The sequence below is a fragment of the Lathamus discolor genome, chromosome 3 (assembly GCF_037157495.1).
Source record: "Lathamus discolor isolate bLatDis1 chromosome 3, bLatDis1.hap1, whole genome shotgun sequence".
In the NCBI taxonomy this organism is placed as follows: domain Eukaryota; kingdom Metazoa; phylum Chordata; class Aves; order Psittaciformes; family Psittacidae; genus Lathamus; species Lathamus discolor.
This window is the reverse complement of record NC_088886.1, coordinates 114188449-114332627: the sequence shown is the minus strand read 5'-3', so window position 1 is coordinate 114332627 and position 144179 is coordinate 114188449. Positions and strand designations below refer to the sequence as shown.

The 144179-nt window shown below is 38.9% G+C and overlaps 1 long non-coding RNA gene across 2 annotated transcripts; it reads right to left on the bottom strand.

Moving 5' to 3' along the window:
- Positions 1-33407: 33407 nt before the first annotated feature.
- LOC136011198 (uncharacterized) lies at positions 33408-137980 on the bottom strand. 2 transcript variants are annotated; one of them, XR_010611279.1, is made up of 4 exons: positions 137837-137980; positions 121046-121154; positions 37649-37730; positions 33408-34585 (listed from the first exon to the last, which is right to left on the bottom strand). It is a non-coding gene; the product is annotated as an uncharacterized LOC136011198 (long non-coding RNA). The 2 variants fall into 2 exon arrangements; XR_010611280.1 differs by lacking the exons at positions 33408-34585; positions 37649-37730 and adding an exon at positions 120758-120967.
- Positions 137981-144179: the final 6199 nt, after the last annotated feature.

Sequence of the window (144179 nt, the reverse complement as noted above, 5' to 3'; positions counted from 1 at the left end):
CGAACCTTCCTACATGAATCCAGTGGAAAGACCCCAGATTACTCTGTTGGATATAGATCAGAGCTTTTACACCCTTACTGCAGTAGCACAGTTACATGCATATCCGCATATTTACACATTAATCAATAAGAAAGCTAACACTCCACCCCCCCAATTAAAAATTTTGAAGCCGTGTAATATGAAGCCATGTACAAACATGCAGTCTGTCCTGAGACAGGGTCAACACACATAGCACTGCCTTTTCTCTTGACCTTGCAAAATCTTGCCATACCCATTACAAACTCTAGCCAATTTATTTTTGTAGAAATGGAATTTACAGATTACAAAAATGGTTTGCCCGAGTCATCACCATTCCTTTGAACTCTGAGGCCATTTGAATTTGATCCTGACCAAGCTGACCATAAACCATTCTGTTTGGATAATAGAGGAAATGGAAAAGTTTGTCTTGAGTAACCTTATAATAAACTGTAGCTCAGTAGTTATGAATTACAACTAAAACAGAAAAAAAAAAGTATGTATATGTGAGTGTGTACTTCATATGTATGTGCATACGCTCACACAAATACACGCGCAACTTCAGGCCAACAGAAACAAATGAGTGAAAAGCACTGGTAATGCTAAATTATTCTATTTTCAGCTTAAGTTAACAAACTTCATCTACTTGTTCATTATATTTCTATTGTATTAACAAAATATTGCTCACTTAGATGAGCATGATAAATAAAAAGCTATAAATTGTCTATTTATAATTCAATGTTCAAAGCTATGTGGATTAGTCACAACCAATAAAGTTCAAAAATGTATTTTATTTTGATTGTAAGGTTTTGCAATGTATATTTCAAAAGACCATTGAACAGTGGAATGCTACCTACAAATTTACTCCAAAGTCTTGGAACCCATCTGAGCAAAACAAAAAAGCTTTTTGGTTTTTTTTTGTACCATATTGAGCAAAAATAGCGAAGATACGGGAATCTCAAAGCAGTAGGAAAGAAAATGGTACATCTGCTGCTGTTACACAGATTTCCCCATGAGTACCCCACTTTTTTGAGGTCTGGAGGGTGTCATAGGCTATGAGAAGAAAGGAGATCCAGACAACATATTTCCTTTAGAAGCAAGCACAGCACAGCATAAAAACATTGTAACGGCTAAATTCAAAAGAACAGAATTAATTTACACCTTAACAGTGTCTTTCATCCGAAACAAAGTACATAAGAGTCAGGTTCATTAAAGTACCCAAGAATCAGTTTTGCCAACATGGACTTAGATGCCTAAGCCTAAACTTTGTTCCTCAAATGCTTAGCTGACTTCTCGACATTGTGCTGCTCCATGATTAAGTTTAGGCAGGGCTTACCCCCTGGTCCTGGTGCTGCACTGCACAGTCCAGAGCTGGCCCAGGCTTGCTGGAGCTGATTACCTATGGCCTGGCTGGAGAACTGGGAAGTGCCCCTTCTCCTCCCTAGTCTGGCAATCAGCTTCACCTCTAGCATATACTGCAAAGATTAGGTGCCACACAAAATGCATCAGAAGCATTACATCCTTACAAAATACATCAGAAGCCCAGTGGTGCTTCTTCCCAGCATCTGCAATGGGCCATGGGTCCTGACTACTTGCTGGATAGAGGTGCCTGTATTTCCACAACTAGAAGGGGGAACTTAAGTTGTTTAATGAGTAAATGGCTTTAGCTACATTGTGAACAGCAATTCAAAAACGCAAAAAGTAGCGATGCCTGTGTTCAACCTTTGAAAAATTATGTATACTCTGGCTTAAGGGTTCAGGGCTGTGCACACTGAGCCACTGAAGGATCAGTAGAAGTGTGGTAGGACTTCCTCACTCAGTATTTCCCACCAGTTATCTGGAGACGGATCCTTTTTTAGCAGACTGATGATCTTAGCCTTCTGGAAACTGCGACTTTTTCTATGCACTTACTGTACCAGGAACTCAAATGCTGGGCAGAGATCATCCTTAAATTCAGCAGTAGTTCTGCCAACCACGGATGAGAGGACACATTTCAACCCAGCTACAGAGTTGTCCCATGCTGTTAGAGGACTCCCTAGGAGAGGAGCTAAAAGAGACCTGGTTGAGCCAAGCAAGCAAAGTTAAACCCTTCCAATCCTGAAGACTAGCTATGAAAATTTGTATGGCATCATTTACCAAATATAGATTTGAAGCCTTTGCAGTTTTCCAACTTGCTGCACATTAGAGGAAATTGAAACAAAGGAAAAACAACCACCAAAACTGTAAAGCTTCCACGTATCACGAAGACAAGACTCACATTCAAAACCAGTCATCTATTAACAGAGACAACTATTAACTAAAGACATGGTCAGAGGCTCCTAGGCAGATCCATCCCAGTGCTGCTTCCCAGGTTTACCATAACCACAAAGTTCCTGGAACTTGGGTACAGCACAGTGGCTGTGTAACATGTTGTAAAATATATTGCTTTAGACCGTGCTTTTACGTGATGATGGGAATAGAAGAACTGAGTCACCACAACCTAGTGAGAAGAGCTGGAACATGGAAACAGCTACGTGTTTTTTTTTTTTTTTTTGTGAAGAAATATGCTGATTTTTCTTTGCTGTCATTCACGGGCCAGCAGCATTCAAGCTTTGCATACACATGTGACGAGTTTATGAATGAAAATATATGTGAATTCAAAAGATTGCACAAAATTAACAGATGATCAATGTCTGAAAATTTGTGCTGGGTGTGCATTATTCATTAATTGCCTTTTCATCTGATTATTCACAAAGCACTATTAATTATTCCCCTCTTTAAAAAAGCTTCAATGATCTAATCAAGAAGAGAGGGGGAAATATCGTATGTCTTGGGAGACCAATAGCATACACCAAGAATCAAGGATGAATAGGAAATAGCCAAAATGAAAAATATGTGAACACCTACAGCTAATGTTTGTAAAGTATCTAAAAATAACTAGGGCATTCAGAGAAATCAGGATTGGTTCCCAAATATTAAAAAAAAAGCATTTACCAGAAAATTGTGCATAATGAGCAATTTAACTAGCTATTCAACAGTGATCCAAGCAATTCTCTGATTCAGAAAATTGCAATTTGAGCAAAGAGAAATGTGAAGACTGACAAAAGACTATTTTGACAGGGAATATCTGGAAAGAAGCAGAATTCAGTATAAACTTATCTAATTCTAAGAATATTAGAAAGCTCAGCTATCCTGAGTCCTAGGTATCTGAGAATATGACGAGGGGGAGAGATCTGTTTCTGATAGAGTGAAAAGGTGGTTTCTGAAGCATACAGAAGCTGATTCTAATCCCCACTTTAATTAAAGAGGAGCAAGTTCTTCACACTGCATCTGCTAGACTTCCCTGGCAAGACCGACTGCTCATCGTTCTGACTTCCATCAGCGTAAGGATTTTCCCAGTGCCAAAAGGAGACCAAGGGGGAGGGTGTGATGCAGGGAAGGATTTTTTTAATTCCACACTGGAGCTTTTTATAAACTTCAAAAACTGTACCTTTTCCTTTAGTTCCTCAGAAACAGTTTTATTCCAAGTATCTGCACATGACCATAATTCATATCATTCAATAAAATCTCATTTCCAGAACTGTAAAACAGGGCTGGCTTTTATTCTTTAAGTTAACAGAAATAAGCTTAACATGTCTAATGATACGTGATCTAATGAAAAACAACACTGCTGCAATACAGCATTTGCATTTTCATGCAGACAATACTTATCAGGTAGATAATAACATTTTATGTTGAGAAATAACAACAAGACTTCTCTGAAGTAAAGAGCCTATAATCTTCTATAATTTGGTACAGAAGAAAATACATTATACCAAGGAAATTCTTCTTGGCAAACTAGGCTATAATTAAAGGTAGTCACTGGTACTTGTGATTATTTCCTAACCTTAAGCTTTAACTGTTCTCCAAGTTCAGTTTTTTGGTAACCTAGTAGTTTATGGTTAGAACATATCTTGATAGCAATCCAAGGTCTTCCTGAAACACACAAGTGACTTGCATTCTGTAGCAGTTAACTGACTACAGATACTAGCTTTTCTGTTAAACCTCCACAAAAATAAAATATATTATGAAAATCTAGAGACAGGACTAAGATGACCATCATGCATACACAAAAATAATAGCACAGAAGTTTCTCCATACAAAATAATTTCCACCCAAATAGTAGTCTAATTAATATTAAAAGACTGCTGAAGGACTTATTCTATATGCTTTCCTAGCATCTATAATTTCTTCTTAATTGGCCAGAAATGCATTTTTTCATTGACACACACTGTAACTCTTCCCTGCAAAATTATCATGACAATATACCAGCAGAGGCACAGAAATCCTTACTGTTCGTAACCACAGTGATAATGTTTCACAAAATAATGGAACTATTTTACTTGCCTGTCCTTCCCTTTGCTCAAGAAAACACCAAACACTTGCTCACAGCAGCTAGATCAATAGGATTTTGTAGCACTGATAAAATCATCTTTCTACAGGACATCGCTGATATTAAGACATTAGTTTCCCAACAGATTTCACATTGAATTCTGATACCTCCTTAGTTAACAAACAGTTATTGCATATGTTCAGCGTCTCCTCGTGCCAAGGAGATTGTGTGTTACACACACGATGTTTCTGTTCAGTTTTGCTGTCAGATGGATTACTACATGACAAAAGATTGTAACTGAGGGAAATCTCCTGTCCAAAACACCCAGAAGTTTGTGGAAGGTCTAGAGAAGCTAAGCTATACTGAGCAGTTCAAATACAAGGTAAAAAACCCCAACACAATACTTATACAAAAAAATAAATGCACCTATTTACAACTGCTTTATATCCAATTAATCTAATGCAGATTTTGTCAATTTTTTATTTGCATACAAACTCTTTTTTTTTTTTTTCCTCCTTTTTTAATTTCTGCCAGTCGTCTCCCAGCTAGGGTAAGTGGCACAGCATTAAGGTCAAAAGTCAGGCCAGGTGAAACTGAGAGTCAGACTGTGCATTGCATCCACCTAATTCATATTCAATTTCTCAGAGCACATTAAAGAAGAGCAGGGCTCTTAAGATACCTCCCAGCAGATGTTCTTCCCCAGAGAGGGGCAACTGCCTTAAATCTCTCTCTAGTTAGAGGAATTAGACATGTCAGAGCTACTTTACCCACTGTGCCAAGGACAACAGAAAAATCTGAGAAGATATAAAGGTTTTATCTAATAATATGGTCATCTTTGTGTTCTCCTACCCAGATGATGGAGGGAAATACCCTTTTTCTGGAGGGTAGCAGATGTGACTTTTTTTATAGGAGTGAATTGAGCTTGAGTTCACAGAAGCAGCCTATAATATATGTCACCATGTTCAACAGAAAACAAATTAAATTAAATTAAAACAAATAACCAACCCCTCAGTGGAGGAACAGAATGAAACATTTTCTTCAAAAGCTTTGCCCAGGAAAGATGTCCAGCCTCAGTAATAAGGACTTGCCTTTGGAAAGCATTCATGATGGTGGAAATTTGATGCTTCTCCCCAGCTGACTTTCTCCACATGACAAGCCTTCACCATATGGCTCAAGGAGGTGAGGCTGGCTACTAAACCTTTGTCTGGTTCAAGACCTAAGTCAGAGGCACCAGAAGAGATGCTGACTTCACACCTTACTTGAAGGTCCACATCCCCCAGCAGTATGGATTGTACCTGTGACAGTAGCCATGAATATTGCCATTGCCAAAGCACCTGGCTCCCAAAAGACCCCTCTCCGTGGCTCCCGTACGAAGCTGTAAGGGACAGTATAAAGACCACAGCCTACAAAAATAACTGCAGTCACACCACCATGTTACATGTGAATACCACCACAACTTGTCTTGGAAGAAATTTAACGGTCTTACGAATTGTTTAACTATAGCAGGGACAAGGCATATGCCCTCCCTGCACCAGATTTCCGCCTCTCTGCAAAGGCTGACTTAATGAGACACTGAAGTGTTATTCCTTTTCTGTTTGCAAAACAACTAGTATACTATAGCTATGAGTGGAAATAAACACAAACAGGAAGGCACGCTTTCAGTACACTTTTTTCTGCTATTATAAAATATCACTCGAATGCAGCTGAGTAACTTGTGTTTCACTCACTTGATGATTATACATGAGAGTACAACATGCTTTGTGCAAGTGAAGGAATATGAAATGCAAATGTATGTTTGAGGACGACTTGCTTGACCGTTGCTTGGTGCACTGTTTTTACCCTCCAGTCTCAAAGGAGCTGAACCCCTAAAAATATTATATTTTTGTGCCTACCTGTAAAATCCATATGCAGCTAAAGCAGTAGCATATACTGAAAATTAAGGGCAACACAAACAAGCACACCAGAGCAAGCCAAATCAGCCGATGAGTCTGAGATACTACCTAAGGGGGCAGGATGGGACACGCTGACAGCAGGGTGTCCATGCTGCCTGTCAGGCCGCAGTTAAATCTCCCAGTTTCATTTTGCTTTGTCTGACTCCTGAGCTCTGGGGTACTGCAATTTTGCCTTTGCCAGCTGAGGAGCACATCAGCCTTGAATCCAGAGCAGCTTTTGGCTCATCCCCAGCTGGTGTCTGCTGCAATTATTCAACACTCTATGACTGGCAAATGGAAACCATTTTGCACCCGCTCTGCTTCCACTGCATTGCATTAAATGCAGTTTCTGCTCCCTAATGAAGAAATATCAACTCGCTAAACGGTGCCTACATCTGAACACTTTGTTACGAATCAAAACACTTCCGGCACTAGTTAACAAAAAAGCCCTCACTTCTCTTGGAGTACTTTTAGACTAGATATAAGGTACAACTATAAAGCATCAATACAAAATATCTCTGCAACAAAAGAAACTTCCCGTGCGGCACCCCTTTTTGCAGGCAAACTCTGCACTGACTTCCTCACCTTACAGAGGACTGTGTTGTAGGCACTGGCCCCTAATTTCTTGCTGCATGTAATTGCTTCTCAGATGTACAAAACAAACCTCTCCAGAACACTGTCACTGTACGGTTCTGTATCTAATGCATCTCTAACTCTTTCATTTCTGTAGAATAATGAATCTATAGTAGATGCTGAATTTTCCTTTTGGTTTAAAAACCTAGCCTGCCTGTTGCTGCCATGCTGTAAAGAGCTAATATGCTCTATGCCTACAGTTTCTTACTGTTAGCCATATAAATAACAATAATTTACACAAAACTCACACACTTTTTCAGTATTTCTGCAAGCAATCCAGAGGCGACAGGAACAAATTGATGGAGACAGAAATGGGAGAATCCCACCCTGTCAGAAGATGAATGAGCTGAGCTTGCATGATGTGAACCATGGCTGACAGAAGCGAGGGGGAATCAAAGAGTGAGCAACTTTTGACAACACACGCTTCACAGCCCTGACCACTGAGGATCTACATGATTATCTCCAGACAAAATAACTGTGAGTAAAAGGCTTACATACACTTAAATTAAACACAGCAGGGTTTTAGTAATCTCTGTTTGTATTTTACTTTCTGTTAAGAAGGAAATTGCTTGGACTGGGAACATTTCATTTAATGGCATTTTTAGTTACCTTTTGTACTTCTAATGCCATAGCCTAAATTCACCCCAAATTACCCAGGAAGGCAAAAGAAACTTTTGTCCTTTATTTTTAATTGCTGTAGCTTCCTTACCAATTTTACTAAATTAAATGTGTTTTAAAACATCGCTGTATTTGAAACCTAATTATCCCAATCTCTGGATGAAGAATAGCTAACAATACAAACCCCATTTATGTAATTTATTTTGCAAAGGAAAATAAATGGAATGCAGTTGCAGTAATGATATGCATGCTTGCAATTCCACCTTGTTTTTTTCTCTTCCCCACAATTTAGGGAAGCTGAATCTTTTTTTAAACAAATATTTTAAAAAGATTTCTGCTGTGGCATTTGTTATATCTCTATACTGCTCTTAGAATAAGGGAAACTCTGCATAATGTACTGTTGTTCTCTCTAAGTAGCATGAAAGGCTTTTGTTTTGCATGGTGGGTTATTTATTTTGTTTTGGGTTTTGGGGGGTTTGGGTGAGTTTGTTCTTTTTTCTTTTGTTATAGCTGGTCATGAATAAGGATTATGGCCTGTCACCCACAATAAGTTCTGAATGAAGATCATGGCTGGTAACTGTAATGTAAAATAAAAAGAGAGATACAAGACTGAGAAACACTGGTTGTGGAATCACTATTCAGCAAGCCCCAGCAGAGCGAAGTTTAATCTTTTTAGACCACCTAGACCTGAGAACTTAAATTTCACTTTTCTTGGATAAGCTACCATTTATTCACTGCATTTATCAATTACTTGCTGACTTCCTGGTACTTCCAACTATATTAAGTTCTATCCCAGGAAAGAAAATTGTTCCCAACTGATGATCCCACTGGTTAAATGCAAAAAAACAAGCAATCCTTCTCCCAGAAAACAAAACATGGACCAAAATGTTATTAGAAGAGTGCACTAGAGGAAGTAAAGAAAATTACTGGCTGTTTCCATAGCCAAGTTTCTTATCAATCAATAGAATTTTCTTGAAAATTTTTATTAGGCTTACAAAAAAATTATCAGAAATTAGCGTGAAAAATAAAAGGATGTTTTTAAGAGGCTTATTTAAAAAAAAATATCCAATAAGTACCATGAATTTAGTTCCCAAAATCATAGAATGCTTTGGGTTGGATACTTGAACTCATTTCCTAGCAAGGTGCCTTCAAGTTCAGTAGCCAGCTCACTGTGAGAAAACACTGGGACATATGTGTTCAAACAATCCAAAATACTTGTTTAAGATTACTTCTACATATATGTCTTGGAAATTTGCTTTGCTGTTTTCTGTGGGGTCATGTTATTTGCTCTCTGCTAGTCTTGAGATGAGCTCTGACTAGTTTATTTATCCAAATATTTGCAAGACCTTTTAAGTTGGGCCCCTATATTTATTTGTTCAAAAATTCATATGAGAAGGAACTTTTATTTGGTATTCTTCATTCACTTTCTATCCTTGTTATTCCCCATCTTAAAAACAGGCAAATATTCAGAAAGAGAATGGAAACAATACCCATGTGATTTTGATGACTAATTATGTACTATAAACAATGACTGGTAGAAATGATCAGTGCATGAATAAGTCCAACACTTGTTTGCATAAACTATCCAGTAAATATTAAAAAAGTAAACCAAAACCAAATACATTCCCAGAAATCAGAATACCTGTGAGAGCAAATCACAGGCAAGAAAAAAAATAACATAAAATCTGCCACAAATAATTTAACCACCTGCATCTTAAAACTTCAAACACAAAAATTAAAATCAACCATTTCTTTATATCCCTTCCAACTCAACTGGCTATAAGTGACACTTCTAGATAAGGATACTTCTTTGGGATTCTTTTAAAGACTATTAAGATATTTCTTAAATGAGGTATTTCACACAGCTATTTATACTTGCTCTTGGGAAGCCTAAAACTTAATTTTTTTTCTTCCCCTTTTCTCTTTTCCAAATGTGTTTCCTTCCTTGTGGACACGTGCTACTTTATTAACCTTGGTTCTTCCTAATTGCTTGGATTCCTGCATCGATTTTACCCTAAAAGATCATGAAAGTGCTTTTTTTTAATTTTTTTTTCCAGGGGAAAGAAATAGCATTAAAATATTTAACATATATGGCCAGTGGATAAAAGGAAAATAAACACTTCCAACTTTCTTGGTGTCCCTTCATATTCTTAAAAAGAGCAGAAATAACAACATCTACTTTATGTCACATAAGTAATAATGGTAACCGAAGTGTAACTTTAAAAATAGTTTGCCCATTAGCTAGCAAGCATTTATTTATACAGCGCTGAGAAGAGCTGAAGCTGAAAATATCCTTTCAGGTTTACAGACATTTAAGCACATTATTGGGAGCTGTGGCACACCAACATGCAGGTATCATCCAATTTCATTACTACCTGATTAATTAACCTGTTTCAAGTGTGAAAGTTGGCACCTTGTCATTAGAATTCATGGAAATAACTAATGAGAAACTATGAAATAATTTGTTTCTCCATTAAAAAAAAAATGAAAGAAAAAGTTTCATCTCATTATTCTTCTTTCCTGTTATCACCTATGGAAATCCAAGAAGATTTTGTAAAACTTACTGTCTAAAAAAAAAATATACTATATAACATCTCAGGAAAAACTTTGCAGATCTTTAATAAAATGCGGTGTTATACATCACCAATAGGCAAGCCAAGAAGTTTTAAGGGAAATCATATTCAGTAGAAAGCAGGAATGTGAATATAAGTCCTTTCATTTAATAGGATTGCTATTCTTTTTTAACATATCTAGAGGTCCAAGAGACAAAAAGACACACTTAAGTTACTGACTGAGAATAAATTACATGACAAATATGGACCTTGTTTTCTATAGCAAGTTTCCTGCAAATAGGTAATATAAGTGTGCTCATTTAGGATTAACTGTTTCTGGAAAAATGAACTTTGACTTTAGAAAATGGTTGTTATGAACATGGGTTTTGTTAAGTTTTTCTGTATTTGTCACTATGGAAAATGTTCATGTCAATTTACAAATAAAAGAACAGGTTGAAGATTATGTTCAGGATTATGGATTCTAAGCAGAAAGCCAGACATCTGGGGCATTTGAATGTGACATTATCTATAGATATCCAAGATGTTCACATCAGGACAGGTGAGGGTGCTCCCCAGAATAGTAGATGGGCATTAGTTGAGATAAACTGGGAGAACAGTTGTGAAGATTAAACTTGTTGCATTAGGAGGTAATAGGGAAAAAGTAAAAAAATCTCAGGTGGTTTTCTTTTTTTTTCTTAAAGGGAGACATGGGAAGGAATGAGTATTCCAAAGAGGGGAAGGTGGTGGTTATAGTCATCAAAGGGGAAAATTTAAACTGTAACTGCAAACATTAGCTGTAGTTTTAGGAAAAATATGTCCCAACCCTAGATTCATTGAGAAATAACAGCAAATGGTCTTGGGCATTGCCTGACTTTGTGGAGCAGAAAAAAGAGAGGAATAAAAGATAATCCTCCCATTATGGGTTTACATGTCTTGTAGGTGTCATTTTTGAGAAGAAACTTGGGAATGGTCTGACTACGGTGCAGCCCTGAGACAAGTTCATTTCTTGCTTGCTCTGCTTCCTCCATCCCTGGAGATTCAGACACTGTCCCCTTGAAAGCTTCAGTTTGGCATGAAGATAAGCTGTAAGATACCCTAAAAACCTTTGCACCCTACCAGAAGGACCTCTGCCTGGCTCCTCATTGTAGCTTCAGAGTAGAAACTGAAAGCAAAGAGAAGAGGCAAAGCAGTTTCCTGATATTTGCTCCAAAAATAAGCCAATGATCTCCCATGATTTGAAACAAAAAAAAAAAAAAAAAAAAAGAGAAGAGGAAATGAGATAAATGAAAATTTACCAACATCCTCAGATTTTTGTTACTGCTTTGGTGGTAGCCAGTGGTGCCAGGTGACACAATTTCCCCCCCCCCCAAATAAGCATCCTTGTTTGTGTTCATTTCAATTGCTGTAATGATTTTTGGCAGGGGTACCACAAATCCCTTCTGTCCTATAGACTTTTAGTCAAAAGTTAAAGTCTAGTTTGACGCTGGGCTGCTTAAACATCTCCATACAGTCTGCATATAGGAAGGAAATAAAGGAGATGTAGGCTTAAAAATGTATGCCAGAGCTGTTTGGAAATAACTTGTCCCAACAGCTTTTTTGTTAATGTACATAACAGGTCTTCACTACTGCAATAGGCTTGTTTTTCCTTTAAAGTCTCTTACTGAAAATCTACACATATGAAAAATAAAATATGCCCCCTTTTCTCGTCTTCCCTATTGGGAATAAAACTTCCCAAATCCACGGAGCACTAGCACCTGGGAAGTGATGCTCTGGGCAAGCATCTGCAATCCCGTAGTGTATCTTCAGTCACCTGCGTGCAGACATAGGGGCCAGACTCTCTGGTTTTATACCAATTCAAAGAGGAACTGTTTTGTTTCAGGAAAACAGAAACTGAATGCAAGGTGTTGGATTTGCAAGGGAAAGCAAGAAGCATTTCTTTAACTCAGTCTTTCTTTATTAAGAGCACCTGCCACTACTGACAGGAACAGCTTCTCACTTTCCTTGCATTATAGATAGCACCTAACCTTATGCCATTTTCAGCAAGGTATCAGGAAAGAAATAAAAAGTACTGCCAAAGGTTCTTGTTTCTCCAGTACAGCTCTCAACAATCCAAAGAGAGAGTGACACCAAAAGGTAGAGAAAGTATCATATATTGCCACCATTTCACCTCTCCCTTTACACACATTAATGCACACTCATACACGTACACACACGTACATGCATAATTGATGAAGTTAAGACTTTTTTTTTTTTCGAAAACCAGCTTTAGATGATCTTATTTATTTATTAGTACTACTGTTCAATTTATATTTTGGCTTGTTATTTATTATGCAAAATAACATGCTCATATTTTATTCAGCAGAGCGTTTGATTAGTGCAAAGCTTTATTTGTTGGCCTGCATAACAGCATTTTGTCTAGTCTGCAGGCAATATAAGATATTCCAGATCGTTCATAATTCTGACTCCTAAAAAGAAAACTGTTAAAAGGCTGAAACTCTTTCTCAGCGTGTAGATGACAGAAGGGCCTTCGGTTATACCAAGTTACACGTTAAGTTTGTCTTTGATGGAATGACTTGCTACTTTGAAAACTAAATAAACTTTTTTTCCCCCTTTTTTCTTTTTTAACAATAGATTCTGAATTGCTGCAGGTGTTACAGGATCCTGTGAGAAAAAGTCTTTACTTGAGTGTCCAGTTTCTGAGTTCTCCTGATCAGCAACTTCTGTATTCAGTCTGTTTTTAAGAGTGATCTGCAGCATTTTTATAGGATCTTATAAATCTAACTCTATTGAATTTTATTAGTTTTCAGGTATTTGATATGTATTATTAAGATTAATATAAATATTTTAGGATTTGTCTACATTAAAGGCAGTACATAAAATAAATGTTTCTGGTGTGTTCCAACAACCTAAGACACCAAAGAAGACCAGACGACTTCAAAAGATATCTTTAGCTATCTGTATAAAGATAACTCAAAACTTTCTCATATTATATACATTCCCAAAAAAAGGTTTTTGAGTACTGAGTATAGAATAGCTAGATAACCATTAAAAGTGGGAAAACAGTCCAGGAAGGCGAGTCCAGAAGCCACAAGTTTATAAACTTAATGGATTTATTTTAAATAACAGAATATGAGCTAGATTTATAAGGAAATTATTGGCACAACCACGTATATGGAGGAAACACTTTTTCAATAGTTTAAGGGGAAAGGTCCAGCCTAATCTTCCCTGACAAAAGACCCCGAATGAGGAAAACCTCAGTTCTTGTCTTCCACTCTAGTGCAGCCAAGATCCTCTTTAGGGCAATACTGTGTCTGCCCCCATGGGGTGGGGAGAGCCGCACTCCTGGAAAGGGGGAAATTTCCTGTTTACCCCCAAATGCTTTGGCTGGGAATGAGCACAGGGTAAAGGGAACCCACAGACAACCCAAGAGAAATACACATCTCCATAAACATACTTTGTAAAGGAAAGGGAAAAACAGGCGAAATAACCAACCAACCACCAAACATGAATAAAAAATCTTCTTCTCAGGGCAAAGGAAAGCTGTCTCAGCAGCATCACTTTTAAAATGGATAAAAGCACTTCTCAGAGCTGAGGATAAATCAGTGGCACCAGCTTTAACAAAGAGAGAAACCTTACTTAGGGCTAAGAGACAGCAGGAGTGGTAGGAGTACCAGCTGGAACAGAGATGCACATCAAAGAAATTAAAGCCCTATGGCTGAAGAAATTACATGGATACTATAAACTAATAATTTTAAATATTAAAAAACCCTTTTCAGGCTAAAGAAAAGATACACGTTGTAAGCAGCCAGCCCAAGGTTAGCAAGCACTGAGTGAACACAGCCCCTCAGAACTGGAGACCTTTACCTTGATGCCTCCTAGGTAACAAAGTGAATTGTTTAATTCCTACTGGTTAAAGACACAGCTTGCTATGGTTTTGGTTTTGTTTTCTGTTTTTTCTCCCTGTGCTTTTTAGTTTGTGTTAAAATACATTTGTTAATCATACAGCAAAGTTGCACAAAATGTTCTGTTTCAGAACAAGGAGTTATACACAGCCTGTGTTTCACTCTAATGCAACAGCTTGCTTTTCAGCATGACTCTGGCTTTTCCCTTGCCCCTGACATTAGGCTTTATAGAGTTAAATTTAAGGTCTAATTTTCTTTACTAGAAGAATGTATCTCATTTCCTATCAGTGCATGCAGTATACTTTTTGTCAACATGGTAATTCAAGGAGAAAGTCAGGCTCTCTTTGTTACCAGATTTACAATGGCTTCTTGAAAAGACAGCTTGTGTATACCTCCTGCCTCACTAGAATACTTGCTTGCTTGGTTCCTAACAATGGCTCATTAAATTCAGTCAAACTAGTATGAAACTTACCTTCAAGCAGTTTCACTTGCTGAACCCCATTCTCAAAGGATTTTCTAATCTGCAATTTCTATTTTAGACTTTGAGCAGGAAATTGGAGAGAAAAGAGCACATAGCACTTTCTGCAAAAACACCAAAACCAAACAACACTTGATGATACCGTTTCAGAACAGAATAGATTTGTGTCACTCCTGTTTTGAAGGCAATCATGCTTACAACATTTATTCTTAAAGAAGGAGCATTCACCGATGTTTTTTGCTGTAATTAATCTCATCTCAGAAGAGAAACTACAGATTCTAGCAAACTGGCTCCCCCTCCCCCCCCCCCAACTCCCCCGAAATCTGCTACTTTGCCAATGTGCACAAGAGGGTTCAAACCAGACACAGCGTATTACTGGCCACTGTAAAGTTAAATTGTTCATGTACTCTTCACTCCCTGGTAAAGCTGAGATTTCGCTGGACAAACAGCAGCACGAGGACAGAATTTTCTCCTGTCTTGTACAAGTGAGAATAATTCAGATTTGTAAGCTTTCACAGTAATCTCTTGATATACCTTTTTGTCATTACACCTTTGTCTCACTCCCTTTGTTATATAATATCTTACACTCAACACTGAAGCTGTAGCCAAAACACAGACAGATATTTTATATGAGCAGCTAAGGAAGGAAAAGGTCACAAATGAAATCCCCCAAAAAGGGTTTGGTGTTTTATATCATTAGACATGGAAAATCATACAAGTGCAATTTTTTAATTTTTTGCTTTTTTTTTTCTTAGAGGTTGGTATGTTTCAGTAACCTTTTACTGCCTGACACAGTACATGACTAAGTACCTGTAGATTATAAGCTAGTCCAACTAAGGCATCTTAATTAAACCACAACAATACTGCTGCAAACAGGACACTGTCTTTTCCATTAGCTTCTGTTTATGCCTGCCCCTAGACTATGAGTGCAAAGCTGAGCATGTAAATGTCACCGCACAGCTAAATACTTCCACATAACCCTACTGCTTGTCCTTGTCTTGCCACTAAGAAGGGTTCACCACCGCTTTCCAGATAGCAGTCGTGTGAGCAGCCCATCACTGTGCTAATACAGGGTTTATGTCCCATGGGTAGCTCAAGACCACACGTGTAGTATAGCAAAAGTGCCATCTGGAAGTAATTCCCTGTTATTACTTCTTATCAGGACTGCTGAGGGTTTTTTATTTATCAAGTATAAATGAATCATAGGGCAAACTGATGTACGCTCATTAAACTATGAAAACTTATTAGGCTATCCTTTTACTGCACAAAATAGAAGTCTAATAGAGGTAGGCTAGATCATGCTAACCTACAGCATGAATGTGACATGCAAAAGAAGAAATAGACTGAAATCTGTCTGAGTTATGCCAGGAAATTACATATTCTTCTTAAAGTAAAATAAACACTTGACAAAGCTGTTAATCATCCCTAGTGGAAAGGATTTACAGATTCAATATTAAGATGATGAGCTTCCCACTGGTCTTAGGAGCACTATAGTCAAATGAATCAATTTTCCTCTGAAATCATTTAGATAAAAATTACGCTCAGATTGAAGAATATGAATGGTTTGAATACTAAAACGTCACTTTAAAAATGGGTCGTCCCTCCAGTGAGCTCCTATTATTTCTCAGTTAATATTCAGTATATTTTTAAGGAAGAATTCAAAGTCAATATCTTATATACAAATACACATATCTGTATCTGTACCATATATGTTTATGTACTTTTTCCTCTACAGGAACAGTGCTGCCTAAACATATATAATCTGCAGAGCCTGAATTAAAAGGAATACATTTAAGATTGATTTTTAAATATCACTCATATCCAGCCATCTCACATCAAACCACAGTAAAGATCTGGTTCAGAAAAATAAATTTGCACATTAAATAGTAGAAGAATAAATACATATTTATCTTGATTAAGACTATTTCATAAAAGCTCTTGACAATTAAGGTTGGGTTTTTTTCAGTAACTCGAAACAATCTTTTATTGAGAACATATTTGAAAATTTACCTGCAGTTAAATAGTATCTGGGGACTCCAGTAAAAAAAAAAAAAAAAAACAACCAAAAAAAAAACCCAAACAATTTTTAGAAGGTACCTATTCAAAGAAAGACGGGGGGAGAGAGAAAAAGAAAGAACAAGCCAAGGAGATTATAGAATTTAATGATTAAGAATGTGTGCAGTGCAGTATAAGTACATTTGTTTCCTTGGAAACAAACTAGTACTGTTGCACTGAAGAAATTTGTAAGCATTAAAAAATTCTGTAATCAGGCCCCAGGAGAACATATTAAATTTTTTAAAAGGGATAAATATTTGACATTCCCGGCCATTTTCTGACTGTACTTGTTGATGAGGCCTGCTGTCAATGGGTGGTGTTCCTAACGTTAGAGAAATGGATATGATGCATGAACCTGCACAGCCAAGAACACACTTTTAAATGGCTAATCCATGCAGCAGGATCAACAACTCTGGCATTGCACAGAAAGATTTAGATCTTTAAAGTAGCAAGTAGATAGCGAATGCAGCTAAATGCAAATAAAAGTAGGCTACCAAGCCTGTAATAAAGATTCAAAGGAGGAACTATTAAAAGAAGGGTCTGAGGCCTCTGCCTAAGTCACCCTTGCTTGCAGAAAGCAGCATGGTGGCTCCCAAGAAGTCTCCTAAGAATAATGCTCCTGTTTTTTCAAGGTACGAATTACAGCTTATTGGAGTTCTTGAGCTCAACTGATTCAAATAAAACAACAAGCTCTAACCTCTTGAACTTTCCCATTTCACAACCAAACTCAACACAGTCCATTCCAAATGCCCAGGAACATCTAGGGGCTTTTTTACTTCAGTTTTGTTGGCAAGAAAAAGAAACAGAAGTGCAAAGAAATCATAAGAAATCAGAGGCTTCCATTTTCAAGTGGGAGGAAAAACATCCAGATCCTCACAAGAAATGTTTGGGAGCTGTCTGTTTGCAAACGTAAATTATAGCAATACATTAGAAGAACACGTCTATTCTGGTTGGGTGGCTACAAAGTAAGTATTTTTTTTCTGCTCACTTACTCTGTTACGATCTAGAGTCAGGTCGTAGAGCTACAGTTCTAATGTCATTCGCCCTGGAAAACCATGCGGCTTTTTTGTTACATGCTTTAAAAAAAAATACTCCATCTTGTAATAAAGGTACACAGGGAAAGGGAGAACTGCTTGATCATTATAAAGTAAACTTGCTTCAGATCACCAAAGAAAGAGGATAAAATATGTAGATCAGGTCTAAAAATATTAATGCAGTAAGCTCATTTGAGCTTATCCCCATTGCACATGAGACTGTAAGATGTGGTGCATGAGACTTTATAGTTATGAGCAAATAATAATTGCCAAAATGATCCCCCAGTTTCTCTTGAATGGAAAAACTCAAGACTTGGGAAGTTACATGGAACAAAAACAGAGTAAAAAGGATTCTACGTACAGGTTTTTCATGCAAATGTAAACCTTGAAATTTGTTTCCAGGAGCAATCTTAGATATGTAAGAGGAAGCTCATGCTTTCAGAGAGAATTAGAGGAATATAAAAAGAAAGTCCCTGTTATCCTTCCCTCCACAAAAAGCTACTGAGCTACTTCTTTGTCACTAAAATTCAGTGGATTAAGCCTTGTCCTGGGTTTACCAGTAGCCATTTTGCTCCTTCTTAGTAACTGGTGCAAGCAATGTGTTTTGACTTCCAGCCTGGGCAGAGAGCTGGTAACACCGATTGGTTTTAATTGCTGTTAAGTAATGTTTATTCTGGCCAAGGACTTTCTGAGTCTCATGTTCTGCCAGAGAGGAGGGGAGGCCGGGAGGAAGCAGAGACAGGACACCTGACCCAAACTAGCCAAAGAGGTATTCCATACCACAGCACGTCATGCCCAGGATGTAACGGGGAGTTACCCAGAAGGGCTGGGGGACTGCAGGGTTGGACAAGGGATCGGTCGGTGCTCTGCTGGGGGGAGTGGGGTGAGTTATTGGTCGGCTGGTGTTGAGGTGTTGTATTCTTTCCTCTTGTTATTTCCTTTATCATTATTATTATTGGTGGTAGCAGCAGTGATTTGTGTTATACCTTAGTTACTAAACTGTTCTTATCTCAACCCGTGGGAGTTGCATTCTTTTCAATTCTCCTCTCTGTCCCTCTGGGAGCAGGGGGAGGGAAAGAAGGGTGAGGAGTGAGTGAACGAGCTTTGTGGTTTGGGTTTAAACTACAACAGTTCTTTTTGGCACCCAACGTGGGGCTCGAAGGGTTGAGGTAACGACAGATCTGACCAGATTAATAGTCACTCGTCACAATGCTGATTTTAAACCACGACAAGCCCCCATCTTTTACAAAATTAGAAAAGAGTTTCTTTTTGCCACCTTGGATATTGAACCCATGGCAGCCAATCTGCTGGAGTTTGAAACTGGTTTATGAAATACAGAGCTGAGCTCCCAAACCCAAAGGGTCAGATGCTGCAGGGAGGCATTGTCAACTCTGGAGAGGTGAAGGCTACCTTTGCAGCTGAGTGCTATTAAACAGGATTGCTTCACAGCCGACCTGCTCAGTGGCATTTGCAAACTTCCAGAATGCAGGCTATGGGGGATACTGGATCCTCTTTGACTCCAGTGATATTTTCATTATTTCAACATATTGCATTAATTTCTTTTGACTCAGTGGTTCTCTGCTGCACTTCAGAATTTCACAGTGTTAACGAAGAGCCAGAGCAAAATGCAGAATGCTTCAGTACAAAGTGCTTCTATCAAGTCAATTTAAAATTGCTAGACAATTGCTAGACTGTTACATATCTAAAAGGGAAGATATGAGAAGTATTTAATAGATAGAAAATATCTAGTTTCATTGGAAACCAGATTTGTGCTCCGCTTTCCTTCCCAAATACATGCTTTAAGTCAGTAAATGCTATAAGACCAACACAAACTTCAGCTACACATACCTGGGTATGGCATGGCTCACTTTGGCAGAAAAAGAATACTTAAGTTTGTGGAGTCATACTTAAGATCTGGAGTCATCTGGCCCAATCCCTGCTCAAAAAAAGTCCAACTAGAGAGGGTTACTCACAGCCTTCTGCAACCGGATGATGAACAACTTCAATGATAACCTCTTCTAACATCCCCACTGGGCCACTCTTCCCGTACTTGATTAGCCACAAAGGAAGGAGTTTCAAGTGTGATAAAAACGATGGTCTTTTTAAAAAAAAATGTTTGCTTTCAGATCCTCAAGCTGATACTTTGAAAGGATAGAAAGTTAAGTTCAAACGGACACACTAGCCTTTCCTGTAGCTAATAACAGAAAATAAAGCCCTTATTCACAGCTGTCTCATCTCTTAACAAAACCCTGCTCTCAGCATAGATACAAATCAGCTCAGAGAGTCACCATTTTGCCATTTACAAGGACTTTGAGAGGAAAAAAACCCATCCAAAAAATAAATTGTGTTTCCCAAATTACACACCTGGCCATCAGATTTGGCTCAGGACTAACTCTTCCACTCTTGGAGAATCTTAATCAGGCCTTCCTCTACTTCTGTTTGCTTAAATAAAACATGGAAGAAAGGTAAATTCCCAGTCCTCTTGCAAGGGAGATAATAAACCCCTGCCTTCTTGTCAAGGACAGGTTCATAATTTCCCTTCCAGTAATAAAAAATTCTCAGAAAAAAAGCAGACCCTAAGCGCAGCTTCTCTTTTGGGCAACAAATTAGGGACTTACATAGCCTTTCCATACACAAAGCTTGCCCTGATATCAGTATGTGCTGCTTTTAGATAAAAGCACATTGAAAGTTTTGAGCTTTTTATGATAATTTTGGTTTACCACTTTTAAGCAGCTTGGCATTTTACTCTCTCCAGCTACCCATCCTGTCTGCATGTTTCTTTTCCCCGAATTCCTCATTCTTCAGGGTAAATTTGAGACTGGAACCTCTGACTTCTGTGTACTGTGATTATCTATGGGAAAAGTAAAATCGAGCCAGCTCTAGGGAGAGCTTTTTCTTTGGATCTCTGCAGGGACCCAAGGGTATTGCTCCTTTGATACTATTTTTTTAAGAATCTGAAGTCTGTATGTATGCAGTGGAAAGTTTATTGTGATATGACCATGTGGTAATAATATATCAAAGTCCAGCATTAAGATATTTCTAAAACATGAAAAATGGGCTGTTCATAATGCTAAAGAAGGACAAGCAAATTTGCTGACAATGTGGGTAATTTCCTGAATTCAGAGTTCATCTTGTAGTAAACCCATGTCCTGTAGACAACAGAAACAAGCAAAGCATAAATCACTCACTCACATACACTATCTCCTCTGTCTTGATAATCGCATGGTTTTTGGATCACAACAAAGGAGACTATGCCTTAGAAGAATAATAAGGGCCTGCTCCAGTATCCATCGAAAACAATGGAAAGGCTTCCATTGACATGAACTTCAAGGGATGAATATTGCATCTGGCTGTAACACCACAAAGGTCTTAAAACAAGACCTGCAGTGAGCTTTTTACCAAAGAAACATATTGAAGCTTATGATCTCCTGCTAGTTATGAGAGTCTGTATTTTTAACTCTATATAATGAATGCACACATGCAAGAAAATCATGTAACACCAGGACAAAAAATTGATTTATCCATTTTTCACACACTGTAAATGTGTTGTGGAAAATTTCTCCCAATTTAATAGATTATCTTACATGTACATTCTAATACTCTCATTTTTTTTAATGTGCATATCAGTTTAATTGTTGGAGCATAAGTGAACCAAATAACTTTGAGAACACATATATTAAAGTAACTTTGAACATATATATGTCAGTAACTTTGCATTCTAAATGCATTAATATTTTAGAAATCATTGTGGGAGCATTAGGTTTCGAATGGCATTAAAACTTCTTGTACTTTTTGGGCTTTTGCAATTCTGCATTTCTGAAGTGGCAATTTTGCCTCCTCCTTTTTCATATGAATTTAAAAATACATCACTTAAATGCAGTCTCATTTTCTAGTTTGATACATATCTTGTTCTGTAATATTTTACAACTAAAAACTGTTTTGAGCAAGAAAACTGGGGGTTGGGAGGCTAGCAGCATGCCCACCTACTAAATCACAACCTTGGGCTGCACTACCAAAAAAGAATGGATTTTTTAACACAGGAAAAGTAAGGCTGGATAGCAAATAAATTAGATACAGACATGAGATAATAGAAAGCACAGTAATCAGAAGACATGTTTTATTATTACAGGTGAAGATAATGTTGAAAAAAGTGTGGGAGAATGCCTTGGGCCTGTTTTAAGACCAACATAAAAATGCGATACCTGTATGTTTGGTTTAGTATCTCTTTTTGTAAAGTTTTTTTCCCTAATATTTGTTTACTCTTCACATGTAAAAATACACCTATTGAAGTCTTTAAATGTGTCAAATACTTATCAATTGACATAACCATGTCTGAATGCGAGGCCATTCTTTTCCTTACACCAACATATCTGATAGCTCATATAAAAACTTCCACTTCTGTAATCTGTAGTGGTGTCAATAAGAGATTTTTTACTGACCTACAGCAAGTTTCTAGATTTTTCTCCTCTGATATGAAATAGATGAAAAATTCAGGTACAAATTTTTGTCCACTCTAAGGTCCTTCTTCGAGGTTAATATAATCATAATGATTATTTTCCTTGAAGACTAACAACTTGCCCCATTGAAAAGTCTTGCAGGCATTTTTTTTTTAGGTTCCATTGCTCAAATTGCAAGAGTAATGTATATTCATGATCCCCTACCATTAGCTTTCATTTTAGAAGGAAACAACTCTGCACCAAAAGATCCGTAAATGTTCTGCAGAAGTTTGCTTAATGAATGGAATTACCATTAACCTGCTGCTAAACAACATAAATAATGAGCTAAAGTACATGAAATACAATTAAGAATAATTATACAAGCTATGTAGCTTTGGGGTTTTCATTTGTGTATTTTTAAATTCAAACTGGGAATCACAATAATACCCCATAGTGTAAGGTCCACCATTTTAATCAACAGAGGTCTTGTTCAAGGAAGACTTAAGCACTGACTACATTTTGACCTATGTTCAGCAAGAAAGACTGCACATTTTATAGGCACAAAGATACAGATAAATAAGTCATTATAACTGTGAATACAGATGTTTTTAAAAAGCTGAAAGAGATGGCGAAATTAAATGTGAATGTTAACGGCCTCGCCCAATTTCCAATTCCAGTCATTTGTGTTAAAATCACTGCAAATCTACTAGATTTTCTAGACCAGCACTGTACACTCTTGATTGAAGTAGCTTTCAGTAGCTTGTAATCTAGTAAGCAAAGACTATAAAACCTTGAAAAAATTGGTATCCAATACAAATTCTAAAAAATTATCTTTTTAATAAGTATATGCTCTTAAAATAGTTTCTATGAGAACACCTTCCAGCAAATCCCTTTTTTAAACAATATTCCTTTTTAAATAATATTCCTTAATATTTTTTTTAAATGAACACAAAAAAATACGAGTTCTGTTAAGAGCATTTTTATTTGATTATTCAAAGGAATATCTGTGTTACCTTTAGTTTTGTTTTGGCAAAACTGAAAATTCTAGTCAGAACTAGTTCAGGTAATCATAAGAGGGTTTTGTTAATTTCAAGTATGAATTATGCTATACGGTTGAAATTAGAATCTAATCAATGTCCAGTACCTCATGACACAGAGTTACAGATAAAATACAAAATTCCCTTTTCCAACTTATATACTGATACAACATTGGTAGCTTCCTTGTTTTTGTCAAACTCTGCTAACCTTCAATATAAGAAAAAAAGAACAAAATGAAAGCCGATTCTGTTAAAGAATGATTACCAAGAAACTTCCTCATACTTGCCACAGACATGAGAGTTTCTGTAGAGAGTAATTATTAATATTCTGAAATCTTCTGTCAGGCAGTTTATCACCTCCCTTCTCATGACCAGTTATGAGGTATCCTTTGGTCTCTTGGCCAAAGTCAAGACACAGCTAGACAAATGTTGGAAAAAATGGTTTATGAACCTCACAAACACGTATTATTGACTTTAATTGCACCACAAATTTACTCTTGTATTCACAACTCTGACAACACTTTTCAAAGACATCTACATACACAGGAAATTGGTTTAGAATTAATGCATTTCCCAGTTAGAACCTTAGAATAACTTAGGTTATTCTACATAGGCTTATCCAACAGCCCAAGAACAGAAACTGAAACCTTCTTTGTCCAGTCAAAATTAGCATCCCAGGACATCTAAATTTGGGTACTGGAAAAGTAACTTTCAACAGAAGTTGAATCTCATATAAACTTAGCTCAGGAACAGTTCAGGAAGAAGGATGGCTTCTTCAGCCTCACTGATAACACAACACTGAATGACAAAATAAATGCGTCAGCTGAAAAACTAGACTGCAACACTAGGAAGAGAACCGGGTCAGCAGCTGTATCCAGACTTCAGAGGAAGTAAAACAAACAAGAAGGAATTGATAATATTGTCTGAGCTCTTTCAAAGAAGAAATTGAAATGAGATGTAGATAGCAATCAGTGCAGAGATGTTTTTGTCAGCAAGGAAATGCAGACCACCATGTCCTTTCTTTCTTTACATCTCGCTTCATATCCCCCAGCAACATTTTGAAACTTCTCCATGTGAAAATATTTAATACCTGTGTGGGAGCTATACCCTGCTGCAAGGCAGTAAGACGTATTCAGCGTAAACATTAGCAGGTCATTCTCTTGGGCAGCAATAACTCTCTGATACTAACTCCAAAGCTGCACCAATGTTTTCATCATAAAATGTACTCCAGTATTTAGAGGGAAAACCCAACATACATTATTCATGAGAAAACTCCATCAAAATATATTGCTCAAGCAGACAATGAGAGTATGCCTGATTAAGATGTACAGGAGACAGGTAACGTGTCTGCAAACAGTTTTTCTATCGATGAATCACCCTTTACAGAAACATCTATGTTCACGAATAAAACCAAGAGAAAAGACAGGTAGGTAGCTGGCAAAATGGAAGGGGTTAAATTTCTCCAGATAAATCAGGAAATACCGTGTATAAAGCTAAACTTGAAGGAACATATTTGTTTTAAACCTTGAGACATAATACTTTCATTGACTAGGGGGAAAAAAGCTAGAGAAACAGGGCCATTGATATGCTGATCACTGTAACAATATGGAGAACAGAGACAATTTAAAACTTTACTCCTACATCTGATTTAGGGTATTGTTCAACAGTAGTTGTTAGAATTTATACAAATAACTATTCTTTGGGTATATGTGTATAATATTTTATTAATCTTTCTACTATTACCATTATTATTAATACAAGCACTGTTTTTCCAAAGCTACATTGTGTTCTCACAGACATCCGTGCTTTGAAGAATTTCCTTTCAAAATTAAAAAATATTTATACAATAAATCATCAGATGATTTAAAATTAAATCATTCTGGTTGTATTTATGTTCATGAATCAAATGTGACTTTTCTCGCTTTACATAGGTCTATGCTGTTCTCAACCTCAACCTTTGCAAGTGACATTTTCATTTAAAATGTTATCATTTCATAATTATTACCTTTCAGAACTCCTAGGGAGAAAACAAAAGCTTCCTCTTTGAATTTGCATTGTTGTGTTTCTTTGAAGAACAAATTAAATTTCAATCCCAGCCAAAACAAACTTTTAAAGTACAAAATAAATTAGAAATTATGTAGAAAAAAAATACCAAGCTGTGAAAGCTTAACATGTCCTCTCGTGAGCCCAGGTATATTCCACATAATTTATTATTGTGTTTTCTTTGTTTAACCAGTGGAACAAGCTCAGCCTAATGAAATGTGGGAAACATCTCACTGAAGTTGATCTGAACTGCTATAAACTGATGCCAGCACTCTTGCGATATTAATAAATGAGAGGGGCTCATTTATACCTCCAGGGCGATTATTTACTATCTTTCAGGTTACCATTACCTTTTAATTGCCGTCTGAGCTGTCCAAAGAGAAGATATCTTATTATTTCTAAGCCTCCATGCTAAGTATAGAGCCACACTCTACAAAATACCATATTCACACAGTTGCTACTAATGGTGATTCTCATTATCAACAGTTTCTTTTATTTTCACTCCAGTGGCCACATTATTCTTTTTTTAGGCAAATGTCATGGCTCAGATTCATAGAAAAGACTTGCTTTTTCAGGGAAATTTCTGCTTTAATTAAGGAAATAAATAAACTTTACATTATCAAAGTGGGAGAGAAAAACAAAAACAAAAATGGAACAACAAAACAGCCTGGAAGTAGGAGGAGGGGGAAGAAATCAGGGGACCTGGAGAGTGTTCAACTCCCAGCAAGGGACAGAAATGTAAGTGGTTCCTGGCAGCCCTGTCCGGATGAAGAGACGGGGTGGCAACACTTGAAGCCTGGCAGAGAGCGCAGTGTTGATGGGAAGGAGGGAGAGAGGCACTCACCTAATAAAACAGTGGCACCTGGGCAATACATCAGCCTGCCTGCCCTCTTTCCCAGGGCTTGGGATCACAGGTCCTCCACCATGCAGGAGTATTTTATGAGAGATTCACTAACGCACTGGAGAAGCAGCAAGAAGTTTGCAGTGGAGGCAGCAGGGCCACACACACAGAATCCCTGTGACCCAAATGGGTCCAGCACTTGCTTCAATTAGACCATCATGCTTTAACATGAGCTGAGCTGCCAAGGCTTGCTGAAAGTCACCCACTCTAAGTTAAAAGTCACTGTGCAGTCAAAAATTATGAGCAAAATAGAAAAAAATATTTTGTTTGGAGGCAAAAAATAATTTATTGAAAATAAACGTTACAAATCTATTTTACTTCTCCCTGGAGCCTTGCAAAGGGAACCAATATTAATCTGATATATTTCGTGTATGACCACAGCTATACATTAATCTCTGTGATTTAAGTTGCAGTTGTGCTTAAATGCCTTCAGCCAGCACGAAGTCCCTCACGAGAGGCGCAAACGCAGAGCAGAGAGCAGGGTGTGTACAGGAAACCCACACTTCTCAGCATTGCCACCATGGTAGAAAACTGGAACAGCAAGGGGACACCGAGTCACCAAACATTTCTCAACTTGGAAAGGACCGGGACTTAACTCTTTCATTATTGAGGTCTTCAATCCACCCTGCCCATCTCCAGATGCTTGTTTTAAGTAGACAACTTTGTTCAAGCCATGCCTTTGCTAAGTCACGGCTGTGACATCCCAAAGCAACCCTGGTATTGAATCCACCTTGCAGTTTCCATGCTTTTTCAACTCCCAAATGAAGCATCCCTCAAGTTTTGCCTAATGCAGGTTATCAGCTACAAGCCCAATATTACTGTGCTATAAATGACATTGGAAAATGTCCCAAACCATGTTAGCCAGGGACATAAACAACTCAATACTTAATCTTTTCCAGTGATATCAATGTTTCAAGACTGAAAAGAATAAGATATTATCCCAGTCATTTGATCATCTTATTTTGAGTATACACTGGATTACTTAGGGGCTTTTTTAATCCAATTAGAATTGCCTCTTTCAGTCTAGGTAAAAACCAATGGGGAGATCCTTATCTGTGAAGAACATATTCCACCCAAAGTAAAAGGAGAATCTGGTTCTTTAATATTCCTCACATCAAATTTTAACCCACTACTCCTCTATTTTTCTGCAATTCTTTTTCTCAAAGAAACTTTTTTTCCACAGAGTAAGATGCAAATCTACTGCCATCGACTTTCTGTTATTCAGAAGCACTAAGAAGTAAACCACCTGGTATTTTTCTTCAGCGCTTTTATATGCATATGCAAATCCAACAGCTTAAGTATCTGCCAAACTATTTATCAAGTTTGTCAGGGAAACAGCCTCCTGAAACAATCTTCTTTTAAAATAATATTCTACTGCTAAATTCTTCCTTTGAACGCTATTTTTGTCTCGTAAGGAATATTCACCCTCGCAGTCTGACTGCTTGTTAAGAAAAAAACAACAAGAAAAACAGTAAAATCTCACTGTTGGCCTATGTTCTAGTGCCAGTGTTCAAACATCAGGATCCCAACAGTATCCCAGTGCCTGAAAAACATGTCCTTTTCTTTGAAATCTGCCTGGGCTACAGATGAGAAATTGCCAGTAGAAATTACAACATTTGCCATGACTGAGATGGGGTGGGTTTTTGCATTTGGACTGAATGAAACCATGGAAAATGTTGTTAGTAACAACTCCAATGTTATAAAAAAAATCACCAAGTGACAGATTTCAAGATTAAAAGGAAATATTAAAAATCCCCTTCAATATTTAAAGCTTACTTAACTAGTAGCACTTCACTTGACACTGACTTGTGTCATTTTCTTTCATTCCTCTTTTGATCCATGCAAAGCAGTTACATGATTGCAAATATCTTATCATGTCACCTTCTCATATGGATATGAGATGAAAGAATATTATCTCAAGTTGAGTAATAAGTCCTGTACCGAAACTACGGGTGGAATCTGTACAATCTGATGCTAAAAGGGAGCAGGGAGGAGGTGGCAGCAGCAATGGGAATTTTTTCCTGATATTGTTTGCCGAGGATGGTTAAGAAGAAGGGACTTGTTTTAACAGGTTATTTAAGGATACTAATTAACCATCGAGATTTTATACCAGGTTAGCTGAGCTTTTTGTCAATGTACAGGGATCATTCAAATCACTTTTATTTCCATGACTATGAAGTGGCAAACCATCGATACTGTTTTGCCTCTGATTTTAAACATGCAAAGGGCTTCAAAAGGCCTATTAACATGAAATAAAATTAGGCTTCATCTGTTTCACTTTAAAGGGACTCTTCCTCCCCCCCCCCCCCTTTTTTTTTTCTCCCTTTTCTTTCTTATTTAGGGAATTCAGTTCCTTTCCCATACTTGGTATGTAGTACATCTTTTTTTTCTCAGAGTTAATTCTCCAAGTCTGGTCTGTCAGCCAGTATAAACAACACTTGATGAATGAGACTCAAGGTGTTTAGTCACCTGAAGCAGCTGTTTGAAGTAACTCTACACACAGCCTGAGGCCCATGTTTTCACAGCTGTGGGAACTCTTCAAAAGCTTTTCCTCTTGGCCTACTACTTTGCTGTGGCTTTAGACTCTTAGTGCAAAATCTGGACAATTTCAAAAGGGCACAATGAAACTAGAGACAGTAATTTTTGATGATTTTGGGCCAAAAAATGGCCTAGAATAAATAAATGAAGTACATTTGAAAGTGCTTTACCTAGGTGGGCTATATATCTAAGAATCACTTGCTCTTCATGTGCCCATGCACTCACTCAAAAGGGGAGATGTGGGGTTGAAGTACTGCTCTCTGTTTACATGGCAGTATTTTCACGTTCTTCCCTGATGCAGATACAGTAAAACTAAATGCTTATGGGCCTGGAAATACACGTACCTGAAATAAACTCAGCAAGTTTGTAGAAGCTGAAAACCTCTCCAAACTCATAAATAGACCTGCAATGATTAGCGATCTGCGCTCCCCGCTGGGAAGCTTTGGAGAATTGGCCTCGCAGAGGTCGTATGATTGCTTCTCCTGGCTCAAAGTCTGTGCCTTCATGATATGCCTCACTGTATCCATGTAGGTAGCCAAAGTAGTGATGAGCCCGAAAGAAGAAAAAATAAAATAATTGAGCGAGGCGCTGAGCTGGCAGGGAAATTACAGTTTTACAAATGCAGGATCCAATCATGCAGCTGGGCTGAAATATTATATGCAGAATGAGGTCATGGATCAGAAAATGGATTTTATTTGGGGGTGGGAGTGGACTGAAAGCCTAAAGCATGATGAATTTGCTGGAAAATCCTAGGCGATAAATAGCCAGGTTCTCCCTCCCCTGCGATGTCCAGTACTGCTATCCTCAGAGGCGCAGCTGCCAGGAGATGAGGCTCCTCATGGAGTCAGACAGATATTGCTCAACGCCATGAGTAACGATGGTGCTGTCAGACCAGCCCAAGAAGGTGAGCATCCCACGGGAAAGGGCAAAAGAAAATAAATTCAGCAAAGCATTGACATGAGCACCAGAAAGGGATGTGAGTAGACAGATTTAATCCATGAGGCTATGTCAGGTGGACGCTTAATTCACTGAATAATGCTTTCCATTTCCAAGTTCATCCAAAAAAGGAAATACAGATACATCAAAAACCTCAACTTTCAAATGTGTCCAACAAAAGGCATCAGCAAACTTGCCAGAAAGAGTATAAGCATAGGACAAACTAGACCTGAGACAGTAGAACAAACATGCCCAGCCTTAGCTGTTTTAACACCACATGCCTCCCACACATTACTCCATAAATCATTCTTCCCTCTCATTTTCTCCAGTTTACAAAAAATCTCATGTTAACAGAAAATGTTTAGTTTAAATTGATCCTCAGCCATCCTTGGCATGTATTATACACGCTCACTCTTTTATATTTTATAGCTTATGCCATTCTGTATTTATCATTTAGTTAATGCTTTATATTTTTGGCTTGCTATTACCCCTTATCAGATGATAAAGTGTTCTCTCAGGAGGGAGAGAATTTTTATGAATTATGAAAGTATAGAAAATAAATTACTTGTTAGCACTATGGTCAGGCTATACATAGAATCTGTTCTTTGAAAGTTTAGTGCCACATGAGAGAGATGTGTGTACAAGTACTGGCACTCCCAGGTAGGAAATTCCCCTGAGCACAGGGTGACTGTCTGGTGACAAGGACAACAGTGCTTCCTGGTGACAGGCTCTGCATGAACCCTGTGCTGTCCTGTGGTCTGCACTTCCCTCCATGGCTAGTACTCTCTGGTTCATGAAAATGACAGAAGGTGGTGAAATTTCCAGATGCTTTGAGAACAGCAGGGCATAAATGTTTCCAGAGTGGATAAATGGGATTTGGGCATAAATAAGTCCTCTTAAATGTCTTGTATGCCACTGCCCACACCTGGATGCCTGCAGGTCTCTGAGTACCTGTGTTCTGCGATGATACTGGAGGTTAGCTATGCCAAACTACATCTCTAGCATTGTCTTCACCCTTCTAACATGCTTCCATCCAACCCTCGCTCCCAACCTACTTCTGAGAGACTACAAGCAGCCAACACCACCTAAGGCTGCCCTCCCTTCTCCAAAGTCCTCTTAGCCCACATGAAAGCACATCTTGTACTACCAGAGACACATCTGGGCTGGTCTCTTCTCTGAAAAAACATGACATAAATACTGACACTGGTCACAGTATACGTCAACAGAGTCAAACTTTGCTAATGAACTACTGCAAAATTTCAAAACAAATAGATAAAACTGCTGCTGAACAGCATATTGCAACCGTTTCCTCCAAGTACACATGACAACTGTACAGATATAGGCTTCCCGTTTCTTACCGCAGGAAAAACAAAAAGAAAGGTTATTAGGCAATTAAAGACATTTGCTTAACTCAAAGTAGAAAACTAATATATATTGCCAAGGCCTGGAGCTACAGAAGACAGCCTACAAGCAGCCAGAGTAGTGTTCTCTTCAAGCAGGTACTCCAAGACAGAAAAGTAAATTTAACTTTTCAGGTAAATTCTGTTCAAGGGAATGGGGCTTCCAAACACCATCCATGCAAGGCCACTGACTTATTCAACCCCTCTCAGCTGGATGCTAGGATCAGACCTGCCTTTTTGTCTGCTCTTCGCAAAGCAATTTCTCAACCTTTCATAACAATCAACCGACCAACCAACCAACCAACCCACTCCCAAAACAGATAGAGGGTTTTGTCACTGCCACAGCGCTTTCAAGGACTCGTTCCTGGGCAAGCACCACAGCCAAGGAGAATGCCAGCTGCATGACATGACATAGTCTTCACGTGCCCATCATCTCTGACCCCTTTGGCATAGGTCAGCTGGCCCAAACAGTGAGCCATATTTTGGGTTGGAGTAGGTTTAAAGGGATGTAGGATTATAAGGTTTATTTTTAAGTGGAAGCTAAGGATTTCATAAAGCTGACTAGCAAAATCCTAAGTCCCGTATGAACAGTAAGGTAAACATTACCTGGCATACAGGGTAGCATTTTACGAGGTTTTTCTCACCGTAAATGGCAGCATTTTACAACCTGATTTAGGTAAAACAATTCAAAAGACCACCTATGCAATCTGATGATTATGGGATTGATTAGCTGTGACAGAGCTGTGCCCTTCCAACCTCCTCATCTGGATCATTTGGGGTGATTTTATAGAGTTCAAAAAGTGAAAAGAATGAAATCTGTGAGGACTGACTTTGAAGTAGTAATATGCTTCTGTTATGCAATAATACACCCCCATTAACCAATACTCAGGACTGTTGGGTGTACAGGCAATCACAATTACATTTAGAAATGAAATTTTATCTTTAAAGAAGTGAAATACATTAAACTACAGGTGATGAGAAATTATAGGAAGAATCGTCATTAAGCGATCTTTACTCCGCATATGCATGTAAACAGTTTTAGAGTGATATCCTGTCAAAGGTGATAGGTTCCTTACAAGCAACAGCTTCTGAGAGAAAGGTTGCTTATCCTGTAAATACAAAAATGTGAGACACAGCTGGGAAGTCTGCCTGCAGGCAAGTCTTCAGGTGAGTAAAATGAGCAGCCAAAGTTTGATAAAGAGATCCAGGAAGCCCTACCCGTGCTTTCTCTGTAATGGCCCAGTAAGAGAAATAGAGGGGGAAGAGAGAGATGGGAAAAAAAAAAAAAAAAAAGGAGGGGGAGGAAAAGGAAAAAGAATGCAATTTACTGCCCGACATAAAAATATGGTGTAATATTTCAGGCTGAACATATACGTGTGTATATATATATATATAACACAGTGGTTAAGAGACACTTACAACGTAAGGTTTTTCTCTGTCTCTAAAACATTTTCCCAGGTTAAGTACAATTCCCATGACCATCATAATCATTCATCTGACTCTCAAACTGGATAGTGGTACAGTGCGTTGCATTTGGCTGTGAATACCAGTGCACCCAATGATTTCCTTTTCCATGACATTTCTGAGAAACAAATACTGGATCTGATTCACATCTAGCCACAAATATGAATCAAAACCCAATACAAAATTGGATACATGCTGGAAATTTGATAACTTGTGAATGTGAATTTACTCCTGTAGTTGCTGAGCTGCTATTGGAAATCTGGAGCATGCTTGGAATTACAAGTTTTGCTTTCCAAAAACGTGCAACGTTTGTTCCTTGTAATCATATTTCTGACGAAGTCAAAGACAGAAATCCCACTGAAAGAGCTGGGAGGAAGGACTTCGTTTTAGACACACATTTTATGGAGCCTTTCCTACTTGCTGTCCTTTCAGTGTAAAATATTTGTCAATCTAATTCCTTTCTTGTTCTGTACATTAATGAAGACTTGAAAAAAGCAGTTACAATTTTTATAAATTTGAATAAAGTGGCCTCTGTTTTCTAACACTTGCCAAAGCAAATGGTTCAAGCTGAAACAGTGACTCACACTGGCCAGTTACAAGTCTTACTTAAACAATAAATTAGTGTCAAAGTTTCCAGTAATTAATTTCTATACCAATTTACATATTTCATTCCTTTCATTTTTGCTTTCATGCTTTGAAACTGTAATGCAGCTAACATCTATTTAAAGCAACCTCCCCTATTCAGTGATTGATGTTAGATACAACAATTACAATGCCAGTACTGGGGATAATTCTTTGCAGATGTTGTCAAATTACAGGTTAAATGAGGAAAAAAGTTCCTTTCTTCCGGCCACCCACTCTAGTTTTCCTGAAATAGGTGCATAGTACTGTATATCCTGTGCTGTAGGTGCAGTAATTCCCTGTTCAGTCACTCATCTGGTTTAAATGACTTCCATTTGCCATTTCAAAGGATGACAGAACACTGTGTTCAGATTGTTTTGCAGGTACCAAAAATGCAGCAACTCTGCTTTGTGTTTTAGCTGGCAAAGAGAAGTGAGCTCAATCTGGCAACACTATGCTGGTTTTCACTTTAATATAAATAACATTTGCCATTGTGAATTAAAAAAAAAAAAAAAGAAAAAAAAGAGAAAAAGAAAAAAGTGAGGTTAAATTATTTTAACCCTTTGCAAACCTTTCCACTCTTTGAGATAAACCAGGATCCTTGTCTTCATTTTATAATCATAACAGTATGTATTTTGTGTTGACAGAAGAAAGATTGAGCATGAGTCCTGCATGGCTGTGTAGTTTGGGAAGAGGTGATGAAACTTCTCCATTACCCAGCCCTTATAGCAGGAGCCAGGCACAGTGACATTCCCTGAATGTAGAAGGGAGGTAATGCACCATAAACAGAATATGGAAAAAATCAAGAACAAATTGAAAAAATGGCTTTGCCTGCCCTTGCATGCAGTCAGTATTGTGCTATGCTTAGGAGGAGAGCAGACTGTACTGCTCTTGAGCTCAGCAAGAAAACCTGCTGTACTGCTCTGTAGTGGCACACAGCATGGCACCCTGTGGGGTGTGGGAGATCAAGGTGAGCAGAGCAGCTTGGTACCAATCTCAGGCATGTTTGTTCCCCGGTGTATCAGGTTTGTGTGGCAAGGTTTAGGTGGCAACAGGGGCTACAGTGGTGGCTTCTGTGAGAAGCTGCCAGAAGCCTCTCCCATGCCCAATGGAGCCAGTGCCAGCTGGCTCAAAATGGACCTGCTGCTGGGCAAGGCTGAGCCCATTAGCAATGGTGGTAGTGCTTCTAGGATAACACAGTTAAGAAAACATGCACAATGGCAGTGAGAGCAAGAGTGAGAATATGTGAGAGAAACAGCTCTACAGACCCCAAAGTCAGTGGAGAAGGAAGGGAGAAGGTGCCCCAGGCACCAGAGCAGAGATTCACGTACAGTCCATGGTGAGGCAGACTGTGTCCCTGCAGCCCATGGAGGTCAATAGTGGAGCAGATCTCCACGTGCAGCCCAGAGAGGACACCATGCCACAACAGGGGGATGCCCAAAGGAGGTTATGATCCCATGGAAAACCTACACCGCAGCAGTCTGTTCCTGAAAGACTGGACCCCATGGAAGGGATGCATGCTGAAGCCATTCATAAAGAACTGCAGCCCTTTGTGAAGGACTCATGTTGAAGTTCATGGAGGACTGTCACCCCCTGGAGGAACCCCGCACTGGAGCACAGGAAGTTTGAGAAGTCTTTCCCTGAAAAGGAAGGAGTGACAGAGACAACATGTTATGAACTGCCTGCAGCCCTCATTTCCTATCTCCCTGCCTTGCTGGGGAGAGGAGGCAGAGAAATTCGGAGTGAAGTTAAGCATGGGAAAAAGGGGGAGGGGGAAGGAGAGGAGGGGAAAGGAAAGAGGCTTTTAAAATCTGGTTTTATTTCTCATTATCCTGCTCTGCTTTGATTGATAATAAATTAAATTAACTTTCCCCAAGTCGAGTCTATTTTACCCGTGATGGTAACTGGTGAGTGATGTGAGGGTGGTGAGGCCCTGGCACAGGTTGCCCAGAGAAGCTGTGGCTGCCCCATCCCTGGCAGTGTTCAAGGCCAGGTTGGATGCGGCTTTGAGCAACCTGGGCTAGTGGAAGGTGTCCCTGCCCATGGCAGGGAGCTTGGAACTGGATAAGCTTTAAGGTCCCTTCCAACATAACCCATTCTACAATTCTGTGATCTCCCTGTCTTCATCTCAACCCATGAGCCTCTTGTATTTTCTCTCCCCTGTGAAGCTGAGAAGGGGAGTGACAGAGAGGCTCCAGTGGGCAGCTGGCCTCCAGGTAGGGTTAACCCACCACACCTGAGAAATGCCTCAGTTCCCTTACCAGAAAGTAATCAGGTGAATGGAATGGGTGAAAATGGTACAGGTGCATTAGGCACAAAAAGCGCCAGGCACAGAGACCCCATGCAAAACAGGCGAAACCGGCTGGATGGCAGAGATATACCCAACTGTTTCCGAGCAGACTTTCGAGCTGCTTCTGCATTCCTGGTGCCCATTTCTCACAGGCATGGCATGCTCAAGCCCTAAGGGATTTCCATTTTAATTCTTTTTCTACATATGTTAGGCTATGACTGCTGCTTCTCACAGCGTATGGGAATGAATTCTGGCCAAAAGAAGGAAAACAAGAAAAATTTACAAATACAACTTGAAGCAGAGGACAGAAGACCCAGGTTCTCATACTTTACTTTTAGCCAAGGCAGTGACTTGCTATCAAGCCTCACCCTCAATGTATCTTCCACATTTGATTAACAACAGCACATAGAACAAACACAGTGAAAACAATTTCCAGGTATGACAGGAAGATAGCCCTAGAAGTACCTGTAGTAAGTAGATACTGCTCTAGCCAAAAAGATCAGAGACCATTGGAAACACACTGCCAGCTATCCGGATGATGGCGAACAATCAGTCCACATTGCCAATTTGTAATGCTATCTGTTTTGTAATAAACTCCTCAGAGGCATCTGCACAGCTGTGTGCAAGGTAACTGTTGCATACTATTCCCTAAATAATTATATTCTCTAAATAGCCACTAAATATTCCCTCTTTCTTTTTTAAATCTCTACCCCAAGACTCTTTCTCGTCCTGGCCATGCCAACATACTGAAGTAGCATGCCCCCCCCAACAAAGTGGTCCATTTATTTTTAACCTACCAAGTTTAATAATTTTCAGAAGTGAGCTGCAGGGTGGTTTGTGAGTAGTGAAGGCACGAGCATGTGATTTGTATGCTGAGCTTCAGTGACTTGGCTTTTGAAAGGAAAGCACAGCTTGCTGATGAAGTTTGTGGTTTTCCTGTTTGTTGTCTGGAAAGACAGCGTGTGGAGGTGGGGTGCAAATGGGCAGAGAGGGGCAAAAGGTAAAAAAAAAAAAAACAAGAAAGAAAAGGCATAAAGATTTATTTCTAAGTAATGAAAGTTCTCAAGCCTTATTTGCTTTACAGGTTGAAGAGAATGCAGTGTCCTAAAGGTAACAGGATCAGAGATCCTGATCTTTGAATCATGATCTTAAGGTCTACACAGACCATGTGCAATGGCTACGTATCCTGCAAATGTGGCTGCAGCTACTAGACACTGAAGGGTTTTAATCTGAGCCAAAACAGAGCCAAAGGGCCTTTGCATGTAAGAATTTGTAAAACTCTCCAGCAACACTGCTGCCCAGCCAAACAGGCAGCTTCTGTAAAAAGATAAACAGCTTCCTGCCAGCCTCCTTCACTCCGTTTTGTTTTATTATACACTTTTGCCACATTAAGTGATTTTTAAAACCAAAGTGCTTGCTTTCCTGGTAAAGGAGTGTGGACAGGACTGCGAAACATGAAGGACGTCTAATCTATGACTTTCAAGAGAGTAGGATGTGTAAAGCTTGGTTAAGAATTTGGTCACGGATTGTATGCTCTCCCCTGTGCAAAGACTATCCAAACCTGATCATTACTTAGTGCATTCTTATTGGAAAAAAAAAAAGATAATAATTAACATGTTACTGATTTTATTCATTGTATAAATTAAATCACATCTGTTTCAAAAATGTTACTGTGAGCACAATGCTAACAAGAAATTGCACAAATACTAGTGGCATAAATATTTCATGGATAACTTGAAATTTTGCTCATATCCACTGACAACTTCAAAACTAATTTTCTGCCACTCCTTTGCAAAGTAAACTCAACATTCCATAAAATGGAAGCCTGAAATGGCCACAAACGTAACATCTAGAGCTAGAAAATAAAGATTCCTTGGCTGATAAAGGAAATAAACCACTTTAATATATGTTGACATTATATGCCAAGCCTACAAACATGTGGATTCCCACACAGAAGCCCAGCTCTGGAGATAAGCACAATCTCTATCGGCACATTCAATAATATATTTGTAGCTGTTTGCATAAAGGATCCATTTCATAATATTTTTGTTAGCAACCATCCGATATTGATTTCCAATGGCAATAATTTCAAAGACGGGACCATGTAAAAAAGTATCTTGCCTCCACAGTGTTAGATTTAAGAAGCCAACACTGTCATAGTAACAGTACATCTGTGCACCAAATCTTTGTTTAGATAAAGTCATTTGCTTATTCGAATTTATGGCAGAATTTATATTGCTATCTACAAATAGATATCAATAGTTAAAGAGATTTTATAGCATTTTGACATGCAATATGCTATGCAGGTTTTAAAGGCTCTGGAAAATGGATGAACTATGCAAGCTGAACAACTTTCCACTTGTAAAAATGCTTCTCAAAGTACAGAGGACTCAGATTTAAAACTTAGTCTTACTTGTTTAAGCACATGCTCAAATGTGGATGGGTTTTTCATATTTTAATCTTGACAGAACAATGCAGTCTCCTCAGAGCCAATGCTAAATGGAAAAATGATAGACATCTTATTAGAGAATACAATTTAAGTAATATGTATTTTTAATGCTTCACTTAAGCAATACTATTTTACGTTTTCAAATACATAAAAAACTCTTTCCATTGTTGATTTATATTACAGCCTGCACTGCACAGATTCTTATAAAAACAAGATTTTGAGTTGATTTAAGTTTCTAACATGTTCTAAGAGTTCTATTATATATGCCCCAAACGTGGTGTGATGGATCCTATTTTTATGCTATGCTTCCTTTTTCACAAGTGTAATTTCCATTTGCCAGATAGCAACTCAGATAAAAGCACTAAAATAAAAATAAACTTATATACAAAACTCTTTGAAAAGGATAATTTATCTTTTGGAATAGTCAGAAACCTGAAGAATAATCTTCGATTTATACAAATAATAGAAAATTTCCTAAATAACTTTTGCTCCTGGGAAGCTTCCAAGCAAGTAATTCGCAAAATATGACTTTCTCCATTGGAAAGGTTATAAAAATTTGTTTGTTGGAGGTAGGGAAGGAAATGTAATTAAAGGCTAAATTCAGGCTCACATTTCATTTTAACTAAAAGAGTATGTGTGATTTGGATATAAGTCACCTAAGTACTTCCTTTTTTTTTTTTTATTTTTTAAGGCAGTGCACATTGTCAGCAAATCAGAGTATCCAATAGCAGAAGTACATCTGGCTGAGACGAATATGCCAGGTAACCTTAAATAGAAACTCTAAAGCAGTTAACTGTGTTGCAATACTGGGCTTTGCTGGTAATACTTATCAAAAGTTCCCCTTTGTAGCATTTCTATAAAAAATAAAAAGGGAAGAGGTAAAATGAATGCATAAAACTTGTTGGGGTTTTCTGTATTTATAAAAAAATCCCTTTGCAGTTGGAAATGCTTACAAAGGCATATATAAAATACAGCAACTCCAGTTATTTTTAACTGCATATGGTCTACATAAAATGAAGCTATAGATCATGGAAGCTATAATGAAGGCAAGTTAAAAACCATAGCAATTCAAATACTTTATACTTTGAATTCATAATGTCTTCAGGTAATACTTCAACATTCAAAGAACAAACAAAACAAATTTCTTTGTTATTGGTCATAAAAAAAATATTAATTTGTTCCCTTGGTAATTATTTTAATTATATGAGTGGAATCCTCATCTCAGATACACTGCATGCATGATTTTACATTTGTTCCAACTTTTATTTGCACAGAACTTGACTTGACAAGACATATTGTGGGTATTTACACTGTGTGCTACATTTTACATCAAAATCAAGTTCTGGATCCTCAGTGTCTCAGAAGTCACTTTTAAACTGAGACAAAGCATTCAGGTCTGGGGCTGAGCACTCAGCTTAAAAAAGCCTTTTTTCCTCAAAGGCAAATACTATATGCAAATAAATCAAACCCCAAATTTTGGTGGCCAGCTACTCTGAATATATCAAGAGACAGTTTCACATGAAGTGACCTGAAACCTTGGTTCTAATCTTCAATATGTCTTGGAAATGCCCTTTTTTAGCTTCATTCTGTCTTCATTATTTCAGCAACGTTATGCATAAAGCAAGCTACTACAGAATATGAATAAAAATGGCAGACTCTGACCTGAAGTGAATTACCACAGAGAAAAAGACAAAAGGACTTGTAAAAGAAGGACAATGCACCAGGAAAGTATGCTTGGACAGATGTGTCATTAAATGTACACAATTCATTTGCAAGCTAAACCATTTCTCCGTACTTTTAAAGTCAAGTATGAATTTTTAACTATTCTATCAAACACGTTTAAATTTTCAACTTAGAACAAATGCAATGTCAAAGAGAGACACCAATCCAGGAATCTCCTGCAGGATTCCCTTTATTATACAGCACTCATACTCTTTGAACAAAAAATAATTTTATTTTTGGCACATATATTTAATGTTGTGAGGCTAAATCCTCCAAATAGTTGCCTGCACTGATACATCTTGGGGTTTAGTAACCTTAGATACTTTAACCTAAAGCTCAGTGTGAGTTGTGCAAACTAAAATTATGGATCTCTATTCATTTTCCCAGTTATTTCCCTCCAAATAATCCCTTTCGTCTGATCCCTAAGCGAAAGACTAAAAATATGTTTGTATAGAAATTGTAGTGATAACAACCTTGGCCTGTGCTTTAGCCTATCATATCCCAAGTGGTATGAAAGAACTTTAGCTAAGGTGAGCTGAAGGGCATATGTGCTTTCTGAAATAGTTCAGTAAGTTTTGCTTGAGCCACACAGAAAGAGCAGAGAGATATACTGTGCTGCACACCCACTCCAAACTTATAGAATATTGATGAATCTCTGGCTAGCTAAAAGCTTAAAATAAATGTCTGGATACAGCTTCTCCTTGATGCTACAACATATGCCTCTCACACATGCTAATGAAAAGGTAAGTGCACAAATCCCCAGGAATCCAGGTGCAACGCTACCCCAGGAACAGGGATTACACTATATAGAACACTCCTCATGTGGTGGATCGTAACAGTTTCATAATGTAATAAACTAAACCCCGACATAGTGACTACATTCAGAAGAGGTAGCACCTTAGGACCGTACTAAGGCACATACACACAGCTGGAGGCTGGCTCTTTACTCATGACGGTGATGTGTTACTCGCTGCCGTCAGCCCAATTGCAGAAGTAAGGCATGTGAAGTGCAGTTGAGCTGGACACTTCCATTTGAGGCTGAAATGTCAGGATTCTGACAACTAAATTGGAATAAGACGTGTCAATAGATTTTAAACATGTCCTGCGACATACATGCAACACTTTGCTCAATCTTTTTCATTTACCCCTTTTTATATGCTTTAAATCATAAAACACGTTTTGTAAATCGTTGGCCCAGCATTTGTGTAAATGCTCTAGTGATAGCACAGTCTGAGACTAGATGTTGCACAGACTGAACACCTGAGCTTGGTTTTCATATGCAAATATGCAAAATGGCTAAATGCCCATAAAATATTTCTGCCTATGCAGAGAGAATTCAGACTTTTCCATGGGTGACAGTGGCAGAAACTTCTTAATAGCAGTGTAACACAAGTCAGAGAACAGAGGAAAATTTGACCAGAAAAACTGGTACAAAGCTATTTTTATATGAAAGAAAGGCATTAAATACCTATTGGATATGCACATGAGGAGTAGGAAGGATCTTGGTCTCTGATGTGTGGTCCACAGGACTCCCACGCAGTTATAACCAGGTGTAGCCAGTAAGTCAGCTTTATCAGGGGCCCAACATAAATGCTTCCATACAAACACTTGTGGCATGGGGAATAAACAAGAGTTAAGAGATGCACACATGCCTGCAGGGTATGATCTTATTGGCATCACAGAGATGTGGAGGGATGGCTCCTATGGCTGGAGTGTTGGAATGGAAGGATACAGGCTCTTCAGGAAGACAAAGCAGGGAAGATGATGAGGACAGGGTGCTGCCCTCTGTGTCTGTAACCAGCTGGAGAGCATGAAGCTGGCCCTGGAGATGGATGAGTACCTGACTGGGAGCATACAGGTCAGCATTAAAGGGAGGGCAGGGACAGGCAACATTACAGTGGGGTTCTGTTACAGGCCACCTGACCATGAAGGGTGATGAGAAGCTCAGTATGATCCGGCAGCGTGTGTCTGCAGTCCAGAAAGCCAACTATATGCTGGGCTGCACCAGAAGAAGCATGATCAGCCAGCTGAGGGAGGAGATTCTTCCCTTAGCCTGGAGAAGATTCTGGGGAGATCGTAGAGCAGCTTCCAGTGCCTAAAGAGGCCAACAAGAAAGCCGGAGAGGGGCCTTTTTTACAACGGCATGTAGGAATAGGACAAGGGGGAATGGCATTAAACTGAAAGAGGGGAGATTTACATTTGATATCAGGAAGAAATCCTGCACTGTGAGGGTGGTGAGGCACTGGCATAGGGTGCCCAGAGAAGCTGTGGCTGCCCTATCCCTGGGAGTGTTCAAGGCCAGGCTGGATGGGGCTCTAAGCAAGCTGGTCCAGCAGCATGTGTCCCTGTCCATGGCAAGGGGGTGGGAAGTAGGTGATCTTTAAGGTCTTTTCCAACCCAAACAATTTTATGATTTCATATTTGTCTATCTTAGATGGGGCTCTGAGTCACCCTTGCTTGGTGCTGCATTTGTGCCTTCACAGACTGGGCGCCTCAAGGCAGTATCTTTCCCATGCAGGGGATCATGAATTCACAACTATCTGCTAGGATATAAGCAGGGGAGGATGAGGCTGAGTCACAGCAGAACTGATAACACCCACTTGGCGGCTGGATCTGGGGGAAACAGTCAGATAAGGGGAAGAAAAGCTTAACTCGTTACTTTCCCACCTCCCATTAACCAACATCCAGCTCTAAGTCTGTAATAGTGGCCAAGGAAAAAGGCAAGAACTGCACTGAGACCTGGATGGTCCCTAAACTCCCTGGCGAGTCTCCTGGGGCGAGTCTTCAACTCATCAACCCCTTCATTCTGTAGGAACTGCCAAAAGCAGTAATCTGCACAGGGACTTGCAGTAACAGTCTCCGAGACCCTGAGATGTATTCTCAGACCCCCCGGGTATCACTAACCACCCTTCAAGAAAATCCAGTCCCATGGGTAAAGCCTCAGGAAATCAAGCTCAGCTTGTGCCCTGGGCTGTTTTCCCGTCCCAGATGTGAACAGGGTTACATCCCTCCATCTTGTGCAACCTTACCAATTAATTTGGGAACTGTCAGTCTCCAGACAGATTGTTCTTTCATCCTGAATTACCTGCTGGCCTTCCTTGCTCCCTTTCCACCAGCTTTTGCTTTTGAAGGACCATCAACCATTGGTCTCTGAGACTGCCTTTTTTTTATGCCTCTCACTACTAGTTGTGATCAGAGATGGCAGATTTTTTCAATGAATGAGACACACCATCTTTAAAGAATTTCAAATAAATCTTTTAAAAGTTAAAAAAATGAGCCCCACAGATGCCCAGATGACTGCACAGATGTGTGACCCAGCTTTGTTAAAAAACAACTAACCAAAACCTTGAACCAGAATCAGAAAATACTTTTCTTTCCCCTTTGTTTGAAAAACACTGGTTTGGTTTTTTTTTGCTATGTTTTTTGACTTTTATATACTTCTGCCTTCACACGTGCAAGTGAAGTGCTGAGTCACAAGGAAGTTTTCCAGCGCAGTTCTGTGCCTCTGAGAAGTTCATAGCTCTAAAATCATGTTCACATAAAACAACTGCATATTTGGGTGTTTCTCTGGGCTCAGTTTGGCATCTAGGCCTTTGGAGAGCTGTCCAAGACAACAACAAACTCCTGCAGCATCTACATGATCTGACCCCACCTCACCAAAAAAGCACAGAGGTGCCAAGGTGCAGCTCCTGTTCCATATCCCCAATACCACTTGCTGCAGAATCAGGGGGTGAAACCCCAAGTGATGGCCGATTCCACCTCACAGGCTTGGGCAGAGAGACAGACAAGCATAATAACCAAACCAAATCCTTCAGCTCTAAATATCCTTGCTTCTCTTGTTTCTTTTCCCCAAAATCTTATCATGTGAATGCAGCATAGTTTTTTGGTTTAATAAGAATAATAATGGCTCAGAATACAGGAAAATGACTCACATGGAGCTAGTCCAGCTCTCCTAGCTGGTTTTAGTCAGGTCACGATGAATCAGATGACCCTTATCTTAGTTAAAGACTATGAACAAAAACCTCTCCCCTCTGCACTCTGGTCAATTTGTATTACATTATGCAGCTTATCTCCTTCCCCTCTCGCATTTCCTAGCTCTTCATGTCTGTCTATTACCTTCTCTGTGAAATTTCCCGTGCATACGTCCCTCCTGAGTTCACCTCTGAGCAAATCCTCTTCTATGCTCTTTAATTTCCCCTTGTCTTATACCTTTTTCCACCTTCTTTGTCTTGTCTGAGCCTCAGTTTTATTGCTCTTCTAGTTTAAGACAAATACTGCCATATGATTTCTCGCGTGTTGTTACACACGACCTACATCCCACCCAAGCCAAAATTACTTTACTTGCTTTAAAACCCTCAGTGGATTTGTAACGTGGACCCTTGAGAGATTTCAGCTGTATCTGAAAATAAAGCAGAAAACAGACCCTTTCTTATTCTTTTATCGTATTCATAATACAAACTATGGCAACAGTTTTCTAACCAGGGATGCAAAACTGGTTTTGTCCACTTCTTCCTGCAATAAAAACAACAGATCAAATAATAAATCCCACATTAGTGACCTTTCTATTCCCTTGGTAGTGCATTTCTGGAGACCCTGGCATATATTATAAAGAAAATAGTAGCTGAAAAAAAAAAAAAAAAACAAATGAAAGGAAAAATAATATTTAGCATTGTTATGTGAAAGAGAAGTCATCACAGGTCTGGCTCCAGAGCAAGAGCTAACCCAGCTTAGCTAGAAAAAGACATGTTCCCGTAACAAGGGAACAGTTTTTGTTTCACATTTCTGGCTTTTTTGCTCAGAGACTGAGGAAAACAAGGAGACTGCAAAATAGCAACTAACCTGCGTTACACTTGAGTAAACTAAGATTAAGAAACAAAGTGGCAAAAAGCATTGGTTAAATCAAGAAAGGATTACACAAGCTTATGGATGATCAGCCTAAAAATTCGGTTGTCCCCAACAGCCAGCCGCAAACTCAGAAAGTCCCTTAAACACAAATTACCAAAAGCCAGGAAGGCATACCAAACTCCTATTCTTACACGGCTTCCCGAACTAGCCACTCTCAGAGACAGGGTACTAGGCTAGAGGGAATTTTGGTTTGGCCCAGAGTATCCTTTCTTACATTAGCAGTTGAAGATCACTTGCTAATCTTTATTAAGAGCATTCTGGAAGCACCAGGGTAAAGCCATGCAGACCTACTGACTCCTGCTCTCTTGCTCTAACCTCTTGCCTGCACTGTCTCACCCTCTGCCACAATTCTGCAAATATATTTGAAAGACAGGGAAAAAAATATTACTGCAATATACCCCAGTGGTAAAACTATGTAAAAGGTTTGCCACACCTTGTATTCCAGTCTCCCTTTCTTGCATTGATAGCTTTTAGTGTTTGAATGGGGCTGGACTGGGTGAAAGCTTGGGTCAGTGCATATTCATTCACAATGAAAATGGGTGAGCCCTCACTTCTCTCACTGTCAAGGGTGCCTTCTGCAACCAGCATCTCCAACACTCCCATCTGTCTACTCACACCACATCTTTTTCAGAGCAATCCATGAAAGATGCTAGTGCATTGCATGCAGAAGCACATGAGAGAAGAGCGAGTGTATAGCTGCTTCCCTATAATTACCGTCTATTGCTCTACCTGCGGATAAGGATGGGAATAAAATAGCTTTCCCCTTTTCTCTGAAGAACCTCCAATTTTCTGCTGTTCAAAATTGTGGGTAGCAGACAATCAAGTTGCAAGTACACCAGTGTGAAGCTGCCATTGCGTCACTGTCTTGCAGACACTGTTACAAAACTGAGGCAAGACAAGGCTCTGGGAGGTTCATAAATGTTTCAACATAACCTGAACAGAGTTACACAGAAGCCGGGTCTAAATTGCGAGATTTCTGGATTTGACTACATACAGCTTGAAAGTCAGTCTTTCAACCCTGAGCGTAGAAAATCTTGTCAGCCTTTAGTTGGTACGCACTGGATGATTTGTATTGAAGACCTTGCTGTATTTTTAGGTTCATTCAGTTAGAATCAAAGACAGCTTAGGGGAGACAAGCACACATACAGAGAGTACAAAAAAAAAAAAAAAAAAAAAAAAAAAAAGAAAGAAAGACAGGGAAAAAAAAAAAAAACACCACCAAACCCACAAATTAAAAAAAAAAAACAAAACACAACCACTTGCACAAAACCCCTGTGAATGCAAGCTGCAAGCCATGGTTTGCTGAGTTTAAATCCAACTGTAGTTACTAGTTATCTGCAGTTCTGATAAATATTCATGTATCATATGTTCGTATCTGACTACAGGAAAAGAAAAGGGATTCAGAGAGCTCTGCCTGCCCTACGAGCTTTTTATCTGTGCTTTACTAACCTCCTTATACTTAGGAAATAAGACCGTTTCTTTGTTCAGACTTTTAACACTTTTAATATCCTTGCAGATTCAGCAAACCTTTGTTCTAAAATGCTTTGTGCCCATTAGGGCTTTTGATTATAGATTACACCACCATTTGATTTTTTTGTTTTGTTTGGTTTGGTTTTTTTTCTCATGGGCAACATATTCCTCCTTCATTGAGCAATATTCAGAAACTTGGAAATCTAACCTGTGTTTTAGTCTCAGGACAGGCACATTCTTATGGTAAAAACCTCCCCAATTGAACTTGGGATGCATTCAACTCTTGTATGGTTGATACTTGGCCAGGTTAATTATGCAGTCACCCCAAGTAGAAGAGGACAGCAGGATACATAAGCATTTTTCAAAGACTTGTTTTTAGTACAGAGACAGTTTTCTGGAATCAAATAAAGAAAACTGAGAATGTCTGTGATTTACAGTGAACTGGCACTCTGAAAATACAAGGATTTAAAAGATCAACAAGGCCAAATTTGCAGTCATTTAGGGAATGATTACAGCATGCATCTACATATCCAAGTTTAATCAAACTACCTTGGGTACCAGCAGCAAAAATAAAGCAGTGGGCTTCAGCATGAGCTGGACAAGCCTGTTTGGGACCCTGGATGTCTTCTCAGGCAGTTGGCCTGAACCAAAGTCCATGCTGATATGGCTCCATTGCCACTGGCATGCCTGCAAGCCGAATTAAAAGGAGCTCATTTGGGTCTATGTATGCTACAGTTGTTTTCTGATGGCTTGTGGAGAACAGGATCAGGCCTCCTACCCCCTCCAGCCACACCATTAGCACATGCGGCTGACATGTCAGCAGGGTCCTTGCCTTGGCGTCCCATACACACAACAAAGAGGACAATGTCCTGCCTTCGTATGGATTTGTAATGCAATAGATGCCCCCCTTCTTTTAGTCTGGATGACTATCATGAGTTTGCCATGTAAAATGAAAACAGCTTAATGCAAACAGGATGCCAGCCCTCAGTATTTAAGAATCACGAGCCAGAATCCAGAAAGTCAGAAGATTGGCTTTAAAATCATGGCAGTTCAAGAGACAAGAATTGTGCTGGTTTTAATTGTTCTGCTGTAACTCAACTCACATTTTTAAGCTTTTTCTTAGTAAACACATGGGCTGGAAACATACTTTTAAAAGGACTACACATTCAGATTAACAACCTTACTCCAGCACTTGGGGCTTTAGGGAAAACAGCAAATATCACAAGACTTGTGCTAAAATTGCAAAAGTTGCCAATGCTTAAAAATAAACCCCCAAATTTGGCTTAAAACATGAACTATTTATTAACTAAATCCTACACTGTCAAGCTAGCTGGTGATTCTGAACGCCTCTAAGCAAACTACAGACACCTTAAAAAGATCTGATTTCTCAGAGGGCATATGCTCAGTTACTGCAGTTTAGGCCAAAACTTTCATGAAAAGAATGCAATGATTCCAATTTAACATTAGCTATAAGGTTTGGAAATTATTCTTTATGAACTCCCAAGATCTCTTCAGACATCAGCAGCAGCTTCAAATTTGTATTTAAGCATTTCCCACAGCCCACATACATGCACGATCTTTCTCCCTTTCCCCGTTCTTTCACCATCTCTGCTGGTCAGAAGATAAAGCAATCGTTGTCATCTTCTACTAATACTAAGAAAGGCAGCAAGAAATAAAAAATCAAGTCCCTGTCATATCCCATCGAGCACGCTGGCTAGATACGGATGTCTCGCCCCCATTTACAATCTGAACCAAAAGATTTGAAGCCAAGAAAGCAGCTGGCACAATAAAAACAGTAAAAGCTCTAGCTGGCACCTCACGCTGACAATGACTAGCCAAATCTCCATGGGGAAAAATGCCAATATAGATTTCTGTGACAAAAACAACAAAATAGATTTTTGTCAATGTACATAGATTTGACAGGAAGTCAGACAAATCTATCAATAATGAGTGACATATATCTGCAATATTCCCAAACAAAATGGTACATTTGAAGACAAACTGAGAAAATAACTAATTGTGTTACACATGACACATATTCATCTGGACTTTTTGATAACAACGCTGTAACTCATTAGTGCAGGTTACACTGCAGTTATCCTCGGAAAAATTGACCAGATATACCAACATATTTCATATTTAAGTCCTTTTCAAAGCATCCTTCAAAACACTATTATTTCAGAAAGGAGCAAATTACTTCTGAGACTCTTGCAGTTAAAATCAAGTCTTTATGAGATGGAAACCTGGATTTCTAACTCTGGCACAAACTTCTTAACAAGCACCCTTATTTCCACGCTTAGAGGGTAGAAACAATTATTAAAAAGCGGACACCAAAGAGCTGCTATATAGTCTTTTTCATGAGAGATTACATGTAAGATATAGTATAGTGCCATACAAATGAAAATATTGCTAGTGCTGTGCTGTCACTGAACAAAATTTGCAAGAAATTGCTATTTATTTTACAGCCAGGTGCATGCTACATCATATGGAGCCCATGAGAACCAAGTGTCTCTGCTTTTGGAAAGACTGCTCTGTGAAAAGTTTAGCCGGGCACAGGGGGAGGAGGGAAGTAACTATTTACAAACTTCCATAGCTGATAAACTGAATCTAACTTAGTGCTTATGTATTATAAGCATCAAAAACAGCATAGTGCACCTTAGTGGGTAAATGGTGATGAATTAGGTGTCAAAAGTCTCCAGGAACACAGATTTTTGTCCAACTTTTGGCCAAACTTGGGACAGATTCTGACAGAACTAGAAAGACATGATTGGGGGTTCAGAAGCCACTGTGATTGGCTTGAAGTAAGCGTCTAGCAAGACAGCTATGCAAACAGATGGCAAGACCCAGATAGAAAATGTTTTTTAAGTGCAAAGCAGAAACTCATGAAAAAAATGTCTTACTCATACAAATTCTATAGTCTTCAGAAACATCTGAAGTAGTTCTTACACATAAATGAACTAGATGAGCCAAAGTCATCTCTACTTCGGAGAAAGTGTGTCAGACATATTGCCCTGACTTACTATGAAGCATGAACTGCCCCGTATTTCAGAATAAACTATAAAAGTAAGAAAGCTCTAAAAAAATGTCCCAGCCACAAACTCTCAGGCATTTATTCTAACAATAAAACAGCTTTGAAGATTTGGGAAGTCCCTTTTCTTATACAGTTCACTGACTGATGGAGAAGATCACAGGACCTGACCTGCCATACTCATACCACAGAAGCCCTCAAGTCAACAACTAAACCATGGCAGAGAAGCTTGTAGAGACTCCCTGAAACATACAGCTCTTCTGTAATAATTCATGAATACAGTGCTTTGATAGTCGTGACATTTACAGCCTAAACATATTAGTAAATTTAATAGCAAATCATACAAAAAGCAACCAAGAAAAGGAGGATGCAATAAAACCACCGTGGAGCAAATATTTTAGGGAAAACTAGTAAGAGCCAGTGGCTGAGCCATTTCCAGCAAAGCCTACATTTTGATTTGGACCCAAAGGGCCAAACAAAAGAAGAGGGAAGAAATCTATGGCAGGTTTAAAGTAAATATATTTCTTAAGAGAAAACTTTAGGAGGAACCAGGGTAAAACTTAGGAGTGCCTAGAGGCAGGCGCCGAAAGCAATAAATCTTGACCTGAGGCCATACCTTTCCACAATTGTTTTCAAGACCTGTTTTTTGTTGGGTTTTTTGTTTTGGGGGTGGGGTTGTTTGGGTTTTTTTCCCTCTACTGGATAAATACAATAAATAAATAAATAAAATAATAACATTGTATAGTTTAGTGTGTAGATACTTAATTCCTGTTAACTAAAACCAGTGACATAGTACCTAAATACCTCTGATGGTCTCTGCCCATTTACTTAAGAGAGAATTAGTCATTACTTCTGTTTCGAGAAGTTTGTCACCCATACCCTGCATGCAAACAGACATCGACAGACAAACTCAACTGGGTGCCAGGAGAAAAGCTCAGATGCCCAGTTCAGCAGCTGGAAGGAAGTGGTGGATGCTGTGAGCCATGACCCACAGCCGAGCTTGAACAGAGGTATGGCCAGGCACAGACTATGATAAGGCCCTCAAAAGCTATACAAAAGAAGCAAAGATAAATGTGTTTGAGACGAACCTTTTCTCTGAGTATTTTACACCCTCCATTTTATTTCATTTTTTAGTGGCTTTATCAAAAAATACAAAACTGTAGTTTTGAATACATTCAGTTCTGCAAGGTAATTTCCTCTTCTAAATGAAAAATAGGGGAAAAAAATAAGTAATGCTTTAATTTGTTATTAGGAGTAATTACTGCTTGGCCTCGAGGGGTTACTTCTACATTGGTTTTAACAAGAAACCCATTTAACATATATTTATCTTTGTAAATTGTCCTGAATGATCAGCAAATACCTAATCATCTGCAAAAAGCTGTTTAAAACATCCTTACCCTGATAACAGGAAATTACAACCTATGAGACCAAAGAACCTAAAGTGGTGGTTTAAATCATGATAGACATTTGCAAGAAGGCAAGAAGTAGCTATTTTCACATGTTTTCTTCAAATCTTTTTCTTTGGTTATTAACACATCAGAAACAGATCTATTTTATTCCACCCGTAGCTGTGCATGGCAAAGACAGGCAAGACCCTGCATCTGAAGGCTTCCAAAATCCTTGAAGAAAGGTTAGTTTGTATGCTGAACCACCTAGGCAAGGCACAAACCTCTGGTCTGGATTTTGAGAGGAATTAAGCCAGGATTAGACCTTACAGGAGGCTCATGAATGCTGCAGATGAGCAAAATATCATATATGTAGAGAAAGTATACCAATATTTGAAGAGCAAGGAGGTCCACTCAGACTTCAAACCTTTTGTATTTCAATTAATTTCAAATTTCTTTTTTGCATTATTCATTGAAGGCCCTGTGACATGGTTAGAGGTAAAAAAGAGACTAAAATTGACCTCACAGCTCAGCTTTGATACATGAAAACAGACGTGAATGCCGCATCATCCCTCTGTTCTGCTTTCTCGGCTCATGTGAGCAGACCGGTGACGGAAAAATACAATAGTTTTCCTCTCTAGGGATTAGATAGCTCAAGGGATTGGTAAAATGACACAAGCCTTTCAGTCCTAAATCAATTACTCAGAATTGACTCAGGTTGTTAGTAACTGAGTTCGTTTGTTTGGCTACATAAAATACATAAAATATATTCACTCTCACAATTAATGCTATTTTTGCTCAGTACACACCAGACACTAGAGAGGTTTAAAGGGTATCTTCCCACATTTTCCTTATGTCTTTGAAAGTCTAATGACACCAAAATCTAGAAGCAAAACATGGAAGCAATCATTACTGTTTGTAGCTAAAAATACCTACATTCTGGACAAAACACCCTCAAAAGTTTCTTTACAATGTCTCTGAAGTTAAACAAGCTCAAAACAAGGACTGCTACTACAAAAAGCCTCACATGAGCAGGTCTAAGAGCTTGTGTTATGAAAATTTCAGCAAATCTGTTTCCAAGGCATTCTATTAATGTGGAACTAGTGTTTCTTTTCTACAACAAAGGTAAATAATTTTCACACAAATATACCTTTGATGAGGCTTAAAATATTCCTTAACTCCATGTTAATTCATACAGGCACGATAACGAGCCTGTAAATATCCAAGTGCAGGTAATGTTATTCACTAACATCTAACAATAACCACCAGCTCTGTGATGCTGAGCTGAGCATGGATGCAGAATAGGAGTATAAAACAGCTGAGTATTTGAAGGGAAGTGTTCCCATGAGAGAAACAAAAAAGTTTTCAAAACTTTCATAAACCTCAGCAAAGTTTATATTTGGTTTGAGGAATGCCAAACGAAAAAAAGAAGTGAGGGGAAAAAAGGGAGGAAAAAGAAACCAAACAATTCTGGTTCTTATTTTATCTGAAGTGGTTCAACCGTCTTCTTGTTAATCTGCATGAGCTTGCTCTGTGCTGACACTTGGCAGCCAGGGGTTTTCATACCAAAAGTGGATGATCACAAAGCAAAAAACCCCTCTAAATAACAACTCTTTTGCATATTTAGGTCACACAGAACTACAGAGAGACTTCTTTCTACTCTTACAGATTTATTCCAGTCCCTAAAAATACAATCATTTAAGAGTTGGGTCTGCAGCGGAATAATGCAAACAGAAGCACTGGTTCCTGGAGCAAGACCCATTGTGATGGGGCAGGTAGGACAGGGGGATGAGGGAGCAACACTGCTGTTCTGCCCAACCCAGGGAGCAGGCAGTACACACCTCCTGCTGAACCTGAAATCCAGATCAGCTCTTGGGACCAGAGCCTGCTTCATCAGAATTAGGAAGTTCTGTCTACCAGAATGCAGGCAGAAACCTCTATCTGTATCACTGACAAAATGCATGAAGGACCAGAAGCAATACATATATTTTTTTTCAGTTGGACAGATGAAAATATGCTTTCTGTAGAAAGTTCAGAAACTGTTCCCTTTTTTTTTTTTGTAAGCAGAGGTGTACAGGTATGGACACATGCGGACAACAGCAGCAGACTTTTCAGGTCAAACATTTTTAATACTTTTAAAATCTGTGTTCTGCTTCCCTATTTGCACGGGATATTCTGTGCAGACAGGACAAAGTCTTAAATCAGTTCAGTAGCAAAAGCAGAGAAAATCGGTGAGACAGGTTTCAGATGAGAAACTGGCGCCTGCGACCCAGAATCAAGTGATGAAACCCAAGTATGGGGTGGCATCACAGCTAAATCTATGCAGGTAAGACTTTCAGGTAGGGATGATCTGCTGGGGTGAAAGAGGTTGGGCAGCATTGAGAATATAAGAGGCATTACAAGCACCAGCCATGATTGTAGAAGTCTTTTCCACCCAACCCTGACTTTTCCAGAGCCTTTCACAGTGCCACTTTAAGAAAGAAAAAAAAAGACTCTGCAATGATGCAAGGGTTCACAAAAATCCTTTAGAAAGTAACATAGCTGATGAGTTTGCAGCATACTCCCATTAACTCTCACATGCCTCAAGAAACCAAAAAGGAACTTACAAACATTTGGAGGTAAGAAACATGATTTAGGAGAGGGGATTAGATCGTTAGTATCTTGTAATTTCCACAGCCACTTAACATCTTCAGTCCTGACACAGAGGGCTAAAGCAAGCGTGGCATTTCCACAGAAGAGTAACTACTGACTCTGTATCTGATGCTTGCATTTCAAGGTCCATTTTAGGGCTCGACTGTCCTGTGGAACCACAGGCATGCACTGCCAATGTCATTCACCCTGTAAATCAGAAACTGCCCTGGTGCATTCATGTGTAGTAATTATTTTAAAGGATTTATGGCAAGGCCTGCTTTCACACCACGGGACTTGCCTGAGCTGCAGGAATGACATTCCAAGCTTTTATTTATTTCTTTATTTGCCAGACCCTTAATGTTATTCCTCTGTAGCTTTTTGGCGCATGAATTTATAGCACTGTCTAAAACTCTAATACTTCTCTTTGAATATACGTGTGGACGTTTCTGATCTCACTTTAATTGGGCATGCTTTAGGCTCACATAAAATATTAACATCTTAGCCAATGAAAGTTAGCGCCCAAAGCTCATATGGTTCTAAAATTAATACAACCTTGTTTCTTGCTCACAGAAGCCACAAAAGATCAATTCCAGAATATTTTTTTTTTCAGTATCTGATAGCTCATTTTATCCAGGCAAAACAGTCTTGTTTCATGACCTTCTGGACACGCTGTGACGCACATATATTGCTTGCAAAGTTGAAATAAAGAGAGGATGAAACTACTCATATAAAGATTATTTGGGGAGAGTCTGACTATTCCTTTAGATGAACTTATTCTTAGGTACACTCACCTAATGATTTTTCCATCCAAGAAATCAAAAATTCTATTATTATTTTAAAAGTTAAATAACGTTGATAAGCTTTATTAGCTTAGTTTTCTCAGTAAGGGTATTGTCTCCAAGTACATCATACCCATCACCCCACAGGACAACCATATACAAAAGAATATTGAGAAATTCCCATTTAGAAAGTATGTACAGGTTTCCTAAACAAAGCAGGACAAGTAGAGGAATAAAATGCATCTGGACAACCATGTGATGGCATAGCTGCAGCAGGAGCCAGATTGCTGGGCACTGAGAATTTGCTCAGGAGGAATCAGAGGTGAGAAAGTTTGATGGTTTCATGATTTCTGGTGTTTACAAAGTCCCTAAAATATGCAGCTGCTCAATCGCAAGGATAGGACTGATGTTGAATTTAATAAACCAATTCACATTGTACAACTGCCTCAAAAAAATTGAGGTACTTATGGTATGCTCTAAAGAGGATCATATGCTGGACAATTCCTATCCATTGCGGAAGCCCCTATACATCAGCTGAGAAAGCCATAGGTGTCAGTAACATTGATCCATCAGCAAGGTCAGCCCTATAGATAAGTCTGCTGCATAACTGCTTATCTGGACCTCGAGGAAGGGTTAAGTCTGTCCCACACTGCCTCCTCCTCGAGGCTACTGCCAGGAACGTGAATTCACAGGCGGCCAGTTCACGTTCCTACTCCAACCCTTGTCAGAGCAATGAGCTATTGGGATTGCAATGCCTGAAAGTTACACAAATCACCACTGTCCTTTGCATTGTCATGACCTCCAGAATATTCTTTAATTCAGTTGGGTAGCTGTTCTCTGTCACCCCACCAGCAGAATCCAATCATTTTCAACAGTCTAAGACTTAGAGGTGGTTTTGCCACATGGCAACGATCACACGAATGTGATCATTCCTAGAACAGCCCGCAATGAAAGGGAAGTTTAAAGAGGTCAGGAAGTGTACTTCCATGGATTTCAGAAATGTGCTGAGGCACGGATGCACAATGTACTCAAAAGTACGTTTGCTCCTAATAGTACCACCATGTGGGTTCTCTTTACCAACTATATCATAGACACTAATTATTCATTTACTCAAAATGTATTTCTGCAGTTCTCCGATTTGATAGTTCTTCAAAGGAAAAGCACAAACTTTTTGAAACAGAGACAGCCAGGTTCAGAAACAAACCTATAAAAAGTAAAAAAAAAATTATCCTTTTTTTCTTTTTTGAGGGGGAAGGCTGCTTTGCAGCAAAAGGGACTTTTCCTAAAAAGAAAGCAGTGACTAAAAAGAAAATATGGACATTTTAAACTGTTATAGGAATGAGCACTTTGTAATATTTTCATTGTTATTTTTAACTTTTTCTATCTGAAACTTGAAAAAAAACTTTCACTGTGGGAATAACATTCAAAAAATTAAAACATTCATCATGTAAACTTCTGTTAACTCCTGACACCTCTCTTGTCCTCCCATACCACAAAAAAAAAACCCTCAAAATAAACAAGAAATTATGTTCTGACCCCTCCAGAGACTTCACAAACTCCTCTGGAGGTTTTGCCATTGCTATTCATTTTACACAGAAAGTTCTCAGATGCCTTTCTGATGGCTCCAGTGTGTAACCCTGAGATAGATAAGCTTAGAGCTGGGGAATCAAGTCCAAGTCAGGAATTTATGGGAAAGCACGCGGAGCAGATGGTGGAGGAATGAGAGAGGAAGGGAGCCACAGCTGAGAGAGAGTGAGTGTTGAGACTGTGTCAGATGGGAGAAGGAGGAAAATTATGCTGATCTAGAAATGTACAGTAGAACTCTTCAATACGAATTAGTAAATAACTAGGCAAAGATATCTTTTCCTTTCAGGTACTCCAGGGCTTCCATTTTCACCACATATGCACAATTAACATATTAATCCTCACTACACCCCTAACAGGAGAAAAGCAGAGTTACTGGCCTTTTACTGATCCTGGCATCCTCCTACCCAGTGCCCCCAAATCCCGTGTTTCAGGTCAGCTTCAACACAGTTCTCCCTAACTGGGACCTTTAATTCAGTTCTCCACCTATTGTTTACCATGGATCTTGAACTCCAATCAGGATGGTCTGAAGCTAGGTTTTCAAACAAATTTTTGTTTGGTTGGTTGGTTTTGGAGTGGGGGAAGGGGAAGCAGCATACCCTGTAAAATAATTCCAAAATGTATTTGTAGTTATAGTCATTGCTAATGACGGCCAGTGAAACATTAAGTTTCCCTCACTTCTTAATGTACCTGTTGCATGAATCAGTTATTCTCTTTGCAGTTGTAAGGGAATTAAAACAATGATCCTTAGTTCGCAAGATTGGTTATTGGGCCCAGACGTCCTTTTTGGTACACAGGTCACAACCTGAACTAACAAAGAAGATACATAACCTTCAAAAAGAAAAGGAGAAATTAAAAATAAAATAACAAAAAGGCTCTCTTCCTGCTTGTATTTTTAAAAATTTCTGCCTGTCCATTTTCTATATTCAGTTGATCTATAAGCCTGTTTCCACTGAAAGAAAAATCCCTCCTAAAGAGCATGGTACTTTTTAAAGCCGAGTCTGCCTGTGAGGCCAAACTGAGCAGTTGAAGAGCAAAGGTGAGCCCCTACTCCTTCACCCCCAAACACACAACTCCTCACAAAGAATAGAGCAGCCTCAGAGCAGCTCAACTCCCCTCTCCCCCCCCACCCCCCCGGGCAGAAATCTTTGCATTCCGCACTAACTGGTGATGCCTCAAAAGCGCAGTCAGGTAGCTCTGGTTTCCGATGCCAAGATATGCTGCACTCCCCTTTCTCACACTTCCCACCCCCAGCCTGATGACAAGTGGTGGGCAAAGAAGAGCCAAAATCCTTCTGCAGCAATGAAATGCTCTCAAGGGCCAGGTACAGATTTCCTTGCACTATTTCATATAGAGCAATCAGCCCCAGCATACCCCAGCAGAAGCTAAAGGTATCGCAGCTGTCAATAACATCACAGTCTCTGCTATTAAGCAAAAGATCAAAGTGACAGAAACTGTCCTCATTTCCACCCATCGGAGTCTCATAGTGAGAGCTGGCCTGGCTTCGTCAGGGAGCGGGCTGTCATACAGCACTGGAAAGCAGAATAACACAAATAGTATGAGCTTACAGTCTGAGATCTTGTGAAAAAAGCGATGCTGGAAAGCACATTTGGGAAACTCAGGAAGCAGTAGCTTGTGCAGAGCATCAGAATCTGTGGTGCTGCTCTGCAAAATTTTCACAACCCAAAAGGACATTTTCTCTCTCACACCATGAGTGAATACAGGCTATTTGTGATAAAAGGGGTGTTACAGGCTTTATGGTCAGAGTATTGATGGTAAGTTAGGTGCTTAAGAACACAGATCAGCATTACATTTTCAAAAGCATTTTTAGACACCTAAATGTTTTCTTTAAATCTGGTGCTGATCTCCACAAATATCCTGGGCTTTCCTTGTAACTCCTGACATAAACTGCTAGTCACATCCTCACAGGGGAAAACAAGCAGGCTTTCTGCTATTATGTTCCTACACTTCTGGACACAGTTAAAACCATAAATGAACCTAAAAGGCCCATTCCACCTGTGACACAGTAGGTGCTAAAATTCCTTTGGTTTTCAGAATCATCAAAATCAGAGATTCAAAACTAAAAAGTGATGAGTTTGAGTAGCAGTGCTTGATTCCTGTCTGCGGGTTAGAGCTGACAACATATTTTTACCCCTCGCAGACAGAAATTACTGGATGAAAGTTGTCATACAGAAAAGGCTAGACAACAGATCGTTCAGGTCACCCACCAGTTATTCCCCATGATACAACATGATCTTCTGGGAATATGAGGGACTACCCCAGTAACTATTGGAACTGTAGTTGCTATTTACCTCCAGTCCCAGTAAAAATTAAAAAAAAAAAGAAAAAAAAAATATTTTAAAGCGACAATCCAATGACTGCTGCACTCCAAAAAGCTGGAAAAGCTGATATGAGCGGCAGTCCGTTTCTAAATGGCATTTTCTAACTTTTGTGGCCTGAGCTTGAAAACGTCAATCAGAAATTTCCATTTTTCTGGAAGCAATATTTATCTTGCTCTTTGCCCTGCCATTTCAGTGCTTCATTTCAGAACCAAGACAAAATACAGAAATTAAGAAGTTTTTGAAAAATAGCAAGATCAGGACAAAAAAAAAAAAACAAAACAAAACAAAAAAAAACCCACCAAAAAACAAAAAAGCCCCAAAACCTAAAAAAAAAAACAACAATCAAACAAAAAAATCTCATCCTACATCAAAATGCTGTATAAATATTAATGAATTTTTCAAAATACCTATGAAATTAGAGTTTGCATTCTGGATGCTGGCTTTGATAGCCCTTTTTTTTTTTTTTTTTGTGCAAGCCAGTCTGCCCGTTCCTCATACAATTTCAAAGTTTTCAGCCCAAACAGAGCCTCCTTCTTGCCCACATGTGGCTGTATCTAAGTCTGTGCCAACTCACTTATACGTGTGGTGCAAGAGGGAGAATGAGAAATAACGATCGGGTGGTGAGGGGTAAAGGTAGCATTTCTTTTGACTACCAGGTGAAGTCAAGAGTGTGTTTTCAGGAAAAGTATCTTTGACAAGTTAGAGGTATTAATTCACCTTTAAGAGTGAGTACTGCTCTTCAGAGAAGGACTAAAAGATGATGGTGGATACTGAAAAAGAAAAAAAAAGTTTTTGCCTACTGGGGCCCTTACAATTAATTACAAAATAGCAATAGCCATAATGGCTTAATGAATTTATGGCATTAATGAAGACACGTTCAGAGTACTAAATACCATGCACTCTACATAAGAACAACACACCCACCCAGATTTAGGTACTGGACTCTTTCAGGTCTGCAGGAATGGTGTTCAAGGAGAACGGGAAAAAGAGCATAAGGGATTTCAAGGAGGAGATTGAGCCTATGAAGCAAACCATTTCAGACTCTACAGGAAGTGTGACAGACGGTTGGAAGATAAAAATGGGATAGAAACTGGAAAACGAAAGAAAAAACACTTTCCCATTTGTCCCTACCATCTACACAGATGAACAACGTTTCCCCATTTTTTTTTCTATATTAGATTACCTGATCCACTTCTCAGAAGGAGGGCAAATATTTCTATCCATATGGCAGATTTAAAAGTACACTGATGAACTACCTTCCTAGGTTTTTTTTGTTGTAATTATTTTAATCAGTTTCCAGATATATCTGTAGCATATAATTGTTTACCTATACTGTCAATGCTTCATACGCCAATAACAAGCTAGAAGTGAAATCACTGGTATGAGTGCTGAATTTTCTAATCATGTTATTGGTTGTAAGTAATCAACAAGCGAAGCTCAGGAAAAAAAAAAAATCACGATAGCTATTTTTAAGCCATTTCTAAGCCATTTCTTTATAAAGCAGCATGTACAATGTACATACCTTCACTTGACAAATCAAGAGAAATAACTTATTTCCCAGGGGAGTGTTATAACCCTGGGGATAAAAAAAAAAAAAAAAAAAAAAACCAAAAACCCCCCAAAAAAACCCACTAATTGTTACTGTGTTTAAGTATAGGAATATATTATTTTTCTAATATTCTAGTTGGCATCCTCATCAACACATCAGGGCCAAGATATAACACACTAAGTGTGGTAGACCTCTGCTTAAAAGCACTAACTGAGGTTGCTGAAGCACTTCACAACAGTCATAACAAAGTACAGTAACAGCAATCATCAACTTTTTTAATTGTATCCATCTCAGCTGTAGTCCAACACAGTACAGTTCACCATAGCAGCACTGAACTGCTATGAGCTGTTAATGTCAAATCCTACAGTAGTGTACTTCAGGGGGCTTGTAACTTTTTCTAAATGTACCAGATTGTTAAAAAATCATTGTTACATGTTTATCTGCAAGTAAATAATGAAGAGCCTGAGAGTTTTAAAAAATGACTTTTGCAATTACCAATAGTCTGGTTGACGTTTAACAGTTACTGTTATAATCCTTCCTGTATCAAAAATTATAGCTGATGTTAAATAAGAAGGCATGTAGCTTTACAAGCTCCCAAGTAGCCTGCCTTTAAAAGTCGCCACATGTCTCAGCAAGATGAGTAATTGTCCATCAGCCTATGGTTCATTAGGGATCAGAAATCAATTGAGTGGGAGGGTTCATCATAGCAGGTTATACAAACCTTGGCTGTGCTGGATTCCTGATGAATAGAGTAGTTGGGAAAGAGAAACTTTTATCTGATGGCTCCAAGGTAGTTAGGCTACCAACAACTATGTAGTATAAGGCTAATTGGGCTGGTAAGGAGCAGAGGTAGAGGACAGCATCCAAGCAGAGAATCAAATGCTCCTTTGGAGCTCCAGGGACAGCAGAAAGCCTGTCTGGGAGGATAACTGACTGTATAAATGAAAGTCTCATAAAAATTAACCAAGTAGAGAAATGTTCCTTAGATAAAAAATATGCTTTATAGCTGTGATTAAAAATGTGTTGCTGTAAATGGTGGCTGTGCATGTTACAGGCTAGTTTCAGCTTGGATTTTTATCGCCTATTAAAATTATTTTGGCCGAATCTTTTCTATGGATGATGCTTCCTCTCACATTCTCCCTCCACGGCTTCACTGTTTTAGAAAGTTAATGAATTATTATAAACCAGTATTTCTTCCCTCTTCCAGGAATCACAAGTCCTTCCCATTACCTCCTTATAAGCAAGCTTTTACTGTAGCCATCTGAAGATGGGGTATGTAAGAAAAGTTTGGCATCCATTTTACTGTTCTGTTATATACAAAAGGAGTCATGAAACAGGCAAATATTATAAAACGACAACAATTAAGAAAGACATTTTCGGGAAAGCAGTGATCTTCAGCAACAGATGAGCTCTCTTCCTGGTGCCGAAAATGCTTGATTTATACTCTTTCAGCAGAATGAACAGGATGAACTAAAGTGTCTACATCTGCTCAAGACTGCATGGCTTTAATCACTGCTAGCCTTAGTGGTCTGCATATGCTTGCAGAAATTCTTACAATGAGATGAATAAATACATGAAAGCATTTGCCCACATGATGGCACATAGCAGAGGTTCTGAATAGTGATGGATGAACCTCAAAGGAGATCATAGGTTCCATTTAGCTGAGTGCTTGCGTATTAGGGTTAAGAGCCCTAACTACATAAACCACTTAAGCCTGCAGAAGTGGACTGCAAACTGATGTGAGAACTACCTCTCCACTGCTCCTGTCCGAGTTTAAAATCACAGGGAGTCAGCTTTGGGTGTCACAAGTTCAGATTTTAAGAACTACCTCCAAACAAACAAAATTTGATTAGGAAGACTGGAAGAATCTCAGGTCACTTGTTATTGTACTGTCATTTACAACTTAAGCTCCGCAAATCTAATGCATGTTGTATACATGGACACCTCCAGGGAGTTTGATTTTCTACCACTCTGTTTCTGTCACTGTGGTGGAATGAGCCTATTATCTTCAATGCCATCACCATACAACACTGAGTATCTCATATTACTACAGCTATGGAATAAGCAGGTGGGACAAGTATAAAACTCATGGAAGACATCTGAACTTTTTTCACTAAATATAAAAAAATCTTCTGATGTTGTTTTTGTGGAGCTCCCAGGTGAGCTCAAACCAATGAACTCTTCCAAAGGAAATTGTAATGAGTGTCATTTGCCATTTTGAGGTTGCTAGTATTCTGCTTCCTTATTGGACACAGCCAGGAACTTGCTTATGATTACTCTGTTTCTCTGAACTAATACCCCAAGCAAGCAGCATCTATGCTCATATCTCACTTTCTATGAAAAATATGACTTTATTCATATGAAAGGTATTACTGCATCCTGATTTGTAGGACTACATCTGCAGACTGCATCCAAGAATACTGGAATAATTCCAAAGCCTCCCCATGATTTCAGCAAGCTCTGGATCTGGCTATATATGGGCTGCATCTTTATTACCCAAGCATGTTTAAGAGTAGGTAGACTTCTAAGACCTTGTGTAGACAGCTGTGATGATAAAAAATGAATCACATACACTGTCTTTTAAGTAATTACTCAATTTTTCTTTTTCTCATTCTTAAGAAAAAATAATCTAAAAGCAGTAGAAGTGCTACCATTAATTTATTAGTTTACCTCTAGAGAAGTAATTTCTGGTTTGTGTAAGTCTTTTTTAAAGTGACAATTTGCAAAGACATGAATACGAGGGGCTGGAATGCTTACTTCAGCCCAGACCAAGAGCTAGACAAAGACATTCCTGGTATTTAACTTTTTTTTCGTTGTTAAGTTGTTGTTTTGAGACTTCCATTTTTATGTGAAGCTTCATGACATCCTGAGTCAAAGCAATAAATGCAGCACATTTTCTGGGTCATAACACTCCCATCGCCTTCAAGAAATCATGCCAAATAGCTATGTCTGTATTCACTCAAAATAATACTTCCTCTAAAAAATGCATGACATCTTATATGATTTACATCATGTTATGTTGCGGATTAGGTTAATGACTTCTCGTGCTTCTGTGAACCATTCAAAGTACCAGAATATTCCTTTATATAAAATATAAATAGAGTATATTGCTGCAGTGGTAGGTTATTTAAACACATGTATTTCCACATGGGTCTAAAATGAGGGGTGGTACCAACATGTAATGAGCTCCTTCTTCCTGTGTAAAAACAAATGTATTACACTGCTTTTCACAGCTAACTGGTCTATTTATAGATGAGAATTAAGTATTTTTCTAGCTTTGTTCTGGGCTTTTTATTTGGAATGTGTCTGTGCTTTAAATACTGAAGGGTTCTATTTCAATGGCAACTGAAAGAGTAACAGTTAAGATAATTTTTTGGTCATCTGTTGCAGCCCTCTTTGGATAAAATCCAGGACAGGGATAATATCTTTTTAACTAAAAGACTAGTAGTAAACAGCCAGATCACAGTAGTGTCAAAGGCATCATCAGGATAGCTTCACTTGAACAAATAGTGATTATTTCATTTCCTATATGAAACCATTTCAGGCATATACAAAGACTTTCTCTACAGGATAATATGCATGTAGCTAATATCAAAGTTAAAACTAGAGAAAATGTTTGGAGTCAGTAAGTTACTGATGGGTGGCAAATAGGTGGCATCTCAATGATCAGTTACATTCTGAAGGGAAAATAGGGCTAGGGATTATTAGGAAAGAAAGAGAAAACAAGCACAAGCATAATTACATTTTTTAAACCTGCTGTGTGCCCGTATCTTGAATACTGAAATCCCAGTTTCCTTATCACTCTCACCTTGAAAAGTATGTAAGACACAGAAAAGAAAAGGAATAGGTCAGCATTGATAAAGTTTGGGTATGACAAATTTGTACTGAAGTAGGTATGATGCAGTGAGTTACTAAAAAAAAAAAAAAAACCCAACCAAAAAACCCCCCAAAAAAACAAAACAAAAAAAACCCCCAAACAAACTGATACCCCAACTCAACTGTGTTTAATAAATCAAGAAGTTGACAACACTTAGACAAGTAGGTACCAAACTGCACAGTTACAAAATTTCATACTTCAGACACATTGAATAACTGAGCTGTGGAACTCACTAGGAAGACGTGGAGGCCAAAACATAAGTTTAAAATAGGATTAAATTAATTACTGGACTATTTACCCAATAAATGTCAACAGCTAAGCAAACACAGTGTGATGATCTAGTGACATTCATGTCACCCCTGCTTCAAGAGGTCTCTGATTCACAGACAGGATTGGCAAGAATATGCCAAGGGGGCTTTCTCTCACTCTGACGTTATACTTTTCCACAACAATTTTCTATTGTCTGCTGTTGGAGACAGGCTATTGATCAACTTCTAGGTTGATCTTTAAATAAATAATAAAAATATATTTAAAAATATAAATCTTATGAAAATAATTTTCTTAAGTCTATTATAACACTTGAAAAAAAAATTTCAGAATATTGGGGAAAAAAAAAAAAACAAAACAGAATCATTTCTAAGCTAAAACCACCCTTTAACATTCAATGTATCATGCTTCCATGGAGCTTCTGTGAAACAGTATACGCACTATAAGAGGTTTTCATCTATCTACTAGGTGTAGGGTACTACTTAATATTTGGAAATTAACAAAGACTGTTTTAATGCTTTTTTGAGTCCTTTTGTCACAATTGATTGTTATTCACCACAGGAATAATCCATGGAAATGGGGATGATCCAGTCCCTGATCACACCAAACGACAATTGGGTGATTTCTCCAAGAAATTCTTGAGAAAAACAAAACTTACTGGGATCAATCCAGAGGTAACTCAGTGAAATTTAATGGCCTGTGATATACAGGAGGTCAGACTAGATGATCTAATCATTCCCTTTGGCTTTAAACTTTATGAATCATGCTTGAGGTGGAACTAGTAATGGGAGTCATCTAATGGGAGTGGACATTGAAGTAAGATCCCTGGTGCTTAGGGGAGCAGAGAAAGCTCACAACATTTGGCCTGAAGAAGAAGCCAATTAAGAAGGCCTCTCATAAGAAGGAGAAACTGCCAAAAAGGATTAAAGAGAGAGGTGTAGGCCGTGGTGATTTGGCATGAAAAACTGAGGCCTGAGTTAGTCTAAGTGAAGAGAGAAACTAACATGGCCAAAATCATGCTTGACCTCAAGTTTTTCAGGCAAGAGCAATTTTTCCTGTTTGTGCATCCATTTACCCCCTTCACCCCTACCTAAATGAACCGCCCCTCTGTGGCATGATTTGGGGATTTGTGATGCAGAAGCTGTGGTTACTGTTTGTCCGCTGTTTCTGTGCCTGTCGCCCCCCCACTGGCTCTGGCTTTGGAAAAGGTTACTGCACACAGAGCTAATGCTTTTGTATACTGTGGTCTCCACATACTCACGCAGCCCGTGTCCCTATAGAAGACAGGTTCAAAGCACTGTTTGGGTTTGTTATCTTCCTAGCCCAACAGTGATAGTCTGTCAATTAATCTGGAGGTCTTCCAGACACGTGATGAAAAAGAACATTTGTATTAAAAAAAGGGAAAAAAGAGGGAAAAAAAAAAAAAAGGCATTACAGCATCGGCTTCCTAATACAACCACCAATGACACAGCGAAAACCGCTGTTTGGGGCGTGAGAGGGGAAAAACATGTAGCTGTAAAGCTATGTAGCTCATAGGTAGCCTTGTGTTTGCTGAGAATTAACATACTAACAACAGTATAATTTGCTGCTCTGCATTTTTAAGTTTTACTTCTAAGAACCATGCATTATTTATAGAAATAGACTGATTTCCAGGTGGTTACTTTACAACTGGCAGACCGCAACATGGCACTACTACATTACAACTTATCTCCTGTAACTATCTGTTTGAATAGGAGAATGAATATCAATCTGATCAAATACACAAGTCACCCTCCATGAAAATCAATCCTCTGCAGAAGACATATTTTGAAGATTTAAGTGGGGTCTAAGTACTGCCTAGTCCTTGTGCATGCACAAGAGTGAATACTACCCACAGGAAAAAAAAAGCTATGGAAAAATTCATAAATAACTTTCAATAACAAAGACATTTGAAAATGTCATGATCTTCTTCACATATTTCATAAACAGAAAATGCAGTATAAATTCAAAGAAAACATTCATAATTACACGTTATTTGCTCAGCCCTACCGATCAGAAGCAGCGTAAAATGTACTGGCAGATGTCTAGGCAAAATAAACACAGTTGCATTCGAACCACTTTTTAAAATTCTAGGGTGAGATTTACAGGCTATTTGGATCTTGTGACTTTTCACTGTTTGTTTACTAGTTAAAAAATTTTAAAAGAGAAAAAAATTGTTTGCCCTGTGAATGTGAGCCTTAACATCTTTCTTTTCAGTCTGCATGCTTATCCAGATCAAAATATAATGCCTGAGACATTTTCCTTCTGCTGAACATACCACTGTCTGAATAACTTTGCACACAGTTTATAGTTATTGTATGTAAAGTGTGCTTTGTACCAGAGATAAAATGTTATACTTCTTTTATTGATAAAGTGGCTACGAAATGTTTTGCTTTTATTTAAAAAAAAAAAAAAAAAATAAAATAAATCTACAAGGCTCTGACCTATAAAACCAATTGTTGATTGCCTAAACCATAGGAGATTGTTCAACTATGAAGATACAGTTCATGAATTAGTAGGGTGTGACTAAATATAAATGTTTTCATTTAATAGATCATACTATTCCTTTTGTTAACGTACTAACCAGAAAAGTAAATATCCAGCTCAGCTTCTGATATTCAGACATCTACATCATTGCAGAAGGAAGACATCATATGTTAAACTAGAAAGAAAGAATACCAGTAAAAATCACCACATTTGCTAAATCATCACTGTTGTGTAAGGACTACTACAAACGAATACTTTTCCATCTCTCCATTTTGATGGAAGCTTTTTAAAGCTGTTGTTTTTGAATTGTGAAATTTCTGATTTCACACCTTTTTTTTTTTTTCCTTTGAACTTGGATTATTTTCAAGATAATTCTTGGAAAGTCAGCATAGTAAATGTACTTCACACTCAATCTTTTATTCGTAAAGTAATCCTCTGAAATAGGAATTTTTCTTTATTTTAGAGAAAGCTGATTTCTTATGTTTTCTTTTCTTTACAGTTTTTAAGAAAAGGTTTGTCATAATCAAATCGGAAACACTGTCCAGAAAGTAGCAGGGTGTGACACCACATACCAATGACACATTGGGGCAATGATGAATATTATAACCTATAAAGTATCACATTTTGTTTGTTGCAAACAGAAACTTGCCAAAGACAGCGTGTTCTAGCTAGAGCTGTGAAAAAAAAATTGCTAATCTTTGTTTCCAAAGATCTGCATGCAGACACGGCAATTTTCAGGAATATTTTCAAATTAAAACCAAGGTAAATTTAAAAAAAAAAAAAAAAAAAAAATCTGGTTTTTTTTTTTGTTTTTGTTTTTTTTTTTTTGTTATAACAACAGGTAAAACATTCTCCAAACAGGTCAGAAATTCAGGGAGGTGAAAGAAATACATTCCCCCACCACAACATTAATTTTCAGATTGAAAACAGATTTCTTGGATGACTGCTTTTTTGTTATCCCTTCTGAAGAAATACTTCCTGTTTTCAGTTAGAATAAAAATAATAGTGAGGCGAATTGTATTCCAAATGTTTAACTTTTCATGAAACAGGTGAAAAGTTATTACATGCTGGTAAGATTTTTTAAATAGGATCTTTATTCCTAGCTTAAGGGGGGCAGAGAGAGAGAGGAATAGAGGAGAGATGAATAGCAATGACATCTGAAAATATACAACTCCTTTATATTAAGAGAGTTGGGTTATATAAACCTTCTGTCTTGTTGCTTTGAGACCCTTTAATAATGTTTGATACAACTAAAGTTTATTGTTTTTATTCATGAAAGCAAAGAAAAAAGAAATATAAGAATTTTAAATAATAGGACAATCATAAACCTGAGCTCAATGAGTGATGAAGGAATATTTTCCTCTGGGGAATTACAGTAGTAGGGCTTAGGTTTGTGTGAATGTAACCTCATGTTAAAAGGAGAAGAAAAAGAAAAAAAGGATTAATGTTTCAGCAGGTTGAAGGGGAAAATTATTTTCTACATTAGTCTTGCTATGAGCCATCCTGAGCATTAGGTACTACTGTAATAAGTCAAAGTACTACAACTGAAATAATGTTCTTACATGTGGTTTCAGGCTATTTTATGGCAAAATATAGTGGTCTTTTTAATTAGAAGATGTGTAAGAGAAAACAAACTTCATGATTCTAGAGTCAACAGCTGATTTACACTTTGCTTCCATGGAACGGGTTCGATTTTTTTTAACAGTAATTGGATAAATTATTTTTTTTTTTTATTATTATTAAACAAGGTAGAAGGTTTGAAAGGCAAACAAATTATATGTGCAACAGAAGAATGGACTATTTTTTTCTTTTTTTCATATATAACTTTCAAAATGCCTCCAAATTGGGATACTGCATCATTAAGCATTTGACATTTGTCCAGTTAAAACTATTGACTCATACTTTCATTTCTTCCCCCTCAAATTACTACAGTGCCACAGCTGATCTAACTATATTTTCCATTTCTTATAAATAGCCACAAGAAAAGTATTAATTATCCTTGTACAATTTAATGCACCAACTGCCTTAACCTTTCAGGTTTTCTTAAACGCCAGCATAACAAGGCATATCCATGGCAGCAAATGTGATTTATGACAGGAATCTTTAATTTCTGTTTTTAAATATGTTACCCACCGATCTGCATACATTTAAATTTGCCTGCAACACTTTTCTCTGTCTTGAGGCTGTTGTTTAATATTCAAGGATGATTTTTGTCCACATACATTTTGGTCTATGTCACCTCAGATTAAATTATTACTGTTTGCAGCCTTTTTGGAGCAGGCCTCAGGCCCTTATTTACAAGAATCAATGAAACAGTAATGAAAATCCATTTTTCATACTATCAGCTCTGGCCTGCTTTTATTTAGTTAGCTGTGTCTAAGCAAGCAATTCATTTTGTGCAAATGTCACGTTGATAAAAAAGGACGAGCCATGAAAGGGTTAATCATGAAATAAGGCCTCCGCTTTGCCACCCCCCCAACAGTAAAGCACATCTGTAATAGTAAAATTAAAAAAATATTTTCTTAATGTATGCAAAGTAATGTATATTGACACATAAGCAAGCCTTTTCATGATGAATATTGAAATATATATGCAAAGCACAGGAAATGTGTAACATGTTATAGATCTTTCAGTGTACATTTAGAGGAAATGAGCCATTTATATTCCACAATTTAGTGAATACCTACTGTTTATTGGTACAGAGCACATAGGAGTATATTTGTCTTAGTAATTTATTTAGGTAAATATATTTATTCTTCTAGGGGTTCTTGTGCTTTTTCTGGTTCTATAGTACTAGACATAAATATTTAACAATGCATTGTCTCAAATGTTATTCATGTAATTTATCAGGGGAAACAGTGGAGCTGTAATAACTTTTAAGCTTGCACCTTCACTTAAACCTGAGATTGATTTAAAATGTGGGAAACCGGGATGTTTCTCCATATCCAGTAAGAATGGGGATAGTTTCCCTGAAGGAGCATGGAGTGAGCCACATGAAGAGAGGGCAACAGCAGATGGCTCATTCCTCTCTTCTGGGTTGTCTTCTCTAATGTCCCCATAATAAAACCATGAGTGAATGAGGGTTTTTTCAAAATAATTACTCTTGTTACATATCACCTTATTTCCCTCTACCGCCTCGTTTTCATGCTTCTGAGGTCCCTCTCACGCTCCCTTGATTTCTTCTCTCCGTCAACAAACCATCAACAGCCATCCAAAGGTCTCCTAAACCTCTGCCTGTGTTTGTGAGACACTCTGGGAACATCAGGTGGGAGAAATGGTTACAGCAAAGAGTACTTTTTCCTCCATCAACTAATTCCTGAAGGCTTTAGACAGCCAGTTTCCAGGCATTTCAGGACAAATTTTCCCTTACTTAGTCACTGATGCCTGAACACAGACTTTATGAGTTGGCCTGTTAGTGTCTATTAGCATCCTCTGTCTCAGCATGTGATCCTGAACTCCTTGGTGAATATTTCACAGCACTGAGAGAGCATTTTGCTACTGTCTTGAAGGCGATAAGGATATTAACTGATTATCTCATCTCCTGGCTCTGCTTTCTCCCTGTGTGTATATCCCACCCTAGCAACTCAAGGGGGCTTTGGAGTAATTTCTTCTTCATCACCTATTCAGGCTGGCATTGATATAGCCTTTTTGGTCTGTAAATTAAAGTATATTTCCTTTCAGCCTATGTACCAAGTACTTAAGCATTTGTCAATACCTCTTTTCTGAGATCGCTGCTGGTGTCATGCATACAGGGTTTGGTTGGGTTTTATTTTATCCTCCTTCTAATTCTCTCACACCAGTTGCAGACCAGTTAGTTGCAGAGCCTACCCATTGGACTTTACAATGCCACTGAAGAAATTACTTTCAGCTGAAAAACAGGAGAAGATACATGCTATCCTGTTGGCAGTTTGGCACTGAACAAATTAGAGGCACAAGTGGGAGAATAAGTAATGCAAGAGATTGGCAAGGAAAAAAAAGAAAGCTCTCAAGAAATAATTATCCCTAGCATAATCTTGAAACTGCAATAGTTATCACGAGACAAGCAACCGGCCTATGTTCCCAAAATCAGAGATTAAAATAAAACCCAAGATTCATTTAAAGGGAAAAAAGAGAGGAAAGACAGGCAGCAGCTTTTTGAAGAAAATGCTACAAGAATTGGGTCACTTAAACTTTGGGCACTGACCTGATCTCCCCAGAGATTTCAAATGCTGAAGAAGTGTAGGGCAGCTCTATATGGAAACACTTGCGGTAAACTGAACCTTTGCCCCAAATCCTTGTGCAACTCTAGGCAAAGAGACTGAAATAAAACTTAGGTGAAGTGTGGTGGTTGGATCTTAGCCCTGGCACATAAAACAGGGACACTGTAGATTACTGTAAAATTGGGTTTGAGCTAGGGAAAGTGGCACAAGACCACTGGTGGGGCTACGGAAATAAAAACTGTATTTGATTTGGACCAGCACTGTTCTGTAGGACCATATACAGCAGATGAAAAAGTATTTCTTTCATGATATGATAATTAGTGTATGGTAGAATGGATATCCACGCTGGTTTGTGTCGTTCAGGAAGGGGAAAAGATTTGAAGAAAAGCAGAAATGCCTTTTGTTGAAGGACAGAGGTTCATAGATCTATGGCAAATGCTATCATAGTTTCTCATTAAGGTAATGTGGACCCAAAGCTATAAATTGAAGCGTAAAGGCTGCCTCCTGCAAGCTGTGAAACATTTTCTGCAAAGATGTGACTGTCAGTATCCTGACATCAGGACCTCAAGCCTACTCCATGACAAAGCATTCATTCAAAACAGATTTCTGACCTGTCAGACAAAAACCTCCAAAGAACACATACTGTTCTTTAGAACTTTTGTTTTTTAAATTACATGTAGATTTTAATTTCTCATGCTAAACCTCACTTCTGGATCCTCATCCCTGTCTTATTTCTGGAGGTGTATGCTAAAAGAAGAAAATTATATCAGCCTTTTCACAAGAAAATATATGAAAAATTGGTGAAAGTCCTGGAATTTCCATTATAGTACAGGCTATAAACTTGAAATTCATATATATATAAAAAAAAAAAAAAAAACAACAAAAAATGAGGGCAATAATATTTAAAAAGTTGTTCTAAGATCAATATCATTAGAGGTGCTTTTGCTTGTTTTCAGCAGGTATTATTTTTTTATATGCATTTTCTTAGTACATTGATCAAATCACTTCATATCTAGTATATCCATTTCCTACTGCTTTCTTTTTTGGTTAAATATCCATTTCATTTTTCATGTTGTGCAATGCACTTTAGTTAACACTGATAAATTAATTTTCATTCTTTAAATTTCAAAATTTCCAGCTGTGTAAATTTAATATCACAATTGTGACGAATTCCTGCTCTTTGTATTTTCCTCTTCTGCATTTACATTTAAAAAAATTCTCAGCTATGATACTCAATACCTTTAGTTAATAATAACCATCACTTCTTCAGATTATTACAAAGAATAAATTACAGCATTACAGAATATGTGTTAAGCATTTATCACAGTACATGACAGAACACTACCCTCAGAGAACAAATATGGGTGATTATGTTTCTGCTATTTTGGTTATTTCCTGAGAAAGAGTCTTCTTGGCTCTACCAGAGCATATTGAGGCACTATCTAGTCAAAATTATTGACTGCCTGATGGGTCATGCAGTCCTGAAAGGCCTTGGATGCTGTTTGCATAGCGGCTGACCTATTTGGTCTAATTCAACAAAGTGTATCTCTAAAAGAACCCTTAGGGCTTACAGCGCCAACAGTCCTGTTTTGCTTGCTTTTCTTTGCAAACACTCCTTATTTAAAAGAAGCAAAATAAGATCAAAAGGGCACTTAGTTAATTTATATATAATTTTGTCACATAGCATAAAAAAGGACAAGAATTTTAGCAATATTGTCAGAACTGCATACACCCACTGGAAGATGTAATTCACATGCATCATGTGCCCATAATGCTATTTTAACCATTATATTTTCTTTCTTCGAACCCAAATCACGTAGTTCTAACGCTGTTGATACAAAAAGCAGATAAACATCATTACTGATGAATGAAGGTTTTTGAAGCTTTAAAGAACAGGAGACCAACGTTCGAAATGTTCACCATTTGACAGTTACCTTTAGGTGGATAAAGCCTTTATATTTAAGTATTTCAAATAACAGAAACAAAAGAAAAAGGGAAGAAAAGTAAGTTTTCTCATCCTATCCTGAAATTTTGAGCTGTGAAAACAAAAGAGTCCTATCCTAAACTGAATATAATTTCTTGAATGTATGAGAACAGGTTTAGATTATTCAAAGCACTCCATTGTGTTCGCATCATTTCAGAACAGAACATTCTTTAAAACCTCAAACATTCTAAATCTATTTCTTAAAAAAAAAAAACAAAAAAACAACCCAATTTAACAGTAAATAACAAACCAGTAAGTGGCTTCAATATTGAATACTTCCAGTCTTTAACACAAACACGCACGCACACACACACATATTTCCACTGTTTGGATGCAAGAGAAACCTGGAGTAAGATGGCAGTGGTGATATTTTGTTTTTTCCATTTTATTTTTGTTGAAGTTAGATTTTAATCACTACCTCTTTTCTGTAAATTCGTAAAGATGAGGTGAGAATTAGAATTTATTCTGCTCCAGCATACGCTTTTATTTTATACCCTCCTCGTATACTGAAAATGGTGGTGAAAGCTTCATTTGCATTAATATCTGCAGCAGGAATATTTTACCGTATACATGCAAGTATGTACTGAGAAAATCCACTGCCTGTCAAAACCAGAGGAACAAAATTCTGGCTACTCCCAGCTGTGAGCTGGGAACCAAAAGAGGTCAAGCAACCCATTAAGATCAAACTAAATATTCCTGAGAATTGATTTTCAAATACAAAGAGCATGCACACTGTTGAAAACAGAGAAGGAACTAAACCGAACATAATACAAATATGGAATGAAAAAAAGCATGCCAATAGTGTAATTTATAAGGTGTCACAGAAGAGACTCTTAATACTGAACTTCTTACAAACTTCTAAATATTAAGAAAAAGAAATAGATGGATGACCTGGTAGGATAACTATTTCTCAAGTGTCACTTGAAGTTGCAGGGCAGTGGAATCTCACTGTACCTGTAGACAAGAAGTTCACCACCAACATAAATCCAGCAGAAAGGAAAACTACAGGAGCTCTAAACTGTTCCTTTCTCATCTGTTCACCAGAGTAGAGATGTGCGGCTCTTAATATGACAAACAGGATTTCATTTAACCTGCAGCTCAGTATCTCCATCTTGCAATTACCAACAAAGGTCTGATGTCCTAGTGTGATCACTTCTAGCTGTACAGCCCCAAAATTTATGCCTTCTGCAGCTATTTCTCCTCATCCTTTCTTCCTTAACATTTTTTCATGGCTTGGTGCTGGCATACTTAATCCATCCCAAGGTCTACCAAAATTTATTAAGTTTTCTACATTCCCCTGGCATACTCCATTTATTTCACCACCTTTGGACTAGGAGTATTTTTACTCTGTGCTTATGCAGCACCTACCCATAGGAGGGTCGTGGGCAACGGCTGAGGCTCTGGGTGCTAGTGCTCGCCCCAGGGGCTAAAGAATGCACTGCATTGGCAGCTGACTGCAAAGTAAAGCTATCCTCAAATAAGCAAATATGATGCCACATGACTATAATAAAACTCAGCCTAAAGTCTATGCATAGTTATTACATTTCAAAAAGTATCCCCTTTTTTCATTGCTTTTTTTTTTTTTCACCCTCTAAGGAACGTCTCATATGACCAAAAAAAAAGGAAAGATTAAGCAAAAGTCTCAGAAACCAAGGGATTTGAATCCACAGTCCCATTAACAACAGAGAAGTGGAAGTCCAGACCTTTCAGTCACTTAAATGTCCTTTGATGCTCCCTAATTCTAGTGATCTGGTATTGCTCTATAAACTTGCTCAGAAGTTCAAAGTTTCTTCAAGTCCTCCTTCTTAAAGGCCTTTCTAAGCAATGAAAGTAAACAGTATCACATCCTTTATGTCACCAGCAACAAAGTGTGGACATCAAATACTAACCATTGCTTAAAAAGCATTTATGATTACTAAAACCCAAATAAATAAAAATCTGCAACAATTATGGAAAAGTGTCGTTTGGAAGTTGAAAAAAAAAAATAAATACATACAGTAAATTGTTGTGTGAATTATTTTGTGAATATTAACTGTTTCAGATAAAAACATTCACATTCCCTTTATATTGAGGCATGTCCCCAGAAATGGGTTGCACTTTTTCATGTCATTCCACAACAGGATGTGCAGATAATGCTACCTGCCATGCTAGTCTGCAAGTGCAGAGCAAGGAACTAGAGCCCATTAACTGGAACATATGTGATTCAACTGAACCCAGATTCACATCTGTGCTTCTCTCTACTCACCAGCTTGTACTGGGTTTTGCGTGGCAACATTTTAGTAGCAGGGGTCTACAGGGTGGCTTCTATGAGAAGCTGCTAGAAGCTTCCCCCATGTGATGATTCCTTCCCTTAGGAGGAAGAAGCTGCAGAGACAAGGTGAAGAACTGACCACACCTCTCATTACCCATCCCCTCTGTGCTGCTGAGGGAGAGGAGGTCAAGAAAATTGGGAAGGTGTTTTAGGATTTGGTTTTATTTCTCATTATCCTACATTAGCTTGATTGGTAACAAATTAATATCCCCAAATTGAGCCTGTTTCACCCATGGTGGTAACTGGTGAGTGATTTTTCCCTGTCCTTATCTCAACCCATAAGCCCTTTGTTATATTTTCTCTCCTGCCTCCAGCTGAGGAAGGCAGTGACAGCAATGCTTTGGTGGGCACCAGGTGTCCTTCCTTTTTTATCTGAATCAGTGGGGATGTAATTCTCATTTCCTTTCTATGATCGTGGAAGCCTTAAGATACCTATGGTTTTCAACAACAAATCTGTGAAGCAGCATTTGTGTTTTGTGATGCTTATATGCAGCTGCACATCTGGACAGTTACTTCTTTGCCCATTTTCATAAAGACTTTTCAGTTAGTGCAATTTAGAAAGGCAAATGATAAACATTTTTCCATGAGTTACTTTCTTCTTCTTAAGAAAGAGCAAATGCACCCAGACTGATGCTTAGGATGCCACATCTGCATCGTTTTGCCAAAAGCATTAAGGGACAACTACCAGTACATAAATCAGTGAAAACTGGGTGATATGAGTACACTTTGTTTTGCATACTCCCTTGCCTGTTGAGCTGCAAGCCGTGTGGATGCCACACGTGACAGATGCAAAGATTTCTTGGCAATTGTTGAAGGCTGGGGTGCAAAATAATTCTTCACAGCAACCAATCAAGTCAGTGGTCTGCAAAACCAGCTTTCTAGGAGTGTCTTTTCATTACCTCAGCATAGTTTCTTTTTAACCCTATTACCAAATGCTTGCTGCAAGGTGAGCCTTAAAAAGAGAATTAACAGAGCCTGCACAAGCTCTTTTTATTATCTGCTCAGATGCCCAGTTTTACTTCCCCATATTGCAAAGTTTGAAGGCTCCTCAGTCTAACGAGCATTAAAATCTCAGGAGTATTTCTGTCTGTGTGTGCTTACAGAGTTCACTTCTCCTTTAATCCTGGTGCCTCATTAGTCACTTCTGTAAAGCAGAGGCCAAAGGATTGAGTTTTATGCACACAAGCATGGGCTCTGAGAGAGCTAACTGTAGAGCACATGGCCAAAACCAGCTTGAGGTGCTGTCACTGGAGACGCCCAGTCCTACACACAGAAGTCTGGCTACATACAACTTAAAATACTTGTGACCTCTTTAAAGACATATGCCTAACGAATGATACCAGAGGTGTGAACTGGGGTGGGTTACCTCGGTACATTAGTGCAGCTCCCATTAGTTTTAATGGGACTTAACATAATTGTCCTTTTGCAGCAGGAGCATGCAAGCACCTTTAAATATCCAAATATGCTCAGAATATGTTTTTAACTTGATTTGTTAATTTAAAATATATCTAATCATATATTTATCCTAATATCAGATCCTCGGGCAAGAGCTTGTTGTATGAAATGGATACACATATCTTGTGTTTAAAAAAAATAAAAAAAAGGACTTCATCCTTGCTTTTATAGGCCCACTAGATTCAAAGGAATAGCCCCTGGAAATAGTAACTGCTGTGATATCCTTATGGCTCCATTTACAGACTTTCTTATAGGTTCATAAATGGAGAGACTAGGAGGAGGAGGGAAAGGAATAAAATTTAATAACTGAATAAAAATGTAAATAAAGATTTGCCTAAAATTACTTGTCCAAGAAATAATTCTCCCTCCCCCTTAAGCTAATACTTTGATAAGCTCTGAACAGTGATCCTGATTTGGAGCGTGACCTTTGAAAATGCTCTCCAGCTTGATTAAAGATGTATTAAATTTGTTTAAATAAACCTCGTTGTAATGGCACATCATTTGTAAGAAGCTATTAGGGGGCTGGAAACTGTGCTGCTGTATTTGCATGAAAATGTGCCCTGCTCGAATTGAGGATCTCTCCTGAATTAACAGCAAAGGAAAAGCGACACTTTCATAATTTTTTTTGACAAAAGGAGAAAAAAAAAAAAAAAAACAGAACTTACAAAACTTTATGCTAAGCTCTATGAGAAAGGAAGTAACTGCATATCAAAACAGGGCTATGTACAAAACACACTCTTTCCCAAATCACTCTCCCCTCTTTTTTGTCAAGGTTTACTTGACTTAAATTGATTTTTTTTTTTTGCCTGCTTTTCTTCTCCCCCCTTCTCCCCTCCCCCAAAATAAATAAAAGAAAAATATATAAGAAAAGACACAAAAATGTTTTCCAGTGTGTTTTTTCAGCTGATTGAGGGAAAAACGATCCTATGTTAATGGCAGAAAGCAACAATACAAAAAAAAAAAAAAAAAAGACTGGTTTACACTGATTATATTAAAAAAAATAACTTTCTCCTTTCAGTGGGGTTTCAGGCAGTCAGAATTTGCAGCAGTTTGGGAAAGGGAAACATAATGCTAGATATCATGGAATTTGTGTGATTAGGCAGAAAGGTAGACGAATAGATGGAGAGATCCCATTCCTGTTTGAAGCATATAGATTGCCAAATGTACTTTAATTTCTTCCAATAGCTCCCAACTGAGTAACTGCTACACTAATGAAAAAGTCTCTCTCCCTTAAATCAAATTTTAAATTAAAACCTTCCCCATTTCCCAGCTAAAGCCAGGACTCTAGGATATGCATGTGTACTCAGGGGCCAGGAATATTTCTTTGTGCTCCTGGTCCACCTATTTCACATCAGTCCTCTACAGCCACCCTGATGCTCTCATGCTTTGTTGTACTTTCAAGAACAGTGGCACAAGGAAGAAGATTCACCTGCACACAGTGCTTGGTGCTGCCAGTGCCATGAGTGCTTAGGGAGCCTCTGTCCGCTTTCCAACCTCCATCCCAAAACGCAAGCTTACATTGAAGAGCATGAGGACTTCTAAAGTGATACGTTTTGGACTTTCATTTACCTGCTTCTTCTTGCTGTTTAGTCTTACAGATCTTAAACTCTCCTCCAAAACCATAAGGGAAAACAACATACAAAGTGATGAGGGTCTCAGCAAATCACAAGAATCAGTAGCACTGCATGATGCAAGAGGCCTCTGGTATGGGCAGTTTGCAAAGCAGGGAACATCTGCCTTTCAAATGTAGAACAACATTTGGAGAATGAGATTTTGAGCAATTACATTTTTGTTTGAAGCCATTCTTCCCTTTCCTTCCCCAAGCCACTGGCAAAAATCTAAAAACAATGAAAACTTGAGCTTTGCAAAATCTACCAGCAGATTATTCATTGTTACCAAATATCAAGCGCATGCACCCACATGTGCCAATAACTGCCTAGTCACAGTCAGTGTGTGCAAGGTGAGCAGGGACACCATTAACCTAGATTCTGTTCAACAGGAACTCATGCAATTGGCACAAATCCTTTAGTGCTTGAGTAAAAGGTTCACCAAATTAATATTGAATGAGACCTTAAGAAAGATGAAATATTAAGTGTACGACTTGCCAACCCAGGCTATAGGAACAGTCAAATGGCCTATTTATTCTGATAATGAAAACCACCAATACTTTTAAGAAAGACACACCAAACTCCCCTTTACTGGATGGTATAAAAAGAATACATCCAGAAATATCTTACTTTGTGGATACTTTAGGCTCTGAAAAGATTATCTGGCAGCTGAGCTTTCCAAGCGAGTTCTAGGCTGTGGGATTTTTTTTCCTTCTATTTCTCTAAAACAAAGTAAGAAGAATCACCTGTATAATGCCTAGGTCTACTTTCTGCCACATTCGTGTATATTTACTTACTGCACTATACTGTCACAACCTTATAAAACTATCTGCATATGGGAGTTGTGCTCATCACTCTCCTCCAAACTCTTCAAACTTCTGTTACACGCAACTTTGGTGCAAACATAGAGGCACAAATAGTTTGACGGACACAAACGCTATGCAAGTAGAAGGCCAAATCTTCACTTATTTTGCATGGTATATCCCCAAGCAACATTTTTCCACTTTTCCATTCCACATTTCCTTATATGATGCAGAAAGCTGAAACAATGAGCAAGAGTAAGTCACACTCTTCACTGAAACCATGCCATGGTGTAACCAGGAACACAAGACAGGACAGCAAACCAGGAAGCTTGCTTTCCAGATTATTCACAGTCTTTTTCTCTAATTGAACATCAGTGCACTGCAAAATGCAAGGAGGCAAGATTCAAATCCTGCCCCTGCCTGATGGACACCCAGAGGTACAGGGCACAGTCAGCCTCCCACTTCTCCCATGAATCTTATGCTCATCAACGCACAACGACCCAGCTTGACTAGACCCTTTGTGATTTTTCTTCTATATCTGCATGGTCACAACAGTCCCTGGGAAAGGGAAAGCAGGTGGAAAACACCCTCAGGAAGGAGGGAGAAAGCTTTCCCCACAGTCTTAAGGCTCCCCACAAGATGATCTCATGCAAGGGGTGAAGAACAGAGCCACCATCTGTCAGCTGCCTGCACAAGAACTGCTTCCTCTTCCCATGTTCATGCAGACCTCTCCTCAGTAGCTGCAGTTGTGGAACCCAGCTGACACCCAAGTCCCAGCCACTGCAGCACGGGCCAGCACACAGTAAATTAGCAGGGACAGGGACATTGAGGGTTAAAAAAAAAAAAAAAACAAAAAAAAAAAAAAAACCAAAATTTAGGGGTCTACAGAGCAGACCCTTCAGGCAACAGAGTTTTTAATCTACACCCCTGCAGATGACTAAAACCCCCTAGACAGACAGGTCATCTTTTATTTTGGGGACTGGCCATCCCATCTCAATGGGAGTATAGTGCTGCTGCTAGAGAAGCCCTTCTTTCTTAAAATCTGTGTGTCATCCTCCCATGCTAAAGAACCACATTTTCTTTTTCTGACATGTTCTCTCATCCCTTTTTGGTTTTAATTTACCATTTTAAATTGAGATACTAGAGTAGGTAGAAACAACCCAGCTCTGGTCTAATTGGATCATCGTGCACGTTACGATAATTTTCATTCTGGATTTCGATTAGGTCAGTATGGAGATGGCCTTGGTCAGAGCCTGTAATGATCTGCTTATTAACTCTGCTGCAGGGTCCTTGACTGTACTCATGTTATTAGAGATTGCAGCTGCCCTTGGTTCTGTGAACCATGTAGTTTTATTGGACTGTCTAATGTCCTGTGCTGGACTAAGTGTTTGGTTTCTGTCCTATCTGGCACCAGGATTTCATTTCTTCCTTTAGCATACCTCCAGCCACAATGAAATTCTGCATGTTATTCTGCTGGGTTTTATTTCAGTTCCATCAGTATTCATTAAATACTGCATTTCCTACCACAGCACCATTAAAGAGGGTGTTTTCTTCACTGAACAGATAATTATTAGTGATTTTTCTATCAAATTCTGGTATGGCAATCTTGTAGTTTCCAAATATTTTGAAATTTAAGCTCAAAACCTTACTGGGACTTGACCAAGTCCAAAAAAGAATGGATCAGTACCGACTGGCACAATATAGAAATATGGTTATGACAATGAGCAACACTCCTTATTTTGTGCTGCAACAACAGCTATCTTGCTATGGGATATTTTTGAAAATTTGGGGTAATTTTTGACACTAGACTTCCCACCTGAGCACACAATTGGGGCTTTCAGTATTTCTTCATCTAAACAGTGGTTCCAGATAAAGATATTTTCTTGCTTAACTGAAACAGATTCTTTTCAATGTTTTTATTACAATCAGATTTGATTACTGCAACACATTTTTCTGCTCATCTTCCTCTTGTTAGTGTTAGTTCCTTTCAGTGGTTCAGCTAAACTTCTGCCACTTCTAAAACTGCTGACGAAAAGAACTCTATTTTCTATTATGTGCATTATTCTTTGCACTGTTTCCCTGTTTGTTGATATGAAACCCTTAAGTGGTTTGATTTCTAAGAATGAAACTCTCTTCTGGGTACATAGGCAGGATCTTTGATGTGGGTGGGAATGTCCCAGAAATGCTGGGTAACAAATGGAGAAGAGCACAAGAGATGGAGGGTGCTTCGTCAGTGGGAAAACAAGCCTTGAGGGAGGGTGCAAGATTTCTGTATGTGTGGAAGGAGTGGAACGTAGCTTCAAGATGTTGTCCAGGTGAATTAGGTTATAATTTCCCTGAGAAAAACATTTTTGTTAGATACCTGCTTTTTCCTAATGAAAGTTCTACAAAGAAAGCAGCTAAGGAAGCTAAGGTGTGCAATTGTCCCAGGGTCTGTGTGTCAGGGTTTCAAATTGGAGATGCCTGGTCTTCTGACACATCCCCAATTTTCTTACTATTTCTATCCCCATCAGTCTCTCATTTTCATTCTGGGAGATATTAATTCTCTTAATGTTTTCAATAAAGGCATCAAAGGCATTTTGATCAAACAATTGAAGTGATCAGCACTGACCTAACTCAACTCCAGCTTCTGTCTGTGGTTGAATTCGCAGCAAATTTATGTGGAATTAGATTATATATATATGAATGAACATATATGAAAAATACCTCCCCCAAGTGTTCCAAGTAAGGCTTTCATTTTCACAGAGAACCACACTTTAAATTAAACTTAGGCTATGGAAGTGTACTACATAGCATTCTGGACATCAGACTGCAAAGACCAGAGGCTCTCTGACCTGCTTAACTGTAACAAGCTTTTGCTCAGTTCACAATTGAAATGCAAATATTTGTTCTGTTTATCTGTCCAAATCACTGAGCTTCACTACAAATTTTGGTTACCACAATTCTGACTTTTTGAGATGAACATCCAACCACTCAGGCAGCATTTTTTTTAGCGTACTGGGCCTCCATTATTTGTAATGGTAAGGGATTTTTTGTTTGTTTGTTCTTGTTTGGGTTCTGGGTTTTTGGGTTGGTTTTTTTTTGTCTGTTTTGGGGTTTGTTGCATTGGTTGTTTGGTTTTTTTTTGAGAAACACCACATTAGTGACTGTCTTTCTTAATGGGTTCCCATAATAGTGGTGATAGCAGGTATCCACCACTGAATATAAATACTGGAGATTAAATGGCAATATTCAAATAGATACTGACAGGCCTGAAGTAAACAAAACTGGACACATTTTATTAGAATCTTCAGATAAATTACCATCTCTGTCCTACCTCTTAGCCTATTATTGTTATAATGAACTCTGGCTTTCTCCCACCCCTGCACCTTCCTTGCCCTAGCAATCCTGATGTCAGGAAGACCTTTCTCTCAGACTCTGTATGCATTTAACGGAGCAGGATCCCTTGCTAAAGATGTGTGTCCAGTTGCTTTGGAACTATGGTTTGCCAGAAGTCATATTTCCCCATGGATTCAACATGGAGGCAACAATTCTTCAGTTAGGAAACCTCACATACTGAATACAACTGCCCAAATTATAGCTAAGGAGCTAATTCTAAAGCATCCCAAGTACAGCTGCCCTACTGACTTTCTTGTCCAGTTTATATGGCATTTAATTAAATAATACTTCATTGCACACCATTCAAAAATTACTAGGAAGACATTATTGTAATAAATAATCTCCTTCTAGAATGGAGGATAAAATCTAGCTCCTGACCAACATAAAACCCTTCAGTGTATGCTTTTCGCACTGATATTCACTGCCTGGGTTACATACTTGCATATATCTAAAATCTCAAGGATTCCTAAAGCACCCATCACAGTGGTATCAAAGGCTCCATAATTTGCAAAATAAACATTGCACGTAATAAAACTATATGAATCATAACAAATTTACTGTGAATCTGTATTCCAAAGCTACTGAAAATTTACCTACTTCACACCTCACTTCTTTTTTACTTGCAGTTGACTGAGGTTTCATGACTTCATTTTCTCCTTAAATTTCTGCTTTATCATACCATGTATGGAAGGGGGAAAAAACCTGAACAAAGTTTTTAAAAGCATTTTTAGGTAATTGGTGAGGAGTAAGAGTAGAAAATTAAGCAAAGCCACAGGAAGCAATTTATCCAAAAGCATAAGAAACTCTTTTTCTTTTTTTTTTTTTTATTTTTGAGCTTGAATCAGATGTTTCGATCTCAAGTCACTGATTTCCATAAAGCAGCATGTTTAAAACAATCTAAATAATTATGCTGTCCTAAATGTGAATGCTTTTAAAGGCAAAAGTGCCAGGGGTCATAGATCACTAATCACCTGTAAACTCTTATCAAAAGGTATTACCAAAGTGCTCCTACACAAGGAAAAAGAGTAACAATATGAATCATAAGGATACCAATGATAATTCCTTGACCAATTTTTCTAACACCTGGAAAATTCTCCAATTGCTTATCTTATTCTCATGCTCAGTTGTTTAAAAAAAGTTTAGATGTAAGCTTTACTGATAGCACTAATAGTTATCACAAATTTCAGTAGGATAATCACAGAATAAGTGCTGTGTAAATGGACTGTAATTGTAAATTATCGGTAACACCACAATGCTGGTATTGGTTAATTATGGGCTATATTTGATCCATATGTAACACTCTAGTTGCTTCAGTTTGATTCCATAATAGCCCAGACTGATTTTAGATGTAAAAGATTCCTATTCCAGCACCAATAAATTGTAATAAGGGATGACTTTATTCTTTTAAAGCTTACAACATTCCAAGTATTTCAACATTACACCAAGTTCAAAATTGAGGGATAGGTCTACCTGGGGAGCATGGGGGGTGTTTTATATATTACAGATACCCTGTCCTTGGTTAATGCAATGACTGCTTCATAGAAAAGCACTTCTGTAGCTTTTTGTGTGCCCATTTTATGTAAGAAAGCCATAAACCAGCTCCTAGCTGTTCCAGAACAAGCAGCAGGGGTTCCACTTGCAGACCCATCCAACTGAGTACTAGCAGGACATTGGGGGGGGGGGGGGGGGGGCAGGGGAAGGTACAGCCCAAGCAGTCACTGCAATTCAAATGCTCAGATAAACTAAAATTTAAGAAGCGAAATCCTGGTTCAGTTGAAGGCAATGGGAAAAAACAACTAGGGAAAACAGTCATACAGCTTCCTTAGTGCAACAATGTCTTTGCTCCCCCTTCACCCTCCTTCTTTTTTTAACCTCATTTATGATTACTATTTATAAGTGCCTCCTTTCTCTCCTTGCATACCAAGGTGTCATTACCAAGAGTCCTATTTTCTCAGACTTGTCACAAGAACTTTGGGAACTTCACCAGCAGTTTCCAGAGCAAGATCCGTAAGGTATTCTGCCACTGCACCCCTCCACTTCAGAAGTTTATTCCTTTACCCACTGAACCTGCTGACCATTAGGTCCAAGGCCTTAAAACCTGCCAAAATTGTCACTTTTCATCAATTTTCAGAATCTGACTCCGTTTCCTGAGATCAGATTTGACACTGGCTGAAGATGGTATCAGTAGAAATCTTTCTAGCCCAGAGAATAGCCCTCAAGCCTTTAAATAAATCATTATAAGGTCACTGTAGAATCAAAAGTGGCCAAGATAATGCCACAAAGCAGAGCAGGACTCATGGCTGCTGTGAGCTGTAGCCTTAGCTGGTATGGGACAGGGTAGCATTGGGCACGAGAGTAGACGTACCATCACGTTCGTCTCTACATTTCACCAAGGTGATGGAGCTGGAGGTTACCAGACAGGAACACAAGGCAATTAGCAAACTGACAAAAGATATTTTTAGCATTTTGATGCAAAATGTAATGACACCTGTGCAATAAGAGCTGCCACATGATGTTTTACATCATGTCATGATGATGTCACAAAACATACTGTAGCCTTTCAGATGATGTGCTACATCCTCTTACACCACCAGGTCACAAATTATTTGAACAACTGCTGCTCATTTTGAATTAACATAACTGTTTGCAAAGACACAAGAAAATAAAAAAGGAGTGTTGTAAGAACAGCGTTAGTCATGGCCATATTATGGCTATCAACAAAAATTAACGAAAGCGATACATGACACCTGAGTAGTGACTTCAGGAGAAGTTACAGGTTAGCACTTGAGTTGTGGCAGGCTACCAAGAAACGCCTGGCAGGCACGGTATCTTTTTAAAGAGTCTAAGAGGCAAAGCTTCAAAAGTATAACACAGCAAATAAAACACAGGTGCACTACAACTGCCACTGAAAGACAAGTGATGTTGAGCACACCTCACTGAAAGACAGCTGGCGCAATACCAAGCATGTTGCTGTCATTCCAGAAGTGCTCCCTCTGGAAAAGAATACCTCCAGGAATGTGTATTAAAGGACTGGAAATGCTAATTTGCTGGCTCAATTTCTCTCAAGAAATCTGGTGCCAGTGGGAGAAAAAAACACCAAAACAACAAAATCATAGAAACATGTGCGTCCCTTTTCATTTTAACCCCAAATATATATTTTATTGGTTTTATTTTTTTTATTATTATTACTTCTTTTTATTTTATGGACCAAAAGTAGCACTCCAGGTTACTCAAAATTAGAACTTAATCAAACCACTCCGCACACATGAAACTATTTCATGTGACCATTACCTTCCTCAGTTGTCAAAACAAGTTGCAAGTGGTCTGCAGAATGTACACAGAATATTTTTGTCTTTTTTTCTCATGCTGAAATAGCTAAAACTAATAATAATCTGGTTTCATCTGCAAAATGTATATGCTTAGGCTGATCATATGATTCACAGTGATTGCAAAAGAGAGATAAAGTATTTTAGTTGCCTGGGTTATGAAAAATCAAGAAGTTACGTAACATCTGCAGCCAGAATTAAGTATGTGAGGTACACAATGTATCTAGGGAGAACTCAACAGCTCCTTAACTTGCCTGAACCTTGCTGTCAGAAGCTGGAGCATAGTTTGTCATGGGAAGATTTACAGTGGCACTGCTTGAGCAGGAATTTCTCACAGGTCTCATGCAGAGAAGTGGTGGACAGTGAACTGCAGTCCAGCAGTTTGGGGACTGATTGGCTGATTTTCAGCCCTTGTTTACTGACATTGAGTCCAAAACACATGTTCACATTCTTTGTAACAAGGAGGTTGGAAAATACTGCTTTGTTATGGAAAGACAAACTACATCAGAAAAAGCCCCATGTAAGTTACACCTCTGAGTTACTGGGTGCTTTTCAGAAGGAAGAATACCTGCAGTGCTCTGGCACGATGTGCTGAAGACATACAACATGAAGACAAGTCAGTAAGCCAAGATCAGCCCCCTACTGCACTCATCCCAGCCAGCACCCAGGCAAAGCTGCCAGGCATGCCCCATGCAGCCTCCAGAAACGGAAAACCAAAATCTCTTCCAGAATACCATACTTCAAAATTTCCCCTCCACATTTTTCCACCATAGTATTAGTTTCAGTAACGCTAAATAAAACCAACACAATGTCACCCACAACAATGTGCTTAGTCTGCATCACTCACTGCCTTCTTGCTGCTGTGATGTAAAGACGTGGTTTCGGAAGTGGCCCTCACCCTCTTCATTATTTGGGGATTTTTCTCATCAGCTGGTAATCACTAATAAACCCAAAAGGCCAAACTGTCAAGTTTGTTTTCACTAGCAAATGAATTAGTCCTGCTGGCCTTCAGAAAACCGTAAGTAATAAAGGAAGGTGAACATTTCCATTTCAGGTTCTATGCACTCTTTTCAGTAACTCCGGTTACTGCAAAGTTAAATAACATACTGAGCTGACAAAACTATTAAGTGGCTCTTTTGAGGTGAAAAATGGATTTCACAATTAAGAATCAATTTGATGCAATCCCACACTTCAATAAAGAAAAAATCCTTTATTTTCTAATAATTATTCATTGAGCTCCTGCATTGACCACACACTTAATGCTGTCCACTACACTTATCATTTATTCAAAGAAAATTTCCCTCACCAACAAGGAGCCACTGTAGGCTTTAATGACATGCGCAGATGATTTGGTAATAGCAAAGTCAAGGTTACAAATCCTGTGATGCCCTGGTTTTAACCAATTACCTGATATTAAGGTGTTAGTAGACAGTCTTTTCAAATGTATTTAACAAAAGCATTTTATTTTCGCTACCACAGAGGGAGAAAAATGAGGAAGAAGATTTCGTTTGTAGTGTTGTCATGAGCTGCATTCAGGGGGCTTGTCCAGGACAGAGCAGATTTCACCATTACCCTTTGCTTGTGATGTGTGCTCGGGTTTTTTCAAAAAAAAAAAAAAAAAAAAAAAAGGAAATGGAAAGCTTTCCCGTGATATCTTAGAAGCAGAGAAAGGAGAACTGCCCTGAAATAGTGCATTTGTGGGGCTAATACTGCTCTTGGGCTTGGCTGCGGGGCTGCTCTGCTGAACATGAGAGCAAGAGCTCCATGTTCTGAGGACCGAGGCTGTCCAGTTGTTAAATAAATGTCTCCTCTTATTTCTGCTAAAACTAGCTGCACCAATTTGCTAAGCATTTTGCTGCCAGCTGGCTTGCCCTTGCCTTAGAGAAGGTGTGGCATAACCAGGGACAGTTATGCCACCAGCTGCCTGGTGAGAGCACCATGCCTTCATGGCCAAGTAATAACAATTTGGGGCAGCATCTCATGTCCTGCCCATACATCTCAAATATATATATAAAAAAAAAAAAAAATATTAAAAATAGGTGCTGCCAAAGGCAATATAGCAGGAACTTACAGAAGTTTATATAATGCTCCAGAATATCTGCTAGAGTAAATAAGGACCTCTAATACAATTGCACTGGAGGACCATTTTGACATGAGTGGGATTATAATGTATCTGCAAAATCAATTTCTGTATCTTGATTTAAAAGTCTAGCCCAAAGCAATTTTTGTTACTTTGAAATGCTTATTTTATTTTATGAAGTCTCTCCAACAGTTGAAAAAAGCCCCTGAAACATACTTATGTAAACCTGTCTTTTGTGTTTGTCTCTGCAAAAGAAAAGTTAGCACCAAATCTTGCCCTTGCCTGTGAACTGCACTTCTGAGGAGAAATTTTGGTCTCTTCCATTTGAGAAATGAAATTTGTGAAGTGCCTGGGCCACAAAGCAGCAATAAGACTGTTGGCAATTTGAAAGACCAAATTAAAAACAACAACAACAAAAAAGCAAACAGCTGAGACACGGAGTCTAAAAATTATCTACGACACATGCATAGTAAAGTGTTCTTACAAATTCTCCAAAGGATTTTTAATTATTACAGATTGTATTAATTAGGCAATTATGCAATAGATTGTTTTGGAACCATTCCCATCTATTATGTATGCAATATTACGTATACATTTTTTTTAAATCTGTCCATCTTTGTACACCTCTGCTCCAGTCCAATAGTCAGAGGGATTACAAAGGGTGCAATAAACCACTATTTTTGCCATGCTTTACACCTTCTTGGAAATATACACAACATCTCCTGAGGATAAATGACCATCCTGGAGGTGGTGATGGCTCAAAAAGTCTAGCTCAGGGCCATTAAGTCCAACTCATCGTTAAAGGGGTTTTATACCTTCGTAACACTACACAAATAAGAAAAGCTCCTGGGCAGTTCAACATTCATCTACTTGCACGTAACAATATATACTTATTACCACACTTTGGATTAGAATCCCTGGGCTGGGCCCAGGAAAAGGTTCTTGAAGGATAAAAAGAGAATTTGGCAAAATTCCACCCCCTACCCTCCAATCTCCTCCAAATTTCTATTTTAGATCAACAACAAAACTTACAATAAACTTGAAAGCAACCCAAGTAGTCATAGCTTTTTAAAATTGGTTTCTGCAGCTTTTAATTAGTCTGGAAAAGACAAAAACATGCTTAGAATGGCTTCTTCTTCTTGCCCTTGCAGAAGCCATACAGGCAAGTATTACTACCTGTGTTAGTGAAACACAAGGCCTTCCTACAGCTGGAAAGTAATGGGCTGAATGTGCACCAACACTACTGCCTAATTTAAAGGTTTTTCTATTCCCTAGTGATAATACCACATCCCAGAGTTTATATAAAAAAAAACAAATCACAGCATAACTTCTCAGCCCTCACCGCAGTAGCCTGAGGAAGCTAAAACTCTACCTGTTTTCATTCCTTTTCTCTACCTCTGTCCTCATCTGACTTCAATCTTCTAAACCACACCACAGTTCAGAAAGTTGATCTACCAAGTAAAAGACACCCAGGAAAAGAAGATAATAATAATAATTAAAAAAAAAGGGGGGTGGGGGGTGGAGGGTGTAAGATGTGGTATGTCCCTACTCCTTTCCAGGTCCCATTCACCACCAAGCAGGTATGCTGGGACAGCAAACTGCAGCACCTATGGGCTGGAGGATATGAGGTAGCAGTCATACATCTCCACACCAAATATAAAAGCAGTTTGCAACTGACTTTAATCAACAATGACTGAGAGCAATTGGAGACTCTGGTCATGCCTTGCGGGCAGCATGCCTGGGAGAGACCCGCAGGGAGCAGAGTTCTGCTGGTGGGAAGGCAGTGGCCAGGAGGGCTGCACAGGGCCCTGAAACCCTGCAGGGAGGGTTGGATGGATACATAAACCTAATAGGAACTGAAAGCACTAATTGAGCCTGGAGAAGAGAGCTGCGGGGTTTTGTATGACATTTGGGGAGGCAAGAGGGGGTAATAAAATAATTAAAGAGAGAAAAAGCAACTAGTTTTGGAACATTTTGTAGAATTCATTAAAAAAAAAAAAAGTGCAACTGAAGATATAGCCCACAAATTACATTAGTCCTGTAAAACCCCAGTCCTCACTGTAATATTCTTCTCTAACCCAGCCATCAGGTGACATAATCTCTTCATCACCTTAGCAGCTCCAACCAAGGTCATTTATTGATCTCAAATCAATTATCTCTAACCCTAAAAACAGCATTTTAAATCATATTCATCCCCTGTAACACCCAAACTTGGTATCCCCTTGGACTGAAGAACCATGTAAACCATGTGCACCATACCAGTTCATGCCTCCAATGCTGAAACTCGCTTGCCAAGTTTTCAAATGCATTAAATCCCTAAATACATAGAGAAAAGAAAAACAACAGCAAAAAGCCAAACACCACCCTCAGCTTAGATTTCTAGCCAGCACTTTATAGTTTCACTCACTTTCTGATATATTGTTCATGAAACTGGAATTCTGGTCTTTCTCCCTCCTACCCCCCCCCCCCCCCCCTTTTGGCATGTTTAAACATTTTAAATTGTTCCTCCAGTAGCCCACTAAATGATTTTGTTCTACTTCACCCACATTGCTTCATTTCTTGTATCACTGCTTGTCCTTTGATTACAATTGCAAATGGAAAATGTTTGAAAGTTGGTTTTGTTCTGAGAGCAGCTAGAAGTGAAGTGAATTAGTAGATTAGCCTATTTGGCAAGTGAGACCCAAGCTCAGAGGGTACTGTAATAAATCTAATGTTCACATACTGAAGCTCCAAGTCCATATTGCACAATCATCACCTATTACAGCGTCTAACTTAAAGATGCTTGCGGCCTCTGCCCAAAATTTCAACACCTAAACAAATGGGGCTACTCTACTTAATCAAGACATTTTTTCAGCCCAGCTCTCATGAAACAAATTGGCTGTTACCCCATTGCAGGAATAGAGGACATATTTGAAATCGAAGCAGGGAGAAGAGGCATGGAGGTTATTTCATCCACATGTTATGCTTTGAAAGTGCTTTTGAGCATCTTCAGAGCCAGTAGCAGCATTCCAACTGCCCCCAGCACAGCAGAGCTAACACAGTGTTGGAGGCCTTCCTCCCTCCTTAACCCCCCCTTTTTCTTTCAACTACCTTGAAATTCAGATTAAATGACAGGCTCAGAATAGGCTTCTTTGCTGCTGCTGCTAGTAACACAGACTTCCTAAAGTGTTTCGACAGACTACAGCATGTACTCATGGGTAACCCGAGCCAGAAGCCTGGTGAGAACTCGCTGGCACTGGCATGCTGAGGCGCAGACCGATGATCCATCTGGAGCACCGGGCAGAGGAGCCCTCAATGGGTGCACAAGGTGGTGAGCTGCTCCCTTAAGCAGAGCTGTGAAATCCCGCACAGGTAACTGACAGCAGGTCTCATCCCTATCAACAAATGCTGATCCCAAACGTCTGTTAGAAGGGGGAAGTGGTTCATTAACACATCATCTTCCCAACCAGATGGGTCTGAGCTCCGCAAAACAAACTCAAACCATACACGGGCACTTGGCAGAGCTTGTGGGGTGACACCATTTTGTGCTTGACGTCATTATTATCCTTACTCCACAGAATGCATATGGACCACTTTAAGAGATGCAATACTTGTGTTACCTACCCCTCGCATACCATGTCCAAAGAAAAAAAAATAAATGTAGTTTTGACCTCAGCAACTGCCACTGCCTTGCGATTATGAACACAGCCCCAGGATGAGGCTGCAGTGCAGCTCAGCTCCACTCAGGAGCTAGTTCCATTCTTTTCCATTTGTAGAGCAGCACTTTCTAGGCCTGCAAAACACAGAAGCAGCAAGGAGTTTCCACTACACACAGACTGAAGATATGGGCAATCAGTGAATGGGTCATAGGCACCTTGGCTCTCCACAAGACTCTAGTGTCTCTGAACTCACAGACAGTCCTAGGCTGGTGCCTGGTATTACAAGGCTTCATGCAGCAGCAGACCCCTGTCTCATTGCATGAGCAACGCATCCGTCATATACGTGAATGTTAAAGGCTAGCAGCAATGAAAAAGTGGCTCTTCTCTTACCTATGAGCTGAGACCAGGTGCATTTCAGCAAACTCACACATAAAAAAGTCAGATTTTCTATAGAAATTCGTATTCTAATACCCTAATTTTTTTTTTGCAATAAATAACTGGGGATGTACATGCATCACTAACAAACTTTTGGAATCATAAAAAGGAAGAATAAAGTTAACTTACTACGGCTAATTAAAATTAGTTTGTTGGGAGTTTAATCAATTAGCACAGACTTTTCAAGGCAATATTGCCGCTATTCATGCTCAGTGGAAGCACTTTCAGGCAGCCCTTTATTGCAACATCTATGTTCAGATGACCTTTACTTCATAAAGCACTGAGCTAAACATTTTATACACAGGGCAAAATTTCTTTATTGAAGGATGCCAGGGGACTGTCTTTAGGAATGTGATTTGGCCTCACTTGGGTAAATTACCAAAGACAGAAGAAAGTTGCAAACCTATTTGTAGCCTGCATTTGAAAGGCATGCCATTTCTTTGTAATACTCCCTCATCTCAAGGATTTGAGCTGTGTTTCTTCAAAGAAACCTCCTCCCAGACAGATGCTAACAGTGATTGTCCTGGTAAACCAAAAAAAAAAAAAAGCCAACCACAAAACAGGACAAACAAACAAACAAACAAACATCCTTCCACACAGCAGATGCTTTCTCAATTACTTAATGTGACTTTTGTGTAATTCAGACATGATTTCAGGGAATAATATTTTCCAGACAGAACTTATTTATTAAGCAGTTTGTGGTCAGGCATAAATTAACCAAAATAGGCAGCACATCTTTGGGTATCATTATTTTCCCCATTCAGAGAGGAGCAGAGATAAGGACATTAACACCATCACCAGGTCCCCAGTTCAGAGGTCAGTACCCTCTATGAGGATCAACCCTCATGCTTGTGAAAGACTGACTGTTGAAACAGCACCTGACATTTCACTCTGAACTCCTGTATCATTTGCTGATTCATTGCCCACACAGAGGAAAAAGCACATTTACAGCTAACAACAGTACCCTGTCTGGGTGAGTGATGTAAAACAGATTTCTGGATTCATTGTGGAAATCTCAGTATTTTTTGCTTATTTGCAGTCCAATTATCAACTTGGCTTTGCTGCAGTGAATGGGATAAGCAGATCCAGAAGAGTATTTATTTAACTCAAAAAGGAAGAAATACTTAAATACAAATAGTGCAAGCTCATCCTACTGTATTGATATTTCCTTGCTGTATTTACCAGTTAGACTTCTGTGGGCACTTCAGCTTGTTGCATAGCACAGTCACCAAAACCTGAGCCCAGATGAAGTTCTCCCATATGATACTGAGTAATAAGATCATGAAATAGGAAAACAGCTTCAGCCATACCATGGTATAACCCTGATATTAGAAGCTAACTAAGGTCAGGCTGTGCTGTGCTCAAGCAATAGGCTTTTCAGGAAAAGACTTTTGGCCATGTAAGATGCAGTTTGGCAGGGCTCCCTGCACCCGGCAAGCAGATACCCTGGCAGGGTGGCTGGATGTCCGGCGACATCTTTTGGCGGAGCTGTAAAAATGAAGCTGCTGCTGGGCACTGTGATGCCAGAAAACCCCATGGTACATTTTTCCATGATCCCAGGAGGACACCGATTTTCCCCAGGGTCAGGACACACACATAATTTCTAGAAGTAAGAAGAGTTTCTGCTGAAACACAAATATTCTCCACCCCATACTGGATGCATTTTGCTCTCTGACAAAGAGGTGTTCAACCCAACTGTAATTAATCTGAGCTGCTAGAATTACCTACAGTTCACACATTCTGCAAGTTCTGCATCTTCTCTTATGACTGTTTACCAAGCATTCAGAAATTCAGGTCTAACTATAGTTTTTTGACGATCAAAAATAGCATAGTTGTATTTGCCGACTCCTTTAAATGATAAATTCCCACAACCTATCAACGAATATATACACTTGCAGGAACGGAAAGCTATATGAAATGCTATTAAAAGGCCATATACATTTAAAAAATAATTATATATCTCAGAATAGAGTAAAATTCTGCATGAACAACAATCCCAGCACAAAGTGGAACCTTTGTTAATGCAATGAATAGTTTCTTGACAGTTCTTTATGCTTAAAGGCTTGAATGTAACCAAACTTGTATTAACACTGCCTAGAATGATAAATACACCTGTCCTTCAAGTCATAAAAGTGAAAGCACAAACAATATCCTGGAAAACAATTAAAAAAAAAAAAAGAAGAAAAAAAAAGGCGGTTGGGATTATTCCTAGAAAGCAAACTAGGCTTCCATAAATTCTCAGCTACTCAGCTACATGTTGCCAAACTGAATTGAATCAGTTTCTCTCATCCAAATATATCATGAACCTTCTTTTCCTCTGTTTTATTTTTTTCAGAGACAGTGAAATCGGGTGGTTTTATTCTGAACCACATTCAAAAAGGCAAGGGCTGGGAAGACAAAAACTCCTTTTATTTATCAGTTCAGTAGCATCAGATAGGAGAGGTTCCCAGAATCCGCTGCAAGATAAAAATCATTCAGTTATGTTTCATGTAAAGTCCTGTCTGGCCTTTGAAGTTTTAGATTGGTGGGAAATGATCAAAAAAAAAAAAAATAAAATAACTGCAGCTTTTCCATAAGCTCATTTTGGGAAGACTAATAAACTTGTACTTAGAAAAAATGATCCAAGTTACATGCACACACACACATACACACATCTGTATATTTGAAATATTGTGAGTTACTTTGGTGATTTTGGACCAGCATCACATAAATAAAATTTAAATGCATGAAAGTCAATATTTTTTATTATTATTATTTCTCTTTTTTTTTTTTTTAAACTTTCCCACTAATTACCCTGTAATAATGAGGAATTTGGGCAGTTGTTATTACAATTCTACGACTACCTTCATTCCAAACACATTTTCAAGCCAAAAAGAATTAAATAAGAAATTTCTTAGAGGGTACTGAAGTTGTTCCCTGTCCTGGAGGAGGTCCTCATACTCCTGGCTCCATGGAAGTTATCTGTCCCTGCTGCTAATGGTCCAGTATTTTTTTTTATATATTTATTTTTAATCTAGTGAGAACCAAAAACATTCAGGGTTGAGACACACAAGCAGAAATTCAGCTCCAGATAAAGGTACCAACATTTTGACGCTTCCCTGTTCATTTGGTATTTAACACATCCAGCATGGTCAAAGAAGAGCAAGTCAATGGACTTCCTACAGTGCAAAAAGCAATTAAGGTGGTCAAAGCTTAGATTAGGCTAAAATGCTTCCTCAGCTCCAGTTATTATATTGACTATACCTCACTGCCACAGAAAGATCTTGCACATCTAGGTCATATGAGGTACCTTGGTCTAGAGCAGATTCCAGCTCCTAGTTGGGAAAATCCCAACTACAACACTTGCACTTAGAAATAAAGGGGGGGGGGGGGGGGGGGAAAGGTGTGGTGTGTGAAACAAAACATACAAAACATACACTACGATTTAAATTGTCTCAAAATTACCTGAAATAAATACTGCTATTTAACGGTTACTGAACTTCTTGCCACAACTTGTGACTGAAAGCTGCTTACATAATTTTCCATAACTTTTCAATAAGATCCTAAAACCAGCATTTTCTAAACTGATGACATAGACCCAGACTCTTAACTACATATATAAGCACCAAAGTAAAGATAGGACAGTTTTCAAATGCACTGGGCACCTGCTACAAACTATGATGAGGTCTGGTACGTGTGTACTTCTATTCAAGAGGAAAAGATCTTCATGTCCATGAGTAGAAAGAAGGCTCTGTCACCTCCGTTTCATAAGATGTCAGCCCACAAGTTTAACAGCTGTTTATTCTAGGTTTATTCAATACAAACAGGCTTTCAGCTGAGAAAATGTAAAAGATTATATAGGCTTTTTGTCCATATCTAGTCATATCAGCCAGGGATAACTTTTACCCACAAAATTCAAACTAGTCAAACTCCAGTAATTGAAAGCTGCACACCGAGTTCTTCCACCTCTTCTCTCCTTCTTCAGCATCAATTTCAGTATGATAAAATGAACAAAGGCCTAATTTCCAAGAGTGCTAAATAGAAGCTGCACTGACATTTAAGAATATTTAAGTTACTACTTTGACATCTAAATAAGTAGCTAGATTTGCAGATATGCTTCGAGCAATAGGAACAGCAGAAGGCTGCGAACATTTGGAAAGCTATCCCATAAACTCATAAAAATTAGCAAGACTAATTATAAGCAACTTCATTAAGCTTGATGCTTAAACTTTTCCATTGACATCAGAGGTGAGAAAGGAATTGGAATTTCTCAAGAGCACCCGAAATACTAACTGCTCATCTAAAATTCATCCACTTATTCTAGCTCCTAAGCCATTTTCCAACTCATGCAGTTAGTCTGGGTTTTATGGTGCTAACAGACTTCTCCGCCACAGTGTTCAAGATCACTATCCCTTCAGTGATTAAAAGGTTTTACATGAAAGCTACTGCTCTGCTTGAACATGGCTCAGTCCAAGCTTGACTGAAAGCTGCTGCGAAGGAGACATCCAAAGTGTACAGCATCAAGATGTGGACAGCAGCAAGCAGCTACTTGTAAAGAATCAGTGAGACTTTGATGCTGTAGAGACTTGCACAGTTTTGAGAACTGTAAATGTTATCCAGAGAATCTATATGGTCTTATATTAGCCACAATTATTCTGGGGTCTTACCATCTTTATTTCTATCATGTGTATTTCTATGACCACAGTAATCCATTTAACTTTCTTCAGATGCATGCCGAAAAGCTGCTTTCCTGCAATCTTCCTCACTTATTTCTGTTCCTTCTTTATTTTTATGTTTAACAGCTTGCCACTTTAGTCCAATTTATGAAGAAATCTGCCTGAAGGTGCTCAAATTTATTACTCAGCTTTATAGATTCTATACGTGAATACATACAAACTTCAGTAACTAGAAAGTAGATGAATGAACCAACTCGAGGCAAGGCGGGGCGGGGGTTGCAAATTAGGAAGAAAAGAAAACTCAAGGATGAATAAAAGGCAGCACACTCATAATTTCCCACAGCAGTCTGACCTGGACATCCTGAGGAAGAATCATTTTATTAAGAATGAGTACAGAATATTCGGAAAATGGTACATTTGTCAATATAATCTTTACAATTTACAGTCATATGATCAGTACATCTGGAAAATAACAGTCAAGTGATTAGTCTGAACTTTGTCTGGTTAAGGCAATTTTTACATGGCTCTGTCAAATGTCAGAACTCCTTCTCCCTCACCAATTTCAGAAATGTTGCACCATGATTTCAAGCAGTGAATCATCCTTTCCTGTGCCAACCATCTGTTTCGTCTGCCCCCTCAGTGTCTGAAATTAGATGACGGAGGGCAGGGCAGGCTTTCTAGAGTGGCCATTAATGTTAGTGGAGGAGGGGCTCTGGCGACAGATTTTCCATCTGAAATCATGGACTGTCAAAACTGGCAAGGATTAGAGAGGAGTGAGTAGAAAAGAATTAATAAAGGAACAAGGAGAAGAAAAAAAAAAAGAAGACAGCAAGGGACTTGGAAAACGAAATGGGGGTAGGGCAGCAGAGGAATTATGATGATGCAAAGGAAGGAAAGAGAAAGATTTTAGAAAACAAGAAAGCGGAAAACCTCCACAAATTCCCCTGCACCTTTTCTGTTGGGTTGTTTGGTTAGGTTTTTGTTCTTTAAAGCGAAGAACAGAAAAAAAAGGAAAAAAAGAAAAAAAAAGGTAAATATTGCTGTGCCCACTAAAAATTTCAGCAGTCCCGGTAGAAATAGGAGGAGGACCAGAGTTAAAAATGATGAGCACCAGAGTTAAAAATGATGAGCAATCTAAAAGGGGTAAGAAGACTCCCAAGAGCTACACTAAACTCCAGGACTGGATACTCCCAGAACGGAATCTGCAGAAGACTAGGTACTAAGAAGGATACTGGACCCTGTGAAGGTCATGGGTATGCCTATGCAAGCAATAGAGAAGTGACAGAAGGACTCTTGAAGACACCTCGTTTCACTAGCTGTGGCCTACAAATTCAATTTTGACTCCAACATGTTTATGAGAACCCTTAAAGCAAAGGGTGTAGACTTACTTTCAATAGTCCATTCCCCGTCCCCAGGAATATTTGATTGGGGAGAGTTGATGATGACATTATTGTAGCATCCCCACCCTCTTTACATTAATAAAATCTCAAATTTAGGGACATAAACCCAAACAAACAAAAAACACAAAATCAAAACACAACATTTTGGGAATAATGATGGAAAAAAAAAAAAAAAAGAAACAAGATACAAATCCCTCACTAGCTCCAATTTTGCTTTCTGTTTTTTAACTCAGATCAAATGTCCTACATCATTCCATGTATATTGTAATATTCAGCACAACATGGATGCCTTAACTAGGTGAACCATTTCTGGTTTCTCAGCAAAAACATACAGTGTACCTTACTGTAAAGAAGGGGTTATGAATTGCATACTAACAAACTGGTCCTCTACTTCAGTAATGAAAGAAAAATATCGATGGAGGTATGTATTGTGGGTTTTTTATAGTTATTAAAAAAAAATGCAATATGAGTCTTGGTTAATAAAAGTAAAAGCATTTCTCTAAGTACTAACTAGTTTTCTGAAGTAGACTGGTTTGAAAATCCTACTTACCACTGCTCAGAAATATTAGCTGCTGTAAACCTGAATTACACCAACTGCCTGATCTGTGGTTAGAATATTTGACAATAACGTAGCACATGAATAGAGTACTTATTATAAGGAAGCTGTCACTGACTAGTACACTTGGCTAGTACAGGAGCATGGTTTTGCTGAATCTGGCCAAATATAACTTAAGTCACCGACTTTGTCAGAAGCCTAAGAGTTTAGGATTGCATACAGGACAACGAGCTTTCCGTAATATTGCTGCTAGTGAACAACACATAGTTTTATACTGTAACTACATCATCAAAACATCTGTTGATACACGCATTTTTCAGATTTAAAAAATGTAACATCCATAATATTCATTGCTTTCTAGAGTGGTCATTACAAAAAAAGTGTTCATTTCCATGATTGGATTTTTTTTAATACTATTTGTAAATTGCATTAAAAAAATTAGAAGAAAAAGACCAAACCAAACATCAGTTTATGTGGGATGAATGGAACAATGAACTAGTTTGTGGTTTGGGGGGAGGCTAGATGAATGGTATAAGCAGAGTTTACTTAAAGCAATATAACCTTTTATTTGTATTCCGTTTTAGAGTGTAAATATAGTATCTGCTTGCAGGTGGATTATTTATTCCTAAGAGTAAATATTAGTAAACCACTCCAAATCTGAAGGGAAAAAAAAAAAAAAAAGGCCAAAACATTTGTGTTTTACAAGACAGGCAGAAGTCAAAGGCTTTCAAATTGTAATGGACGAAATTTTTAAGCGATCATCAAGTTGTGCTCTGATTTTGCATCCGCGATTTTGCACCTGCAGTCAAGCACAAAATTGTGGGCATAGTCAATTGTAAGAGCATCTAGCTGTTTGATTGTACCAGCAAATTGAATAGGAACTGTTGATGCCTGGCTGTTATCTGCTGCACCCATCACGAAATTCAAAGACAAAATTAGATTGGTTTTAAAATAAAATGGTGTTCATATCTGAACAAAGTTACCAGTATGCTTCCCCATTTAATGACATATTCACATGTTAGATTAGCTGAAAGTGGGAAACAGCCTCCTTTGTGAACAGAACCTGCACTAAGATAGTTTTTGAAAAACAAACTTACTTTTGATTTGCTATTATAGTGCATGTACAGGGCAGAGAAGAGATTCAGAGCAGCCCTGCAGAGGAGGACTTGCGGGTGCTGGACAATGAGAAACTTAACACGAGCCACCTTCAGTGTGCACTCACAGCCCAGAAAAACAGCTGTATCCTGGGCTGCATCAAAAGGAGCAGGACCAGCAGGTTGAAGGAGGTGATCCTGCCCCTCTACTCTGCTCTTGTGAGACCTCACTTGGAGTACTGTGTGCAGTTCTGGTGTCCTCAACATAAAAAGGACATGGAACTGTTGGAACTAGTCCAGAGGAGGGCCACGAGGATGATCAGGGGACTGGAGCACCTCCCGTATGAAGACAGGCTGAGAAAGTTGGGGCTGTTCAGCCTGGAAAAGAGAAGGCTGCGTGGAGACCTCATAACAGCCTTCCAGTATCTGAATGGGGGCCTATAAGAATGCTGGAGATGGACTAATCATTAGGGACTGTAGTGATAGGACAAGGGGCAACAGGTTAAAACTTAAACGGTTTAGACTGGACATAAGGAGGAAGTTCTTTACTGTGAGGGTGGTGAGGCACTGGATGGGTTGCCCAGGGAGGTTGTGAATGCTCCATCCCTGGCAGTGCTCAAGGCCAGACTGGACAGAGCCTTGGGTGACATGGTTTAGTGTGACGTGTCCCTGCAGGGGGGTTGGAACAAGATGATCTTAAGGTCCCTTCTAACCCTAACTATTCTATGATTCTATACATGTTTTTCTTCTCCATATAGTTCAGAACCCTAGATAATTTTCAGCACTTTCCTACTGCGATCATACTGTCCTTTCTGCCCTCAGGGTTCATAGCAAAGGTGACTAAATAAAAATATCTCTTTGGCAATTAATTTACCTACTTTCTGGGAGAGACAATGCAGTAAATCTGTTTAATTTACAATTTTAAAACTGATGAACATCTGACCATCGCTATAGTTCACCCTTAGATAACTGTATACAAAACACTAAATGCTATTTTCTTATTCCCCCCAAGATGTTTATTCTGTTCATAAACAGAATAAAGTTTGCCCATTAGTTCAGCTTGATGTTACACTGTAGAGCCATCTCTTTGTCACCATTTTTACTTTATGACAGCTTTCAGGGGAAGCCATTACTACTCACAGCAGTAGGTTTGACAGAGAAAAATATTACTTTCATAATTAATGTATGGTGACTTTCTTGCTTTTAAAGAGGAGCAGAAGTCTCTCTTATTTTTATCCCATTGCTGTTATCCCATAACAGATATTCTTAGCAGTCAGGAGCAGCAACAGGCTACCATTAATAGGACACGGGACCTGTTTTAGAGACCTCTTTGCCATCTCCATCTGTTTGTCTGCTTGCAGTTTTGGAGAAATTTATATTTTTCTTGCTTCCATTTGGAGTATGGGTATTCATCACGTTCTGATGCTAAAACTCTTTTACCACTTCCCTATAGCTTCCATACCGTTCCATACAAGAATTTCAGGTTTCCTTTTCTCCCCACCCAAAAGGAAACTTGAAATTCTTGCAACCCTTGCACCCAAATTTGACAGTCTTGCAACTTCATGGGCTGACGCTTTGGCAACAGCCATCCCTGTTCATGATGTTTCCCCTAATTTTGTTGGTCATATATTCATAATGTTTCCCCTAATCTTGCTGGTCATTCCCAGTGGTTTGTAAATCTTCACAAATGAGACAATGACTTTGACTGCTTGCTCAGTGTCTCTTCCACTGATGCTGCTATAGTTCATTACGGCTGGGCCATAACCCTCAACTGGCGTATACAGAAGAAGATGACTACTTTATTTCTATGAGGCAGTGAAGAGAAAAAAAAATGCCAAATGGAAAGATGAAAAATTGTTTGGATCAGTAGGACCATTAGGAGATTACAGCACTATGGGAAGACTATCTTAGGAGAGAGTAATCAATGATACCTTAAATTTTATAAGATGGCCTCTAGACTTTAATGTACAACCAGTCAGAGTTCACACAAGTCTCATCTGGCTTTAACTGAATATGATGTATCATTTGATTCATATTAATAAGAAAATACATTTCCCTTTCCACCCAGAAAGATCAAATAGCATATAAAGTTATTGCAGATTCTTTGTATTATTATTTTGTAAGACTGATGAGTTTGCCCTATTTCTAATATTAGCCAGAAGCCTTAGCAAGATGAGAAAGATGCAAACATTTCACAGAGAATTAAAATTAGTCCAATAACAGTAAATAACATTAAAACATTGGTTTGTTCTTCTAACGGTTGGGGAAAAAAAAAAATAGACAATCCTTTCTCATCTCCCTTTCAAACTCTTGTGGCGAGACTACCCATGTTTGTAGTTAGGCAGCTGGCTAAAAGTCACGATAAAAGCAAATGTTGTAAGTACAAAGCACAGAAAAGCCTACGTCTTCCTTTAATGCTTTACTAGCACTTCACTAATAGGCCCATGGGGTGCAGTCAGTCAATAATAACCCAATAAAATCAATAACGATAAACAAGAGTCAGTGTTCTAATAAAAATAGAATTTTTAAAATCCAAACCAGCTGTTTCAGTGTTATGTACAAACACAGGCCTGGTGCTAGGGTTCACTCTGTTTCCAAGTATCCGTGTTCAGCTGCCAGTCCCACATGCAGTTTCCTTGGAGGAGGCTGAAGTGACGGACAATACACAGCCACATTTTATTGCTAAGGTGAACACACATATTTATTGCTTGCTTTCTTCTGTGATTTTACTGATACTCTTGAAGTCTGGGTTGTTTTCTTTTAATGTGTTTACTTCGTGCGTTTTATTTGACACAAAAACTGGGAAAATTTTTCCTCCAATATTTTCCAAACAGAATAAAAGACTATATAGGCTGGTCACCTATGAAACACCTTCCTTTGGTTAGATTGGGCCCTTTTCTATATAACGACCCAAGGAATAAATTTTGTTTGTGTCCACAAAGGGCTGGCTACATGCTATGGAAAGTTATTTGGAGAGTACATTTAAGTTCTGGGGAGATGAGGTGGTACAAGACTTGAGAATCAGAGGTAATATCTTGGTTTTCACACTCTTAAAGATCTGGTTTTATTAGATGACTTAGGTCTGGGCATGTCACTTATAATTAAACTCCACAAACATCTAAAAATGGAAATATTTGCAACTGGACAAAACCAGCAACTTCTATCTCAAAAATAAGTGATAAATTACTCAGTACTCCCCAGAAGAGAACTAATTCTTTCCAACCATGTCCATGAACTATAGCAATGCTGCATGAAGGTCAGAGATCAAAGGTTCAATCAGTCTTTCAGGGGAAAAGTACACAAACACTTTATGCAGCTTTTAAGATTATTCAGATACTTTAGGAAGATTAATTAGAACTTGCTGAATTTAGAACCAAGTTTAACTTTATTTACAATTCCTCTGATGTGTAGAGTTTTGTTTCATTTTAGGACAGAACTGAAGCACAGGTTTGTGGAAAGACTCATCCTGCTCCCATGTGTAAAGCAGCTTTTGAGAACTTCGATCTTCCCAATAAAGAGACCTCAGCTTCCAAAAAGAAACACAAGGCTTTGAGCCCAGAGGTAGTCCAGCCTAGTACACAGGTACCACAGATTAGAAAGAAACTACTGCTAAATTACAGTAACCTGAAAATGGGTGACATCAAGAATAGAAAATGTGAAAAGCCAACTGGCCTCATGAATACAGAACAATGGTCAAATACATTTGTACCACAAAGAGAAGGAGCAGAGAGTGAAAGAGGAAGGCTATTAGGAAAGAGATAGCTAGGTAGATGGGTTGTGCATATCCATCTTTTCCTCCAACTTCTGAGAGTTTCTGCATCTGACTTGTTTTTGAAGGGATATATAAGAAGACTCTGCAGGTTAATGTATGGCTACGTGACTGGTGCCAAAGGCAGGGGTTTGGGTTTTTCAGTCACGGGCTGCTGTATGGGACACCTGGTTTGCTGGTGACAGGCGGGATACACCAGTCCCAGAGAAGAAAAAGGGTTTTGGGGCAGGAGTTAGCAGGGCTTATTGACAGGGCTTTAAACTAGTTATGAAGGGGGGAGGGGATTTAACTGGGCCTGTTGGGGACAAGCCCAAGAGGAACATGCTAGGGATTGAAGGATGGCGGGATAAGGAGGACGATCAATCTCTTGTTTCACTTGTGGGAAAGGATAGCTTTTTAGACCCTGTCCCGCAGGGGAAAAAGGGTACTAGGACTGGCTCCCTGAAATGCCTGTACACCAATGCACACAGCATGGGGAATAAACAGGAGGAGTTAGAAGTCTGTGTGCAGGCTAAAGGTTATGATCTAGTGGCAATTACAGAGACATGGTGGGACAGTTCACATGACTGGAATGTGGTCATGGATGGCTATGTCCTTTTTAGGAAAGATAGGTCAGCGAAGCGAGGTGGTGGAGTTGCTCTTTACGTGAGAGAGCAACTAGAATGTATTGAGTTCTGTCCGGGGTCGGATGAGGAGCAAGTGGAATGTCTGTGGGTACAAATCAAGGGGCTGACTGGCATGGGTGATACAGTTGTGGGGGTCTATTACAGACCTCCTGATCAGGATGAAGGAGTTGATGAGGCTTTCTACAGGCAACTGGAAGTAGCCTCGCGACTACATGCCTTAGTCGTCGTGGGGGACTTTAACTACCCCGATATTTGCTGGAAGACTCACACAGCCAGTCATTCACAGTCTAGGAGGTTCCTCGAGTGCACTGATGATAATTTCTTAATGCAAATGGTGGACGTACCAACTAGGAGAGCAGCGCTGCTAGATTTAGTACTCGCCAACAAGGAGGGTTTGGTCGAAGTGGTGACGGTCAATGGCAGCCTTGGCTGCAGTGACCATGAGATGGTGGAGTTTAGGATCCTGTGTGGGAGGAATAGAATACCTAGCAAAGCCACAGTTCTGGATTTCCGAAGGGCCAACTTTGGCCTCTTCAGTCAACTGCTAAGGGAAGTCTCATGGGAAAGTGTACTAGGCGGTAAAGGGGCTCAAGATAGTTGGTTAGCATTCAAGGACCGCTTCTTCCAAGCTCAGGATCGGAGCGTCCCAATGAGTAGGAAGTCAAGTAAGGGATCTAGGAGACCGGCGTGGTTAAACAAGGAGCTGCTGGGCAAACTCAAGTGGAAAAGGAGAATCTATGGATTATGGAAGGAGGGGCTGGCCGCTTGGGAGGAATATAGGACAGTTGTTAGAGGATGTAGGGAGGCAATTAGGACAGCTAAGGCCTCCTTGGAACTCAATCTTGCTAGTCGGGTTAAAGACAATAGAAAGGGCTTCTTCAAATACATAGCAAATAAAACTAACACAAGAGGCAATATAGGCCCACTGCTGAACGAAGTGGGTACCCTGGAGACAGAGGATATAAAGAAGGCAGAGGTGCTGAATGCCTTCTTTGCCTCTGTCTTTACTCCTGCAGACTCTCCCCGAGGGCCCCGGATTTCTATAGCCCCAGAAGGAGTCAGGACAAAGGAGGAGTTTGCTTTGGTAGATGAGGATTGGGTTAGGGATCAGCTATGCAAACTGGACATCTGTAAATCGATGGGTCCGGATGGAATGCACCCACGGGTGCTGAGGGAGCTGGCGGAGGTCATTGCTAGGCCACTTTCCATCATCTTTGGTAAGTCGTGGGAAACGGGCGAGGTGCCTGAGGATTGGCGGATGGCAAAGGTCACACCAATCTATAAGAAGGGCAAGAAGGAGGACCCGGGTAATTATAGACCGGTCAGCCTTACCTCCATCCCTGGAAAGGTGATGGAACAACTTATTCTTGACTCCATCACTAGGCATATCAAGGATGAGGGGGTCATTAAGAACAGCCAACATGGTTTTATGAGGGGGAAGTCATGTATGACCAACCTTATAGCCTTCTATGAGGAAGTGACTAGGTGGAGGGATGATGGTAGAGCGGTAGATGTAGTTTTTCTTGATTTCAGTAAGGCATTTGATACTGTCTCCCACAGCATCCTCATAGATAAGCTAAGGAAGTGTGGGCTTGACGATCAAGTAGTGAGGTGGATCGAGAACTGGTTGAAAGGAAGAAGGCAGAGAGTTGTGGTCAATGGCGCAGAATCTAGCTGGAGGTCTGTGACTAGTGGAGTTCCTCAGGGGTCGGTGCTGGGACCGGTGCTGTTTAATATTTTCATCAATGACCTGGATGAGGGAACTGAGTGCACCCTCAGCAAGTTCGCTGATGACACAAAACTGGGAGGAGTGGCTGACACACCAGAGGACTGTGCTGCCATTCAGCGAGACCTGGACAGGCTGGAGAGTTGGGCGGGGAGAAACTTGATGAAATTTAACAAAGGCAAGTGTAGAGTCTTGCATCTGGGGAAGAACAACCCCATGTACCAGTACAGGTTGGGGGTTGACCTGCTGGAAAGTAGTGAAGGGGAAAGGGACCTGGGGGTCCTGGTGGATAGGAGGATGACCATGAGCCAGCAATGTGCTCTTGTGGCCAAGAAGGCAAATGGCATCTTAGGGTGCATTAGAAAGGGAGTGGTTAGTAGGTCAAGAGAGGTTCTCCTCCCCCTCTACTCAGCCTTGGTGAGGCTGCATCTGGAATATTGCGTCCAGTTCTGGGCCCATCTGTTCAAGAAGGACAGGGAATTGCTTGAAGGAGTCCAGCGCAGAGCCACAAAGATGATTAAGGGAGTGGAACATTTCCCTTATGAGGAGAGGCTGAGGGAGCTGGGTCTCTTTAGCTTGGAGAAGAGGAGACTGAGGGGTGACCTCATCAATGTTTACAAATATGTAAAGGGTAGGTGTCAGGATGATGGAGCTAGGCTTTTTTCAGTGATATCCAGTGATAGGACAAGGGGCAATGGGTGTAAACTGGAACATAGGAAGTTCCACATTAACATCAGGAAGAACTTCTTTGCTGTAAGAGTGACAGAGCACTGGAACAGGTTGCCCAGGGGGGTTGTGGAGTCTCCTACACTGGAGATATTCAAGGCCCGCCTGGACAAGTTCCTGTGTGATGTACTGTAGGTTACCCTGCTCTTGCAGGGGGGTTGGACTAGATGATCTTTTTAGGTCCCTTCCAACCCTTGGGATTCTGTGATTCTGTGATGAGCAATTTGGCTAGTGCACTGTTAAAGTGTGAACAGGTAATGTTACAAAAAGACGCCACCAAGAAGGTGCATACAGATCTGGGTATCAGATTGACACTCACCCTCTCACCTAGGCTAAAGCTGAAAGCAAATTAAGAAGATGGTTTCAGCTTGAGTACAGTCACAGAGGTGAAAAAGGAAGTCTCTGGCCCAAATATAATTTTCAATAATTACACCATAGTTGGATATCCTGATGTAGAAGAACAGAGAGAAAATTCTCCATAAAACAGATCTGGCAACATTTACACTCAAAAATCCAACCCTCTAATGGCATGAAGGACGCTTCCTATCTTTTTCCTTAAGACATATTTTCGTTACTGTGGGATGAAATTTATCTTCTAAAATACAGCTTCTTCTGAACGCTCTCTGACAAACCCCATCAAAAAGTGCTATGTTATGCTTCAATCACATGTAGACTAATGGTTTACTCATTTTCTGCATGAAAAGATGGGCACAGTACTTTGCAGAAACCATCAAACCTCTCATTTTGTGTGCTCTTTCTACAGTGCTCCTTTTGCCAACATCATTAATTACACATGCCTCTGTCGCATATACTAAGAAACACAGGCCTGGCCAAAAGCAGTTCCTGGCACCATTGCCATTCTGATATATGCATTTCAGCTTAACAATATTATCAACACACGGCTTTGAATCTTACTCAAGAAGAAAAGTTTTACCACTCCACTACTACTGAAGAAGGGAAAAGTTCTTCAATCTGAGGTATTAATTAAGAGAGGGTGGAGAACATCTTATTAGCGATATCTGAGAGTCCACAGCTATCCTTTTGGCTGGGGTAGAGTGGTACAAGGTTTCTAATATCCTTCAAGACTACCATTATTTTACCACAGAGACAAAAGACTATGCTTTCTGTACATTTTCATGAGAGTACAGCATGGACATCCAATCAGACAGAAAGGCATAGCTACGTGCTTGTGAAATGAATTACACTGACGTCTGTTATAAATCTTTAACATAGCTCATGAGATCAATTAAGAATTTCAAGCAGTTACAAAAAGGATGATTGAGGCAAATGGTAACATCAGGATGACCATATGGTAAGGGAATGCTAGAACTGCGTGGACATAAAACACGAGCCATCGGAGCGCCACCACTAACCAGTTGCACACAAAACAGCAAGCGGGTAGAGCAGCAAGATATTGAGAAAAATACCAGTAGAAGAACGAACAGCTTGGGAACTGATGCACACGCAGGATCTAATAATATGAGACTCAGAGAAGGGCAAGGTGCTTTATTCCTACGGGTCGCTGGTGCAAGGCTTCAGCATGCCACAGAGCTGACCTTCCCAACCCCAACCAGAGCTAGTGAAGAGTGCATAACCCAGCCCCAGCACACGGCATTGAAAACATAGATGAACACTTAAAATAATTATATTTAATATGAGATGATCAGCTGTAGACAGCAGTGATTTTATCTTTCTCCTGACCTGCAGGGATAGAACAAATTAATTGACTGGCCCTTTTTAAGATCCCAGACGGTTTCTCTAAGATTGCCCATTGGGCTGTGTTACCATAAGCCATCATCTCTGCAGGAAACAATGGCCTATGGACGACTTGCTTCACATGCAGTTGCGTTATTATAAGGTGATAACGGCACCATTAAGTCATATCACTGCTGTACTACGGTTAAAAGACTTTCATTTCCTAAGGTTGCTCAAGCTGCTGAGCTGCAATAGACAATTTAGCCTAACCTTTCACAGCAGTCTTAAATCCATACTTACTAATGAAGGCAGCACCACATGAGGGAACCACATCCTCAACACCTGATTATGAATGAGGAAAGTCAGTGCAGAACCCACCTTTTTCAGAGCCCTGTTCCTTCTATGAGTAAGAAACAAATTAAATAAACAGCATTATTAGACAGCTAACTAAAAAATACATATCAAGTAATCTAAAGATAAAATTGAGTTCCGATTGTTCATTTCTCTCCCATACATATTCTAACAGTTTACCTTGAATAATAATAAGAATAGCACTATCAATATTTTGTAATGGTGTGATTATTTTACTTTGAGATGTCAGGAAAATTAACAGGAAATAAATTTTTGTTACATCATATTTAACCCCATCTTTAACAGTAATAGTCCTCAGGTGTCAAAATTCAAGAGTATTCAATATTTTTCTTTACTGCATTTATGTTTCAAGTGTGCATTTTTAGATCTGGTTTCTTCCCTCTCACTAAGCCAATACTACGCACTGAAGTTCAGAAAAAGTTATTTTCCACGCTAAGAAAACCACAACACACATTTTCATAGAGAAATTAACAAATTTACAATATAAAGTTACTGTCCATCCAATATACAATACTTCTATTCAATTTCCTCCTTTTTTTATAAAAGTTTTGCTTTCAATTATGGCTCAGACAGTGACTAGACTCAAAACTGGTGAAAGATGAGGCTGTCAAGGTGAAAGAGAGTATTAAGACATTTTGAAAATTAGCTTCTGTGTATAGAAAAATGGCTTGAAAGATTTTCATTGATTAAAGGTTATGGTTTTTTACTTTCTGTGCATGTTCTGTTCTAACAACAGATAGATGGAAGGGGTTTACGTGCCTTTGAGTCACTTGAGATTTATGTCAGGACTTGACAGAGGCTCAACAGAATACCCAACTAATTCTCATTTTATATGCCAGGAAAGTGGGGAGGATGGGCCACATTACTGCTTGCACAAATATATTTTGTCACAACTTGAGGTGGACACATATAGTAACTGCATATGCCACAATCATAGGCCATATGCATTTTAGTTCTCAGAACCAAAAAAACAAAGCTGGCCATTCTCTTACGAAAAAAACACCCTAATAAGGTACCAGGACCGCATGATTTGAGCCTCTTATCACAAAGCAACCAGCCAGTTTTTGCTACTCCTATGACTTAAGCAAAGAGCCCTGATGGCAGCTTTCCTTCTCTCTCCAGTACAGAAAAAGCTGAAGTTCTGCTTCTCCCTCCACTAGAGGCAAGTAACTGGGGGAAATAGCATCCCTTGAGTGATTGCCAAAAATTCCCACAAAAAATAAACACAGTCTGGTGGTTATGTTCTTAACAGCTGTGTTAATGGGGTTAAAGAAACCTTAAAGAAACTGTCTTTTTTTAAATGAGCTCTGTTCTTAAAAACCTGATATGGTACAAGTTTTTGTTTTAAACCCAGTGTGGTTTGCAACTGAGAAAAGTGCCACTCCTGCACCAGTGGGGATTCCTGAAGGGACATGTAAGGGCCTCCCTCCAGGGAAAGCTGTGGGCTGCTGGCAGGTCAGTGATCACCAGCAGTGATCACCAGTGATCCAAGCCTCAACATCTTCTTACAAAGTGCTCATGGCAAGCAAAGTGCTGTGTTTGGGTATAGCAGCTATATGTGGCACCTCATCATATACTCCATTTCCTTATATAGCTTTGCTTCAATCATACAGGTATTAAAGTCAGAGATTTCTCTTAAGCATAACTGAAGTTCCTGCTATCAAAAACACCCCTTCCAAAAAAAAAAAAAAAAAAAAAAAGAAAAAACCAACCCACGCAACATTACAAAACCACCCCACCATCAAAAAAAATAACCAAACACCAACCATGCAGAAACAAAATAATGTAGAACATAGTTTGGGGCTTTTTCTTTTTTTTTCCCCTCTTGTGCAAAGAACTCATAGGATAAAGTTTAGGATAAAGAATTATTACCCTGGATCCTGTCCCCAGTCCTTTCTCCAAATAAGCAATGGTCTCGGTCCAATGTCAATACAACTATTTTTCTTGAAATAAAGTATGGCAGGGAAATACTATGGAATGCACCAAGGCAAATGAAAAATGACACTGTGGATTGCAGCCTGTATGTACTTCCCCGTGATTACAACATTAGCTTTGCTTTCTCAACTTATTTATTGGTATTTCAGTAGCACATAGGTTCCTGTGGCATAAAATCTGTGTCCTGTGTCCGTGATGATTTAGCATGTTATTATTGCGTATACTGAATTTATTTAGAGGAGAAAAAGCAATATTTACTGATCAAAATTGTCTCTTTGGAACTATTAACAATAGTCCAGAGCCTTACAGTAACCTCACTTTCACCACCTTTAGTATGTGCTTTGGGCCTTGTGAGATCCATAGGCATGCAAATGGGATGCACAGCACCCAACAAGAAAATTAATTACTCATTAGCTAATCTTACCTAATATAACCCAGAGGAAAGATAATAACTATTTATATTTCCTAGAAAGCGCAACGACACAGGTTTTGTTCGCACACTGGAAACCTTTTCACCCATGCCTCCATCCTTTACAGGAGTCCAACCACCTCTCCATAGCCTAATCCTCCAGCACCATCTCCACCTACCACTTATAATAAATAAACGTGGAAATACATAAATAATTAATGAAGAATTTCTTCATTGCAAGGGTGGGGAGGAACTGGAACAGGATGTCCAAAGAACAAGTGGCTGCACCATCTCTGGCAGTGCTCAAGGCCAGGGTGGACAGGGCTTTGGGCAATCTGGTCTAGTAGGTCTCCCTAACCACAGCAGGGGAGTTGGAACTAGGTGATCTTTAAGCTCCCTTCCAACCCAAACCATTCTGTGATACTATAACAGTCTTAATGGCTCTTCTATTTGGTCAGCCTCCTCATCGGATGTCTCGCCCTGCATAGGCATGAGGCAGCATCTCTTGTGCCTCTAGCATGAAGCCTTGGAGAACAGGGCAAGGGAGGCAGCCCTGGGGACGGCCACAGGCACTATGCAAGGGAACTTATTTTATCCTGTGTCCCTTCACTGGCTCACAAGTCTGGCTGCTAAATCTGCTGCCTCCTTTGGCAAGAGCAACTGCCTTGAAACTACTTCTCTTGTTAGCACAGAGTAAGTAAAATAGCCATTACCCAAATCACATACACATTTTCAGATCAAGGGCACCACTGCAGCCTCACAAAAAAGCCCAAGGAGATATTTTCCAAGCTATAATCAATCTGCCAAAGCAATACAATATTCCACAGTATTTTGGACAAAAAAAAAAATAATTTAGCAGCACGAACAGTAACAGCAGTGGGGGTCTCCCCTAGCAGTGTAGCTTTGAGAACAGTGAATCATTTCAATCTCCTTGCAAATGTCAGATGCCTGATTCTCCATGTCATCTGCAGCTCTGAAATGGTTTCAAGCAAGACCTGCTGTCGCTGCAGGAGGTTAGAGAAGCTGTCACAGGAGGGACTGCAGCACATAGTGCTTGGCATGGGTAGCAGCCCGAGATGTCTTCACACCTCGCTACAATTGGCCAAGTGCTGCAGCTGCACAGCAATGCCGGGTCTGTGCCCTGAGCTAGGTCTGTATACAAGAAGGAGCTACTGGAGCATGGCAGAGGGATGTACAAAGCAAGGTGTTGTTTTTATGCTGTCTGAGCATACAGCATCCATACAGATTCTCAGCTGCAGTACCTCAGATGGGTAACTTTGGGTGTCTTGCTATCAGAAGCACTGGTTCCTCCTCTACTCATAGTTACTGTCTACTGATTGATGTGCTCAGACTGAGGTCAGCAATGCAGAGCCCCAGCTGCATTTCCCATAGCTGGCATCATCTATCTCACAAGGGTAAGGTGTGGGTTCTTCACAACTCCCCCAGCACACCCAACTTGATGGCAAGAAGACCACTGCAGAATAAGTATCACCAACTACTTGGTGACACAAGCATAAGACTTTTTTTTTTTTTTTTTTTTTTTTACAAGGCCAAAGCAAGAAGATAATAGAAGAAAAGGCGCAGAGATGATCCTACCACAAACTGTGGATATATTTGCAGGCATGTAAGAATTAGAATAATCTCCTTCCCAGCTGGATTGTAGAAAAACTTAAGGTGAAGCTTAAACCTCTCTAGACACATCCCTTAACTTCTACTCCATGCACATTAGATGCCCTCAGGGATACACTGTTGCAGCTGTGCCTGATCCTACCTTTGAGCATTGTTTTTCTTGCTGCCCTGAAACTGCCTGAAAACAACTTCTTATAAATATTTAATTATAGGTCACTGCCACTGCAGCATGTGGGGGCACCAGTCATCTTTAATTTTCCCACCTGGCACACTACGCTGTTACCACCCAAAGTGTAGAGCTCCATCCAACAGAGCCCTGTAGGCAGGTGAAGGGCTATTGAAATGTCCACCACATACCAGGCTCTGCAGCAAGCAGAAGGCACCCAGAAGGGATGAGGTCCCACTGCATTTGCTCTGCTCTACTCCCTGCAAACATTTCAGCTGAGACCATAGGTTAGAGGTAGGCAGTATTTCAACCATACCCCGCTTTGCTCAGGGAACAAACGAACAAAACCAAAACACTCAAACCATGTAGACTTTGGAAGTGTGAACCCATCTTTAAATAAATGCACATGAAGCAAAAATTATGTTCTATGAAGCAAGAAACCCTTTGGTTTTAGAGTTTCAAAACAACCTCTCTGCTTTAAGTAACTTCTCATATTGAATGTTTTCTTTCAGTTTGAACACAAAATTCAACACATGAACTTTTTCTCTTCTAACTTTGAAAATTGAGAACCAAAGTAAGTACTAAATCTTTCGGGGAAAAATATTTGGAAGTACTCATAAATCTAAGCGCCAGCTCTAAGCACAAGCTTGCCAAGGATTCTCCCTCTGCCCCCATACTTTGGTCCTAGTGACCCATCACTACCCTTCCATCAAACAGGGCCACATACAACCCGATGCAAGAGAAACCTGGGGAGGGAATTGAGCAGGACACCTATGCAAGGGTAGTAAACACTATGCTAAATCCGTCAAGATTTGAAGTCAGGTTTATTTCACATGTGGACGCTGAAGGTGCTACAGTAAAGTTGATGTGAAGAGTAAAGGGAATAGGAGACCCCAAAAACAGGAAGGGCAGGCGACAGTTTAGGCAAGACAGAAGGCAGTCTTGAGTGTTCAAAGAGCTGTAATTTGGCCCCTTCTTCTCATACCAGATGGGTTTTCTGGCTGAGACTTGTCTGTAATTTTCCTCATAGCTACTTTACAGAGGGAACAGAGCAAAGAAACCACTTGGATCTGTTTTTCCTAGAACAGGAGAAAGAACATCCCCAGTGCTGTTTTGGATATAATAAGTCACAGGAGGCACCTTACCCCTTACCTCCCAGGTTACGCATTTGTTGCATTTCTCTGATTAAAATCCAAATTTTGCTTTTATCACTTGATCTAAATTCTACAAAAGAACTTGACTGGGTTCAAAAGTGGAGCTCAGGAAATCTTCAGGAAAATCATCCAAGTTTTTTAAAAATGTACTCTAGGAAACGCATGTGTTCAAGGTCTTCACAACCAGAATATGGGAATATCAGTTTGCCCTACAGTTGGAACCAAACCAGCAACCTAAGTATCAAACTGCGGATGCTGGGAAGAGACTAGATCCAGGTTTTTTTCCATTTAGCCTAATTTAGGTGATATTCTGGCCCAGACACAAGTGTGACAAAGTGCTTTGGTGCTCTAATTTGCGTTAAAGCCCTTACACACAGCTCTATACCACACTTCTCAAATCCAGTTTTCAGCAGGTAAAAAAGCCACCCTGATTTTCAGACATTCCAGACATGCTTTATGTTTGATCCCCAAAACCAACAATTACTCCACTGTCATTTCTTCTACGGCAATAGAGTGTCGAATATCAATGAAGAGTCAGGTGAAAAGAAACAAAAACCCAAAAAACAAACAAACAAAAACAAAAAACACAAAACCAAAACCAAACCCCAACAAAACTTTCCACCTAAATGCTATGTAGAAAGCAAACAAGCTACAACAGTGCTACACAAATTGCTTCCAGCAAACATATACTTTATTGCAAAAAGGCATAAAGCTAACAAGTAAAAATTCATACACTTTCTGCATCTTCAAGGATGAATTCCAATTTGATGGGTTTTGGGAGCATAAACAAAGATCTGACTTCAAGATATACGTCATCCTATATGAACTTTACAAGCAGAAAAAGAGAAAGAATTCAAAGAACAAAAGTGACACGTAGGAAGCATTTAGGGCCTGACTTAAACCTATAAAAGGAAACAGATTCAGAGTTAAACCTGAAAATCTGGGCTGACATGGGCCTAACTCACACTCTTGTGGGCTGGAGGGAGGAGGGGAGGGTGAATTAATGTAACTTCAGCTTGGTACTCCAGTCAATACTTTTTTACCTTAATCCTGAAATTGCTAAAGGGCTCTTGCTTAAGGAAATTCACAGTAATGCTGTTTGGAGGCAACAGGAGAGATGTTTCCCCCACCACACTCTGCTTAAAAGCAGAGCACTCTGTGACCCTGCATACCTGCATGGCCATGAGGTGACCACTGGCTGCCCACTGAGATCTGCCTGACTGAGCTCCTGTATGCACCCAAAAGCTCCCTAATACCCCACAAAAAAGTTAGTGCTGGTGTACAGCAGCCTCCTACAATCAGGTCCAAAGCAGTCAGACAAAAATGGAGAGTTATTAATAAAAATCTATGTGTTCCATAAAACCAGCTGCAGGATAATTTGTCTACCAAGCTTTATAAAAAAAAAAAAAACCACACAAAAAAATAATAATAAAATAACCACAAACCCAGGCTACTTATAAAGCCATGAAACCAGTCATTTACTCTTGCTGCCCGCTTGCTTGTGCGTACAGAAGAGACTTGCATTTTTCATGGTGTTATTCCAGTACTGTAGTTTTCATTCTTTTCCTCTGCAGACTCCCAGAATCTCAGTTTACATGAATTTTAATACCACATATTAGTAAAGAGATGTAGTCAGAACTCTGAATCCATTAAATTGTTTGGGAAACTCCTGGAAAATTGTCCTGCTACTGAAAGGAACATTAAAAAAAAAAAAATTAAAAAAAAAAAAAAAACTAAAAAAGAGGACAGCCCCTCCACACAGACTTCCCAATTCAATCCCTACTACAGCAGTCTTTAAAAAGAAGATAATACTGTAAAAGAAACTTCATTTGTAAAGCCATTTTCAAAACATAGAAAAATACTATTTATACCTCCTTCATGCCTTATCATTTACTCACGCTTACAACTGCCTCCCCCTCAAACATTAAGCCTATTCTTTGGTGAAAACCTTCCTAAAAATACAGAGGTGGAAAATTAGCTTGTACTTTATATCTATTATGTCACTGAGGCAGAAAAAGGAGAAATAAAGGAGTTTGTAAAGGCACTCCCAAGCCAAAGAGATACTTATCTGTAATACAAACCATGCAAACACATCCTCTCAAAGAGGTGTATAACGCATAAAAGCGGTTTAATGACACACATAACATTTTGTAAGCCCAAAATTTTATGTGGCCATTGTAGTTTCTACCCTACCACACAGTTTACAGACAACAGGGCCAAGGCAATTCCTGAAACCGCAGAGATGATCTCCAAAATAGGCATGTGTGTCTCCCACTCTGCTTCCAGCTCCTGTGCAGCTGGACCAGCCCGGTATCCTCATGATGCACAAAGCCCACGTGTCCCTCCTCAGAGTGGGCCACCACACAGTCACCCAAGGTCCCTGCAAGGTAGGGCAGGAACTAGCAGGGGGGCTTATCAAAACTTGAATGCCTTTAAGGATTAAAGGCTATCTCCCAGATTTGCTCTTTATGCATAAAAAAAAGACTATGTATCGCCCCACTCGCAGGATCAGGTCCTTCCAAGATTCCAACCCTCCCCCCCCCCCAAAAAAAAGCCAAAAAAACCCAAAACAAACAAAACAAACAAAACCATACCACCCCACTATGTAATGACCGCAAACACTGCAATTTTTATCTATGCGAAAACTGTCCATGCCAGCAGACAATAGCACGAGTCCATCAGCTTCGGTGAACTCGCCAATGGAACAGGTTTCTAGATTTACTACAAAACTTAGCTACAGATTGGTTTGCAGGAATATCAACCTTTAATTAATGCAATGAGAGGGGAACATGCAAACAAGTCCAAAGCCTCCTTCTTAATAATTGTCTATTTGTTTATTATTACAGCTTCCACAGGCTAATTATTTGGCTGAGAAAATACTCTTAAAAGTCCACACATAAAAAAAAAAATAAAAAAAAAAAAAAAATCAGCCATTTGTTTTTCCAGTGTGGGGTTTACACACCAAGTTTCAGCAACATAATGTACCAGATATTTGATGTTACAGATGGTTGTGGCGAACCAGAAATACTTGAGGGAGGCAGGGAAGGATGTACTTTTTGCATCTCTTACTCAGAGCTAATGCCTTGTCAGTAGCTTTTTAGCAAGAAATTCAGCAAAATTGCATTGGCTCAGAAAAACTTCCCCAAACCTGAATGAAGAGTCAGCTACAGGAGCTGCACTAAATTTGCTAAATGCATGCTAATGTCGTGCTGGAAGTTGCGCTTGTGGTTCCAAAAGGGAGTATACAGTTTTAATTTTATTTGCAACTGGTGGCAGGCAGGACCCTCTTGGCATGCACCCTGAGAAGCACCAAACACCAAAGCTGCTGCTTGCATCCCTCCCACCCTGCTTTTGCACAAGTAGCAGGCTCTTCCCTTGTTCCCAGCCCTTCCTCCTTTCCAGTGCTGAAGTTTCAGTTATGACATATTTCAATTAGCATTCCAGCCCTGTGATCAATGACCCTTGTGCCTTTGAAACACAGGCAGCGAGGTTCCCTCCAGGAGCAGCCACCACAACACTCCATGCAGGTTCCAAAGGGTTAATCCCAGAGTGAATTCTTCAGATGTGTAATTTAATACTTCATAACTGCTGAAAATTGGAGCCCACATAATTTATTTTCTTTGGTCTGGGCACATTTGCCTCATGCTTGGCTGTGGCTGACTTCAGAGAGACACACCTAAAGCCCTCAAGTGTCCCAAGTGGCCCATGTCAGCTATGCAGAGAGATTGTGGTACTTGGAGGGAGCCCAAGGATTAGGTGTTCTGAGGCTTTTTTGGCTCTACAAAGTCCGTGGATGTCATGGGAATAGGCTGCTCTCCTCCCCCCGCCTTGAAGGCCACCTATCAACGGGGTATCTAACCACTCAGAGACAGGCCTTGCACAAAGGTATACATTAAAATAAACAGAACATGCGACCAAAAAGCACACAGAGAGCGAAGGAGAAATTGCCGAGCGGAGACGGGGAAACAATTGCTTCATTGTGAAGCCAGCAGCGAGGAACTGAAGAGCCGAGCTCCACCTACAGTCTCCTTCGCAAAGCTGACTCCAGCAGCTGCGATCAGCCTGAGCTTTCCTCCTTCGCCTGCTCCAGGACTCTTTTTGTGTCAGTGACTTTAATTTGCCATGAAAATAATTATTAAAAGAAAAAGTAAAGACATCCGCATTTGCGTTGCACCTAAATGTGAAAAAAGCATTGTCCGAGTACTGTTAAGGTTAGTTTGCTTTCTGTATTTTGAAGGTAAATAGCTTGCTTTTGCCTGGAATTTATTTTAGGATTCTGTCTATCACTGGCTTTCATTTGCACCAGCTTCGTATCGTCTGACAGTATTTCACATTTTTATTGCAGTTTGATTGCAGTGCAGTAGTTTCATCATTCCAGGAAAAAGAAAATAACAGTGTTTGTCTAAACTGTACTCTTGCCCTTCCTAAAAAAAAAAAATCCAAGCTTCGAACTTGATGGAGGTTGTAACTTTTATAAGCAGTAGCCAGCCTCTGAAGGAATCAAGTAGAATCATCCCTATTTTCTGCTTACAAAACAAAAATCTTCAGACACTAATTCAAATTTTGACATTGGTGGCACACAACAGCATCTCCTCCAGAAGATACACATTTGAGGCAAAGTACTGGATTCACATGGGGAGGGGGCTGCAGGCAGATGAAGCCTGGTCACCCTCCTGGCCTCACCACATTTTTGTAGAGCTCAAGGTGGCAGCAGGGGTGAGGTGAGCACCATAGAACACTTCCAGCCCTGTTGCAGCTTACATGGTGCGTTTTCACCCAGGTGGCTTGTGCTGTCTCATTACCTGGGGTACAGCTCTTCCACAGAAATCACAATCCCTTCCTGAGAAGGAACAGTGACCTTCAAAACAATTAGCCTTCAGTAGATTATATGGACAAGTCCCCAGCTACCAGACCAGTCTCCCCACACCAGCCAGGAGAGGAAGCTGTTCATTTTCAACACACACTTTTATGAGGCATATATTTAACCTGTTACACTATGATGTGTAAAATCATAAGTAATGAGTGGGTGGCTGATCTCACCAGTCTTTAGCCCCCCTGTAACATGTGGGTTAGCAGGTCTGAATCACACAGAAGTAGTGCCAAATTTGCATGCTGTTTCCAAGAAGCATGTGGGAGAAGGAGCACCTAACTGATGATGAAAAAACAAAAAAAAAAAAAAAAAAAACAAAAAACAACCAACCAAAACCCAAAAAAGCCACTCCACAAAACACACACACACACAAAACAACAACAAAAAACACAACACAAAAATCCTGAAACAAGAAAGAGACATGGGTCAAATAAAAGCTATAATGAAAACATAAAGGAAGAATATCCACTTGTATGGAGAAAAGTAGATGTTCAGTCAAGCTTTTGAGAACTTTCTTCCTTGACAAACTGCTTCCCATTTAGAGGGAAGATATATTAATAAATGTATATTTAATCTTATTTGAAGGAAAAAGAAAAAGAAAAACACACAAACAAAGAACAGGTATGACACTGATCCTTCCCATCACTGTAAACCAGAGAAACTTCCCTATCCCACCTCCCAGACTGGTACCAGAAAAGATCAGAATCAACTACGGAGTTTATGTTGTAGAACGATAGATATTAATGTTACCCAAACATCCACCTGTGCCCGGGCTGATTTTCTACCCTCCAAAGTGCCAGGCCCCACATTTATGTTTTTTGTTTTTGGGTGTTTTTTTTTTTGTTGTTTTTTTTTTTTTTTTTTTACAAGAACCCCTGAGGAGAACGTGTGTGCTGCTTCACTTCCATACTGATATATCTGATTTCCCTTCAGGACAGGCCAAACACTAAATAACACTGAACAGGCGGAGTGCGCAGCTAAAATACTTGCAATGAAAAGTTTTCATTCTCAGCTTATTTCCTGGTTTACAAAAGCTCTTATCAAAAAAGCTCTCTAAATTGGAATTAGTTAGTGATCCAGGTCTCTAAAGCCCAAGGACTGGAAGTGAAGATTTCTTAATTATACCAGCAGGGGCTTGATTTCTATTCTTAGTGCAGCTGGGTAATGCTGTTAGGTTCTTACAGAACACTGCTTTTCGTTGGCAGGGATAGCCCCTGGTTTACTTTGACAAAAATATGGAGCTCTTTTAAACTGAAGCATCTTCATGTATGTGTGTAACAGAGCATATACACTTCAGCCACACACCCAACCACCTCTTCAGCAGAGCCCAGGTTCCTTTAAAAGTTCAATAGCTCCTCACTTGGGAACCTTATCACCAGTCTAAGAATTTTAACTGACCTAAACTTTTTAATTTTTTAATTTCTCTTCCCCCCTTCTCCACCATGGACTTTTGCAATACCTCAGTTTCCCCCTTCTTCCAGGAGGGACCAGCTGCTCAGGTACAAATTCATTCACAGAAAAGGATACAGGATAACCCCATAAGAAGCTTTTGGGATCAAGACCCAGATGATGAGCTGTATCACAAGACCCCCCAATTTTAAAAACACACACTCATAGTAACTGAACTTCTGAAAAATATCACTTCCCTCTTGTACCCAACCAAAATCAGCCTCGCACTTTATAGAGAACTAAAAAAAAAAACCAAAAAAAAAACCATCCAAAACCAACAGCATTACCCAGGAAAAATCACTACAGATTAAATATGTAGCTCTAAAATCTTTGAAATACACTAATAAAAAAAAAAACCTTACTAAGATATAGCGCAAAAATATAACAACATATGCCAATAGCTATATTTTCAGTGCACTGGGGGGGGGGGGGGAAGTAAGGGGTGGGGGAAGGAGGCATATTAGTTTACCTTTTTAAGACTCCTGGACAGAATCCAAAGAATTGGGTTCAATCCTCAACTAGGTCATATTTTTTTCTCTCATTAAAATATTTGACTTATACTGGCAATGTTCTCTGAAGATTTAACTCTAGACTTTGAAAAAGATAAATAGTTTCTTTAACAACTACAGCTGTTTAAGTCTCATAATTTGATGGTTGCTAGTTGCCTTCACAAGAAGAGGCTGTTGGTCATCCTCAGTATGTCTCTTTTTTGCCCACACAACACACAAACACACATAGAAAACTCCAGCAGGGCAAGTCAACAGCATATCACAAGGCAACTGGTGGTCACATGCAATGCTATTTTTGCTAAAGGCATAGAAATTCTGCATCTTTACATTCCTATCTGCTCAAGCTGTTTTATCAAAACCCAAACTTTCTTGCTGGGAAACTGTTCTCTCTTTGGTACCTTTTTTGCCAAAATCCAACTGTAACAACAAAAGTTTATAAACAATGAAAATTCCAGCTGCTTGACATCAGCAATGTGAAGCTTTCACTTCACACTGATACAAATATTTACCCTGAGCTCTGGCAAAGCTTTCCTTGCCCATGTCGCCCTTAATCATACATTTTTCCTTGATTGAGTTATGCTTTCCAGTACGTGATTTGCTCTGGTTTACTTTTTAACACATCCCAGAGGCTTCATCAAAATCAGCTCTGTACAGGCCATGTCATTTGGTAGCTGCCAAACATGCTATTCAGAAGGACCTTGGCAAATAGCAAAACAGTGTCTTTCTCTAACTGCTCTAATAAATGTGTTTGTTCTTTTCTGACCACCATTTATTTTTTCAGATCCCACATATCCATAAAGCAATGAGCCAAGAAAGTAAGCAGAAACACACTCATTTTCCCTTTAATCTACTCCCTTGAGGCAATATGTTGAGTTCTCTTACAGACACCTTATAGCTAAGAAGCTGCAAACTATCAATGACTCACTTTTTATTATTATTTATGAGACAGAAAGGTTATTATCAGAGGGAGTAATAATAAAGAATCACACTGTTGCTGTTTTAATACTTGCAAAACTAAATATACAGGAGTCAAAGCAAACATACATCTACCTGAACAAATGGGATCACCACAGACTATTTTGACAATTATAATACGTTCTTCCAAAAGAAATAAAAATTGACAGCTTTCTCAGTTACATTTGTATAAAGCCAAGTGCAATAAGGAAGAAAATCTCATCCTCAGTAGCTAAAATGGAGAGGAGAAATTTATTTCAACCTAAAATATTAATCAAAATAGTTTTCTTTCCTTTCCCTTTTGATGCCACTCCACATCCTGCTTTTCACTGGGAGGAGGAAAACAAAGACAAAAGATGTTGCAGAAATTTGAGCCCTGGGCAGAAGTTATTGTAACTTTGGCTCACCTTGTCTGCAGGGATGATCATAGACCGGTCTCACTGAAGCAAGATGGGAGTTCTGCTACCAACTTGAACAGTCTTTCATTTGGAATGTGTATTTACTTGACATAGTTGGCTGTAAATATGATTAAACACAGATTGAGACAAACTTCTTGTTTGTACATTTTTCCCCCTCAATGTCCATTTCATAATTACTTTTCTTTCCCAGAACTTAGTCTGACATTATACTTTCAAGAAGAAACAAGGAGTTAATTGTTACTAAAACCAAAACAAACAAGCATTTGCAAAAATAAACTTTTTGATGCTTAAAAATCAAATCTAATACCCGAGCCCATGCTCAGTATACTACCACATGATCTGAAATCAAATCAAATTTACACTGTTGATCCATAGTACAAGTAAATCAAATGTATGAGTCTGCTCCCAACTCTTCTCTAAGATGGATGAGTCATCCTTGGGCAGAGACAGATAAACTGTACCTGAAGCAGTTCTGAACCATTACATGTAACTAGCAGCCCATCAAGTAAATGAGTGACATTTACAGGTTTCAAATAAAGAGAAATGTGAGGTTTACATTAATTAACAAAAATGAGGGTCAAGGATGAAAACAAAGAACTCGTAACCCACATGAAAAATAAACTCCTCCCAAATTTATTTACCATTTCAAGAACATTTTGATGCATACATTACATGACTTAGGGTCACATAATCATTAGGGTGCCAGATAAGTTATTTGAAACACAAACACTTCAGTTCTGAATTCCAAGGACAATTCTTTTCTCCTTTCCCTCTCATCCCTCACTCCCCCCCCCTTCCCCCCCCCCCCCCCCTTATCTAAAGTTTGTTTACTACTGGTGTTTCACATCAAAACTAAGAAAAATTAGATAAAAAAGTCACACTAGGTCAGGTCAAAACTACACAGTAGATTCATAAATTGTCATGTAATCTTTACCTAAAGATTAAATACTTCAATAAAACATTAATCCTATGAGAATTTAAGTATTTAGGATTTAATTGAGAAATTGTTCTTAGTTTATGTAAGAAAAAAATATATTGAAATATATATATATTCGTAAGTCCTGTGACCCTGGCATCAGCTACAGTTTACCACTAGGGCTTTTAGGAGAAGTGGCAAAAAGAAAAGCAATCTGGGATGACTTTTCTATAGCAATTTGTTAAGCAAATGACAGATTCACACTTCAAGCTGGTCACTGCACATGACTAGAGTACAGCATCTGCAGTGAATTTTCACCTCTGGCTGAAGGAGAAGAAACATCCAGGGTGGCCCCTTTTCCAGTCCCAGCATGGCAGGAATAAAGATGACTGATGCTTGTTATGAAAATCAAATTAGAAAAATCAATCTGAAAAATTTAGAGTACAGATCGAATTTAATCTCTCACATTTTGCTACTATGTCCCAGCTAAATCTAACATTTGCATTACCTAGCTTCAGTCTTTAAACAGAAAATATTTTGAAGTTGCTAGGTACATGCTGAGTGTTTTGAAATCCTTTAGTAAAACCACATTTTAATGTCAAAGTCATTTAGGAACCTAACACACACACACATATATATGTAACAAATAGAGGTATATTAAAATTTTATTCCAGAATCACATTAGGGACATTTTGCTATTTATATTAATGCAGTATGACAGGTATCCAATAATTGTACATGATGCGGCTGCTGTCAGCCTTACATACATGTGTTTTCACGGCTTGAGTTTTGGGGTTCATTTAGAAATAAAAATATCCTGACCTGATACTAGGCTGCCAGAATTCCCCCAAAGCAACTGGAGAAATTAATTATCAGAAAGAGCTAAAATTTAAAAAACATAAACACCAAAAAAATAAAAAAAGTCCCAAAACACAGCAACATAGCACATTGGCTATGTCTCAGAAACAAGTGATGTTTCCTTTACCTAACAACGTATGAACATAGAATCATAGAATAGTTAGGGTTGGAAAGGACCTCAAGATCATCTAGTTCCAACCCCCCTGCCATGGGCAGGGACACCTCTCACTAAACCATACCACACAAGGCTTCATCCAACCTGGCCTTGAACACTGCCAGTGATGGAGCACTCACAACCTCCCTCAGCTGGTCATTCTGAACACCCTCCATAGTCAATGGGAAGAAAAAGGTGCCTCTAGGAAGTAACTTATTTAACTGCAAGGAAGAATGGTAGAGCTCAATTCAGCTACCAAAACCAAATTATCCATGGGTCCTTCAAATTACGTGACACAGGACATTTGGAGCACACAACCACCAGAACTTGAAGCAGGAGCCTAGACAAGAACTTCTCATTAGACAGGTAATTGTGGCCAGTCCACCTCCAAAATGCATTATATTAGCCACACCTTAGAAGCCAATATTCTCTCCGTTGACCACCAAAGTACCCCAGATGACTAGCTTATTTATAGGCATTCACAGTACAAAGAAGTGAAGGCAGGGAGATGAAACCTAATCCCATGCAAAACACACAACATGTCACAACAAACTGAACTGCAAAGGAAATGGGAGTTTCACATGATCTTCCAGTAATAAACTCAGATGATTAATAAGCAAAGAAAAATATACACGAATTAAATCTTTCTGCAGATTAAAAATGGTAGTTCAAATGTACCACCAATAATCCAACGAGAGATTTACCATCACCACTTGCAAAGTACTCTGATTTCTAGAATGCATCCTATCAGCAGTCACTGATCAGGGGAAAACCAGAAAAACACCACAATGAATGGCTGAGACACAGAAGTAGAAGCCACATGCTTTATTTCTCAATATACTGACATTGAAATTTCTAAAGTCACAAGTAAAATTAACAATTTGGACTGAAATCACCTTCCAATGCCTCCAATGCTCTTTTGTCTCCAATTCTGTTGGAGTATAGATTTAAAAAAAAAAAAAATCTAAAACCCTTCAATGTGTTTGACCACATTGAGGAAAATAACAAAACTGTACTCAGATGCCTTTGTTGAATCAGTCATGTTTTACATAAGCTGCTTTCAGTCAACAAAATTGTTAAGTCAAAATAGTCAGGAAACTGTTATTTTAGTCTTACATGCTTATGAATTCAAAGCTTTTTAGTAACTGGAGTGACAAAAATGTCATATTGACTCCAACATCCAAATTTAACTATGGATTTCAATAACTGCTCTGAAGAATTTACTGAAGTTTGATGCACCTGATGCAACAAATGACACAGCTATTCTTCACATATGTTATGTACTTCTTCCAACAGCCTCTATATATTTCTTTACCTCTCAAACTCAAAAAAGTCTCCTGCCTCTTTACCTGTTCCCTCAGTGTTTGTAACTTCTTCCTAGTATTGAAAAAAGTAGATGTTTTTCTCCTTCATCTGAAAACACTGACTTATTTTTCCTCCTGTGTTTCCAAGACCGCAAGAACTACTGTGGAACTGGGCAACTATGCTGTTCTTTTCTTATTAGTTAATTTTTTTCCCCCACCAGTGTCAACAGGAACATTAACTGCTCTAGCAGTTCTGTTTGTCATTCCAGGTGCAGAGTCAGTAGAGGGAGCGCAAGAGCCCAAAGAAAAATGTTAAAAGAGCTACCAAAAAATCCTTACTGAATATTCAGTCATCATTATTTGTGCTGGGGGTGGGGGAAAGGTATTTTCTTGAATATGCCTATCTCACCAGGTAACAAATGCTTAAAAATTCTGCATGACAATCATATTGCTCTGAGGAAAAAAAAAAAAAAACAAACCAACCCCAAACATTTAGCAGTATAGAATAAAAAGCTGGAAAGCACTCTCTCACCAAGCAGAAAAACAACTTTCTTAAAATAGGCATTTTAATCATAATGCTGAATTACTTCCTATTTTAGTAACTGCCACAAATTATTTCTGACCACATTCAGTGCATAGCTTGTAATAAAATATAATGATCACAGCATAATTCATCAGGATTCACCAAAAGCTACAGTTCTGTTGAGACCTTGGTTAAAATTTTGTTTATTACATAACTGAAAATAAGACAACTTTCTTGGGTTCTGATTCTGTAATTAAACACAGATCTCAATCCAGGTTCCTCCAAAATTTGCTGAATTCCCAAAGTTTTTCAAGAATCCCTCACATCTGGCTGCTGGAAATCTCTGGACTCAGCTTGAGAGAACTTGCAGCTATTTATGGGTTTTTATCAAAACTATGGGAAATTCAATTATTTTTCATGGTTTTGGCTTGCTATCAAATACAACACTGCATTTCTAAGTGTGCCTCATTTCAACTTTTCAGTTTTATTTGAACCTCAAAGTAAGATCAAAAGGAACCAAAGTCTTTTCTTATATTGTTGAATGTAAATCCAGAGTAATCACGCTGATTTTATTGGTGCTATTCCAGTGTTACGCTGTTTCAAATGAAAACTTTCACATGCATTTCAAGGCTGAGGGTCAAAAAAAAACCAAACCAAACCAAACAACAAAAAAAAACCCAACCCAACACCCCCCCCCAAAAAAAAAAAAAAAACAAAAAACAAACAAACAAACAAAAACAAACCACCAACACTTTCCACGAATCCTTGCAAACCGCCAAACTGAACATTCTTCCCATTACTGTGTATAAGTCTGTGTTACACTTTGGGGTACAAAATCCTTTGAGAGGACTGAGCACAGTTACATATCTAAACATATGCAAGACTACACTCTTCCATGTCATCTCACGTTAACTTACATAAAATTCTGTTCATTAGTCATGACTGAAAGTTGTCTGAAGACCCAGTTACTCATTTGGAACAGCTTTAATACCCCACTCTAGATTCATTTTCCCAGAGTATAAGATCCACCAAAATATCTTACTGCTTTATTTTTACTTCCTATCCAAATCAACCAATTCTCTGTAAAACAGAAGATACTAATCTTTTGCTTCTTACATTTTCACACATAAAATATGGAGTACTATGGTTTTGAAGAATAGCAGGAATACAGAAACAAGAAAATAAAAGAATATGAAAAATTGCAAAAAACACAAAACCTCTCAACTTTGCACATTACGTCTAGTACTCAGTAAAGTTCTGGAGAGCTGCCCTATAAAGCCAACTGATTATTTCCTTATATACTGACACACATCCCATGTCCAAAGATACGCATTTCACCATTTAAAAAACAGCGATACCTTCCAGTCCTTCCATCTTCAGAAGGTTTTCATCTGGCCACAGAGTATGCCAGCAAAACTTTTCTTCCTTGTGCTCTTGATGGATCATTCCAAAATCAGAGCTCAAATATACGAACTCAAGGGTAGGCCTCACAGGAAAGTCCAACTAAGCATTCAGAAGAAAAGAAAAAGGAAAAAACAATCTTCCGGAATATTTGAATACCTTAGCATTGCCAAAGACCATGAAAATGCCTAGCAGTACCTTTCATACAAATTCCTGCATTTTATAAGCTGGCTATCTACGGTCTTAACAGCTACCATAGGACTTCAAGAAATCCCCATGTAGTGTTTTAATATTCTTTTGAATTGAGTTACTGCACTGCTCAGACTGTATCTTTTTTTCATTCATGAATTATTTTCTTCTGCTGTCTATTTCCCATCTCATGTGAGGCGCAGCTAATATTTGCTTATCTATATTCAAATATTTATTTATATACATTCAGCAAGTATGAATCTGCAAGACTGTCATTAAAGCACTATATTTCTTGCATTTGTTTATAAGCAGGGACCCATTCTGAAAGGTCAGAGTGTATTAACAGCGTGTTTATTGTCTTCCAATTAGCTCTATATCACATTTGTGCAGCTGAAAGTTATCCTTCTGATAGCTAAGCTTTGCAAAAATCAAGCTCATTATATACATCATGTTATTATCATTATTTCTTACACAACCCACAAGACTACCTTGTCTTATCTAGGTCATTACCTTTAAGTAAAGATTCCTGTGAGCTTATTCCTTATATTAGGGTTCTAGTGGAGATTTACATCTACAGACTGGAGATGCACAATTTCAGGTACTTTCAATTTTCTGCTGTCACAGCATGACACCAACACCTGCAAGAAACTGACTTTCTGAAAATGATGGCTAAAGAGTTTTATGAAAAATAAGCTCCTCTCCAGGAGTCCAAAATTAGCACCCAGAAATTGAGACCCATAAAGTGATTTAAAATATCATTGTTTTATACATTCAGTGAATAAACTGTTTACATACCAAAATGAAAGCAGAGATAGAATTCTGCCTGATAAATCCTACCTACACTAAACTATATTTTATATAATTAAACTAAAAGAACCAGATAATAACTATTTCTGAGTTACAGAAGACTCAGAAAAGCCTTGCTTAGAGAACAAATTTCAATATTATTTTTATTACAAATAAGACTATAGTATCAACATTTAAAAATGCTAAACCAAGAACATTGAGGCATCACTGATTATAGCAGTATCCATCTACACAGGATACCTTTGTAAAATACATGAGATGGCACTAATAAAGGATAGAGCTAATCTTACTTTATGGAGACTCAGAAATGCACAGTGCTGTACTACCATACTGTCAGGTAATCTACTGCCTTTTTAAATAAATCTAAATATTAGGTCTAGGAGGGATCAACCTGAGAAAAATGCTAAAATGTAACTGCTAAAGTTAATGCTTACTTAATACTTGCTTTTCTACAAGACTTAAAATGAAAAGGCTTTCCAACTATTATAAGATGTACAGTCTTAATCTACATTTCAATAAGATATTTAAAGGCAATGCTGAAACTGTCAAGGACCCTTTCTTAAGCCTGAGAGAGGCCTACAAAAGAATGCTGACAGTTTCATTTTCTGTGACACGGAAGCATTATTTTATCAAGAAAATGTTATTATATTCATACTCATTCTAGCACTTCTCTTTGCGGACTCTCCAAACCCCCAGATGTATTTGGTAGCACAAATTCTACAGTACCATTTGTGCTGTCGGGAGCCCTTAAGATAAAGGTAGATGAAGAGATTAGCATAAATGTATGTTCTTCTGTCAGTTTTTTATGCAGAAAGGCTAAAAATGAAACTAGAATGAAGCTTCCCATAAACTGTAAATTTAGTCTACAAAAGTGTCATTCAACCTGTTGTTTTCCTGTTGGGAGGGGGAGGGGCAGGTGGATTAAAAAACAATCTAGAGGGCTTTTGGAAGAGATCGCCATTGTTACGATTCACGTATATCATTACATTAACATATATATTCTTGCTAAATATGATTTTTATATTTTTACTGTTTTAGTTTTTGTTGTAAACTTTTTTAAAACAGCATATGAAGCACCTTGTTAAATTATCTCTTTCATTAATAACATGGCTCCAGCTAGAAAAAAGCTTTTATTCTTGTGTGAATGTATACATACGAACCATAAACAGTTTTTAATTAGTCACATGTGGATTCAAATGCAGACTTGTATGCCATAAACCAGCACTGAAGTGTATAAGAAACTGTCAGTCAGATCAAAAGTCAATCCAGAATCATCCCATTTGCAGAGCTGAGATGCTGTCACAGTTAGTTAGCCATAAATGTTTAAAACAGCAACCAAACTTTTATTTTAATTGAGCATGAGTTGAAAGGCTGCACACTTTGATGTCTTTGCTTTTATCATTTGTATATAGCTAAAAACAGCAGGGTTTTTTGTTGGTTCTTTTTTCTTCTGCTAGAAATAGGAGACATTACTTCTTATTGAAAATATACAGGTAGGTCAAGCTGTATTTGTGGAGCCAACGTATGGTTTTCAATCATGCGTGTAATCACTTGCAGCACTGGTCCTCAAAAGCGCAATTACAGTAGTTTCTCATTACTATTTAACCTTTTCTTCCTGTCGATTGTTGACCAAATCATAAAAAAATGCATCTTTGGAATATTATCTGGAATGAGATTCTACATCTCTTAGGGAAACTGATCCCAAGGACTTTAACAGCACTGTCATTTTTCAATCCTCTAATTTTTCAGGAGGGGAGAGGGCAGCAGAGCCTGTTTGCAGGAAGCGCATTTGAGCAGATGCCTACAATCTGAGAACATGTTAACAGAAACTTGAGAGGCAGCAATGAAAAGTCCAGGCTTAATCTCATTACAGAAACACTCTGTCTGTTATATGAGGGAAATACACACAAAATGCCAGTAGGGTGGAGGAAACAAAGCAAAGGAACCCCCCACCACAATTCAAGGCAGAGCACAAACACACCCAATGCAGGGTGTCCCAGAACCACCCTCCTCTTTTGCAGGAGACAAAAAAAACCCCTCATGCAACATAAAAGTTAACATTGTAACGTTCACATCTCCCACTTCAGTGGGGCCACAAAAAACCAACCAACCACCAAAAAAAACACAAGCTCTTACTACCTTCAACAGGACCCGACAGGATTCCCAAAATCCATCACCTCCGTGACAGTCTTTGCCTATGCTGGATAATCCAGGGCTTAAACTTAATTTACGGTGTCACAGCAGGGCTGAGGCTGGGCAATATCACTGTACGCACACCTGGATTTGGTGCTCTACAAGTACGACTGCACACAAACCTGTATCAAAAGCTATGCTGACTGCACCAACATGTGCATGAAAAGGAGGGGAGGTAAAGGGGAAGCAAGGAGACACAGTCTCCTCAACAACGCAGGGACATTTCTCCCTTCCTGTGCTGAGCAACACATCTTGGATAGGACAGAGCCTGCGGACCTTGTTCTGCACCCTGGTGTCACAGTGGAAGCCTCGTTACAGTTGTATCAACTGAAGAAAACCCAGGCAGATAAACTTACTGCACAGGATGCATGGCCAATTGGCTTTAATTACTATAGAATTTAGCAACAGGGCAGACCCACTAACAAGCACATCTCTGATGAACTGGCTCCTCCTGTACTTTCTGCAGCACTATCTGCTGCAGATAGTATATATAGGAATATATAATAGTATATATAGGAATATAACACTACATCCCCAGGGACAGAGGTGAAAATGCTGTCCCTGAGGACAGCCACCCTCCTCCAACCTCCACTGAAGTTCTTGCTCCCAGAAATCCCTCATCACTCATGTGGTACAGCACCTGTTTAAGCTTCAACTCTTTCTCCCGAGACAGGAATTTATTGCAATCTGAAGAAAGCAGCTTCAACATACTCGTGAATGGAAGGAGAAATTTAAGAGGGAATCCCAAGGCAGCTATTCCTCATCCTGGAATTGCAACCTGTATTTTGTGCCAAAACTTAGATGGGTGTATATGTAACCAAATCATTACCAGACCTAACCCATGCTGACAGAAAAAAAAAATTTAACCAAAGTCACAAGAGGGACTAGCAACTGGAGACACCAGGAGAGGAAGCAGTGCACAATCTATCCTTAAGTCTTCATAGAAGACACTTGACAAGGCAACAGCTTCTCTTAACATAAGTTACCATAAAGTTTCTATAACTCTAAGGTCACACCCGAGACCAAGAAACCATTGTGTTAGGGACTGCATGAAAACATGCTAAGGCACAAATTCAAGTACCTAAACTAACAGATTGGAAAGGATTGAGAAAATTATGACTTACTATCAGATGAGGAAAAGGAGACCTATTTTGTTCTTTTTTTTTCCTTAAAGGAGTACAGTAACTCCACTGCTTCCAACATGAGATAAAGCAATCTTTGATCGTTTGTCCAAGGATGCCCTAGAAATCCACAGCAAACCCGAGAACTGTACACAGCCAGATGTCCATTCATAACACCATTCTAACTCCCAGTGTTAGTTAAAAGGTGATTAGACAGGGTCTCCTCAAACATTTTTCACACTGAAACAGTACCCAGTATACTCCCTTCAGATATACTGCATCAGGGCTTCTCTCCCTCCCTCCTGCCCTGCTGGATGGGGGGCTAGATATACTGGGCATATCGTGGCAGTGTGGAAGGTAGTAGTTTATACAACTTAGCTTTAGCCTGAAATTAAAAAAAGGCTGCAGGATCTGTGGGAAAAGCAGTGATTGTGGCCATTATTTTTCTCTTTTATAGTGCTACCTTTTAAACTACGCTTGAGATCTTTGTTGTTGTCTAGTACCCTGTGGCACTGGCCTGGCGTGATGAGACTTCAGTGAGATACAGAACATAAAAGCATACACTGTAAGTGTGATGAATTGCAATGACAGGGTTGGGTTGGAGGTAACTTGTGAATGATCTAGTGAATTGAAAATGCCTGCATGCTCTGCCTAGTAGCAGTGAAAAGAGAATATGGGCAGTGCCAGTTGCATGCTACAGGCAGGAGCCTTGCTGAGAACACAGGAGAAACACACCATACCTTATTAACACACCCAGCTTCTCAATGAGCTCTTTGGAAAACAAATATATAGCATCAGCAATCAACCATATTATTATTAATAATGCAGTTAAAATGTGTGGAGGAGGTGAATTTGGTATGAATCCAGCATTTGAATTATGTAGTATTAAAATGAAAATCTCTGCTTAGGTACCCAGAGAACACAGACGTTGCTATAAAAACCCAATACGCAGCATACAAAGGCATGCAACTAAAACCCAGCTCAAGTCATGAATAAAAACAATGCAATAATTCCTTTGCACTCTACAGCATCTTTCAAAAATCATTCTGCATGCACTCCCTGGTAAATACAACATCTTTGCAAAATAGATGAGAAACAGTATCCTGGTTTTCAGGGTAGGAAGCAGAGTCAAAAATAATCCCGCACCCCTTCATCGACGGAAGATTATTGATCACAGCACACTACTATCATGACATACTACCTTTACCTGGCATTTTAGCATAGCCTTTGAGATGGGGGTCTCTTCAATTCCTCCGAAAGGAGGAACACCAAAGTAGCTTTCCTTTCCCTAGGCCATTGAAACCATGACGCTGAGCTACCATACATACTCTCTTCCTTTATTTTTCTTTCATTTTGTCACCTCCCCTTATGAGTTTCATTTCCTTATTTGCATAAACCTACAAGAGTAAAACCGTATAGTTTCTGTGATTAAACAGATCTCAGTTCAAATCAAAATTTGCATTTATCATCACAGAGCTCATGGTGACACACTATGATAGAAAACTACAAATTCACAAAAAAAGCAGTTTTTGTTACAGTTACTTTCCTGAAAATTCGGTTAAAAACAGGCTAAAACCAAAACACAGTCATTATGCTCCAGTGTTTGCTGCCCCCCACTCTCCCAAATGTAAAAAAGCAATAGCATGGGATAAAACACAGCTTATATGTTATTACTGTTATAACTTATACAGATCTTCTTTATGGCGTGTCATGTTCAGGACCTGATTTTCAACTTATTGCACCACTGTAACACTTGAGATATTTTTCAATAAAAACTGAAGTATAAAAATGAGAAATCCACTTCTAGCCTAGAATATCAACTCAGACATTCATTATTCCAAATGAACCCCTACCCCAAAACACTTCTCTTGATAAGCTTTTCCTGGAGCACAAATAAAGCACTGCAACTCCAGGGAAGGTCTGGTATTTAACAACAATCTAATATCATGTATGTGTGTGTTATATTTTCCCAAAGTTGTTTGACACCTTTACATTCCCTCCACCCAACAACCAATAGGCCAATATCCTCCTTAAAACTTAAATACTATAGCTTTTCCTCTATTTAACCACTACTGTGGGATTTAAATGACTTCCAGACATAATTTTAACATTGGCTCACTTTAGATTGAGGCCTCTTAATACTTTACCCCTAATCTTTTTCCATTCTGCTGCTGATAACCTCATCCCAATATATGGATGAACTCTGTTCAGGTCCTTCTATTTGATCTGCGAGATACAAGTTTACCTGTTTTCAACTTTAAACCTGTTGTTCAAAAGCCGTTTTAAAGAATATTCATCTAAACCATGCAATCTGTAAGCAATAGCCAAATAATGGTTTCATTATTCGACAGAGTGCTTGCCTTGAAGAAACACTATTACTAGGTACCAAACAGCTATTGCCTTTTCTCTTGACCTAAAGTTAAATTATATATTCCATTATAAACTAGAGAAAAGTAAACACTGGTAGACAGTGATTTAAACAACAAAGAAACACTAAAGAAACACCAAAAACACTTGATGCCTTATTTTGTTGAGGCACTCTAACATAAGCAGCTTTATTCCCTCTCAGGGGAGCACAGGGCTCCCATCTTTACCTGTGTATGCATTTCTTGTGAGCACAAGACATAGAGATCTCTGTCATACAGCTGTAAATGGAGATTTCAGCTAGGTGTTTGCCTTCCACATAGATTGGCAAAAGGAGGAGAGAGCATCATGGACACTAAATGAAGAAAGTGTAATGAATTAAAATCCTCTGCCAAAAGTGGAAGATTCTGTGAATGCTACAACAGTTTTAGTCTAGCTTTACACACCAGATTTGAAAAGCAGGTACTTGCAAATGGAAGCTGAGTATAAAGGTATCTGCCAACCCTGAATAATGGGATTTACACCAACTGGGTGTCACACTTTTCTGTATGGGAAGAGGACCTTGAACACCACGCATCCTGCTGTTTTACCTTGTTCAATGTGCACAGTGCACTTGACCAGGTCACCAACTAAGACACCTACATCTCTGAAGGACACTGCTCACTATTTAGTTCCAAAATAAAATTATTTTCCATAAATTAATGGAACTAGAAAAAGTGAAAAAATAAAAAAATGCACACACAAACAAACAAAAAATCCCCAATATATACGTTGTGAAAATTTTCCCAGAAGAAATCACCTACAACCCTCGATGTGAGAAGACAATACCAAGGTTATACTATTAGTTCCTTCTGATTATTAGGGGCACAATTTACCCAGCGGGGATAGAGTCCATTTTTGAAGTAAGACCAGGAATAAGCAGAAAGTAGCCTTTATTTTCAGTACATTTACTGCTGATCAAATCTCTTGCATATGAAATCTAAACCCATACAACTTTTTTCCTTTCTTTTATTAACATATTTCAAGTTGATCTGGATAAGCCACTGAATTACTGAATATTTGTTCTAGCTAAACCTTTATACATTTCTAGACTGATCTGCTGGGAGGTTTTTCTGTTCTTATTTTTAAATTCAACATGCCTATTATGTGACAAACCCTTTATCTTCTCTACTCAAAATTTCTGACCTACGAATTGCTGTAAAATGAACAGTAATTTTTTTCTGCACTTTTTGTTATTATAAGCCAAAATATCTCATCCCTATTGATTAATGATGCTAATCGATGGCACTGACATCTGATTAACATCAAGAATGTGCCTTCTTTATTAAAAAAATTTGCTTACACTTGAACAAAAACATTATCCAGAAGTTATACTCCTGTATCTTACAATTTGAAATATTCTGTCAGGCAGAAAGGGAGAGAAAAATACGCTGGTGTTCCCCCACCACCTTGCTCTTCATACAGCTGATGAAAAGAAAAATATTTCCAGTTTTGCTATGCGTTCTGCTATAAACTTGTCACACATCTCTAATCATTTCTACTAAATGTGGCTACTAGTTTCAGTGACAGTTTTGTTGGGAGGAAAACATAACCTTAAGAAAAATAAAGCATGTTATATTAGTTTCTTTTTGAAAATTGTTATTGCTGCAAATAGGTCTCCATCAGAGAAGTGGAACACTAAGGAAACCATTTTGAGGAGGAGGATGTGAGGCATCTTATCACAGCAATGAGTGGGAGTGCATTTCCTTGTAGCTGCTGTAACAGTAGTGTTAATTCTTAACTAAAAGGCCACAATGATAACATCTAGAAAACGGCACAATGCTCTGTAATGTAATATTAATACTATAGTACAGGATGATAACCAGCTGCAAGCAAACCAAACTAATTTGTAAAAATTATATAGCCTCACTCTGCATTGCTTTAAAGTTCATAAAATTACAGAACACTTTGGGTTGGAAGAAACTTTAAAGACCACATAGTTCCAAACCCCCTGCCACGGGCAGGGACACCTTTCACTAGACCAGGTTGCTCAAAGCCCCATTCAACCTGGCCTTGAACACTGCCAGGGATGGGGCAGCCACAGCTGCCCTGTGCCTGTGCCTCACACGCCCACAATTTTTGAGTAACTTCTACCCACTACCTGATCAGTCAGTTTAAAGTCATTCCCTCTTGCCCTATCCCTACCTGCCCTGTAAAAAACCCCTCTCCAGCTTTCATGTTGGCCCATTTAGGCACTGGAACCTGCTCTAATGTCTCCTTGAAGCCTTTTTCTTCTCCAGGCTGAACAATCCCAAGTATCTCTCTCAGCCTGTCTCCATAGGAGAGGTGCACCAGCCCTCAGAGCATCTTCATGGCCCTCCTCTGGACAACTGATGAAAGCGTCAAACCAGGATTTTTTTTAAGCTGTATAGTTTTTGAGGTGTTTTTTTTTCTTTTGTTTTGGTTTGGTTTTCTATTTTTACGAGCATCTGAAGGAAGAAGAGATCTGCAAGGGGGAAGCTCCCAAATTGCCATTTCAAGTGTTTTGTTTTTTAGAATGTATTTGACTTCAAACAAAAGGAGAACAAGGAAAGTCTAAGTAGCACTCTCAAGTAAAAAAGGACAACTGGGAGGGCAGAATTTTGGTTGAAGATTTCTGTTACATCCTGTAGATCCAGTCTCCAGGCAGAAATGGGGTGAACGAGCCAAAACGCTGAACTCTATCAATGCCATTCTGGCTTTTGAATGAATGTGACAGTGAGAGGCTGTGGGAAGCAACTTAACACAAATGGAAAATTTGCAAGTGAAGAACTATAATAATCGTCTCCCATAACAGTCAGGTCAGGTTTCAAGGGGGTTTTGTTTGCTTTTTTGTTGGGTTTTTTTTTTCCTTCCCCCACTCTTGCTGAGTGCAGTTTAGCTGGCACATTTTGTTCAGGATACTTACGAGAATGACTAACAACTTGCTGCTACTGATAAATAGCTTAGGTCACTCAAGACTACAGCACAGACAAACAGCAGCCAGAGCCTCCAGTGAACTCCACTGATTGTCATGTATCTAGAAAAGAACTCAAGCAGTTATGGAAAATGTATGTTTTAATTATTTCCATGTCCACAGCTGCTGCAAATCATAAGTTCTCTGTTGAATTCAGTACAGCATAGCAGTTCCCCCATCTGGGAATAGCAGCTCTTTCCCTCCGCAGGCATACGCCTCCGTGCAACAAAACAGCTCTACCGCAGGCCTTCAGCACCCTTGTATCAAAGGCAAATGATACAGGGTTCAACCACCCCAGCAGAGTACCATACAGAGACAAATGTGCCACAGGTTAAGTATTTATCATGTAGTAGCAGCCCAGGTGCATCTCTTGAGATAGTCCATACCAGCTGACCCCACTTTCAGGGAACTACCAAAGAAAAGGCTAAAATTTTGCAAGCTCACATGCTAGCCTACCTTATCACAAGAAGTTTAGACTGCCAAAACCTTTACAATTTCTAGCATCACAGTCCCATGCTCTCTGCCCCAGCCAAAACTCAACAACAGAAATATTTTGTGTAACACATGCAGTTTAAAATACTATGGGTTTTTCCTCTGGTTGTAACTAGCACTTAGACTGGCTGATCTTTCTGAAATAGCCCCTTCATTCTGGTAGTAGTATAACACCATTAGCTCCCATCAGAAGCAGGCACTGCATCACATTCAAGAAAACAGTAACCCCCTGACCCAAGAGTCATCTCTCCTCTTGTCAAGCTGTACATTCCTATGGTGCTGCAGCTTCCCCACCTCTGTCACAGCAGAGCTCTTGTTCTGTTTACAGCTGACAAAATGATATGTAAACAGAGCATATCCCTCATTGCTACAGCACTTGGGCAAAACTAAGCAGAAATCAGGATTTTGCAACTTTTTCAAGTTGCAATTGAATTTAATGCCTTTTTCCATTAAACAATTAGTAGCAACCAGCATTAATACATTGAAACAAATTCCAAAGCCATTAGAAACTGCAAATTCATGCTGATATTTGATTCATCATTACATATCACTTGCATCCTATTTAGCAAAAACCAGATTAGATGTACATTACCATACTCATCTATATCGAAGCAGTCTACTGCAGGAAAATTAGAAGATCCGTCTAGAAGGGCAGGTTTGGTTTTCTTTCCTTTTGTTCAGGGCAAGAAACTCAAGCCTGATTTTTCTAGAGACCCCTTTCCCTGGATCTTCAGCTTCATACCCAAAGCTCTCCGCATTTCATTTATACTTTTGGCTGTACATTTTCCATTAAGAGTTGCAGCAATAAGCACTGTATCTCTGTTCACATTGGATTCAGCCAAAATGTCTTTAATATTTCAGTTTTTTAATTGACAAACTCAAGCTCACAATGAACACATTAAATTAACCTTTAAAGCAACACATCATAGAGAAACCTCAAGAAAGCACTTGGGAGCAGCCAGACAACTGAGCTGGGGCAGAGAAGTTCAGAGATCGGTGGTGATGTTGCAGAGGATGACAAGGGGGACACGGGAGGAGCCAGGGACTAAACCTAGCATGATCATAAGAAAATTTCCTAAAAGCCTTTTCAGCACTGCACAGACCAACTCCTGAGAGCCACTCAGCCAAAACCAAGCCTAGAAGCAAGAAACAGCCAACAAGTACACAAAAAACAATCATTTCTGCCATCCATGGCTACTGAAAGTTCTCTATTTCAGAATATTTCTGGTATCATTACAATAAAACCTGACTTTGCCAAATTTAAAGTCTTTTGGTCCCCTTTTGGTCCCACACACTAAAGAAGAAACCTGTGCAAGTTCACCACAAAATTCTGTCTCAAGGCCATACCACAGCTTCACAGCTCTCTGTATTATTAACACAGTAAAAGTTTAATCCAAATGCTCCAGAATAAGACCAACGACCACACTGAAATCCACATGATGCACCAAAACCATCAGAAAAAAGAAAGCTGCATCAAGCTTACCCTGACAAGCCATGAAGCTGCAAGTAACAGACAGTGAGATGGTGGCAGTGGCTCTCCAGGATCCTTTACACTCAGATGTTACGGGAATGTGCTGACACACAGGAGAGCTTTTTTAGCCATCCAAGAGCCACATATACAGCACTCCCTCCTTCCACAATACCTAGACTAGTTGCACTGGAGATGATAGCTAACTGCCCACCAGTAACCCCAGCCCCCAGCTGCTGCTCATACATTATCACTCCTTCAGGTGAGCAGCATCACCCTAGAGCCAGCCCCAGCCTGAGTCAGCCCATAGGCTTTTACTTCTGATGTACTTAATTTTGAGCTCCAGAGTATATTAACCACGTTTTCAATTCCATTAGCAGTCAGGTCTGCAAACAGTAAATGTCCTTCAGGTGTCTATAGAGCTTGAGAGGGTTTTAATTACCGTAGCTATAACAAAGTATTTTCATATTCTCCTAGTTTTTTATTGTTTTCCACTAGCAGTGACCTACTTAAAAGCAGGAATAATCCTTTTTAGATCAAATAAGGCCACAAGCTTTTCCTATGCAGTGCTAGCCTGATTCCTAGTTTATAATATAAAGAGTTGTGTATGAAGTACAACTGTTGAAGGGACCCATCTCCCTGAATAACACTGTAAAGACTTCTGTGCAATATACATCCAGCTCTGGGGGCCATGATGCGAAAGAGAGGCAAGGACATGGCAATGAATTTGAGGTGGGGCTACAAAAATGACCCACAGCTGAATCCTCAGGACCTCAGCCTCTTTATTAACTCCAGAGGGCCACGTGATTGACTATTGTGTATCTATATATTAAGTATGTGTCTGATAGCATGGAGGGGTCCAGTCTCCCCAACAAATGCAGTGACTGACAGTGATGCACTGAATTTTCTGTGACAGAATTTTCTCTGGACACCTTCTCTGGGAATGCTCCTGGCTGCTAGTTGAGGCAAGAAAGGAAAACAGAAATTTCCCCAGCAGGAAGAAACTCTCTTCTCCTCATTAGCTGGGGAGCACACAAACAGTCGTCTCACTCATTGCTCCCGCGTGCAGATCTCTCCTTTAGCTGTTTCTACCCTAGATTATCTCTGAGTTATTTACATTTTCCTCCTTTAGCCCAACAGGGCTAAAGAACCTAACAAGGTTCTTTGTAATGAAGAAATTTTTTTTTCAAGATGTATCAGTGGTATCAAAATGCCTTTTATAAACATCACACTTTATAATACCTACAGGGGTTAAAAAAATCATGTATTTGCCTTTGCCATCTACTTCAAGTGCTGAGTCACAACCCAAATGACCTTTTTTTTCCTTTTTCTAACTTTTTCTTAAAGAGCCCGCTAAATGTGTACACGCACATAGTGACCTGTGAGATCACTGCTGGGGTATCCAGTAGCAGAAAAAATGTTTGGTTATCAGTCATCTCCCATGTTTTTTTCCTTTTTAAGTAATGGAAAATTGTCTCCTTTATGCATATCCTGTTAGGTCCCCAAATCTGCTGGGTATTTACCTGCAGTAAGTGATCTATCTGCCTATTGTGTTTCCCCTACTATTTCCTAGAGAAATGAGCCTGTCATGATTGACCTTTTAGCTTCTACCTTACAACAAAATCTTTTTAAGAGTATGTATTATGGGGAAGCTGAGCTTTTCCAGCTTCTTTCAATGCTCAGTCCAGAGGACCTCTGCAGAAGGACAACTTCTATGTCCTTGTTGAGTTTTTCATGCCCCTGCTCTTTCACAGCATACGCATTGGATGAATCCTGGTATTTCATGGCAGACAATACTCCTTTAAAAGCGATTTAACCTATTCAAAACTTTGTTTAACTGAGATAATTTCAATAGCATCAACCCTGTGTTTTACACAAGTCCTGGATTTTACTATCAATGGCTTTCTAAAAAGTTTTGTTTAAAAGCATTTATAATACTAAAACCTCTTCTAACAGAGTTTACTCAAGCTAAGCTTAATAAAGTGTTCTTCCCTCAAACTGACAGAACTGGTCACTTTTCCAACAAGGCTCCCATAACATACTTTAAACTAATAATGCTGATTTTCCTCAGTGTCTCCTTATAGTATGCCAGTACCCTTACTATGTCATCCGTCACATTTCTGGCATCCTCTTCATACACCAAGGAATACCAATGTTTGACCAGCTGTCATAGTAAGTACAAGCTCCATATCTTTGTCTGTCTTTGCTCCACCTTTGAGCTAAATTTTGAGGTCTCTCTGCTCTAAGAGTAGTCTGCATTCCCAGCCCCCCCCACCCCCACCCCCACCCCCCAGATATGTGTGGTTTCCCTTTCTTAGGAAAGTTTAACCTTTCAAAAAGTTAATTCCAAATGTTCTGTTTTCTTTTTTGTATGATTTTGCATGGTCTCAGTCTGGTACTTTTATGAGTCAGATCCCCATAATTGCAAAATGCAATTAGCACAGTTCAGAACACCCATAGTTTCATTTTATTTTTGTGCCTCAGATTAAAGACATATTTCTCATATACTCTATTTTTACATGGCATGTTACATTCAAATCTCTGCAGCACTGTTTTATGGTTATCATTCTACAAAGCAACTGAAAACAATCGAAAAAGTACAGTGTTTTGGAACTCTTCTTCATAAAGAAAGTGGCTTTGGTTCGCTTTGTTTTTCCCTACACTCATTTACTCCTAACATACAGTGTTCAGTTACCACTATCAATCACCTTCCTTGAAAAAGGTGCATTATTTAGCTATGTATTTCCATTTGCCTTTGCCCACCAGAACTTGTTTTCCTTTTTTTCCTGTTTTTCCACAAAATTCCTGCAAAAGCACTTAAAATGCAATTGCTAATACCACAAAGGCAGTCCAAATTAAGCTTAGTTTTTCCCTGTTTTTCCCTGATTTCCTTTTAGGAGAAGGTGATATGAAACTAACACAGGAAACCAGCAACCAGCTTTACAAACTCACAAATGCCATTTGGATGTATTTTACATGAAAAAAAAAAAAAGGGGTTTTAGAAACAAACTTCATACATAAACTATCAGACTGATGGTGGGACTGGCCAGATCCCACCTGAGCCCAACCTCTTTGTGGACCACACCACCTCCAAGTGCCTGGATCATCTCCCTCCTCCAGGAATGAGATTGCTGCAGGAGTCACTAGATTCCTGCTTTGCCTCTATTAAGAATTAGTGCAATACAGCTGATAAACCAACTCTGAAAATCTCCTGGACCATTTTAAATATTTTGTTTCCTTCTTAACTGCAGGAAGTATATGAGCACAAGCACTAACAGCTAGAAGTATCCTGCTAAACTAGACTTTCGACCTGCTAAGCCCAACTGTGAGATCCTCTCAGACCCTCAAAGATTAGTTTTCATCCTGTGTTTGAATGCTCAAGTAAAGGGGAAACAGTAAGACAGAGAAGAAACATCACCTTAAAATTAAATATCTACTAGCTTACTCTACAAATGCCATCTTTCCAAATTATTAATAATCCTTTTATTTTCTAAAATATATTCTAAAACTTTAAAAAATATGAGGTGGGAAATGAAACATATAAAAAGGTAACTAACAGTGCACAGCTATAATGCACTTTGAAAAAGCATCCCACACTAGTCACCTATCTTATCAAAGATACAAGTATGGCAGAAAGTAGACAGATAATAAAAGGATACTACTTAACCACTTAGCTAATCAATCCAAATTGGAAAGAAGATATTAAAACTCAGAGATACTGTTTAAATAAAGGAACATGCATCATGTTGTTCAAAACATTGTAAAAAGTGTCATGCTAGAAATGCTAATATTCTAATAAATAGATATGTCTTGTCTCACATTCCTTTGGATTTAAAGCTTTATAGTACTACAATATGCTAAGTCACACAGGGCACAGCAGAGGTGACACAAATGGTTGTGCAAATTTCACATTGGCAACTGTGTGCACGACAAGAGTGTGCAAGATTCGATGATTTGCAGCAGAGAAGGGAAAGTACAAGGCCAGGAACACATTACAATAGGTAGCTGCTGGATAGAAGCAACAGGATATAAATAAAATTATGCAAATAAATGCTATGCAAATTTGCCACATCTTTTTAAATGACAGTGAATCGCATGATACTTATTTCTCAAGACAAATAATTGTCAAGTTCTTGGGTGTGCTGTATTCAGGGGGCTGGTGCAGGGTGAATGAACATCAGGGCTGATTATTTCGACTGAATCTAGAATGTAGGTGGTTTTTCAGGTAAACAAGCTAATGCCTGCAGAGAAACACCATAGTAATATGGCTAGAAAAGTGCACAGATAGGTGTCATACAATGACATTCAATTTAAGATGGTTGAATATTTTTTCAATTACTTTTAAAAACTGTAACTGAAAATCTTGTTTTTCATAGAAATGCATTTGTAAATTAAAAGCACACATCTTTAAGAATATTTCATTGTTTGGTCACAAACACTTTGAATAATGAGAAACTGTTTCCTGACCAGCTCCCCACTGTGTAATAACTTGAACAATGGCTGTTCCATGAAGAAACCAAGATGATGGGAAGAAAACAAATCTTTCAGGAACTCCTGTCAATCATTTGCTGACTGTGTTGTAAAATACTTACTACTGAGGCCAGAATTTAGTTCAATAAATTAACTGAGCAAATTATTTCATTCTTTTTAAGGATAAAAATTCAGGAAATGCAACACATATGTATATCATAGCTGAGTGTAAACAATTTACAAAACCAAAAAGCACTCCATCTCCTTCATGACAAAAATTAAATGTGTACTTTGACAAACCCTTTGCCCCTCCCTGTCTTATGAGCTCCTTAAAATGCAACAGGAACTTCTTATTAAGATCTGGAAGCAGCAGAGTTTGCAGTAGATCCTGCAAGGTACTGGTAAAAGAGCAGTGCTTGGGATGTATTTTACATCAGTAACTGTGCTCCTTTTTATCATCCACTGTTTCTTGCTAGTGCTGTAATGTTATATACCTATGTTCACATCCCTAGACGTTTGCATGGAGATTTTGTTTTCTTCCCTTGAAGTAAACATCACACAAGTACCTTTAGAGTTCAACCACAATGTTTTTCATTAACAGTGCCACTAAGCACATAGGTATGCCCAGCCACTAACCCGACATATTCCTGTCGCTGGGGACAGCAGGTTCTTATCTTCTTAATGGACATTCCTCTACGAATGTCTGTGGCCTACCTGACTATAATCCTTTAAATTTTAATTCACTTTACATTTAGTTGAGTCATAAATACCATTTAGGTACCAGTATTCTGCTTTATGCAATCCCTGAGGTGGTGCTTTTATTTTAATGAAGCCATTTGCAACTTAAGAGGAAAAAATATTCCATCTTTGATTGAATATATTTGTCAGTTTTATTCCCGACTGGCATTTTTATGTGAAAACTTCAATAAAACTAGGGGATAGCTGCTTACCAACTGGAATAAAAGTTTCAGTGTGTTTTTCCTTCAAAATTACCTTAATAAATGGTCTTTGAAATTCATTTTTAAAACATTGAGGTCAACCTCAACCATAATAAAAAATAAAATTCAGAATTAAGTTACATTACAAATGAAAAATTTCTTTAGCTATTTGGTATTTTAGGAGAAATTATACAATAGCAGATAACAGACTTCTATATTAAAAATTTTATTTTTAATATTATAGAAAAGCAGCGACTTACTGCACTTCCACAATTATATCAGAAGACAAATACTGGAAGTGTTCTAATATTATTTGTATTCTCAGGGTTTTTATTGTGCAGTAGTTTGTATCTAGTAAGTACGTGCCATTTCAGTGGATGAGAACATGTGGTGATACAAAAAGTAAGAGGAGGACTAAGGCAATATTGCATAACTAACAGCAAAGTTCCTGACCTGAATCTCTGTAATTCCCTCATCCTGGATAATTTGCTTTTCCTATTTCTATGGCTCTGGTGCAATGGCATTTACAACAGGGAAGTGCCCTTTCCTTGTGCACAACAGCCAGAGGCTGCCTTGCATTGACAGTCTTGCTGTATCAAGTAGGATTTCATCATATCATCATGGACACAGACCAATTTGAGACTTTTCATATTAGAGGAAACTGTAACACTTCAGTTCCAATCACATTTAGAATCATCCAGGTTATCATTAAAAATAATTTCAAACAGAAATTATCACAGCATAATATTCAGGCCAGTTCCGGCCAATGTAGTTAGTGCTTCAGGTGCCTCCCAGTTCCAGCTGCAAGCCTCCACACCACAGCAGCTGGGTAGTTTTTTATACTGGTGTACAGCAGTCAGCACTGATGTGTGTGAAGCACACTGAGATGTGAAGCACTGATGGCATCAGGGCAAACAAATTAATACTGAAACAACCAAAGTAAGAAATTC